Source organism: Peromyscus eremicus, chromosome 4 (genome assembly GCF_949786415.1).
Source record: "Peromyscus eremicus chromosome 4, PerEre_H2_v1, whole genome shotgun sequence".
NCBI lineage: Eukaryota > Metazoa > Chordata > Mammalia > Rodentia > Cricetidae > Peromyscus > Peromyscus eremicus.
Genome location: NC_081419.1, coordinates 66,426,113 through 66,570,291, shown reverse-complemented (window position 1 = coordinate 66,570,291; position 144,179 = coordinate 66,426,113). Strand labels below are relative to the sequence as shown.

Here is a 144,179-nt window from a genome sequence, read left to right as displayed (position 1 = left end):
ATTTAAAATGTTTCTGTGTATAAGTGTTTTGCAGGGATGGATGGATGTACACTATGTGTGTGCCTGGTGCCCTCGGAGATCAGAAGAGGGCATCAGATCCCCTAGAATTGGAGTTACAGATGGTTATGGGCCACCATGTGGGTGCTGGGAACTGGGTCCTCTGCAAGGGCCACAAGTGCTCCTACCCATTGAGCCATCTCTCCAGTCCCTGATCCAGCAATTCTTAAACCACACTTTAATTCTTTTTCTTTTTTTTTTTAAGATTTATTTATTTATTTATTATGTATAGTGTTCTGTTTGCATGTATCCCTGCAGGCCAGAAGAGGGCGCCAGATCTCATTACAGATGGTTGTGAGCCACCATGTGGGTGCTGGGAATTGAACTCAGGACCTCTGGAAGAACAGTCAGTGTTCTTAACCTCTGAGCCATCTCTCCAGCCCCACTACACTTTAATTCTTGACACCAAGGTTCCTGGGAACACTAAAGATAATAACGCTAAACACCATGAGCCAAATAAGACCCTTCCTCCAGGAAGCGGGCTTTGTCCCTCAGTCAGAAACTCAGGGCACATGCTTACCTTATCTGGTGCATTTTTGCTTAACATTAGAGGAAAGACTCGTTCATGAAGCCAGTGCTTGCGACTGTTGCTATTACAGCCGTACAGGAAGATATTGTTCTTACGACTGTGCCCGTGGAAATCACAGTACAAGAGAACCTCTCTTTCTTCCAGAAGCCTAGTGAGGAAGAAACAAAGGATGCAGTGGACTTCCAAACTACCTATGGTCACAGAATCAGTCAATAGCAAAACCAGTTCTCCTGTGTTGGCCAAATGCGTCAGTCAGCCCAGCCCTTCTCCTATCTCTTCACACCGGTGTGACTAGAAACTGTCATTCATATCTTATCTGCTACATGTTTACCTCCAGTGGGATGGAAGCTCTTTTAAGATGGGTGCTATTAACCGATAGCTTCAAGCTGCTTTCACACAGGCTTGAAAAGTGCAGGCTAATTTATTACTTTATCTTCATCACAAGCAACATTTGGTGATATTAGTGGGCTCAGATCCTGGAGTCAGAGGGCCTGTATCCAAATACCTACCCTGTTCCTTATTAGCTCTGAGTCCTTCTTGAAGTTTTTAAACAGTTTTGGAACTCAATTTCCTTATTGCATGCAACAGTGGATATTGACCATCTGTAATCTCAGAGGGTTAATGGGGAGATTAAAATGGCCAATGTGTAAAGTACTGATCATAGTATCTGTTACTTCATACTTAAGCACTCTTAGCTTCATTATGATTACAGCTTTAGAAGAATACTAAAACTCCCCTGACCTTTTCGATCCAATTGTTTGACTTAAAAATCAAACAACTGGCTGGGCATGGTAGAGCACACCTTTTATCCCAGCACTCAGGAGGCAGAGGCAGGTGGAGCTCTGTGAGTTCAAGGCTAGTCTGGTCTACAGAGCAAGTTCCAGGACAGCCAGGGCTACACAGAGAAACCCTGTCTCAAAAGACAAAAAAAAACAAAACAAAACAAAAACACCAAACCAAAACAAAAAACAAACAAACAAACAAAAAAAAACACAAAGAAACAAAAAACCAAAACAAAAAAAAAAGAAAAAGAAAAAGAAAAAGAAAGAGCGAGCTGAGCCCAGCATGATGGTACAAGCCTTTAATCCCAACAGAAGGAGGTAAACCTCTGGTTTGAGGCCAGTCTGGTCTACAGAGTGAACCACGCCAGACCCTCCACCAAAAACAAACACGGAATAACTGGGCTGGGGAACTGGTTCACTTGGTAAAGTGTTTGTTATGCAAGCACAAGGCCCTGAGTTCGGTTCCCATTTAAACGCTGAGCATGGTGGGGAGTGTGTAAAACCTTGACGTGGGCAGGATGGTTGGAGGATACACAGACTGGCGGCTTGATAGCCAACCAGTCCAACCAAAGCAAGAAACTCTGGGTTCAGTGAGGGATTCTGTCTGAAAAAGTAAGATGAAATTGAGAATATAGCTCAGTGATAGAGTGCTCACCTAGCATGTGGTAAGCCTTAAGCTCAATTCCACAGGAGTGAGGGCAAGTGAAACGGTTGATATTGAAAGGATTAGCCCACTGGAGCATGTGGCTCTGACAGGCCTTTCCCTTCTCCCCAATTCCCTCTGCCTTGCTAAAAACCATTAGATTACATTCCTAGAGCTAGCTACCAAGGTGGCTATCCAGGGTCGGAGAGGGAGCCCCTGCTGAGAGGGAGTCTTGTTCAGATATGTTGATACAGGCCTCATTTTCTTTTAAAGATCTGAAAATTAACCCATAGTCCAAGACTCTCCAAGGCCATACCAGACTCCTAAAACAAGAGATGAGACCTTCCTCCTCCTAGAGAGGAGTATCTGGCATTAAGGTTCACAGCATTCACAGAATTATCAACAAAGAGGTCTCACCTTTTGATCATATTCTTGGTGTACCAAATGCAAGGGAAAGAGTCCTTAAGAACGGTTTTATAATGTCTGTTCAAGTCCCTTCCAGCCAGTGAACACCGGTAATTGCCCACAATCACGCCATCTGGATTTAACATGGGAATCACCTTGAAGACAAAGATGTCCCTGAGGAGCTGGGCATCTGGGGAGTTGCTGAGGATGAAGTCCAAAAAGCCTCTCATGATCCAGGAGCCATTGCTTTCTCCGGGGTGGACTCTGGCACTCAGCACCACAGCTTTCTTTGCGGCTGCCTCTTGAGGGGTCCTGGATGGGTTGGTGATGGTGAGCAAGTAGACAGTATTCCCTGCCAGACTCCGGCACAAAGCTCGGAGCTTGCAGAACTGAGACTGGATGGGGTTGTTTGCTATTGACAAGAGATAGCATTGCAAGTCCGTGTAAGTGTACGGGTAAAAGTGTGCAAAGAAGCAAGTGTCCTGGTCATGGGGAAACTGAATGGTCCAGGTGAGACAGTACAGGGGCTGCTGCCCGTCATCCATGTTGTTCTTATAGTACTTAATCTCGTGTCCTTCTCTCCGCCAGCCGATGTTGTAGGTGGTGGCATCCAGCTGTGAGTACATCAGAGGTTTCATCCCCACCGCATACAGGCTCTTGGGCTTCAGCAAGTTGACAATGGTGAAGCGGTAGGTGACCTCTTTCCTGGTATTCTGAACTCTAAAGTAAAACCACTGGGTGTGTTTGTCTGTGTAGAGGTCGGTCCGCAAGGTGAGTTCATACTCATAGACACCTCTACAATGAGAAGAAAAGAGAAAGAACATCTCTACAACCTCATCCCCTCCCCCTCAAAGCCAACATGGGAAAGTATTGTTTTCTCTGTGTATAAATGGGTCGATCACAACTGCCTCTACACCAAATGCATCTTCTCTCGTTTACCCACCTCTCCAGATCACACAATAAACCGGTGAAACCTGCGGAAGGAAACTTTGGGACTGAGAAGGAAGAGTCTCCAATCTCTCTGTGAGCTGAGTGTGGTGGGAGGATCTTAATTTCCAAGCCAGCCTGGACTATACAGTGAATTTGAGGCTAGTCTGAGTTTCTGAAGTTAGGGAAACCTTGTTTCAAAAAGCCAAACAAATTCACTGTTGCATGGGATGTTTGGAGGTTCTGTTAACTTCTTGGTATCTTTCTAGAACGGCTCCTAGCCGTTTCTAATCACTGCTGTATGTTTCTCTGAAACACACTGAATAGCGCCCTATCTCGGCTGCCTGCTAGCTATCCATCTTACAGATGAAATCACATTGTGAAAACGCCTGAACCTCAGTGTTTTTTTTTTTTTTTCTGGTCATCAATTATTTGAAGATGAGAAGACATCTCTGGAGTATATTCACTTTGCTTAAAGGGAGCAAGATACTGGGGCTGGCAAGATGGCTCAGTGGGTAAGGGCACTTGCCACCAAGCCTGATGACCTGAGTTCATCTCAAGAACTCACATGGAAAGAACCCAAAGCTGCAAACTGTCCTCTGAGCTACACAGATACACTCACGCAGCATGCCACATGTGTGTCCTCTCCAAAAGAGAAACATTTTTTAAAAAGGAAGAAACTTTGGGGTTGGGGATTTAGCTCAGTGGTAGAGCGCTTGCCTAGCAAGTGCAAGGCCCTGGGTTCGGTCCTCAGCTCTGAAAAAAAGAAAGAAAGAAAGAAAGAAAGAAACAAACTAGGCATAGTCATGCACACACACAATCCTAGCATTTGGAGCCTGAAGCAGGAGGACTGTAAAGTTAAGGCCGATCTCAGAGGTAAATCCTGTCCCCAAAACCAAAGAAACAGAGATGGAAAACGAATTCACAAAAGGAAATGTACATGGCAAGAAAAAGAAAAAAAATATCCACCCATGTGCACAATTAAGAAAATCCATATTAAAATAAGAAGTAGCTGGGTGGTGGTGGACTATGCCTTTAGTCCCAATACTTGAGGCCAGCCTGGTCAACAGAATGAGTTCCAGGGCAGCTGGGGCTACACAGAGAAACCCCGTCTTGGGGGGAAAAAAAGAAAGAAATAAGAAGTGGTCAGGCTTAGCAGTAGGACACGTGCTTAGAATGTGTTAGGCTCTGGGTTCGATTTACAATTTTCCTTAGATGTATTTATATGTATGAATGTTTTGCCTGAATGTATGTATGTATATGCACCATGTGTGTGCCTGGTGGCTGCGAAGGTCAGAAGAGGAGGGTCAGATCCCCTGGAACTGGAGCTATGGATGTTTGTGAGGCACCAGATGGGTGCCGGGAACTGAACCCAGGTCTTCTGCAAGAGCAAGAAGTGCTCATAACTGCTGAGCCATCGCTCCAGCCCCTGGGTTCAATCGGTTTTTGTTTGTTTTGGGACAGGTCTCTCTCATAGCCCTGAAACTCACTAGGTAGACCAGGCCAGCCTCGATCTCACAGAGAACCACCTGAACTTCTATGCTTAAGCAAAACTCCTCCTCCTTCCGAAACTTGAGTAGGTGTGATTACAAACAAGTACATGGCACTGTGCCCAGCTTTCACAAATAAAAGGAGGTGTATATATTTAGATATTTATACTTATATATGTAATTTGTATGTATTACACATGTGCATTTGGACATATATACCAAACTGCTAATATTTCTTACATACAGGACTTTGTCTGTTGCATATATTTTTTACTAATAAAAATGTTAAAATTTGCCAGGCAGTGGTGGTGCACATCTTTAATCCCAGCACTCAGGAGGTACAGCCAGGTGGATCTCTGTGAGTTCGAGGCCAGCCTGGTCTACAGAGTGAGTTCCATGACAGGCAGCAAAGCTACACAGAGAAACCCTGGCTTGAAAAACAAAACAAAAGTTAAAGTTTTACATATCCTTATTGCTGTGTGTATGAGCATGTGTGTGCCATGGCATCTGTCTGGAGGCCACAGGCCAACTTTGTGGAGCTGGTTCTCTACTTCCACCTTTCCGTGGGATCCAGGGATTGAACTCAGGGTGTCAGGCATGAGAGGCAAGTGACTTTACCCACTGAGCCATCTTGCTGGCCCACTGATACAACTTTTAAGTGAGCTCTTTTTTGTTTTGTAAGCAGAAGAAATAATTTCGTGTTTTATTCTGGGGAAAAATTAGTCCTAATGATTCCATTCTTTTTCATCCCCCTAATAAGTTTTCTGCCGCCTCTCTTTTGCAAACATTCCAAATTCCTGAAGTCATTCCTAAAGACACCCCTCAGCCACTCCCGTCCGCGCCCTTTGGGAAACTCCTTGTTACTCACACTCTGACAGCTTTCTGCAGATTCCCGCTCTCAAACCTTGATTCGAACAATAGAGTATTATCTTCCGGCCCTTGCAACGTAACGGCAAGTTCCTTGATAATTCCTCGTTTGCCCCCTATTCTGGAACTGGTGAAGTAGGCACCTTCTGTGGGCACTGCAGGCGAGAAAGATACCGTTAGGCTACGTCCCACTCAGAATTCACTCATTCAGCAAGTCTTTCCTGAGCCCTACCAACCATAGAAATATTCAATGGATTACTTGTTGTCCTTACCGGGACCCTTCATTTTATTGACGTTAGATGTTTTTGCATATAGTAGTGGTGCTCGAACACAGGGCCTCACCCTGCCAGGTCAGTGTTCTACCAGTTAAACTACATCTCTAGCAGAGGCCCTTAATTTTCAACAGTGCATCACTCTGAAGTTATTTATTTATTTATTATTTTAATTTTTGTTATTGTTTGTTTGTTTGTTTGTTTGAGACAGGGTTTCTCTGTGCAACAGCCCTGGCAGTCCTGGAACTCGCTTTGTAGACCAGGCTGGCCTCGAACTCACAGAGATCTGCCTGCCTATGCCTCCTAAGCGCCGGGATTAAAGGCGTGAGCCACCGCCGCCCTGGCACTCTGAAGTCCTTTAAATGGTTTAGAGCACATCCTTTGGATTCAGGGCTTCCCTTGGCATTGCATACCCTGCTTGTTTCCATCTAAGTCCTGGTTTTAAAGGTTGTTGATAAAAACTGAACTCTGGAGGAGGAGAAGGTTGGAGGACTGCCAGGCCATACAGCAAAACTATATCCAAACGTCAAAACCCAAACCACCAACCCTGACATCCTATGGATGAAATGGAACAAAATTAGAAACAGTGGTGTTCTGGCTGCTTCCTAAAGAGGATTTGAAAACATCCGCATGCAATCTTATTCTACAAAACATCCAGTAGGACCTATCGATTTTTAAAAAGGTAATGGAAAATAAAATATAGCGCACACAAGGTTTTGGAATATTCTTCCAGAATAAAATGAAGAAAGAAGTTTGAGAAAAATTGGCATGGGTAAGTTTGCCTAGAGGAGAATCAAAATGTCAGGAATTAGTAAAAATAAAGGTTATGGTGAGCATTTTATCCCTAAAACAAAGCTAGGGGACAAAGCTCTGGTAGAAGCTGGGAGTTTGGCCCCCAGTGTCCACATGAGGAGCACATAACTGCCTGCAACTCTGGTTCCAGGGGATCCAGTAACCTCTTCTGCTCTCTAAGAACACGCCACTCACCTACACACAGACACACACCTACACACAGACACACACCTACACACAGACACACACCTACACACAGACACACACCTACACACAGACACACACCTACACACAGACATATACCTACACACAGACACATACCTACACACAGACACACACCTACATACAGACACACACCTACACACAGACACACACCTACACACAGACACATACCTACACACAGACACACACCTACACACAGACACACACCTACACACAGACACTCACCTACACACAGACACATACCTACACACAGACAGACATAATGAAAACTAAAAGGCCTTTAAAAGAATGCTTGAGCACTATCCATTTACATTTACTTTTTTAAAGCATAAAACAAAGCTATGGCAAAAAGGGAAACTTCAGAACATTTGGGTCGGCCATCGAGATGCTCAATGGATGGGGATGCTTGCCACCAAGCCTGATGACTGGAGTTTGATCCCAAGGATCCACATGGTGAAAGCAGAGTACCAGTTCTTACAGGCTGTTCTCTGATCTCTAAACATGTGCTGTGGTACATGCCCCCCCCCCAAATAAATAAATGTAACTTTTAAAAACAAAACATGAAGCCGGGTGGTGGTGGCACACACCTTTAATCCCAGCACTCGGGAGGCACAGCCAGGTGGATCTCTGTGAGCTCGAGGCCAGCCTGGTCTACAGAGCAAGATCCAGGACAGGCACCAAAACTACACAGAGAAACCCTGTCCTGAAAAAACAAAAACAAAAACAAAATAACAAAAGACAAAAAAACAAAAAAAAACCTTCTGAATTCTTAGAATAATAATAAATTGCTAAAGAATTTTTCATGGCTTTGCTGAGAAACTCAATGAGAGTATTATATCATTAATTCAGGTGAGAGTATTTCATCATCAATTTTTTTAAAAAAATTCTTTTGAGACAGAGTCTCTCTGTGTAGCTGTGGCTGGCCTGGAAGTTGCTACATAGACCAGGCTGGCCTCAACTCACAGAGATCTGCCTGCTCTGCCCCTGTTGGTATTAAAGGCGTGCGCCACACCAGGCCCAACCTCTCGGTTTCCTTTTGTTGGTTTTTTGAGCCAGGGTCTCGTGTGTTCAGGCTGGCTTGGACCTCCACGCAGCGGAGGAGATGCTTGGGCTTCTGACCCCGGCTTCTGCTGTCTGACCTCTGTGCTGTCTGCTCTGGTGCTGCGATGGAGCCCAGGGTTTGGGGATTGTTGAGCAAGCACTTTCCAACTGAGCTCTATTCCCAGGCCAGCACCCTCAAGTTTTGCAGTTCCTGTTGAAAAGGTACTTAGATCTTCATAGTTTCAAAGATTTCTCTTTGTCCCACAGCATTGTTAGTATTGTGTCCTGAAGAAGCTACTTTTTCAGCTTTCTTTGATACTTTTGTTAACTCGATAAAAATTTATTTTCTCACTTATTTGTCAATGACTTTGTAATTTAAGCAATTTTTAAATATATATAATATACTTCATAAAATTGTGAATTTCGGGAGCTGGAGAGATGGCTCAGAGGTTAAGAGTACTGACTATTCTTCCAGAGGTTCAATTCCCAGCAACCACATGGTGGCTCACAACTACCTGTAATGAGATCTGGTGCCCTCTTCTGGCCTGCAGTCATACATGCTGTATACATAATAAATAAATAAATCTTAAAAAAAAAAATTCTGAATTTCTTTTTTTTTTTTTTTTTGGTTTTTCGAGAAAGGGTTTCTCTGTGTAGTTTTGCGCCTTTCCTGGAACTCACTTGGTAGCCCAGGCTGGCCTTGAACACACAGAGATCCACCTGGCTCTGCCTCCCGAGTGCTGGGATTAAAGGCGTGAGCCACCACCGCCCGGCCTGAATTTCTTATGAAGATCATCACAATGGTAAGCAATTTTTACTATACTTTCATTATATTTATATAAATGTTATAATATTCATTATATATTTCAGATGTTAACACACAAAGCCAAGATACTGCTATCAAATATGTTGACCCTGGAACATTAACCAAACAGCAGTGTTAGTAAGGAATCTGACTTTTTTTTAATTAATTTATTTTTTTATTACACTCATGATATTCATTAATTACACTCATGATATTAATTACATTTGTGGTATTCATTGATTACATTCACAGTATTCATTCAATAATTATATTTATGTTATTCATTAATTACATTAATTATATTGACTTATTACATTCATGATATTATGTCCTGATATTACTGTCCATTTGTGGGGTTTTTCCATCACACAAAACAGAGGTTCTGTACTTAGTAAATCACTGCTCTATATTCCTTTCTTCTCTATCTTGAGATAACAGGAATCTGACTTTTTTTAAAATTTATCTTTTATTCATTTGTATGTGCATGTTTACATATGTGCAAGTATCCATGGAGACCAGAGGAGGGCGTTCGATTCTCTGGAGCTGGAGTTAAAGGAGGTTGCGAGCCACCCACTGTGGATGATGGCAGCCAAACTCAGGTCCTCTGGGAGAGCAGCAAGTGCTCTTACTGCTGAGCCCTCTCTTTGGCCTCAAGGACATATACATATTTGATCATCTAATCATATATATGCATGTATGTATGTGCGTATGTAGCCCTGGCTGGCCTTGAACTCACAGTGATCCGCTTGCCTCTGCTTCCTGAGTGCTGGGATTAAAAGTGCGCACCACCACTCCCAGCCTCAGGGAACTGACTTTCATAACTGGTCCTTCTGACAACTTTTGCTCCCATATGCAATCTTGTCAATGTAGAGTTTGGATAACAGCTGGAGAATAAACTATAACAGAGGAAATACGCATGAAAAGACGTCATCAGGAGAAGAACATAAGCACAGAGGAAGCAGGAGCAGAAATAAAACCAAGGGTGCGTAAGAACAGTCCAATCGAAAGCTGCGAGGCCACAGTTTTTTTGTGGAACTGCAAAGTACAGTTCAGCAAAGAGATGCCATTAATACAGAAATTTCATTATTTTGTTTAATATTTCAAAGTTACATTTAAGGTGGTCTAACTTCTGTAGCACAGTAACATTCGTTAAAACAGAACAACGTGCCAGGTATGGTGGCACACACCTATAATCCCAGCACTCGGGTGGCAGAGGCAGACAGGTGGGTCTCAATGAGTTCAAGACTAGACTGGTCTACAATATTGAGTTTCAGGCCAGCCAGGGCTACGTGGAAGGACCCTGTCTCAAAAATGAATAAACAAATAAGTGAAAGAAGAAAGGAAAATGTATTAACATTTAAAGAAGAATTACTGAAGCTAGGCAGTAGTGGAAGAGGCCTTTAATCCCAGCACTCGGGAGGCAGAGGCAGGCAGATCTCTGTGAGTTCGAGGCCAGCCTGGTCTACAGAGGGAGTTTCAGGATAGCCAGGGCTACACAGAGAAACTCTTTCTGGAAACAAACAAACAAATAGACTATTGAAAATGTACAGCTGATGAGTCATGACTATCAAGGTTTCCATACAGGCAAAGATAGATACTTATCATTAAGGTGTCAATTTTTAAAGTCACTCTTAGGGCCAGTGAGATGGTTCAAAAAGCAAAAGCAAAGGAACTTGCCATCAAGCCTGACAACCTGAGTTCACACCCTTGGGTTCCACAAGACAGGACAAAAGTGACTTTCAGAACTTGACCTCTGACCTCTGTCTGTTTGCACTGTGCTGTTCCTTTTCCCACACAATATACCTTTATTCATACAAAAATAATTGTTCTAAAAAAGAAAAGCTATAAAATCATTTTTAGGGCTGGCAAGACGGCTCAGTGGGCAAGGGAGCTTGCTGCGTTAGCCTGGTGACGCGAGTTTCCCCCTCGGAACCCACATAAAGGTTCAAGAGAACTGACTTAGGCTGTGCTCGGACCTCCACACTGGCACCATGGCACGTGTGCCTATAAACACGCAGACACAGAAATGCATTTTTAAAAATTAAAATCACTTTGATTGTGCACACGAAGTTTATTGTAAGTAACTTACAATACCTGAATCTAACTGGTAAACGACTGTGCCTTGCTCTTCCCCCACAATCTCTGGCACCTTTTCATCCCCTGTGGGCTGGTAGAAATATTCTGGTTCAGGTGGAACCCACTCTGAAAGAAGATATTTTCAAAAGTACAGAACAGGAGACGATATATGGGGCACAATCAAAATTAACATAAAATTATAATTACTTAAATGATGACTGTTGCTCAACCCAACCTAATTCTCATTCCAAATTTCCAGACTGTTTCTAAATTGTCACACTTCTTTCCATAATGGCTGTGGGCAGATGCCAAGCAAGCAGCATGTGCCTAGATGCATAGGGTCCTGAGTGACCACGGTGCTTGATACTGATACAGTAAAATCATAAATTTGATTTAAAGTGTGTGTGTGTGTGTGTGTGTGTGTGAGAGAGAGTGTGTGTGTGTGTGTGTGTGTGTGTGTGTGTGTGTGTGTGTGTGTACGGGAGCTCTGAGGCTAGCTTTCAGGAGTTTGTCTCATTTCCTGCCTGTTTAAGGCAATGTCCCTGGTTTCTTCTCTTGGACTATGTATTCAGGGCTAGCCGGACCTCAAGCTTTCAAACAATTCTGTCTCCATCTCCTAAGAGTGCTGGGATTACAAATGTACAAATATGGAACTTTTTACAAAGATTCTGGGGTTCAAACTCAGTTGATCGGGCTTGTTTGGTTAATCATCTCTCTTTCCCCCAAAATCATAAATTGTAAATAGAAAACTTAAACTATGCCAGAAAGGTCAATATAAATGGTTGCAGTTTGCCCCTGTGTTTCCTGAAAGTAAGGGAAGTGTGGTCAGATGTATACTTTTTAATGTGTGTGTATGTGTGTGTGCGCGAATGTGTGCCAAGTGTGTGCAGGTGCCCATGGAGGGCAGAAGATGGTGTTACTGGTATTGGAGTTATGGTTATGAACCACCATGTGGGTGCTGGAAATTAACCCAGGTCCTCGGGAAGAGCAGCTGGTTGCTGAGTCAGGTCTATTTTCCAGGTTCTTGTGTGCAATATGATATTCTTGGTTCAATTGTATTTGATCAGTCTTGATATAAGTGATGAAGTCCATAGTGTCGGAACACAGTTTTTACTGTTTTTAACTTAATTTTGAGCTTGCTAGAGCTTTTTATGGGGATGGTAGAGTTGGTTTTTGTTTTGTTTTGTTTTCCTGGTGCTAAAGAGGGAACTCAGGCATTTGTTCACTAGCCAGAGCTACATAGTGAGACCCTGTCTCGAAAAAAGAAAAAAAAAAAATTTGAAAGACTGTATACCAAGAGCTCACAGATAGGACCACATATCACATAGGACCATTATATCACAAAGCAAGAGTCCACTGGCCAACGGAGCTCGGTGACAGAACACTAGTGGACAAAGGCCTGGAAAACAGATATAAGTATTATAAATTTTGGCCTCTGAGAAGCTGCCTTTCTGTTCCTAAAAGCAGAAGCATCCTATCTAGTTTCCACTCTAGTGTGTTAACAGATGGCGACTCTGTCTTGCCTTCTATGTCAGAGTGAAAGACTAAATTCTAAGGGCTAGAGAGTTGGCTCCGCTGGTGAAGTGTTAACTGTGCATCATGAGGACCTGAGTGTGATCCCCTGAACACACTCCGAAGCTGGAAATGATGCTCTAAAGCACAGTGCTGGCGACGGGCGGATCTATCTGGCTGCCAGACTCACCGAATTTGTGAGGTGTAGGTCCCAGTGAGAGACACTGTCTTAAAACTCAAGGTAGATGGCTCCTGAGAAACGATATCTGAGGCTGATCTCTGGCTTCCACATGCACATAAAACATGTGCGTGTGCACTTGTGCACACATACATGACTTTAAATTCTATGGCCTTGTAATAAAAGTAAGATAAAATACCAGGACTACACACACACACACACACACGCACGCACGCACGCACGCACGCACGCACGCACGCACGCACGCACGCACGCACGCACGCACGTCGTATTACCAATATGGTGAATGTTTTCCTTGATGACCTCGCACTCTATCGGCCATTTCGGAGCCTGCAGTGGCCCTCGACTAGAGAAGAAGGAGAAGAGCTCCCGGGGTTCTCGAAGACGCGGGTTCACTTCGTCTAGTTCGTCATAAAGAAGCTGTCTGCTCCTAAGGAGTGGCGAACTCAGCATAAGCGGATCTGCCAAAAGGAAAAGGAAACACCTGAACAACCCCCTTTTCACCTCGGCGGCCTCGCTGCTCCTCTGTAGTAACTGGGTGATTTTAAACATCTGTGTGTGGTAGGTAGTGCACAGCTTTAATCCCAGCTCTTAGGAGGCAGAGGCAGGCAGATAGACTTCTGTGAGTTCAAGGCCAGCCTGGTCTACACAGAGAGTTCCAGACTAGTCAGGAATACACAGCAAGATGCTATTGTGCCATACCCCCAACCAATAAAAAGGTTAAGAAATAGACTAAGATAACAGATAAAATTGTAAACTATTAAGTTAAAATTCTGCAAATCTAGATTTTTTTTAAAAATCAAGTTAATGGGTCTAAGATCTCTCAACAGTGGGCTACATAATACTTAATATAATACTTAATATGCTTTATTATTTTGTATTTATTCAGGTGACAAGAGAGGACTTTCAATTCTCCTATCAGCATTATGGGAAAAGCACAAAAAACTTCATTGACTACAGAGAAAGAAGCGCAGACCTAAATTCAGTCTCCAGAACACAGGCAAAAATGTGGGGCATGGTGACCTAGGCATGTTGACAGCATTTCTGAGGATGTCATGTTGTCCTCCAGCCTACACACACACACACACACACACACACACACACACACACACACTTCTTTAAAAAAAGACAGACAGTAAGAAAGAAACAGAGAGAGGAAGAAAGGAAAGAAAAAATGATAAAAGAATTCCCAAGTGCTGGGGATTCCCAATAACTGGGAATTACCAATGACCAGTTGGTAAACTGTTTGCTGTGCAAGGTTGAGGCCATGAATTCAGATGCTCAGAACCCATGTAAGAAACAGGCATAAAGGGCACATCTGTAATCCCAGTTTGGGGCGGGTCAGAGGAAGGTAGATCCCGGGAGTTCACTGGCCAGACAATGTCGCCAAATCAATGAGTTCCAGGTGCAGTAAGAGGGACCTTGTCTCAAAAAATAAGGTTGGAAGGGATAGATAAAGACATACAGCATTGACCCCTGACCTCTAAACATGTACATGCACCCACAAACATATAAGCATACACCATGCAAACACACACATTAAAAAGAAACTATAGTAGAGGCTGGAGAGATGGCTCAGAGGTTGAGAGCACTGACTGCTCTTCCAGAGGTCCTGAGTTCAATTCTCAGCACCCACATGGTGACTCACAACTATCTATAATGAGATCTGGTGCCCTCTTCTGACCTGCAGGCATACATGCAGACAGAACACTGTATACATAATAAATAAATAAATCTTAAAAACAAAACAAAACAAAAAACAAGCCAGGTGGTGGTGGCCTTTAATCCCAGCACTTGGGAAGCAGAGCCAGGCGGATCTCTGTGAGTTCGAGGCCAGCCTGGACTACCGAGTGAGCTCCAGGAAAGGCGCAAAGCTACACAGGGAAACCCTGTCTAGAAAAACCAAAAAAACAAAACAAAACAAAAAACTATAGTAGCCAGACAGTGGTGGCACACATCTTTAATCCTAGCACTTGGGAGGCAGAAGCAGGTGAATCTCTGAGTTTGAAGCCAGTCTGGTCTACAGAGTGAGTTCAAGGACAGCCAGGACTACACAGAGAAACCCTGTCTCAAAAAAAAAAAAAAAAAAGAAAAGAAAAGAAAAAGAAAAAGAAAAAAAAGGAAAGAAAGAAAGAAAAAGACAACTACAGCGACACAGTTGACAAGTTGAATTTGAGGCCCATGCCATACTTATCTGAAGCTCACTACCTTTGCCTACAGCGTCTATCTGAGCGTGCCCAGCTGAAGGTAAACAGGTAGGCCCTAGAAAGGAAGAAGGAATCACCATTGGTTTCTTTTTGTCCACTGTCTCCCATCTCCTTTTACTTTTCATCCTCACACTGGGTCCCGAATCTCTATATAAACCTTTACCCAGTAATTAATGGGTGAGACAACACACACTTGAAAGATGGCAAAGTGGAAACAAAGGAAAGCCAGAGGCTGGAGGGGTGGCTCAGAGGTTAAGAACACTGACTGCTCTTCCAGAGGTCCTGAGTTCAATTCCCAACACCCACATGGTGGCTCGTAAGTATCTATAACTGGCGAGTAGGCATACACGCAGACAGAACACTGTATACATAAATAAATAAATAAATCTTTTTTTTTTTTAAGGATGCTTGCTGCACTTGTAGTGGACTGGGGTTCAGTTTTCAGTATCAATGGGCCGAGGAGCTCACAGCCCCCTGTAACTCCTGCTCTAGGGGATCCAACTCTGGTCTCAAGGGCACTCATGCACATACTCATACAACACACACACACATATACATAACATAATAAAAATAAAATCTTTTGTTTGTTTGCTTTTCAAGACAGGGTTTCTCTGTGTAGCTCTGGCTGTCCTGGAACTCCCTCTGTAGACCAGGCTGGCCTCAAATTCACAGAGATCTGCCTGCCTCTGCCTCCCGAGTACTAGGATTAAAGGCCTCTTCCACTACTGCCTAGCTTCAATAATTCTTCTTTAAATATTAATACATTTTCCTTTCTTCTTTCACTTATTTGTTTATTCATTTTTGAGACAGGGTCCTTCCACGTAGCCCTGGCTGGCCTGAAACTCAATATTGTAGACCAGTCTAGTCTTGAACTCATTGGTGCCTCTACTACCCGAGTGCTGGGATTAAAGGCATGTACCCCCACCACCCGGCAAAAATAAAATCTTTTCAAAATCTTTTCTGTGAGTTTGAGGCCAGTCTGGTCTACCTAGTGAGTTCCAGGCCAACCCGAGCTACATAGTGAGGCACTATCTTTACAAAATGTATGATACATATGTAGTAGCATATATACATAATCCTGTAATGTACTCAGGAGTTAAAGCAGGAGAGTCAGAGATTATAAACAAACCTAGGCTACATAGCAGGACCCCACCTCAAAAAGTTAAAAGTTGGAGATATAGCTGTTGTCTACCATGCGCAAGACCCTGAGCTTGATTTCTAACGTGTGTGTGTGTGTGTGTGTGTGTGTGTGTGTGTGTGTGTGTGTGTGCGTGTTTGTGTAGAATTTGCCTCACAAAAATTTTTCAAGATATATATAAAGATGTTCATTACATTGTGTTCAAATCATGAAAAAGGCAGAAGTAACCAAGATAGCCACCAAAAAGGAAGTTAAATTAATGATGGTATATTAATGAGAAGTAATACTAAGAGTATCTTTTAAAAGAGCTTAGTAGAGGTGGGGCCTCAAACTCACAGAAATTTGCCTCCCTCTGCTTCCCAAATGCTGCAACTTAAGGTATTCCCCACTACGCCTAACATAAATCCTTTTTTAAAAGATTTCCTTTTGCTGGGTGGTGGTGGTGGAGGCAGGCGGATCTCTGTGAGTTCAAGAGGTAAACACTTGTGATTCTAGTTTCTTTCAATTTCATCTTTTATTTTATCAGTGGTATTTATTTCTAAATAGAAGTGTTTTTGTTTTTTGAGATAGGATGGGTCAACCTGACCTCAAACTCACTATGTAGTCAAGACTGGTCTGAATTTTTTTTTTTTTAATTTATTTATTATGTATACAGTGTTCTGTCTGCACATATCCCTGCAGGCCAGAAGAGGGCGCCAGATCTCGTTACAGATGGTTGTGAGCCACCATGTGGTTGCTGGGAATTGAACTCAGGACCTTTGGAAGGGCAGTCAGTGCTCTTAACCTCTGAGCCATCTCTCCAGCCCTGGTCTGAATTCTTAATTCTCTCTTGTCTCTGCCTCCTAAATGCTGGTATTACAGTCATGTGCTGTCACACCCATCCCTAGAAACAAATTTAAACTTTTGTCCAGAAAATTATTAGCATTATATTCTTGGCTTTTGAATTTGTGACAGTCGAAAGTTTTAAGTAAAAAAGGGATATAGTCATATTTGTATATTAAGAAAGGGCATTGCTATGCTCAAAACAGATTGGGAGCAAGTAATTGGAACCAAAGAAACTGGGAGGTCAATTAGAAAGCCAATGATGGCGGCGTGAACTGGGAGTAGGGGCAAGGCAGAGAGAAGGTGCAAAGGCAACGCAATGAATTGAGGCTTGGATACATTTGTGTTGATGCATACACTGAGCTGCATTCCAGCCCTTGGATTTGAGGTGTTACCTGCATCTCTACAAAAAATTACTTTTGACCTCTCATCTTTATAGCAAATGGAAACCATCACAGGAAACACAACTGGACACAGAGCAGAGATGAATGGACTGTGGGGAGCCCATCCCCAAACGATACATCTACATCTCAGCTCCTGCAGCTATAGCCCAGGGAACATTGCTGAAGAGAGGGCAGAAAGATTGTAAGAGCCAGAGTACCAGGATGTCTGCTGGGAAACAGTCTGTCATAGAAATGGTTGCATAAACAAGATCGGAACAATGGCAACATCAATAGACTGCTAGTGCTATTGGAAGCAGGAAATCTCACCCCTAGACAAAGAACTAAGGCAAAGAGAGGGGAAATTAGACTCCATGAGCGCCCTAATCGGTTGCCCAGTACAAAGGGGTTAGCCCTGAAACCATATACACACAAACAATAAAACAGCACCCTGTAGGCTGTATATATACTTAGGCGTACATGGTTGTAGTTATACTTATGTGTACATATACATATTCATCTATAAGTGTAACAGTAATAATCAAAGAACACAAGGCTATTGATGTGAGAGTGGGGAACATGGGAGGGGATGAAGGCAGGGACTTGGGAGGAGCTGGGGGGGAGAAAGGGAAGGGGGAAGTGATAAAACTGTATTTTAATTAAAATGTATAACATGGCTTTCGTCTAAGTTAGCCGGAATTGCTTTTCCCTACTCTTTTTTTTTTTTTTGTGAATGTTACTCTCATTTGTAGTATTACAATGTATTTATTTATAAATACATTAAATCATATAAGGAAGTGCATAGAAATCACAAGCATGAGAAAAAAATCAAAAGAATGTAAATGTATAAAGAATCATTATCATATACAAGGAATTAATTCCGTTGAAAATTAATTTTAGCCCTGAATAAATACATACAAGTAGCATTATACAGACTGAATGGGTTGTGTGTGTGTATTTAGAAATATACATGTGTATACATATATGTATACAACAAAAATTAAGGGAGAAAAGAGGCGATGAACTGGGGAGAACAAGGAGGTACAGTTTGGAAGAAGGAAAAGGAAGGGGAAAATATTGTAGTTATATTAAAATTTCAAAATAATTGGAAACTTCCTTTCAAAGGGATGATATTGTACAATTGGTTAAGCTTTCCCAGGAGTTAATCTACTGAAGACGTTCTAGGAAAGCCACTGAGTCACAGAAAAAAACAGTTCATGCAAGCTGTGACAAAGCTGGGTCCCAGGAGCATCCCCAAGCTCACCCTGATTATCTTTACCTGGCAGCAAGGGCCAAGAGCCATGTCCTGAAGCAGTTGGTAAGTGACTTGTTCCTTGTACCTGGACTGCTTTCCCTCAAACAATTCCACAACACACTAAACATTTAGTCATTGATGCCTCCACCAAAGTTGGTATCGACAACGGAAATACCCCAAATGCCTATTTCAGAAGTGACAGTGAAGCCCAAAACACCAGGAAGTCAAGATGTTAAGCAGAAAGAAGGAAATAAGAAATGACAGAGTAACCCAAGTTTGCTCAGAAGTCCAGAGACTTCCAAATTTTGTCAAAGATCAAAGCTATTTTCCTCAACTCTAGGCAACAAGCATTTTGTTTTTATTGTAACAGCTGGACTGTTTCTTTAATAGCTGGTGCACTAAATTTCTTACCAAGAACCTAGTTACACACCTGATATTGGAGAAAAAATAATGAATAAATAAACAAGTAAAATAAGTCAGTAAGCTTTTCCCACTCTTAAGCAAAGTGCCTTAATCAGTTACACTCAACAACAGCAACTCAACGTGAAAAACATGTGTTCTCTTCATGAGGGTCTTACAGATTTTCAAAAAAATTGAGGAGAAAGATCCAGAATTTTAATTTAAACCTATAATCCAAGTCAATTTAAAGCAAATTTTTGGAGCTGGAGAGATGGCTCAGAAGGTAAAGGCTTGATAACCTGATTTGATTCCCAGAATACACATGATGGAAGGAGAGAATCAACTCCTATGAATTTAACCTCTACATATACGCACACTGTGTTTGTGGTATGTCTACACACACACACACACTCACACACAAATATAAAATACATGGAAAAATAAATAACCAAACAACACCCCCTTTAAAAAACCAAAATAAAACAAATAAACCAAAACTCAAAAGGAACAAAGAAAATGCCAGGAGCCTGGGTTGGTTGCTTGGCTTCTCCCACGTTTCGTCACCTTCTCTTAGGCTCCTGGAGTTCTCAAGGCAGTAAGGTTCTGGTGGAGGTAGGAAGGCTGGAGGGTTACTCACATAGAAATGACTCTTTTTCCAAGGTGTCTGAGATCAAATTCTCTCTTTCTCCATAAGAGCCATTCAACGTGTACCGAGGACTAGTCTTCCAAACACACTGATGAGTAGCAGAACTTGATAGATTGCCTTTCTGGGCTAAGAGTAAGTGGTTTAGTTCAAGTTGCTTGTAGGGTGGCTCAATATCTCTAGTGCTGAGGTTAATATAAATCCCGACTACTCAAAAACCACGACTTTTATTACCACAGTCCATCACAGGCTTTTGTAATAACACATCCCATTTTTAAAAGATCTCTCACATTCCAATTTATGCAAAGTGAGAATAATTATTCCCATTTAACAAGAGAAGAAGGAGAGTAGAGATTAATACCATGGTATAGTGGTTTAATAATGGTGTTTAGAAGGCAGAAAAACTCGGCAGCTCTAAGAGCTGCTCAGAGAGCCAAAGCCAAGCAAAGGCAGGTATCACAGTGGGAGCAAAGTATTGTACTGTAGGCAGAAGTTTCTGTCCCACCAGCAGCCCCAAATAAACACACTGACGCTTATATTAGTTACAAATGCTCTGCCAATAGCTCAGGCTTGTTACTAGCTAACTCTTACATTTGAATTAACCCATATTCCTTATCTATGCTTTGCCATGTGGCTTGGTACCTTTTCTCAGTACGGCATGCCCATCTTGCTTCTCTCTGTTTCTGCTGGTGACTCCTGACTCTGCCCTTCTTCCTCCCAGCATTCTTGAGTTTGGTTCTCCCACCTAACCTTATCCTGTCCAGCTATTGGCCAGTCACCTTCTTTATTAAACCAATCACAGTGACATATATTCACACAGTGTAAAGGAAGGAATATTCCATATTGTACCAGGTCTTACTATGTAGCCCTGGCTGTCCTGGAACTCACTTTGTAGACCAGGCTGGCCTCAAACTCATAGATATCTGTCTGCCTCTGCCTCCCAAGTGCTGAGAAAAAAGGTGTGGGCCACCCCACCCAGCTTCAAAAGCATTTCTGTCCTAAGGATACTTATTGAATCTGACAAACTGAAGTTTTCCTTTCCACAAATGAGTAACAAAGTAGAAATTGTTAATAACAATGTTGAATGAGTTTGTCAGAATTACAGTCAATATAAAGCTGGCCATGGTGGGTAAACAGAGGTAGTAAGTAGGATTGCAAGTTTGAAGTCAACTGGACTACATGGCAAGACTTTGTCTCAAAAGGCCAAGAGCTGTAAATCTAGTTCAGTGGGAGAACTAGTAAGTGCAAGGTGCCAGGTTTGCACCCCAGAACGGCAAAAATGAACAAGCAAAATAAAGCTAGGTATTGAGGTGGAGACCAGCTTGGGTTACAAATGACCCTGTCTCAAAAGACCAAAAAAAAAAAAAAACAAAAAAACCCCAACAAAACAAAAATAAAAACTTACCGGGCATGGTGGTACATGCCCTTAGTCCCAGCACTTGGGAGGCAGAGGCAATCAGATCTCTGAGTTCAAGGCCAGCCTGGTCTACAAAGTGAGTTCCAGGACAGCCAGGCCTCTTGTACAGAGAAAGCCTGTCTTGAAAAACCAAAGCCAAAAGCAAAACAAAATGTCACACTAGAAAATGAGTTTCTGGCTCGCAAGATGGCTGGGGGGGGGAGGGGTGCCGGCTGCAAGGCCTGAGGACCTGAGTCGGATCCCTGGGGGCGAAGTTGGAAGGAGAGAACCAACTCCTGAAAAGTGTCCTCTGACCTCCATGTGTGGATAATGTATGTGTGCCCACACATTTACACACATAGAAGGAATGTCATAAAGGTGAGTTTCCTTGTCTTTTTGTAGCTGAGGATGACTATGAACTTCCGGTTCTCCTGGCTCAGCCTCCAGGACTGGGACTGCACACACATGCTTCCACCCCTAGCTTCAAAAGACCCTAAAATTTAAAAGACAACATGTGGAACTAGAGAGATGGCTCAGCAGTTATGAGCACTTACTACTCTTCCAGAGGTTCCACATCCAGTTCCCAGCACCCACATGGTGGCTTACAACCATCTGTCACTCAAATTCTAGGGGATAGGATACCCTTCTCTGGCCTTTAGAGGCACCAGACAAGTGTATAGTATACATACACACATGCAGGGAAACACACTGTGCTGGACAGTTTTATGTCAGCTTGACACAAGCTAAAGGCACCAGAAAGGAGGGAACTTCAATTAAGAAAATGCCTCTATAAATCAGAATGTAAGAAAGCCTGTAGGGCATTTTCTCAATTAATTCTTGATGGGGGAAGGCCCAGCCCATTGTGGGTGGTGCCATTACTGGGCTGGTGGTCCTGGGTTCTTTTTTTGTGTAGACTAGGCTAGCCTTGGACTCAGAGATCTGCCCGCCTTTGCCTCACAAATCCTGGGATTAAAGGTGTGTATCACTAGGCCCTGCTGGTCCTGCGTTCTGTAAGAAAGCAGGCTTAGCAAGCCATGGGGAACAGCCAATAAGCAGCATCCCTCCATGGCCTCTGCATCAGCTCCTGTCTCTAGGTTCCTGTCCTGTTTGAATTCCTGTCCTGACTTCCTTCAATGATGGACTACAATGTGGAAGTGTAAGCTCAATAAACCCTCTCCTTCCCAATTTGCTCTTTGGTCATGGTGTTTCAATGCAGCAATAGAAACCCTAAGACACACACACACACACACACACACACACACACACACACACACACTAAAAATAAATCTTTTTTTAAAGGCATTTAACTTGTATGGTGGTTTGAATGAGAATGGCTCCCATAGGTTTGTGTGTTTGAATACTTCATGGAACTGCTTGGGAAGGATTAGGAGGTGTGGCCTTGTTGGAATAGGCATGTCACTGGGGATGAGTTTGAGGTTTTAAAAGACATGTGCCACTCTGATGTGCTCTTTGTCTCCAGGAGATGTGAGTTCTCAGCTGTTCCTGCTGCCATGCCTTTTCTCCATCATCATGGACTCTAACTCTCTGGAACCATAAGCCCAATTAAATGCTTGCTTTTATAATTTGCCCTTATAAATGTCCATAGTGCATTAATCACAGCAATAGAAAAGTAACTAACACAACTTAGGAGGCAAAGGTAGAAAGATGGCAAGTTTGAGGCTTGCCTAGATGAACTGCCACAGTTCTAGGATGTAACCTTGTCTTTAAAAAAAAAGATAACATTTATAATAATACAAAAATGGAAATGCTATACAAAATCTGTAAATATACCCTGGGTATGGAGGCACATGTTTGTAATCCCAATGCTTTGGAGGTAGAGGCTAGAGGATTTCAGCTTTGTCTACCTAGTAAATTACAGGCCAGCCAGGGTACATGGCAGGATTTTGTCTTAAAACAATAATAAAACAGGCTGGAGAGATGGCCCAGAAGTTATAAGAGTGCTTACTGCTCTTTCATAGAACCCAAGTTGGTTTCCATCACCTACATGGTGGTTCATAATCATCTATATTCTAGTTCCTGGGACCCCAACCTCCTCAGGTACCAAACACACACACACACACACACACACACACACACACACACACACGGTGCACATACATCCATGTAGGCAAAAACACCCATACACCTGGCAGTGGTGGTGCATGCCTTTAATCCTAGCATTTGGGAGGCAGAGGCAGGTTCAAGCCAGCCTGGTCTTACAAAGCGAGTTCCAGGACAGCCAGAGCTACACAGAGAAAAACAAACAAACAAATAAACAAAAAACCACCACCACTACCACCACCACCACCAACAACAAAAAACAAACAAAAAATATTTTTCCTAATAAACTCCAACTCTACTTTAAACAAAAGTCAGTATGGGTATATACCTGGTATATACAGACTGTCTTAAAAAGAAATCAACAGGTAAATAAGTAATTAATTAAGTAAAAATAAAAGATTTCAAGGTGTCGGTGATTGAAATGTAGCCCCTGGGCAATGTTCAACAAGTGTTCTATCAGCTTCACCCTCAGTCCCTAATGATTTTCTAACATCACAAACTAATTTTAAAATTTACATAAAGAGTACTTGAGATGTGTCTTAGCAGGGTACTTGCATAGCATACTGTATTGAACACAGGTCATCTTGAGAACCAAAAGAAAAAAAGAATCGAGAAAAGCAAAGTCTCAAGAAAAGGCAAGGTGCTTCTGAAGAACATGGAGAAAGGAGTGAATGACTCTCCAGATAGCAAGACTATAAAGCTGGGTATAGCGGTGCCAGAGTCTAAGATGGGGCGTGAGCTCCTTGCCTTCCTGGACTACATGGTGAGAGTCATCCAAATAAGAAACCATTTTAATGTCCTACAGCAATTCAGAGAAGACAGTTATTGCTGCACCAGTAGAAAAGTCGGCCAATCAACTAAAGAGCCCAGAAGGGACATTTGTACTCTTGTATATAGTAAGTCTGTCCCTAGACAGAGGTGACACAGCAGTTCAATAGGGGTAGGAAGTACTTTTCAACTAATCACCCAGAAAAAGTATTCGAGTCTTATCCAAACACAGTTCTTTCAGCTGATGCAACAATTCAACTCGGTGATGCTGGAAAAGAATGAAGCATTACCTTTAAAGTATCCATAATACTGGAGGTGATGGTGCATAAAATCCTCATAGGGATCAGAAAGAGTCTGTGAAAGAAAAGGCATTCTCAAGCAGAACGTTTCATTCAGATGGCACCGAATTGTTAGCAAAAAGTGCCAAACATGCCTCATAGGATACAGTAACAAAACAAGCGAAATCCACGCAATTATCGAATTATTTCATCTTGGGAATCATGCTCTCTAACGGATCTGGGGTACCAGCAGGTGTGGAGCACACTAGCAATCCCAGCACCAGGAAAGCAGAGGTAGGAGGAGCAAGTTCAAGGCTAGTATGGGTAACAGTGAGTTGGGGCCAACCTGGGCTACAGAGCAAGGTCGTATAACCCACCTTCCTTCCAAAAAAACCAACTACAAAACAAACCTCCAGCTGGACCAGCATGCCACCACAATGAACCTTGTAAAAAGGGTCTAGGGTTGGGTTTCTGTGAAGTTATTGGAAAGGGGAGTGTACCGACCTCCGGCTTGAGCTCTGTCTCCAAGGCTGGGAACATGTTCCTGCCGAATAGGATAACGTAGGCAAGTCAGTAGCACCGCACCCAGTTGCAGCCTCTGCCTAATTTCCAAAAGAGTAGCTGATTACACAGAAGCCTCAAATCACAGCCGGAAAAGTGAAAAGAAACCCATCCAACCACACAGCACCACCAAAGAACACCAGATCTGCCGGCCCTGCCCTTTCACACCACAGCCACAGGACTTCAGGGAAACCCTAGTCAACCCAGCGTCCTAGGAAGGAGCGGACGGTGGTACCCAGCACGCACCTGAGGAGTCGGGGTGCACTGCGTGTCCCCGCGCCTCGTCCTCCAGACTTACCGGGACCCTCGAAGGCCCCATGCCGGACACCAGGACGCCACAGAAAAAGAAAAGGAACCGGGTTGGAGGCACGTGCAGAGTTGCCTCAGAGCAGTTGAAAAGGAAAGGTCAGGGGTCGAAAGCCAGGGCCCTGGAAACGTTCAAGTCTGAGCCTCCCGCCCGGAGGTGTGGACCGCGGTCGGGGAAGCCCAAGGAGCGCGGAGCAGAAGTCCCCACCAGAGCCGGCAGCTGCCACTCGCTCCCGGGCTCCCCGACCCCCAGCGAGCCTCAGCCAGCGGGGAGGGGGCTCCCAACACCCCGCCACTGCCACCCTTGTCGCAGAGGTCCGGCCGGAGTGTGGGTCTGACCCCACGCTCCTCGGCACCCTGTCCTCCACCCCCTGCACTTCCCACCCCCTACTTTCCTTACCCCTCCCCGCCCTCCTCATCCCCGCCTTCCCCACCGCCTGCCCTCCTCACCCCATACTTTCCTCACCCCCCCATCCTCTTCACTCCCTGTCCTCCTCCACCCCCCCCCCCCCCGTCCTCCTCACGCCTTCCCCCCACCCTCCTCACCCCCTGCCCTCCTCACCCGCTTCCTGCCTGGGATCCCCTGTCTGGGCCCTTTCGCAGGCCCATCCCTCTGTTCACCTGCTAGAGCTTTCCGCGCGACCCTGGCAGCTTAGCAACAGGAGCCAGAAGCGGAAGGAGGGCAGGACCCCGCCCTTATCCTACGGATGCTGCGAGCCCTGGGATGTCAGGTTGTGTTTCCCACACCGATTTATTCATTCATCTCAAACTTTACAGACCCAGTCTAGGAACTGAGGAGTTCAGTGCCAGGAGCCTTCACCCTATTTTCTCGCTTTAGTTTAGTTTTCTGGTTTTAGTAATTTACTTTGTTCAGGGGGCTGAAGCTTCCTTTCCTTTGGGGGGTAAGGGTGGGGAGGGATAGAGCTGTAACAACCAAGCAAGCTTTATTTAAAAAGGGAAAGCAGAGGTCAGTCCTAGGAATCAAGACTCATTCCAGTTTACATCATTTCTCCTACCTTTGATAAATTTAAAATATCTTCCTTTCTATTTTTTTCTTGATTTGAATTGATTTAAAATAGAATTATTCCTTTAAAAAATTTCTCTCTCCCTGTGTGTTTGCATGCATATGCCCGTGGATGCCAGGCTTCGGATCCCCAGGGAGCTAGTTCCCCGCAGTTATGAGCTGAATGAAGTAGGCACTGGGTGCTGGGAACTGAACTGCTAGCCCTCTGAAAGAGAAGTACTCTGAACTCCCGAGCCATCTCTCCAGCCACCTCCCCTTTTTCATATTATTGTGTTTCCATGTGGACATATGTAAGGCAAAGAACTTTGTGGAGTCAATTCCTTCCACCTTTGTGTGGGTTCCAGGGCAAACACAAACCTGTTAGGCTAACCAGCCCTTATTCTTTTAAAAAAGTTTTTAATTTTGTGTAAGTGCATGTGACTGCAGGTGCCCACTGAGGTCAGAGATCTTCCTAGAGCTGGAGTTCCAGGCAGCTTTGAGCCCGATGTGGGTCCTCTGCAGGTGCTACAAGTGCTCTTAAGAACTGAGCCATCTCTCCAGCCCGTTAGTTTTTGAGACTTGTTCAAGGACTTGTGTTAAAGAGTGAACCTGCTGGTGCCTGGAGAGAGGGCGCAGAGGCTAAGAGCACTGGTTTCTCTTCTGAGTTCAATTCCCTGCACTCACAAGGTGGCTCACAACTATCTGTAACTGTGCTCCTATAGGAACCATGCCCTCTTGTGGTGTGCAGATGCACATGCAGACAAAACACCCTATACATAGATCTCTAACAAAAAGTGAACTGCCTCATAGAAGCTGGGGCTAGAATCTGCAGACTAGAATGTCGTCCCAACTAGTGATGGCACAGGCCAGCTACTGAACACTTTACACAGCTAGAATGGATAAAAGATCTTCTACACCAAAAAACAAAGGTGGCAAATCGCTCAAACCACCCAGACCTGGTCAGGTTCCTTACGTGCTCAACTGCAGGGCCAGGGCGGTAAGGAGGCCGGTGCTCTCCAGCCTCCTACACTCCTGGGAAACTGTTAATTAGTTAAGACAAAAGCTTTAATAGCTAGTTGATAATCTTTATTTGTAGAAATTTAACTCTATGCAAATTACAAAACAATCTTATGTACAAAATGGGCATCTCAACATTAGCACATGATAAATAAAATCTAATACACTGTAATACAAAGTAAAAAAATTTAACTGCATAGGAATATACTAGAATAAAATCCAAACTATTGTCTTTGGTTAACTATTGTGATTATAATCATAAGTATCTATCATTTTCCATAATCAGCTTTGTATTATTACTTACAAAAAAGCTAGAAAGCACCTTTGCCCCCCCAAAAAGTTTGCCATATGACATTGTTCCCAGGACTTAGGTAGTCAAGTATCAGTTATTAACTGGATGTAAGTACCAGAAGAGAAGTCACACGTGGCACCGTCCTGTCTAGAGAGGCCTGTTTGTTTATAAACCGTCTCCCTATAGCTCCAAGACACTCCTTTTTCCTGATGTTCAAATGTCAGTGTATGCTTTGTACCATGTTTGATTAGAACAACTAAGAATGGACATACACTAAGTCCTGGTTATGTAACTTAGAGGAGCAGGATAACCAATCACAAGTATAAAAAGAGCTTTATTAGTGCATATATACAAATTTACAATGTCAGAAACTGGAGAAATACAAACAGCTTTAGGACACAATTTGCTTTTTCCTCAGTTTAAAGTGACCTTTCCTGATTGTGATACAACAGAAAGTATACAACAGTGAACTGCTTCTTAAATACTGGAATCTTATGGAGAGTATATTCACACATAGAAGGAAGGTGAATTTTTGAAGTGGGGAAGACAATGAAGACAATACACAAAGTGGCTTATTTTACTACCATATACTTAGGGGGAATTTCTCAAAATCAAGGATCTGAACACCTGCTGCTGCTACTCCTGCCTGTATATAAATATGCCACCTGGTGTAAAATGAGTGTTGTACGACTTCTGAGAAAGTGTGGCCATCAGCACAGATCTCAACACAGATCTCAGGGGCAGCAGACTCGAGGAGGAGGTCAGAAAGATCCTAATGGTCAAGCAAGATAGGGTACAGAGCTGCCTTCTTAATTGCACTTGTTCTGGAGTGGAAGGTAAGGAGAGTGTCACACTGGGAACTAAACAAGCCTCTACTGGGCAGAAAAGCCCTTTTTTGCCAGCGAGTCCTACACAGAAGTTTCATGCCCATGACGCACAGCTTCCTCAAGACTGACTCATACCTAACATGCTAAGTTTGCCAGTGTAAAAAGAGACAGCCAGGGCAAAGCAATTCTAATCACCTCATCTTCAGCAAACAGAAAAACTACATTTCATAAACGGACAACTTTGTATGCACGTGGTCTTGCCCAGGAAATGTTCCTCCTTCTAACATTTACAGTTCCTTTGACAATGTTGAAAACTGGGTAAGACTCTGAACATAAACAAACAAACAAAAATTCCTTTTAGTTTAAAACTATGTGTTGGGAGCCATTTTCCTTCTCTTCAGTCTTGCTCGCCAATCCTCAGGAAGGGCTTCAAAATTAGCATTTCTTTCTGCCATGCCACTGTGAAAACAATATACATATTATTACTTCACTGGAAAGAGAACGCAACTTTTTTCTTAGGAATAAAAACTCTAACTGAAACTGAAAATTGGATCTCACGTCCATTCAGGAAAATGTTTCAAGGTTCTCAGTCAAGGAGCCGTACACTCTTCACGAAGGACTGTATGTGAAGACTCTGACTCCCCGAGCCAAGCACAGCGCAGCCCCTCCTGTCGGCGTGGCCGTACCTGACAAGCTGCTGCTGCTTCCACTCCTCGATTCGCTTCTGTGCTGTGGATTCCCGGTCCTCTTCACTGGAACTCGAATTATCCTCCTCGTCTAACTCCCGCTGGATACTCTGCCATTTCTTAACCAAAGATGGCATTTTGGTTTTACTTTTCTTTGCCTAAAACGAAGTTACAGATCAGAGGAATGTAATACATAAATAAGGAAAGAGGCCCTTTAAACTGGAGATCAAGATCTTTCCCTGAAACCCAGGAAGAAATGCGATGTTGGCTGCATCCAGAAACTCCCAAGGCTGCCACGTATCATGGAAGTGGCAGAAAGAATGGTAAGTGGTGTGTGTGCAGAGAGCATGGAGCGTTGACTTTGGGCATGACATGGCTGGTACTCTACTGACCTCACAAGATGAGGCCTATCAACAAGAGCCTCTCAGGAAGAAGGCAGGGGGCTTATGGGGCCCCACCCTTCCCTAAGGATTTATACACAGTTAATGGTTGATGGAGGAGAGAGACAGTTTTTTTGGTGGTGGAGGCACCAGTAAAGTGCTCATGCACCTGTAAACCATAAAATTCACTGGGTCATTATAAATAATAATGATAAAGCCAGGCATGATGGTAAATGCCTTTAGTCCCAGCACTCAAGAGGCAGAAGCAGGAGGATCTCTGAGTTTGAGGCTAATCCAGTACAAAGTGAAATCCAGGGCTACTCAGAGAAACCCTGTATTAAAAACAAAAAAAGACATGCAAGTAGAATGCAGGTGTGTGTGTGGGGGATAAACACACAAAAAGAATGTAGACGAGTTGGGAGGGGGAATACAAAAAAAGTAATAGGTATGTGTGAATATGCTCAAAATACATTATGTATTAATACATGTATAAAAATTTCTTAATGGGGGCTAAAGAGATGGCTCAGTAGTTAAGGGCACTTGCTGTTCTTTGGGAAGGAACTAGGTTCCGTTGCTAGCACTCATACCAGGGGCTCATAACCACCCGTTACTCCAGTTCCAGGGACTCTGATGCTCTCTCTAGCCTCTGTAGGTACCTGTGTATACACAGGTACATATACAGACACATAAACAGAAGGAAACAGATGAATCATTTTTAAAGACATGATTAAAAATGATTACTTGGGGAAGAAAAATAGAGGGACACCTCTGTAGTTAACAGCACTGGCTGCTCTTCCAAAGGACCTGGGTTTGATTCCTAGCACCCAAAAATGGTGAGCTGCAACCACCCGTAATGCCAGTTCTGGGGATCAGACACCCTCCTTCTGGCCTCTGTGAGCACCAAACACACAGGTGATACACAGATATACATGTAGGCAAAATACACACACACAAATAAATTTTTGGCAGGGGGTTGAGACAGAGTTTCACTATGTAGCTCGCTCTGTTCTGGAACTCACTGTGTAGGCCAGACTAGCCTGGAACTCGAAGAGATCTGTCTACCTTTGCCTTCCAAGTGCTGGGATTAAAGCTGTGTGTCACCACTGCCCGGCAATAAATCTTTATTAATTTATTTTTCCTTTAAAAATAAAATGGTTAATTTTGCTATGTGACTATCATCAGCCTTAAAAAAAGACGACGACGACGACGACGACGACTCACCTTATCTTTTTTTCCTTTCCTCGTCTTCTCAGGTGGTGGCACTTTGGGGGCTGGTGGTGGCGGTGGTGGTGTAGGGGCAGGTGCAGGTGGGGGGGGTGGAGGCGGCGGGGGTTCCACGACGGCGGGTACTGCCAGCGTCCCTCGAGCCTGAGCTGGCTGCAGTGATGGAGCGGGCACTCCAATGGGGACAGGACACTCCGTGTAACTCACAATTGCAGGCGCTGCTGCCAGGCCGAGGTAACTGGACTGCAGGCTCATTCCTCTGGCCTGATGGCCCAGGCCCGCCGCCGCCACATGGCTGACTGCTGCTGCTGGCTGTGCCATCCCGCCGACAGCCTGGTGTGCGACCCCCATGGCCTGGTGACCTGACGCAGGAAACATAAAGCAACACTATAAAAGGACACTGTGACAAGACAGGAGAGGAACCTAGGGGTTCAATCACCACATGTTCTCAATATACTTTTTCTGTTAAAACTGTGCCCTAGTTGCTACTAGCAAATGTTAAATTTTGTAGTTGGGGAGGGTAGGCCACGCCTTTAATCCCAGTACTTGGGAGGCAAAAGCACGCAGATCTCCGAGTTTGAGGCCAGCCTAGTTTACAGAGTGAGTTCTAGGACAGCCAGGGATAGAGAGAAATTCTGTCTCAAAAAACCAAAAATAAATAAATTAATTAATTAATTAAAATTTCTACATCTGCAGATTAAGGAACTTCAATGTAAAAATAATTGGTATATGTAAATGTACAGAAAACCCCAAATAGTGGAGCACACCTCTAATGCCAGTACCTAGGAGGATCTACAAAATTAGTGACTTCCAGGCCATCTAGACCTACTGAGACTCTGTCTTAAAAAAGCAAAATCAGGGCTGGAGAGATGGCTCAGAGGTTAAGAGCACCGACTGCTCTTCAAGAGGTCCTGAGTTCAATTCCCAGCACCCACATGGTGGCTCACAACCATCTGTAATGAGATCTGGCAACCTCTTCTGTGTACATAATAAATAAATAAATCTTTAAAAAAAAAAAGAAAAGAAAAGCAAAATCATAGTTGGGCAATGGTGGCGCACGCCTGTAATCCCAGGATTCTGGAGGCAGAGGCAGGTGGAACTCTGAGTTTGAGTCCAGCCTGGTCTATACAGAGTGAGTTCCAGGACAGCCAGGGCTACACAGAGAAACCCTGTCTTGAAAAACCAAACCAAACCAAAAAAACCAGTAACCCAAAACAGAAAAGAATCCTGTAAGGATAAGGATAAATGTTTAAGGCTAGTCTTTATTAACTAGGAGAAGTAAATCTAAATAGTATTTTCAATCAAAAGCTTTCTACTACTTACAGCACCTAATGCTGAAAACAAATGCCTAATGAGAAAAACCCACTTTAATTATGATGCTTACCTGCAGCTACAGCTGACTGGCTGTAGAGAACTGGAGAACTCCCAATCGTAGCTGACCTCTGGACCACTGCAGTACTCATTTCTGCCGCCTTTCTCTTTACTGCTTTAGTGGATGGAGGACTAGAGGTGGTAGAATCAACTGAACTCTGAAACACAAACACTCCAGTTAGCAATTACAGACCTAAAAAATAGTCTTCTAAGTAAAGCATGTCAAACATGTCCAGTGCCCACTGCCATCCAGAATGCCACAGACAGCATTACCTGGCTCGTTACAGCCGCGGTCTGTGTTGAAGGTTTCAAAGGAGTATCCTCCTCTGTTCCTGGGGCAGGAGGCTCCTCACTTCCTTCATCCTCCATTTCTACCTCCTGAATCTCACCATCTTCTAAAGGAGGAGGTGGAGGAGGAGGTGGAGGAGGAGGAGGAGGAGATTCTGGGGGTGGAGGTGGGGGTGGTGGCATTTCCAGAGGTAATGGTGGTTGAAGCACCGGTACATTTGACTGAAGGAGGGTCCAGAATGGAGTGAGTGGCATGAGTGATGGAGAAACTTGACCAGAAAATGATTCTTTACAAAGAGAACCTGGAAAACAGACAGTAGTCAGGGAAAAATCAAGACAAATCCTTCACAGCTAATACTCATGTTAATGTTCACTTGATTGGCAGAATAGACGTCAGTATCAACCTAGGACAAATGTGCACAGTAGTTTCAAACAGCAGGAACTAGTTGGCTCTCTATAATTAAAATTTGACTCATGGCTAGCCACTAATGTCACTGAAACACCAAGCAGTTCAACTTAGAAATTGCTTCTATGGAAAGGTTAATTTATGATGCTGAGAGAACTTTCCCTAGCTATATTATACTAGCCTTATTCTTTATATTCAGATTTGTAGATAAATAAAAATATCACAAAACAATGAGCAATTCTGTCATTCAAATCTGTAATGTGGAAATTGACCTATTTTTTAAGTGTGTGTGCTTAGGTATGTGTCTGTGTGTACAGGGCCCTTGAAGACCAGAAGAAGGCACTGAATCATTGGATCCTCTTGGGGCTTGAGTTACAGGCAGGTGTGAGCTACCCAACATGGGTGCTGAGAACCAAACTCAGGTCTTCTCTCAAAGCAGTATGTGCTCTTAACAGCTTCAGGCCCCTAGAATTTTTTTTTTTCATTTATTTCAACATATGAGAAGGCAGCAATTCTCTGGGGTCTTTGTTTCAAAAGTGAAATAACTCAATCATGTATTTCTGTAATGCTGATTCCATTTTATTATTACTGTTATTTTTCTCAGTGAGCTAGTTAAGTGGGGGATGCCACAGTGAAAATCCATTCAAAACAAAAACAACAATCTATTTTGATTAATCTGGATTACTACATTTTAAAAATGGATTTACCAGATGCCTCTCATTCCTTTACATGTGTAAATTACATTTGCTTAATCATAGCAACAAAGAGGGAAGGTAATAGTTCTTTGTGTGATAAGTGAAGAGAAATTTAGGACAAGATGCAGAGGTTTTGAAACTGCTGTTGCTTTAGCTTGAGTTAAATTGTAACTGAAAAGCTATGTTAAATTTTTCCAAATTTCACAAACACTATGATTGAGCACTGCCGTCTCCCCACTGGGTAAAGCTTTTTAAAGATTAGAGAAAACAGGAGGATATACTTACTTGTAGCCTTCCCCATCCCTCTTTATCGTCAATAGGGATGGTTCACAATATATGAGACTATGGATTTTCTCCCTAAAAAATCATAGAATCTAGGAGTAGAAGAAACATGAGAAATCATCTAGTTCAACTTCCTCATTTTGGAGGTAATGAAACCCAGGTAGGAATGGATTATCTCAGGATGATACAATTGTCAGGGGCCAGGCCAGAGCTAGGAGACCAGGTCTGATGCCTAGCCTAGAGCTTTCTATTTAACTAAGAATCCTTGGTGGAATAAGAGTTTAAGACCTTTAGGAATCTAAAGTCTCATTTCTGATGGAGTAAATATCCAGGTGCAGGCACCTATCAAAATCGGGTCAAATAAGGGCTCCATTATGGAAGACTCTAGGTTAGGGAGAAGGCTATTTATACTGGACACCTGACGAGGTAAATCCCAAACAAGCAACAGGCTTTTAGAATGCCTTTGCTGAGGGAACATATAGGTAATATATTGTATAAAGAATATTAAGATGATTCACACTATTTTGATATAGACATTCCTCATTGTTAAAGAAAAAGACACTAGCCGGGCGGTGGTGGCGCACGCCTTTAATCCCAGCACTTGGGAGGCAGAGGCAGGTGGATCTTTGTGAGTTTGAGGCCAGCCTGGTCTACAGAGTGAGATCCAGGAAAGGCGCAAAGCTACACAGAGAAACCCTGTCTCGAAAAACCAAAAAAAAAAAAAAAAAAAAAAAAAGAAAAAGAAAAAAAAAAGAAAAAGAAAAAGACACTAGAAAAAGATTTATCAGAAAACATGAATGCAGTTTTTCAGCTAAAGAACTCAAATGACTCATTAACTTTTTTTTGTATTGGCATCAAGTAATATGAATTTAGTTATATACCAACCTTCAGACAAAAAATTTGACCAAGAGTATGTATATAGCTACAAAGTCTGTTTTTTTTTTTTTTTGGTTTTTTGAGACTGGGTTTCTCTGTGTAGCTTTGCGCCTTTCCTGGGACTCGCTTTGGAGACCAGGCTGGCCTCAAACTCACAGAGATCTGCCTGGCTCTGCCTCCTGAGTGTTGTGATTAAAGGCGTGCGCCGCCACCGCCCAGCCTCAAAGTCTGTTTTATAAAACAGTACATCAAGATTTCACCAGAACACCAAAATAAAATAAAGCAATAAACAGCAAAGATTATTAATTTAAGAATTAAACATTCTTGTACTAAATTAACTATAATACAAAGTGAATGGACTATGTCAGCTTTTATGACATTAACATGCTACTAATCAGACAGATGCAAGGGACCACCCCAGGCCAGGGTTAATAATGTAGTCTGTGACCCAGCAAAAGCAATCAATTATCTAAACTTTGTGTAAGTGTTATTCAACTAAACTCCATTCGATGGAGAGCTAGGGGTGTTGCTCAGTTGGTAGTATGCTTCCTAGAATGCACGAAGGCCCAAGTTCCATCCCACTGAATAAAACCCGGCATGGTAACATACGCCTAGGATTCCAGTCCAGTATTTAAGAGGTGGGACAGGAAGACTGTGACTTCAAAGTCATCCTTAGCTACACAGCAAGTTCCAGGCCAGCCTGGGATACATTAGATCTTGTTTCAAACAAAAACAAACAAATAAAAAAGAACAAAGACAAGACAAACCAAACAGGAGCACACACGCTAAGCTTGATAAATTTAGCATCAAGTAAGAAATAGCATGCTTGAATCCCAAGCCCCTAACTTCACTCAAACATAGAAACTGTATCTCAAATACCGATTGTTCCTTCTTTAGCTTAAGCACAGAAAAGTTAAAGCTGCTTTAGCTGGCATGGTGGCACAAGCCAGTGATTCTAGATCCTGGGAAGCTTGTGTCAGAGCTGGCCTAAAACACACAGAGAGCCCATCTCAAAAAACAAACAAAAGGTCTGGAGAGATGGCTCCAGATGTTCTATCCTGAGGACCAGGGGTCAGATGCCAATACCCGTATCAGGTGGCTCTCAAATTTTAACTGCAGTGCCAAGGGATCCAAGGCCTCCTTCTGGCCTCCACAGGCATAAACACATATAAATAATAAAAATACATCTTTTTTAAAAAATGTTAAAATCAAAACTTCTAAACAGAAAACCTAGTTTAAGCATCACATGTCTATTACAATCATGCTTCTACTTGTTTATAAATTGAATCCAGTTAGTATTTTTTTAAAGACTTATTTATTATATATACAGTGTTCTGCCTGCATGTATGCCCACAGGCCAGAAGAGGGCACCAGATCTCATTACAGAGGTTATGAGCCATCATGTGGTTGCTGGGAATTGAACTCAGGACCTCTAAAGAGCTGCTGGTGTACTTAACATCTGAGCCATCTCTCTAGCCCCAGCTGGTATTTTTTATGTTTACATGAACATTTAATTCTGAAAACCAATGGGATGGTTAAAGTAGTTATCAACAGCTTTTGTTATGTACTAAAATTAGAACTATATTAAGCTTAAAGATAGATATTCTTTTTTGTTTTTGTATTTTGGGTTTTTTGTTTTGTTTTTTGAGACAGGGTTTCTCTGTGTAGCTTTGGAGCCTGTTCTGGAAATCACTCTGTAGACCAGGCTGGCCTCGAACTCACAATGATTCACATGCCTCTGCTTCCTGAGTGCTGGAATTAAAGGTATGTGCCACCACTGCCCAGCTAAGGATACCAATTCTTAATTCAAAACCTTTGCCCCTAGATATCTTACACTACTCACTATGAAGAAATTCACTCCACCTTCAGTGACATGATGCTTACTATACACTGAAACAATGAGCAAGGACTAAAAATGAAGTAAACCTTAAAACTTATTTGCCTCCTTATGGCATAATTCCTTTTCTGTTTTTATTTTTTGGGTGGTACAAGGAATTAAACCTGGGGGCCTCACAAATGTTAAGCATATGCTATCACTATGTGAATACCTCCAGATTCTTTTTCTTTTTTAAGAATTACTCTTTATTTAGTGTGTCTGTGTGTTATTTATCCAGGACAGAGGACAACCTCAAGGATTCAGCTCTCTCCTCCACCATGTGGATCCCGGGGGCTGGACTCAAGTTGTCAGGTTTAGCAGCCATCAATTACCTTTACCCACAGAACAATTTGGATGACACCCTCAGTTTTCTTTTAATAAAAAATGGTTTTAAAGATGGGTGTAGAGAGCTGGATAGTGGTTCATACCTTTAATCCCAGCACTCAGGAGACAGAGGCAGATGGATATCTGAGTTTGAAGGCAGCCTGCCTGGTCTACAGAGTGATTTCCAGAACAGGCTCCAAAGCTACACAGAGAAACCCTCTCTTGAAAAAAAGAAAACAAGCAAACAACAGCGAACAATGCCCCCCTACACACACAAAAAAATATGGCTCAAGGTTTACCTTTTACCAGACAGCGCCAACTGTGTTTGTCATCAACAATAAGATAAAATAGCTTAATGCTTGACATTAAAGTGTTTAAAACAAACAAAACAACCCACAACACTTAAGAATTGCTAACTGCATAGTATTCAATTTGAAGATGTATAAAAATGAGAAGTTATGATCAAGAATCCCAGTGTGGTGGTGCACACCTGTAATATCAGCACCTAAAGGTGGAGGCAAGAGGATGTTGAGTTCAAGGTCACACTTTTCTTGTCTGTACAGAGAGTTTGACAACAGTATGGGGTCTGATTCAAGAAACCCAAAGAAAGCAGAGTGGTCCAGAATGGAATCATCCACTCACCAAAATCAAGCCTCAGTTCATTATCTACTAAACAAAGAAAAAGCCATAACCTGTTATTAGAAATATTTGTCACTCACTGCTACTGAAAATAAACTTCTGAAATTTGATAGCGTGAAACCCCTTACTCTTGCTATGCTCTAAAATTACCATTGTAATCCGTGGACTTGTATTTTAGTCATCCAATGTTATCCAGGCCAGTTAACGATGTTAGCAGTCATTTGGGATATGAATGGAACAAAGCACTTTTTTTTGCACTGGAAATGGGTGTGTATGTTAGAGGGGTGGGTTCCACCAGGCTGTCCTCAAATTCCCAATCTTCCTGCCTCAGCCTCTTGATTGAGACAGTCACTGACAACCATGCTGATTAAGCCAATTAAAACTTTTGAGTCCTTTATTAAGAGCCAGACCAGGAGTGGGCTTGCACCTCCAGAAAGTCTCTTGGTGCCCAAGCTCAGGGGTACAGCATTCTCAAAGACAAAGCCATAATTACATTAGGGCTCCAGGAGGGCTACATTAGTGAGGGATTTAGAATGGCCTTCTAACATCTGCTTTCTTTGCAAGGTTCAGTGGCATCTTCCGATACTGCATAACGTTTAAACCATGGCCAAGGTCATGAACAGTCCTAGAATCATCAGCAAGGTATAGGTGGCTGTTGGGTGTGGGAAGCTGAGAAGTGGCCAAACAGGCACAAAATAATGTTGGGACAGGATAGCATTACCTTAGTCATTTCACTGAAATAAGCCATTATATACTTTTGATAGGAAGAAGAAAAAAAAAGTTGGCTCTTATGCTATCAAAAAGTTTCCTACTTTTTTTATTTTCAAAGGGTTATTTAAGAATCACTCCATAGTCTTCTTGCCTTCAAATGTCACTTTAACAAACAGCTAAGAGCCTTTGGTTTTTTTGTTTTGTTTTTTTGAGACAAGGTCTTTGCCACCAATCTCCTGATAGCACCAGTCTACAATCTCAGGAGGCCAAGACAGGAGGATCACATTTTTAAGACCAAAACCTGGGTTACAGAGTGGTATCTTGTCAAAAACAAGCTGGAATATGGCTCAGTAGAGGTAGAAGTCACATGTAAATCCTAGGTTCAATTCCCAGTATCACTAAAAATAGGAAAGAAGCTAGGCAGAGGCAGCACACGCCTTTAATCCAGCACTAGGGGATGCAGAGGCAGGTGGATCTCTTGAGTTCGAGGCCAGCCTGGTCTACAAAGTGAGTTCCAGGACAGCAAGTACTAAACAGAGAAACTGCCTTGAAAAACAAAACCACCAAAAAACAAAAACAAAAAACAAAAACAAAAAACAAAACAAAACAAAAAACCAAACAAACAAAAAAGGAAACAAAAAGGCAAGAAGAAAGAGAGGGAGGGAGGTGGGGAGCAAAGAAGGAAGGAGAGAAAAAACTAAGACTTAGTTAAAAAAAAAAGGTATCTTCTTTTATAAAGTGGGGAACTATGTGACTCTTCTGAACAGCTAACTAGGTCTCAGGATAGACAAAGGAGCTATAAAACCCAATTATTTATTTAAAGGGGGGGGTGCTAGAGAGAGAGCTAAGAGCCCTGGACGTTCTTCCAGATCAGTCCTAGCACCAACACGGGGCAGCTCACAACCCTCTGCCGATTTCAGGGACTCTGACACACTCTTTGGCCTGTGAGGTACCAGGCACACACAAAGTGCCAAGACGAAATTTTGGGTTAAACACCTGTACATATGAGATGATTTAAGAAAAAAACAAAAAAACAAAAAAACCAAAAACAAGAACAGGAAATAGCTCAGTCAGTAAAGTGCTTGTGGTGCAAGCATGACAAATTGGTTCAACCTAGCAACCATGTTTTAAAAACAAACAAAAAAACCTGGGCGTGGCCGAACACATTTAACCCCAGCACCTGGGAGGCAGAAGCAGATGGATCTCTCTGAGTCTGAGGACCAGCCAGGACTACATAGTGAGACCCTGTTTTAAACAGAGAGGAGAGGCAGGTGTGGTGGTGCCTGCTTGGATTCCCAGCAGAGAAGGTGGATCTCTGGGACTTAAACTTAACCTTATCCAGGAGTTCCAGGTTTCAGTGAAGACATCTTGTCAAAAATAATGTGTATGGCTTCAGAGGAATGAGATGTAAGGTTGGTTTCTGCTTATGAATGCACAGACAGAAAAAACAAAAACAAAACAAACCACAGGACACTACAATTCCTCTAGAAGCATCTTTTTTTTGTTGTTATTGTTTTTGGAAACAGGGTTTCTTTGTGTAGCCCTGCTGTCCTGGAACTCCTTCTGTAAACCAAGCTGGCCTCAAACTCAAAGATTTACACGCCTCTGTCTCCTGAGTGCTGGGACTAAAGGTATGTGCCACCACTGCCAGCTCTCTAGGAGCATCTTAAATGGGGATTTCACCTATTTCTGATCCTCTTATCTAAAAATATAGCTGACAATTTTCACTGATTGCTAGAATAGACCTGTATTTACATCTCTTCTTTCTATCATTTTGATTTGTATTGACAATATATATATATATATATATATATATATGACTAGTAAAATTTAGAAATGAGGCCAAAACATCAATAGACGAAATTGTATAAAATGAAGAATGAAGAACAATCCTTATTTCTACTACACAGATCTAGGCAATCCAACTACCTAGTTCTCTGCATGGCCATTCCTGTTTTTGTAGATCTAAAGTTTTCTCTGTGAAAAGATAGAAGTACAGGTCTCTTTTACTTTTAAATTTAACGTGAATTCTTTTTAATTGATACACAAAATCTTTACTTATTAATAGAGAACACAAAACATGTACTAGTATTCGTTACATGAAATCTTTTAAGATCAAAAGACAGTAGTTTATGTTTTATTTTGATGGCAGACTCTGATACACATTATTTGGCTTTCTGACCAGTCATCAACTTAATTCCTTTCATATAACTTATGCATTCTCTTAGTTTAAGTTGGACTTTGCAACTGTCATATCTTATTACTATGCTATCAACTGTCCTATAATAAAAATACCAATGTCCTTTTCTCTGAAACTGTTTTTCAACTAGAACAGAACAGACTGTCTTACCTGTGGGATTCTCAGAGGACTCTGTAGAGTTTGGATCAGTGCAGGTTTTGTCCTTCACGGTCGTCTTAGGAAGACTCTCATCTCTAACTTCCTGTGCTTGGCTTTCTTCCTCCTCCTCACCATCTGGGAATTCCCACTGAGACTCGCCCGACTGTTCGTTTACATAGAAATAGCGTCTATGATCCCTAAATCACAAGAAAGAAAACACATGTTTTAAAATCTGTTCTCCTACAGAGACACTTCCATTTGGTCCTGTCCCAGGACAGCAGGCAGTCTGCTCTCACAGGGACAAACCTCTTCTTATGGACTGCTATTCACAAAGGCAACAAAGAGCTTTGACAATTGAGGATGGAGAACCCAGGAAAATTCAAAGCTATTTGCACTGCCAGCAGCTCTGTGAATACAGCCCTTAGCCCTCTCCAACGGATGAATTAGAAATCACTTCTTTTCTTTTGTTTTTTGGTTGTTGTTGTTTTTTGTTTTTTGTTTTTTTTGCCAATGCATAACCGGGTTCCAAGTTTCATTAATGAAGGGACTCAATTGCCTAGAACACTAATTTCCCTTCCAAAGAAGAGAACATCGAAGTGAAAGGTGACTCTTCCCCTCTTGGACCGTGGAATTCATTTCAAATTCTTGATATCAAACACAGTGAAAGCTAAAGAGAGGGAGAGGATCTGGGAGCTGAAAAATAAAAGAGCAAAGATTTCAAATAACGAAAAAAAAAAATCAAGAAAAGCCAAATATAAAAAGAAATGTTTTCATCTGACCTGCTGGCAGAGGATAGTAATCTTGTTCTTCATTCACATCTTCAGTCACGAAGTTTTTCCTTAACTTCACCGAGGTTAATCAGGAGTAGTTGCTTCCAGAGGTCCTGTAAAGCGCACAGAGCTCTCGCATGCGCTTAACCCCCAAGCCCGCCCTACTCGGTGCAACACTCTGGAGAGTAAAAACCGGCTTTGTCCAATCTTGGGAAAAAATCCGTTACATGGAACATTTTTAAACATTGCTTTGTTTTTCCGCATGTGTGGCTGGCCAAACTGCTCGCAGTGCTTTGCCTGCCCAGCACCACTAACGGCAGCTGCTCTCAGTCTCCAGACAGGCTGTCATGGCGTCAGGCGGTGGTGATCACAAATCATGTCTGAGATGTCAAAGGTGAAAGGTGAAAAGGGGAGAAGAGTGCGTACCTGTCCCAGTGGCAGGACCAGCCTTTAGGAGTGGCGTTTATTTCATACTGTTTTAGTTGCTCTGCGGCATCCTGAAGCTTTCGTTTTAGGTAATTTCCATTAAGAGCCCCTTCCCGCCAGTCTGCAATTCGAGTCTAGAATCAACAGAGAATTAAGACTGATATTAGAAAACTGAGGTAAAAGGGACTCCAAGACTGTATCACTATGCTCTAACAGATGAGCAGACCAAGGAAGCAAAGAAATACCATCTTAATTAAAATGTATGTCTATTAAGGTGGTATTTGCTTTAATTAATAAAAGTGTTTCTACCTGCAGCTGATAGTTCTGAGGAGCTCTAATTTTGAGGCTAGCCTCATCTATATAGCGAGCTCCAGGACAGCCAGGACTGCACAGACACCCTGTTTCAATCCTTCCTCCACAAGATTATGACTATTGTTTAGGTGTATGTGTATGATGTGCTCTGAGTGGAGGTTGAGGACAACTTCGTAGAGTTGGTTCTCCCATCTTATGGATTCTATAACAAAAGTCATCTAGCTTTTGTACTAGTGTTTATACCCACTGTGACATCTCCTCAGCCCACAAAACAGTATATTTTTTTTGGGGTGAGGTGGGGGGGTGGTTCAAGATAGGGTTTCTCTGCCCTGGCTGTCCTGGAACTCACTCTGTGGATCAGGCTGGCCTCAAACTCAAGAGATCCACCTGGGATCTGCCTACTGGGTGTTGGGATTTAAGGCGTGCACCACTACTGCCTAGCTACAAAACATTTTTTTTTTTTGGATAATTTATTTTTATTTTATATACATTGGTGTTTTGCCTGCATGTATGTCTGTGTGAGGGTGCTGGATCATGGAGTTACAGACAGACGGTTCCGAGTTCCCATGTGGGTCCAGGTCCTCTGGAAGACTAGTCAGTGCTCCCAACCACTAAGCCATTGCTCCAGCCCCTACAAAACACATTCTTAAGATAGAATGCCATTCAAACACCACCATTTATGGGCTATGGAGATAGCTCAGTGACTAAAGAGCTTGCTTGCCACAAGCATCAGGACCAGAGTTAAGATCCCCACACCCCACATAAAAGCCAGGCAAGCACCATGGGCCCCCGGAAATAACACTCACGAAGTGGAGACAGAGTACACCCTGAGCAAGTTGGCTAAACAGACCACCTGTACTGGTAAGCTCTAGGTTCAACCGAGAGATAGTCTCTCAATGAATAAGGTGAAATGCAATGGAGAAAGACTCCTAATGTTCAGGCAGGCCTCCCCTTGCACACATGCTCAAATACACAGACATATGCACGAGCACCACACAGTCATTAAAAACAAAGCAGGCCTGGAGAGCAGAGTTTGGTTCCTGGCACACATGCCAGGGAGCTCACAGGTGCTTGTGACTCCAGCTTCAGGGGATATGGCATCTTCTTTTGGCCTCCTTAGGCACCTGAACATGTATGGCATACGTAGACACATGAGTTAAAATAAAACTTTCAGCAGGGCAGTGGTGGCGCACACCTTTAATCCCAGCACTCAGGAGGCAGAGGCAGGCAGATCTTGCTGAGTTTGAGGCCAGCCTGGTCTACAGAGTTCCGGGATAGCCAGGGCTACACAAAGGAACCCTGTCTTGAAAAATAACAAACTTTCATAAAATGTAAATAAGCTGAGTGTTGTGCAATAGCCTTTAGTCCCAGCACTCTGTAGACAGAGTCAGGAGGATCTCTGAATTTGAGGTAATTCCGATCTGTACATTAAAATCTCCAGGCCAGCCCTGGCTAAATAGTGAGGTTCTGTCTCAAAAAAACAAACAAAAAGTAAATAAAAAATAAAATAACAAAGTGACATTTACACCCAAACCAGCTGAATTACCTCAGTCTGTAAAAGCAGCATGTGAAAGTTGGAGATGGACTGTCTATTAATTCCTAGGAATTCAAATTTACTTGTCAGGGTATTTGCCAGTTCTCCAATCTGGAACTGTAATAGAGAATTAAAAAAAAAAAAAAAAAAAAAAAGAAATTAAAACCAGAACTCCAGCATTCCTTCCTTTATTATGTAAAGTCTTCCAGTTATTATTGCAGATAGAGGAAATTTATTATCTGCACACAAGTAACTTTAACTAGTTATGTTAAATATTCCACTTTATGTTTTTCAGTTGTGAGCCTAGCCTTTAACAGCTGAGCCATCTCTCCAGCCCCTAGTATTCTACTTTATAATAAAATTCACATAAATAATGAATAAAATGCTCTATCTACTCACACTATTATAACACAATCAAACATGGATTTCAACAGCTGAACATATATCCTAACCTTAAACAAGTCAAATCACATAAAGACAATATCAAAATGGTGGTTGTTGTCAAGGGTAGAGTAGAAACCATTCACCCATAAAATTGGGGCTCTAATGTACAGCATGGTGACTACAGTCAACACCACCATACTGTAGAGCTGAAATGCATTCAGAGATCAAAATGTTCTAACACCCTATACCAAAGAAAAGTAAGTGAGGTGACAATTTGCAGGGTTTGTATTAATCACTATTATACACATACATATATATATAAGCATCTTATTATATATGGTAAATGTGTCAATTGTATCTTAAAATAGCTGAAGGGAAAATATCGTGCATATTCCAATATTGCCAAAATTTTCATTTACTTATGTTAGCCACAAGCTGAAGCCTTAAAATTATATTCTCCCAGTCCCTTCCTACATAGTTGCACAATACAGAAAAATACCATGCTGTAGTTCCTCCCGCCCTAACAAATCATATTTAAAGAGCCACACTGAACCAACCACAGACTAAAAATTTTAGGAAAAAAAAATCTGTCTATACTCAAGCATACTCCATACGCCACGTGGTGGTGGTGCATGCCCTTAATTCCAGCACTTGGGAGGCAGAGCCAGATGGATCCTGAGTTTCAGGCCAGCCTGAGCTATAAAGTAAGACCTTCTCCATTCCCCACCTCCCCAGTTAAGTTTACAAATACTCGTACTTTCAAATCCTGTTCTTCTTCTACTTTAGGTGCTATTTGGGTTTTCATCTTCTCTGAAGATTCTTCTACTTCTGCCTCCTTGTCTGAATTTTCATCTATTTTTTCGGAATTCTCCGCACCAATAGCTGCAAAAAACAAAACCCCCATGAAATTCAGCTGAACAGACAACTGAAAAATCCAAAACCGTATTTCATTCTCTTTGCAACAGGCACCTAAATAGTAGTATTAGTTCTCGCTCTTGCCTGCTCTATCAGAGTTCTAATAACTCGCCCACCGACACCTGCAAAGGTATCCTTTCTGAAAAGGCGACCATACACGAATCACATCGTTCTACTACTGTATTCACCTCACAGCTTCTGCTTTCCTTATCTTCTCTTCCAGAATAGCAACGGTTCCATTTCTTACAAAAAGCTAGAGATCAAACCTGGAATACACGGGATTCTTTACCAAATTGGGTGGAATAGGAAGAAAACTTTCAAAACCAGAGCAGCATCAACTTCAGGTGCCAGGCACAAAGGGTTATGCCTGTCATTCTAGTATTCCAGAAAACAAGGTAACAAGGATCCTGAGCTTCAGGCCAGTCTGGACTACATAGCAATTTCCTGTCTCCAAAAACATCACCACCAATGCCAATCATAGTGGTATATGCCTTTAACTCCAGCACTTAGGCAGAGGCAGGAGAATCTCTCTGAGTTCAAGGCCAACCTGGTCTATATAGGTCAGTACCAGACAGCCACAGAGAAAACCCCTCTCAAAAAAAAAAAAAAAAAAAAATCACCACCACCAAACCCCATCCAGTTACCTTCCTGACGTGGCTAAGAACTACAGACAATCAAGATTCACAAAGTTGTCATCTACTCTGGATGGAAGCAGAGGGGATACTGGGCCAGTGGAGGCAACCTGGCCAAGACCCCTTCTCTCCCTCTCTCTTCACAGGGCTTCACAACTGACATGGTAGCACACACCCCATGACCGTAACACTTGAGAGGTGAAGGCAGGAAAACTTAGTTCAACACCACCAAACACTACACAAGGAGCTCCAGTCAGACAGGGATACAAAGCAAGACAGTTTACAAACTCTAAGATAAAACGAAAGTTACACTATGATCTCACTTTGTAGCCCAGGCTGATCCTAAAACCTGTGTATGCTAAGTGTCAGAATTATAGACACGGACACTGATACCCTTAGGATGTTACTGTATCTATGTGTGTTGTGTGCACAAGTGGAGGTCAGAGAACAACTTTGTGAAGATGGTTCTCTCCTTCTACCTTTACACGGGTCCCAGGGATTGAACTCAGCTCATGACTGCATCGCTGAGCAGCAACTACCTTTACCCTGAGCCATCTTGTCAGCCCTTATTTTTTTCTATATTTTCAAATGATCTGAAACAAAATCGACTAGTCTTTTTTTTTTTTTTTTTTTTTGGTTTTTCGAGACAAGGTTTCTCTGTGTAGCTTTGGAGCCTGTCCTGGATCTCACTCTGTAGACCAGGCTGGCCTTGAACTCACAGAGATCCAGCTGGTTCTGCCTCCCGAGTGCTGAGATTAAAGGCGTGCGCCACCACCACCACCTGGCTAATAAATAAATCTTAAACAAAAAGAGAGAGCAGTGTCTTCTGGTAAGTATATTGAAGAAAGGTTTGGTGCTCAAATCTTACTCCTAATTTTCCAACACAAAATTAGGGACAAATGTAAATTAAAACATTAGCTTTATTTGGAGTTTTCTGATGAACTGGGAATTTAAATAGGGCCTTTTCTACCAAACCCAGAATGAAGACAACTTGGGTCTTACGACAGAATTAAGTTGTCTACCTACCCATAATAAAGAGGGTAACTTTTACAGAGAATAGAACCAAGAGGAAGACTGGGCTTGCCAGAAGTAGACCTTTGCTGTTTACCGAGAAGCAGTAAGCAAAGGAGCATTCCTAGGTCTTATACACAAGTCAGGACAATTTTGCCGCAAGTCATGAAGTGGGGGCCAGTGTGGTTCAGTGGGTAAAGGAGCTTACTGTGCAAGCCAGATGACCCTCATTCCATCCTTAAGAGCCCATGTAAAGGTAGGAGAAAAGCGACTCCTCAAAGTTGTCTTCTCATCTACACATACACACCATGGTACATGTGCACTCCCCCCGACGCATATCACACATACATAATAAAAGAAAAAAAGAAACAAAACCAAAGAAAAGTCTGGACAATCTTATTTGCTGCTACTGAAAACAGTAGTAATCCCTATTCTGTAACAAATATAGGACCCAACCAATGTCAACCTCTCAAATTCTTACATCTCTACAAGTAAAACAAAAAAACCCAAGACATGTGGAAGTAAGCTACATTTCCAGAATTTTGCCAAATAATAAAAGTGCCATCTCCCTGCTATTATGTAAAAACAAAAACACAGAAGGCTTATTACCCTACACAGTTCAACTTTAAGTTTACATTCTCTAAGGTCAGTGGTAATGAGACTTCCTTGCCTGCTTCAATTCCTAGCACAAGAGAGAGGGGTGGGGAAGGAATTAGTTTATGGGAAGCATAAATTACCAGTTTCTCCATTTTCTGGAGTCTCTCGTCCAGTTTTACTAGAACTTCGGCTGGTGGATTCTGGACTGGTAGCTCGAACAAACATCTTCCATTTTCCTCTTTTAGACATAAGTCTACGCATTCCATCCTGAGATGCTGGCTGGCTGATATCAGAACGTGGACTAGACCCTGACACACTACCATCTCCTTCTTCCAAGGCTCGTAACTCTGCCTACAAAGAATGTGTTAATAAAATTAGCATGACATTAATTACTTATCAACAGTAAGTACTGTAGTACCAAGAAAGATGCCATGAGTGTTCCTGGAATTTATAACTTTTGAGAAGCAGCAGCATTTTTAACCACTTTCCTTCATAGCTCAATATTATGCTCAGTATTCTTCTGCTATTAATAAATGTTCATTCACAGGGTTGGGGATTTAGCTCAGTGGTAGACTGTTTGCCTAGCAAGCACAAGGTCCTGGGTTTGGTCCTGGGGGGGGGGGACGACACACGACACACGATGACAAAATAACAAAAAAGCTGGGCAGTGGTGTCGCACACCTTTAATCCCAGCACTCGGGAGGCAGAGGCAGGTGGATCTCTGTGAGTTCCAGGCCACCCAGAGCTACACAGAGAAACCCTGTCTCAAAAAAACTGGAAAATGAATAAACAAATAAATGTCCATTCACAATTTGCACTAACAAATTTTGAATAGACCGCCGGGCGGTGGTGGCGCTTGCCTTTAAACCCAGTACTGGGGAGGCAGACAGATGGATCTCTGTGAGTTCGAGGCTAGCCTGGTCTACAGAGGGAGATCCAGGACAGGCACCAAAAGCTACACAGAGAAACCCTGTCTCAGGAAAAAACAAACAGAAAATGAATAGGGGAGGGTAGGTTCTAGACAGTCACAAACATACAAACCTTCTGACATGCACACACATAATGGAAATAGTTTTATTAGCTGGTCCCCTATGGATTCAAATCTTCAAACAGGGAAAGCTTCAGGTTACTGTTACTGACTCATGTTAAGATCCTGCTTTGGGCTGGGCAGTGGTAGTGCATGCCTTTAATCCCAGCACTCGGGAGGCAGAGCCAGACAGATCTCTGTGACTTCGAGGCTAGCCTGGTCTACAGAGTGAGTTCCAGGACAGGCTCCAAAGCTACACAGAGAAAACCTGTCTGGGGGGGGGGATTCTGCTTTGGGGCTGGAGAGATGCTGCTCTTCTAGAGGTCTTGAGTTCAATTCCCAGCAACCCCATGCTAGCTCATAACCATCTATAGTGGGATCTGATGCACACTCTTCTTGCATAAAGTTATACATGCAGATAGAACACTGATATAAATTTTAAAAAATTAAAAAAGATCCTGCTTCCTACTGGACTTTTTAAGATAGCAGCAGATGACTACCTCCAAAGAGGGGAAAAAATGACAAAATCTTTTAAAAAGGAATATAGAACCGGGTGTGGTGGAACATGCCTGTAATCCCAGTACTCAGGAGACTAAGGCAGGAAAATCACAAGTCTGAAGCCACACCACTTCTACCCCTAATAAAGAAAGACAAAGGAGATTCTAAGGTCAACTTAATTCTTCCATTATCTCACAAGATCTATTTATTGGTTGACAACTACCAAAAGCACCACCAGAAACAAAAACAATTCTGTAATTCATTAGCATAGAAAAAGCTTAGGGAACTGGAGAGAGAGTTCAGTAGTTCTGAGTACCTGCTGCTCTTGCAGAGGACCTGGATTTACCCAGCACCTTCATGGCAGCTCACTACCATCTGTAACTGTACTTCCTGGGACCTGACCCTCCTGACCTCTGCAGGCACTAGGCCTGCATAAATGTGCACAAAATCCTTATATATTTAAAAAAATAAATCTTTAAAAACAACATAGGTGAAGAGATGAGCAAAAGTGAAGTCGATAATGGCTACAAGTTCAGCCTAACAACTCAAGTGTAACAGTAAGAGGGGAGGTAATGTCCCTGACATCTGTGATGGTTAATCCCCACTGTCCACTTGACAGGCTCTGGAATAACCTAGGAGGCTCACCTCTGGGTAAGTCAGTAAGGGGGTTTTTCAAGAGAATTTTTACTAAGGGAAGACCCATTTCTAATGTTGGCAGCATCCTGCCATGAGCTGGGGTCCGAGAATGACTACAAACGGGGACGTAGCCAGCCGAGTGCCAGCACTCCTCCTCACTTCCTGACTGTGGACATCCAAAATGCAAGAACAGCCATGGTCACTGCCACACCTTCTCCACTGGGACGGTCTGTCCCCTCAACTGTGATCCAAAACACATCCTTCTTTCCTCAAGACACTAACGTCCGACATTGTCACGGCAAAGAGAAAGGCAACTAGTTAAACAAGTCATCAAAACCTTACTTTTTTCCTTTCCAAAGCCAGCTCCAGCTCGAGGGTATCCTGCTCTTCTTCCTCCTCACTTTCTCCAGACTGAACAACACTGCAAAGATCCTCCTGACAGGGGTCTTCTAAGCTGTCCAGTGTGACTTCCGGTGCCTTGATGGCCGTCTCCGTTTCTTCTGCTGCCATGCTTGTTTCCTTAACCTCTGTCCCTGGATCTGCTTCTTTACAAATGACTTTTCTTCTCCATCTTTCTTCCTCCTCTTTCACTCCCTCAGGCAGTAAGGGAGCCAGCAGTGCTGCCGCCACTCCTTTCCTTTCCTCCTCACTGTTGGAGAGAGCCTGAATTCCTTCATTCACTTCCTGGAAAGAAGAAGAGCACTGAGTCACAACTTTCACCACAATCCCTTGGGATAGTCAATTCTTTCTAGTAAGATTCTTAATCACTGGATAGTCACAAAACATCAGCACGTTATACCACTATACATACAAATGAAAACACTACAGTAGGAAGGCAGTGGTTGAACTATAATCTACTACCTCTGGATATCAAAAGGAAGCTAGTAGGAAGCAGAGGCAGACATAAGATTTTGTCAACACACGACTAGGTAAATTTTTACCTTCCTCTTCTGTAAGATTGAAAAAAAAGCTGATGTTTAAAAGGGAACTTAGAGGAAAATAAAGTATTTCTAAAATGAAATGTGTGCATAAGCTGGACATGAAGGTGCATGCTTGGATGCCGTTCAACCTCGGAAACAGGAGTATAAGTAATATAGAACTTACCCTTAATGACAGCCTGGGCTAATATACAATCTCAAAACAACATTGCTTGATTAATATATTTAAAGTGGCCAGGTGGTGGTGGCGCACACCTTTAAATCCAGCACTCAGGAGGCAGAGGCAGGCATATTTCAAGTTCAAGGCCAGTCTGGTCTACAGAGTGAACTCCAGAATAGCCAGGGCTGCATTGAAACCCTGTCTCAAAACAAAAACAAAACAAACTTATTCCATCTATTGGAATACTTAACCTTTTTAGAAATGTACAGATTACAAAAACAAAACAAAAAAAATTGAGGGTGGGTGGGTCTCACGTTAACCCAGGCTGGACTCAAATTTGGTATATAGCAAAGGCTGTCTTTGAAGTTTCTAACTTTGGGGGTTAGGGATACAGCTTAACATGTGATGTCTAATAGGATCCTAAGTATTGGGTGGGGTAGGAATGAGAGGTGGTGTGTGTCACTGTGAAAATCAAAATAAATTGTAATTCAATACACAATTCGTAATTGTTTCTAAACTCCATCTCGAAAATATAACTAAACAAATATTGTAGGTAAGGCTGGGTATAGTGGTACACTCCTTTAATCTCAGCATTTGTGAGACAGAGGCAGGAGGAATCTTTATGAGTTTGACACTAGCCTGGTCTACATAGTGAGATCCTTTCTCAAATAAATAAATAATGAAAGTTTAAATGCAAGTCTATTATATGAAGGCCTGCAAGAGGTTTCAAAGGATAAAGGCACTTTCCAAGAAGTCTGACAAGCTGGATATGGTAGTGCACACCTTTAATCACAGCAGAGAGGCAGGAGTTTACAACCATCTAACACAGTGGTTCTCAACCTCCCTGATGCTGTGACCCTTTAATACAGTTCATGTTGTGGTGACCCCCAACCAGACAATTATTTTTGTTGCTACTTCATTAACTGTAATTTTGCTACTGTTATGAATTGAAATGTTAATATCTGATGTAATGGATATGATATGTGACCCACAGGCTGAGAACCACTGATCTAGCAGAAACTAATGGGGAAACTTCAGCTGGAGTTCCCAACTGAGCCTTCTCTCCATGGCTGAATTTCCAACCTCTTGTTCCCAACCAGGCATTTTTTTTTTTTTTTTTTTTTAAAATGAAGGTGTAAACCTCTACTTGAAATGGGCTACTGTCAGGCGGTGGAGGTGCATGCCATTAATCCCAGCACTCAGAGGCAGAGACAGGCAGATCTCTGAGTTTGAGGCCAGCCTGGTCTACAGAACGAGTTCCAGAACAACCAGGGCTGCACAGAGAAACTCTTGTCTCAAAAAGACAAAAACAAAATCAAATGGGTTACCTTCTAGTTGTTCTTAAAGACGTGTTTTTAATACCCTTAGCTGCTTGCTGTTTGCCCTTTTCACTATTATAATTAGGGGACCAGCCTGCCACAGAACATGTAGATTTTAAAGGACATGATACATACACACTGATCTGAAATGGGGCAGGAACCCAATTCCAGAGCCAGCTTCTCAAAAAGCACAAACAGCACAAGACAATTTATCAGTATAATGTACATGACAACTGCTCCCATGTCCCCCTCTATATGGCTTAAGTAGTTTTCATGGCACTAAAACTCTGAATTATTACTAAAGCGGTAATTGGTAACTTCTAAATCTTGTCTGTCACACAGATTAGGTAAACTAAGAACACTTGTGCTGTGACATACTAACTTATCAAGTTCTTAGATTAGAAAATTAGCAAATGCAGTAAGTTATAATACTAACCTTTTTAACTTCTCGTTTAGCTATGACCGGTCCACTTTTATTACTACTGGAAACAGAAATTGCTTTCTCCTTCGTATATATATCTGTATTTACCACAAAACCAGCTTCAGTACCTGTTACAGAACTGAGAAGGGAATGTAAACACAAACAAAAGGTAAATACCCACAGCAGCTGTTTTCTCTTACATAATTTCTTCTTCAGGTCTAGCCTTACCTGGGCTGGTAATGCTGTAATCCCTGCACCTGTGTGGCAAGATACTGGGGTAACTCCCAAGTCACTTCATTTGTTTGTGTGTTCCAATAATAATAGCAACCTGTGTTCTCATCCCAGACTTCCTGCCAATCTCCCATTTCAATTCCAACTACAAGAAAACAAAACATATTTCAAGTATATATTATATTATGTAATATTATATATATATATATATTCCTGACTTCTATCCTAAGCCAGCTATTAAACCCTAACAACTTAACACAGGGTTCTCAAATCTGTGTTACAGAGTTTTAACAACATTTCTAGCATATACCACTAAGGAAAAATCCCTTTACATTGCCATACCCCTAACTTAATCCAAGAACACATAAAAAAGATGATCCACCATGATCAAGAAGGCTTCATCCTAGAGATGCAGGGATGATTCAACATAAATTGATAAATGTAATCCACCATATAAACAAACTGAAAGACAAAAACTACATGATCATCTCATTAGATGCAGTAAAGCCTTTGACAAAATCCAACACCCTTCATGATAAAAAGAACTGGAGAGGGCTGGAGAGATGGCTCAGAGGTTAAGAGCACTGGCTGCTCTTCCAGAGGTCCTGAGTTCAATTCCCAGCAACCACATGGTGGCTCACAACCATCTCCAGAGGTAAAGCATCTGGCTTCAAATTTATGCAGGCCAATGTCTTACATACCAATGAGGATTACTTTGAAGTCTTCTTGAAACAGGGTCCACACTTACCTCCTGACAGTGAACACTGGGTATCATAATGCCACCCTGGTGTCTGGGCTGAGTCTGTTCCATTTGATGAGGTGGAAGAAAGGGCAGGTGTTGCTGTTTCCTTTGGTTCTGGTCGAGGTGGAGTTGGAGGTGGGGCAGAAACTACCACAGAAGCTGCAGGTTGAGGTGCAGTTATGGCATCTATCTCCTATAGAATAAAAACAGCAATAAATGACTGGGCATGGTGCTTATACCTGAAATCCTAGTAGGTAGAAGTAGGAAGATAGGTGCAAGTTCAAGACCAGCCGGTCTACATAGTTCCAGGTCAACAAAAATACTATTTCAAAACAAGCAAACACGCAAACAAAAGCATCACTGACCGCGAGGAAGTTGGCCAGTGTACTATCAATGTCAGCTGACTGGTTTCCATTTGCCTCTTTGGATTGTGCTGTTTTTTCAGAAACATCACTCTCCTCATCATCACTGTCAGCATAAGCACCAAGTAAGCACAGACCTCCTAGAAATAAAAAGGAAAACATTAGTAACACCAACACCAATACATTCTATGAAGTAGCTAAGAAAATACACAAGGGCTGGAGAGATGTATTAGCAGTTAATAGCACTTTAAAAAAAGACTACATAGTTCTCCTCTTTATTGATTAGGTGTGGGATGCATACATGTATATTTGGATACACATCCACATGAAGCGGGGTCTCTTCTTAAACCTGGAGCGGGCTGTTCTAGCTAGTCTGGCTTTCCAGCTTGTTCTAAGGATTCCAACTCCTCACTGGCATTACAGGCAGGCCTACACCCACCCAATTTTCACCAAGGTTTTGAGAATGCCAACTCTGGTCCTCAGGCCTTTGCTAAGTGACATCCCCAGCCAAATCATGTGTTTGTTTTTTTTTTTTAATTTCTTTTTATTATTTTATTGTGTGCACGGTTATTTTGTCTACATGTACATATTTGGCATTTGGCATGCCTGGTGCTCTCCCAGAAGCCAGAAGGCATTGTATGCCCTAGAACTGGAGTTTCAGACAATTGTAAGACACTATGTATGTGCTGGGAATCAAACTCAAATCCAAAAGAGCAGCCAATGTTTTTAATCTCCCAGCCATCTCTCCAGCCCCAATCACACGGTTCTTTAATAAAAGAGTTAATATTTTTTTTATTTATAAATTGGAACCTATTTCAAAATCAGAATAATCACTAAATTAGGACTATGATTACTACAGCTTAGTTGAAAAATATGTACTCAGCATGTACAAGACCCTGGATTCCATTCTAATAACTAACACACACACACACACACACCCCCATGCTGGGCATGGTGGCACAAGCATGTATTCTCAGCACAAAGGAAACTGAGACAAGATGATGATAAAAGCCAGGCACGAAGACACGTCTTCAATCCCAGCACTCAGGAGGCAAGGGCCAGCTGATCTCTACAAGTTCTAGGACAGCCTGGTCTACATAAGGAGTTCTTGGACAACTAAGGCTGTATAGTGAGATCTTAGTCTCAAAAATAACACACAAAAAAGGGGAAGAGTGAGGTGTGCAAATAATGTAAACACAATGTATTCATGTGTGAAATTTTCAAAAGTAAAAGATTACTAAAAAATACTCAAACCACAAAGAACAACGTTAAGCCACCACAGATATAAATTATATCATATTCCTCAAAGGGTCAGGCCTGGTGGCACACGTCTTTAATCATAGCACTTGGTTCAAAGCCTGGAACTTGCTGTGTAGTCCACAACAACAAAATGACCACAGCCAGAACTACCAATATGACTGTTTCTACCCCCACCAAATCCTTCAAGATAATAAAGTCAATCTACACATACTTGACATCCTCCCCTAAAATATACCATGGATCACTGAACCTCACTCTCTCAAGAGTAACAAAACTTGGTGATTAAATATCTAGTCAAGTTAGGTGTTATATACGTCTGTTATTCCAGCACCTGTGAGCTAAAGGAGGACTGAACTTTGGGGTCAAGGATGGACTACTAGTGACTTCTAGGCCAGTCTGAGCTACAAATGGTAGCTCTGTCTCAAAAAGCTAAAGCATCTCGCCGGGCGGTGGTGGTGCACGCCTTTAATCCCAGCACTCGGGAGGCAGAGGCAGGTGGATCTCTGTTTGAGGCCAGCCTGGTCTACAGAGTGAGTTCCAGGAAAGGCACAAAGCTACGCCGAACCCTATGTCTGAATTCTCTCTCTCTCTCTCTCTCTCTCACACACACACACACACACACACAAATTTTAATAAGATATATATGTAAAATTTAATACTCCAAGCAACTTAGGACTATAGTAGATCATTTTATAGCTGTGAAAGTTTCAGCCCAATAACTGTCCTGAAGTCTTAAGAGTGAAAGGTCGACTGATGATTTGAACTCAGGTGTGCCAAGATCACCATTGCTGCAAATATTTCAGCAGAGTGGGACTGGCAAATTGTATGGGGTGGGAGATACTTCAAGAGGAATTTTCAGCTTCTCAAATATTTGATCGGTACCAACCAAGGCAGTGTCTTAAATGAGCGTGGGGTGGAGCACACCTGTAATCATAGTACTCTGGGAGGTAAAGGCAGAAGTTATCAATAGTTAAAGGCCAGTCTCAGCTATACAGAGTTTCTAGGCCAGCCTGGACCATGAATCACTATCTGGAAAACAACAACAAAATGACCAAATCAATCACTCAATCAAGGGTCGAAAATGAAAAATAAGGCATAGTTGGTGCCCCTGAAGAACACCACAGGGCCAAAAAAAAAAAAAAAAAAAATAGTGGGGAGATGGTGCAGCTTGTAAAATGCTTAAGGACTTGCATTCAGGTCAGTTTTGGCCGATTATGAGGTGCTCATCTGTAACCAAAGTGCTGGGGGTGAAATGGAGTGGTACAGACAGGTAAACTGGGGGAGGAGGAGGTCTTTGTCCAGCCAGTCTAGCTCAAGAGTTAAGATTCAAGTTCACTTGAGACACTATGACTTAAAAAATAAATGTTAGGTGGTGCAGCTTTGAAGTATGCAATCTCGTGTGCGCACACAGACAGAAAGACACACACGCACACAGACAAATGGATTTGTGGTATAGCAGTAAATAAATAAACTGAAAATAAATAAGCCTTCGCATTACTTAGAGTGTGCACACAGAAAGCCTTTTTAAAGTGATTTTTGTTAATCTATTTTTGTAAGATGAGCCCAGAGTCCAGAGCCTTCCATCTGCCAGGGAAATAAATACTCTACCACTGATACATAGTTTTTTTGTTTTGTTTTGTTTTGAATTTATTTATTTTGTATACAGTTGCAGACCAGAAGAGGGTGCCAGATCTCATTACAGATGGTTGTGATCCATCATGTGATTGCTGGGAATTGAACTTAGGACCTCTGGAAAAACAGCCAGTGCTCTTAACCACTGAGCTATCTCTTCAGCCCTGATACATAGTTTTTATAAGCAATAGCAAATTAGCAACACTTACCCATCCAACAGACAATCCAGGCACACACTCAATTTTAACTTAATAAAAGATATTTTAGGATAGAGGTAAAAGAACAACACAAACCTATACCTGTTGCCTTGACGGCAGTGGGTCTGGTGGTCATGACTGGTTTGGGAGGATTCTGAACAACTTTGGGAACCTCCACCACCACTTCCTGTTCATCTGTATTTGAAATGAACAAAAGGAAACGGCAATAAGTCGGTGGACCAGAGAAAACACGAGAGGCAATCAAAATTTGACCTTCCAGGCCTGGATTTCATCAACTTATAAAACCCGTGTGTATCACTGGTCCAAATCAGGAGGATGAAAAACAAGCTGATGTAGAATTTTCCATTCATTTAATGACATCGACAGTAATAATGTGAACATTATATGAAAATGGTACCTGTAATACTTAACAATTAAAATGCATAAATAAATCGGCAGGTTTCTACACATTATGTTCTTCCTATTAACGTGATTTCTTAACAATTCATGATGGTCCAGCTTCTCCGGCATCTACCCCATGTAGTAATTGTTACTCTTAACCCAAATACAGTTACAGGGAAACTCACAGGTTTTGTTACTTTCCTACAGGTCTGGGTACCGACGCTTTGTGTGGCATAAAGAAAAAAAAGGGTTTGTTCACGTCTAAAAAGTGGCCGGCTCAATTTCAACAAAACCGAAACCAAGTGTGACATGCAGAGAAGGCTCAACCGCTTCAAGGCTCGCACGTGGAAATTGCCCTCCACTCTCTGCATTATCAAGATGGTAGGGGGTCACCTGGGGTGCCAGGCCTCGGTGGATTGCACAGGCCCGGGGGGGGGGGCGGGGGAGTCCCTGCACCCGCAATGGCGCCTCCGATGAGTCCCCGCAGGGCCTTCCGCCGCCCAGAGTCCAGGGCCGCTGTCCCGCGGACTCCAGGTCTCAGGGCGCACCTCGCCCGCCAGGGTTACTCTTCCTCACAGGGTCCGAAGAGGCACCTGGGAGGCCTAGGCCGCAAGCCCCGTGCTCGAGTTTCGGACGTCCCAAATAAAGGCAGGGGCACCTCGCGCGCCCTTACCTTCCGAAGGCGAGTCCTCTGGGGCAGCGGCGGCAGGCACCGCGGGCGACGTCGCGGCCGCCGCCGCCGCCGCCGCCGTCGCCGCCGTCGCAGCCGCCGGGGCTGACTGGTTGGTCGCCGCTGTCGAGTCAGCCTCGGGATCCGGGTCGGGGTCGGGATCCCGGCCCGGCGTGCTGCTCCGAGGACCTGGTGGAGAAAGCTGCAGGATAGGCCTGCGGCCGGGTACCGCCCGGGACTTCTTCCCCATCGCGAGCCCGAGCGCGAGCTGCGAGCGTCGGCCGTCCAGAGGGGCGGGCGCACGGGGCCCCGGTGCGTAATCAATATTCATGGGCCCCGGCACCGCCTCCCGAGGAGAGCCGCTGCTAACCGGCACGGTGCGCTGCGCTTGCGCATGCGCGCTGAGCCCGGGCGCCTTGACGGACGCTCCGCCCCATGCATGGAGGGGGCGGGCCTTGTGCAGGGAAAAGGCGATTGGCTGTTTTGACTTTGAGAAGGACCCGGTAGCCAATGGCAGAGGGAAGTGACGGGACGTCGAGCCAATGCGGAAGGGCCCGCGTTTTGCGCGACTTCCTCAAGGAGATTGGGTTTCGCCCATGCGCTGTTAGCCGGGTGTTTTCTTCAGCGCTTTGTCCGCCATCTTGTGGCTGTCTTCCGCTGTTTGTCATTGAGGAAGATAAAGATGCGTTTCACCCTTCTGCGAGGTTCCTTTGATTACTGTGGCTTCTTTGGGGTAGAGTATTAAACAATAGTTACGATGCTGGGTGTTTTATACCTCTGTAGACTCTTAAAACGCACATACGATGTGGTTAGTAGGGAAAATGACTGGACCTTGAAAATGGCCAAACTATTCGTGTGGGATACAGAAATCTCACCTCATCCTGCTTTATGTATCTTCCGTAAACACTCCTTTCTGCCCTACTTCCAAATCCTCTCTGCTTGTGGCTAGAGGAAAAACCTTGAGGAGACTGGGGACGTAGAGCTCTTTAAATTCGGGGTCTTGTTTGCCTGCAGAAATGACCTCCCCATCCCTAGAGGCAGGTGACATCCTGAGCCATGAATGTCCTCAGAGACAGTTGCCAAGCAAGATAATGCTGGTTTTCTCCAGGACTCACGCCTACCATCCCTGGTTGCTTCTAGACCTATAACAGCAGGCCTATAAGGTGAGGTATAAATGTAGTCTATAACGTGGTGCACTGTGCTACAGGAGAGCTACTGAAGTGTTCTAATACTAGCAGAACCAGTTATGGTTCATGTCTATTATCTCAGTGGAGACTGAGGCAGGAGGATCACTAAAAGTGAGTCCAGCCGGGTATGCATCATACCAGATCATCCTCCACTTACAGAGTGAGATATTGTCTTTTTTTTTTTTTTTGGTTTTCGAGACAGGGTTTCTCTGTGTAGCTTTGGTGCCTGTCCTGGCTCTTGCTCTGTGGACCAGGCTGGCCTCGAACTCACAGAGATTCACCTGGCTCTGCCTCTCTAGTGTTGGGATCAAAGGCGTGCACCACCACCGTCCAGCAGAGATACTGTCTTAAAGATAACAATAATAATAAACTAGTAAAATAATAGTACAAGCAGAAATCTGGGAATGGGTATTAAAGATACAGAATAATAGGCTGGATGTCAAAGCACTTGGGAGGCAGAGGCAGGCAGACCTCTGAGTTCTAGTACAGCCATGGCTACATAGTAAGACCCTGTTTCAAAACAGAAACAACAAAACCCAGGGCTAGAGAGATTGGCTCAGTGGTTAAGATCATTGGCTGACCTTCCAGAGGACCTTCCAGGTTCAATTCCCAGTACCCACATGGTGGCTCACAATTGTCTGTAACTCCAAGTTCCTGGAGGACCTGTTGCCCGCCTCTGGTCTCTGGCACCAAGTACGCATGTGGTGCACATATATACAGGCAGGTGAAACACACACATAAAATAAAACTTTTTAAAACCCTCCTTACACTAGCAAAGTTGAAAAGCCATACCTTCCATCAGTATGTTGAGAAATACATAGATTTTCAAAGGCCCCAGCCTCACTGAAGAGCTTCTCGGTTGTAGGCCAGACATTACAGTGGCGATACAGTGACTCATTTGAAAAGCTAAAGAATTAAAATGGATCCTAGGGTGGCAGGGGCCAAATGGAGACACTCAACAGAGGCATGATAGATGTGGATATGGTAACAACACAGACTACAATCAGAAAACTGAGTCTGTGGAGGTTTATGACATTCGCCATAGACCTACATGAATCATGGTTTTCCCACAAGTGAAATAGGAAGCCTACTAAATTTTTGATCTGTTAAGTAGAAGTCTTTCAGGTCAATGAAAGTCTTAACTTGAATCATAAGAACAGAGAATTGTTGTCCCTCTATCAATACTCAGACCCTTATCCTTTCTGAAGATGGTCTTTGAGTCTACTTCCCATCCATCTCTCTTACCTTAAATCTACCCTTTAGTGTGGTTGCAATCATTACTATATCACATGACAAAATTCACTTCCCTAAGGCTCAGTGCAGACAAGACCTTTCTGAACATTGAATATCTCTGTACCTCACTGTCAAGGCCCCCTTTGGCAATTGACAGTAGTGTGGATACCCATCTCTCTCTTTAAGAAATAACTGGTGGAATACATTTTTATAACCACAGAGGCTAACTAGGTTCCTACCCAAGCACACTAAAAATAACTAACATTTATTATTTGCTGTGACGATGTGTTACTAGCTAGTTACTTTGAATGTAGAATTGTATTTGATTCTCATAACCTTATAGGGTAAATATCTGAATTTTGGGTGCACCTGCTAATTAGTTGTCAAATGCAAAATCCATAAGAACAATGACTTGATTTTTTAAAATTCATTTGTTTCCTGTGTTTATCAAGCATACTTTCTGGAACATGAGAGGCATTCAGCAAATTTTATAAAATACACAAACTTGAATAGACGAATGAATAAATATATACAAACTTGAAATAAATTAACAAGATTATTTTCCTTTTACCTATGGATGAAGAATATGGATAATTAAAGTGTCCTGAGATTTGTACTCCTATAATTTGTGGAAAAAATTAACATAAGAAAATTGACAAAGAAAAAGCTATTTTGAAGTTGTTAATTTTTTGATTTATTTCTTGGGAAGAATGGCAATAAAATATAACTGAGACAGAGACAGGTGGATCACTAGAGTTCAAGGCCAGCCTTGTCTAAGCAAGTTTAAGGCCATCTGGGAATACAGAGAGACTCTCCCTGTCTAAAAGAAAAAAACAAATGTGCGCGCGCATATGCGCGCGCACAAGTGCCCTTGGAGTCCAGAGGCATCAGATTCTGGAATTACAGGTAGTTGTTAGTCACCTGTTGTGGGTTCTAGGAGCCAAATTAAGGTCCTTGCAAGAGCAGTACATGCTTGTTTGAGACAGGGTTTCTTTGTGTAGTCCTGGCTGTCCTGTACCTCACTTTGTACATAGACCAGGCTGGCCTCAAATGCAGAGGTCTACCTGCATGTGTCCCCAGAGTGTTGTCTGTCTAAACATGTGTCAACATGCCCAGCTGCAGTACATGCTCTTAACTATTCTCATCCCTGTATTGTCTTTAAACAAACATGTTTTCTTTTTTTTCTTTTTTTTTTTGGTTTTTCGAGACAGGGTTTCTCTGTGTAGCTTTGCGCCTTTCCTGGGACTCACTTGGTAGTCCAGGCTGGCCTCGAACTCACAGAGATCCGCCTGGCTCTGCCTCCCGAGTGCTGGGATTAAAGGCGTGCGCCACCACCGCCCGGCAACAAACATGTTTTCAAATATGTTTAGTCATACTCTCTTGGTTAGGTGGTCTTTACTATTTGGTAGTTTTGAGAGGTAAGCTTCCTGAACCTATTTAAGAGCTTTGCCTCTTGGAATTCACCAGCAAAGATGGGCAGTCCACAGAAGAGCCAATTCAGTTGGGAAGGGTGAAATTTCATGGCTGTAATTATTTATTGTTTTGCATCAAAGTGGCTATTCTTTGGTACTACTCAATTCTAGCCACCTGGAATTAGCACCAGACTCCATAGGTTTAGGGGTCAGATTTCAGGAACACCTGCACTTGACTGGCTACCACTAGAACCGGTTGTGGAGCTCTGAAAAGTTCTGGACTTGTTACTGCTACGGTGTTATTCTAAGGATAGTAAGTAGGATGGGTTGGACAGACCGGGGAGGGGGGGCGGAGGGGGAGGAGATGATGGCTTCCATTCAGCCTCCCTCAGTAGCCAGTGTGTCTGTCAGTCTCCCAGTTTACCACGTGGGAAGCTCCATTTGTTAATGTATTTTTTAAGGGTCTTGATTTCAAAGGCATGATTGGTCAAATAGCTGGCCACAAGAATGGTCCCAGAACTCATTCCTATTGGGAAGTTGGGCTGGTTCACATTTCCAACCCTCTAATCTTGTGGTTGTCTTCTGGTGAGCAGCTCCATTTTGGAAGCTAGTTAGGAACTTACCAAGACTCACCTTATTAAGCAAATTCCCATAGCTCAGGAAATTCCAAAGGTTTTTCAAGTTCTATGCCAGGAACCAAGGACAAAGAGCAGATTATTTATAATACCACATTATTTGACTTTACATGTTTTATGGAAGTACATTTAAACCATGAAGCCTGGTTTATTGAAAGAAATACTTATATTCAGTCCATAGGTCATTTGAACAATAAATTAGCTTTTTATATATGAAGTTCTGAGTAGACACAATGAAAGGTTAATGATGAGTTATTTATACTCAAGTCTCTAATTTTCAGGTATGTGTGAAGAACTCAGTAATACAGGAGCGTCTATGGTTTTAGGTACTATGATTGGGAAAGATAGGGTAGATAAAAGAAAACTTTAGAAGTTTCTGTGATGGGGCTGGAGAGATGGCTCAGTGGTAAAAAGCTCTTGCAGAGGACCCAGGTCTGATTCCTAGCACACACACAGTGGCTCACCACCAATCCATAACTCCAGTCCCAGGGGTTCCATGCCCTGTTCTGGCCCCATGGCCACCAGGGACACACATAGTGAACAAACATACATTCAGGCAAAACACTCATAAATACACATTTAAAACCAGAAATTTCTAGAATGTAAACTGTGTGCTAATGGAAAATGTATCAGATTGAAGTAAGTTACCTTGATTCTCTTATCCACACTGTGTTCATGGACAAACTTTTGTTTTTGCTATTTAAATCTAAATCCCGTCCATATTCATTTGAGAGGAGTGTTAGTGTTTGCAACAGGCTGAGAACTAGTTGGGGGGGGGGGAAATTCTGCTTATCTGCCCAATGCCACTCTGCCTCCCCCAGCCCAGTTTTGCTGTGCTGGAGATTACTGTACTCAGGTTTTAACTTTTGTTCTGCTCAACAGGATTTACAGGAGTCAGTTGGTTTGGGTTTAGCTCCTGTACTAGGCCTGACATACCAAACCAAAATGGAGTCACTCAGGTTTAACATTCCATATCACCAGTCTGAAACGAAGTTACCTGACTTGAAAGGAAACTGGGAGAATGAGATACAAGCACCTGGCATAAGAAAGTATCCTGGGGCTGGGCGGTGGTGGCGCACGCCTTTAATCCCAGCACCCGGGAGGCAGAGCCAGGTGGATCTCTGTGAGTTCGAGGCCAGCCTGGTCTCCAAAGCGAGTTCCAGGAAAGGCGCAAAGCTACACAGAGAAACCCTGTCTCGAAAAACCAAAAAAAAAAAAAAAAAAAAAAAAAAGAAAGTATCCTGGAAGCCGGGTAACGGCGCACGCCTTTAATCCCAGCACTCGGGTGGCAGAGTCAGGTGGATCTCTGTGAGTTCAAGGCCAGCTCTGTCTACAGAGCAAGTTCCAGAACAGCCACACCGAGAAATCCTGTCTGGAAAAACAAAAACAAAAAACAACAACAAAAAAGTATCCTGGGCTTTCACGTGCACAAGGCAAACAACTTTGAAACAAGCAAATTGCTTTTCATTGTTTAAAAATTCTTTTAAATTTACTTTTGTGTGTTGTGTATGTGCCCAGTGTGTGGAGGTCAGGACAACTTGCAGGAGTTGGTTCTCTTCTTCCGCCATGTAGATCTGGGGACCAAACTCAGCTCACCATGCTTGGCAGAAAGCACCTTTTCCCACTGAGCCATCGTGCTGGGTCTCCCTGTCACTAAAAATTAGTATTGGCTCAGCTCAAACAATACATACTTTTGTCTATGTATGTGTGTGTTCCTCTGTGTGTGGGTGTGTGTATGTGGAGGCCAGAGGTCCACCTCAGGTGTCATCTGCAGGAGCTGTCTTTTGTTGTTGTTAGAATCTCTCCTGGCCTGGATCTTACCAAGTAGGCTAGCCTGGCTGGCCAGCACCCCAGGGATCCTGGTCTCTGTTCTCCAGCATGGGGATTGTAAGCATACATGACCATGCCCAGCTGTTACAAACCTGGGTTCTGAGGGACTGGACTCGCGTCCTCAAGCTTGTACTTTACTGACATAACTCTCCAGCCACAGAACATGTTTTATATAATGAAGTGTTACTCGACTTTATAATCTCAAAGAGCCAATTAATGTCTTCAAGCTGGGGTTGGAGCTTGGGATACAGCTCATTTGGTAGAGTGCTTGACAGGTACACACAGAGACCTGGGTTAGATCCCAACACTGCATAAGTGATTTATAACTAACTAATCCTAGCACTTCAGAGGCAGAGAGGAAAGAGATCAGAAATTCAAGATCATCTTTGGCTGCAGTGAGTTCAAGGCCGGCCTGGGATATGTGAAACCCTATGTTGGGGAAAATGGAAAAAAGGATCTTTAAGGTAACATTCGTTAGTTCTTTCTTGAGACAGTCTCACTATGTAGCATTGGCTGTCTTGGAACAGAGACCTGCCTGTCTCTGCCTCTGTCCTCTGTGCACGGGTGCTTCAGGAAACCAGATGGCTTTAGATCCCTTAGAGCTGGAGTTAAGAGCTGGTTGTTGAGGTTGATGGTGCTGGGAATTAAACTCTAGTCCCTTGGAAGAGCAGGAAACACCCTTAACAGCTGAGCCATCTCTCCAAACCTATGATTTTGTTTTTTTGACATTTGCTTACCCCTACATGTTTAGTAAAGTTTTAAGAAACAGTGTAGCCAGGACTTTGAGAAGTACTGAGTAGCTAACTACAGGGAGTCAGAATAAGAGACAAGGGCAGGTACTGAACAGGTGACAACTGACCTCAAGGGCCCCCCCCCCCTTTTTTTTTTTTTTTGAGACAGGATCTCTTTATATAGCCATGGGCTATCCTAGAACTATGTAGACCAGGCTGTCCTCAGACTCAGAGAGATCTGCCTGTCTCTCCTTCCTGAGTGTGAGTGCTAGGATTAAAGGTGTGTGCTACTTTGACCAGCAGACCCCAAGTTTTTTTTTTTTTTTTAACAGATTTATTTATTTAATGTTCATTGGGGTTTTGTCTGCATAGATGTCTGTGTGAGGGTATCAGATCCCCTGGAACTGGAGTTCCAGACAGTTGTGAACTGCCATGTGGGTGCTGGGAATTGAACCCGGGTCCTTTGGAAGAGCAGCCAGTGCTGTTAAACCACTGAGCCGTCTCTCCAGCTCCCCCGACCCCAGGAGTTCTTAAACATCTAGGACTCAGTGAGAAGGGCTGGCAAAGGGGGAAAATACTAAAATAGCTTTGTAAAGCAAATTTTGTAAAGTTACAATAATGACATTAATATACTTGGTAACAATTATCATATGAAAATTCAGTGATCTGTCTTTTTCCTTCTCCCTTTGTGGAGTTGGGGAGCAAACACAGGGCTTGGCACCTAGGTCTACCAAATCCAGTATTAACAAAAGACATTTGTTACAGCCATTCCAGTAAAGTGCTGGAGAGTGAGGGCCTTGGGCCTGCTAAGCAAATGCTCTATCACTGAGCTACACTAATTTTTATTATTTTTAATTATACGTTTACACGTGGGAATGTACACAAGTGCAGGTGTCAGTGGAGTTCAGATGAGGGTGTCAGATCCCCTGGAGCTGGTGTTACAGGTGGTTGTGAGCTGCCCAACACAGGAGTCAAATTTGGGTCCTTGGGGAGAGTGGCCAGCCTGCTTAACCACTGAGCCATCTCTCTAGACCCTCAGGGAACCCTTTAAATAATACTTTGTGACAGAAAAATCCTAGAGTAGGAAAAAATAAGAAATGGCCATATTACTGTGGACTGTTCAAATACCACAGGGTGCAGTAAATACAAACACAGGCCCGAATGGCATGCAGACTGAAGTGAGTGAGGCAGACAGAAGTCCAGAGAAGGAAGAGCTGGACTAGCTCGGACAAGGACGAATAGCCTAGGACAAGCTGGTCAGTGCTGTGTGAACTGCTCTGTGGAAGCCACAGCTTGGATCAGCAACCCAACCCAAAGAATCCTGAAGCAGCATCAGCATCCTCCCACTTGGTGCTCTTCAGACATGGCCGCAACTGGGTTTGCTATTTTTCAGACTATGATTAGATGATCATGGTTGAGTACGTGCACACAGATGGGTCAACGCCTTTGTGGTGGAAAGCCACAAGCTTAGAAAGCTGGGAGGGGACGGGCCAATCCCGACACCTCATAGTAAGCATTGTAGAGCTAAAAACTATGTCACACAAATGGGTTGCTGACAGCACAAATTCTAAAGGCTTATGAACAACCCTAAAGTCAAAGGGTATCCATTCACACCAACAGGACAGAGACTGTTTCCTTCAAAGATAAATCTTAATATACAGAATAAAATCAAAGGACATTTTTATTATTATTATTTTTTACCTTTCCCAAAGTTTGTAGTTTGTATGCATGAATGTTTCCGATTCTGACCAGTAATATTCTATTTTGGTCCAATATATTATCAGACTAACTGTATGATCAAGTCCAGCTTGATTATTATAAATCACATAAATTAATACATTTTGAAAATGACAATCTGTTTCTTTTATAGATGGACATTAATTTTTTTTCTGACATTTACTCAACTTTAGCCTTAGAGCCAGACTCAAAATATATTTTCCTTAAAAAGCTGGTCATAATTTATACTTAATCTAGGCAAATTACTTAATACTTTATTGATGGTCATATGAAAAACTCTACAATAAATAATGAAAAGAGTATGAAAAACCACTAGCCTTTGTTTGCAATACAGAAAATACATGTTAATTCTGGACCAAAACAATCCCACTGAAATACAAAAAAAGAAGAAAAATTAAAAGATATGCAGTGACTATTTGGTGACCAGTTATAACAAGCCAACAACCATTAGGTGTTATGGAAAGGGAAGGTGAGTATTCATTTGCAGATAAAGGATGTCTTCGGTAGTTTAAAAAAATATAAACTCTGAAAAAGCTTGAGAATCATATACAAAAGCAGCCGTTGGAGAGGAAGTTTGAAAACCAGAAACCGCGGTAGCACCAGCAGCAGGCACGGTCGGTCCTGACTCCCCAGCTCTTCTATCTTGTGCAGAATGCAGACCGAGTGCCATACACGTCATTAACAGTTATAAAGACTGGCCGTGAGCACAGGGTTTCTGTGGAGTAGTCTTAGGCCCTAAGAGGCACCAATCGGTTACAAAGGCTGAGTAGCTGTCCAGATCACAAGTCCCGACGGTATAATAAATCCCGTGTTGCCTTGTCAACTTTCTGCTGGTACTCTTCTAGTTTGTCAAGAATTTTCTGGGACAGCTGTAAGGGAAAAGAAAGACTAGCTTGAGAGTGGAGACTGAATCACTCTGACTTTTCCAATCAGAGTCTAACTATTAGAAGTTAGCCGCTTTGCTTCATTTACTTTGTATTCAGTGCAGAAGTCTGTGATTCTACAGTCAGAACTGGTCCTTCCTTGTTATATGTAATCATTCCTGGTTCTGTAATGAATTTATTCAGTTACACCACATGGATGCTTGTATGCGGTTTCCATGTCTATGTATATGCAATTTACGAGACAAGGTCTCCTTGTGTATCCTGCTTTCTCCTCTCAAGTGCTAGTGCACCAGTTAGTTCTGTTGTTGTTTTGAGACAAGGTCTCAGTACATAGCCCTGGTTGGCCTGGATCTCACCATGAAGACCAGGCCCAGAGACATCCCCCTGGGATGAAAGTTGTGCACCACAATGTCTTGCTTATGAAAATGTGACTTCAAATTCATGATCCTCCTGCCTCTTCCTCACCATATCCTACACCACTGTGTTCTACCACAACAGACCACACCAGTATTTAATTTTATTTTTTTTCCCCTTTTTGAGACAGGGTCTCATTAAGTAGATCTACCAGGCTGGCCTCAAACTCACAGAGATACACCTGTCTCTGCCTCCCGAGTGCTGGGATTATTTTTATGAAAGAATTACTACCTCTTTTCCCAGAATGAGACATTACATCTGATTTAACTAATTCATTATTAGCTCCTTAGTAAAATGCAGGACAAATATTGTCTTTATTTTAAATTGATAGATCTGACAGTAACTAATTTTCAGGGCTATCTCATTTTTCTGCTTAATCAATACTTTAAACACTTTAAAAACAGTTTAAGTCAGTTAGTGGTGGCACACACTTTTAATCCAAGCACTTGGGAGGCAGAGGCAGGTGGATCTCTGCGAGTTTGAGGCCAGCCTGGTCAGAGCAAGTTCCAGGGCAGAGAGCTACACAGAGAAACCCTGTCACAAGAAAAACCAAACCAAACCAACACCCCCTTCCCCAACAAACAAAAGCCAGTTTAGGTCTAGGTATGGTGGCACAGGCCTATAACCCAGCACTTGGAAAGCCGAGGCTAGAAAATCATGAGTTTGAGAGCACCTACCACATCCAAACCAAAAGGAGAGGGCAACAAAAAGAAAACAAGGATGAGCTCCTCAGAATCAGTCTTTTACTCATTTTTGCAAAGATGCCGTTTTCCTACACACCAGGCTGACCCTAAACTCCTACGATCAAGGAACTGATTTCTTGCCTCAGCTCCAGTAGCTAGGACTATAGGTGTGTGCTACTGTAATAAGTAGTTTACAACCGTATTTTGTGAGTTCTAGTTGAAAGGATTGGGAAGACACTTTAGTAAACAAAAAAGTCATCTTTATAACATTGAGGAAGCAAATACTACTATTTTATTTTATGTATTTACTTTTTAGGGTAAGTTGTAGCTAGTATGAGTTCCAGAACACATTACTGTTTACAGAGGTCACTCAGGATACTGATAATTGAATTGAATACAGTAATAATACTGTATTCAAGTACTGTTCCTCCTGTAGAGCTGCCCTGCTAACCACCATTTAAGAAAGAACTGTAGGTCATTGTCTCTGTATAACTGCAGCCTACATAATTCCTTAAGACTTTTGAAATGGTTGCTTAGACTTGTTATTTATAAAAGGATGGGCTACAGCACATTATGGGCAAAAATGGCTTTTGTCCTCCCTCTCCCAGAGAAACGATAATCATGTCCCAGGGTAGGCCTGCCAGCAGAGCTTTGTTGAAGACAACTCAAGGGTTTACTTACTACAATGTTGTGACTGTTGGCACTGTTTTCTCCAAGAGCCTGGAGAAGCTGATCAATAGAGGAGTATGGGAGCCATACCATTGGGGCTGTTGCAGACAGTGGGAACTGAAAGAAAATGTCTATTGTTAACATGACACCATATCTTCTAGGTAGTGGCTTTTGCAGGACTCTATACATGAAACACTTTAACCTCCCCCAACCCCCAGTAAGAAATTGTGTGGGGCTGGTGAGATGGCAATGGCACTTGCCACCAAGCCTAAGTTACTGACTTCAATTCCTGGATCACATGGTGGAAAGAAAGAAATGAATCCCCCAAGTTGTTCCCTGACCTCCATGTGCACTGTGGCATATGTGTGTATGCACACACAATAAGTAAATGTAATTCTTAAAAAAGGAATTACATATATATAAACACACACATACCGGAATTTCTCCCTTTTCTTTCAATTGAGTTAATATATTAATCCTTTATGCCATCACTCATCTGGTCTACAATAGTTCTAGGACAATCAGAGCTACATAATAGGGAAACCTTATCTCAAAAAAGCCAAAAAAGAAAGAGTATACATTATTCTTCTAGAGGACCCAAATTCTATTCCCAGCATTCGTATCAGGCAGCTCACAATTGCTTGTGACTCTAGTTCCAGAGACCCCAATACCTCTCTGGCCTCCCCAGGCACTCACAGGCATGTGGCACACACACAATTAAAAATAAATCAATAAGTATATTGATTTATTTTTTTATTTTTTGAGACAGAGTTTCTCTGTGTAACAGTCCTGGATGTCCCGGAACTCTGTAGATCAGGCTGGCCTCGAACTCACAGAGATCCCCCTGCCTCTGCCTCCCGAGTTCTAGGATTAAAGGTGTGTACTACCATGCCTGGCTAAAAACAAATCTTTAAAAAAAAAAGAAAGAAAGAAACTAGAGCTCCCTGGAGTATCAATATTTCACTATATCACTAAATATATACTTTTTTTTTTTTTTTTTTTTTTGGTTTTTCGAGACAGGGTTTCTCTGTGTAGCTTTGCGCCTTTCCTGGAACTCACTTGGTAGTCCAGGCTGGCCTCGAACTCACAGAGATCCGCCTGGCTCTGCCTCCCGAGTGCTGGGATTAAAGGCGTGCGCCACCACCGCCCAGCCAATATATACTTTATATGCGATTTATTTTAAAGATTTCCTTACTTATTACTTAGTGTGGTAATACACAATCAAAAGAAAACATTCATATGCATCTACCTCAATTCCAAAGTACTGATGTCCTTTCCCTAATACAGCATCCACGTATTCGGAGACCAAATCGACAGCTTCTTCTAAAAGATCATAGTTAAGGTACAGACGCAGCAACTCAGCAGCATCAACTTTCTGTAAAATGCAACAATTATAAGCATGTCTACTCCAAGTTGAAATAGAACTTATCAGTGCTGCCTTCTAGAATGTTTAGAAATTATGCAAGAAACCAAATGCTCATACACCTAAATGTACTACCAAAACATATATTGATTGTTTCTGTGCATCAGCAAATATCAGATTTTCCTATTTATTTTTTCAATACAGTTGTATTTCAACTTATAAGAAACACCTAGGCTGGCAGAGCTACATAGTCCTGCCTCAAAAACAACAAACAAACAAACAATTTAAAAAAGGTGGTTAATGTGAGTGAATGCCTGGGTTTATTTATCTGTTCCTTAGGATGAGATCTGTAAATTCCCAAAAGCCCAGTTACCTCTAGGCATATTGTAAAGCTCTGTCTGTTAAATGGCTTTTCTCTGTTTTGTTACCCAAGACATGTTTTAACTTGTTCCTATTTCAATTTTACATTATTCATGTCAGCATGTCTTCCCAGAAATGCTGAGCACTGAAGTAACAGGATATACATATCAATTCTCAGAAACAATGAAATGCAAAAGTACCACCAGTTTTAAATTTGTATGTTATGTAATTCAAGTGATAGAAAGATGAACAGCCTCATTTTTGAATAGTAAGTATGCTTTACTGCATTACATGAGGATGCTGTACCCCACCTGCACTCTACCCCCTGGGGCAGGGTTTCTCTAAGTAGCCCTAGCTGTCCTGGAACTCCTTCTATAGATCAGGCTGGCCTTGAACTCAGAGACCTGCCTGCCCCTGCCTCCTGAGTGCTGGGATTAAAGGCAGGCACCTGCTGTGAAATAATCCTATATACTGTGAATATGTATTATATGTATTACTCTAATTGGTTAATAAAAAGCTGACAGGCTAGTAGCTGAGCAGGAAGTTAGGCTGGAAGGCCAAACTGAGAATGATAGGAAGAAGGAGGGCAGAGTTGGGAAGACACCAACCAGCTGCAGGAGGAGCAGGACATGCTGGAGGACAGGTAAAGACACAAGTCATGTGGTAGAATGTAGATTAGTAATAAGCCTCAGCCATCAGCTGAGCATTTATAAATAGTATTAAGCCTCTAGAGTGATTATTTGGAAACAGGCATTGGGACAGGAAAAAAATCAGTCTACAGGGACCACCAGCCCAGTCAACTGTATTCCTATTACAGTGAGGATACTGTACTCTATTACAGGGATTATGCTGTACTCAATGGATACTCTATTACAGTAGGGATGCTAAACTCTATTACAGTGATCATGCTTTACCCAATGGATACTTTATTACAGTGAGGATACTGTACTCTATTACAGAGATTATGCTGTACTCAATGGATACTCTATTACAGTGGGGATGCTGAACTCTATTACAGTGATCATGCTTTACTCAATGGATACTTTATTACAGTGAGGATTCTGTACTCTATTACAATGATAAAGTGAGGATGCTGTACTCAATGGATACTCTTATTACAGTGGGAATGCTGAACTCTATTACAGTGATACAGTGAGGATTCTGTACTTGATGGATACTCTATTACAGTGATCATGCTGTACTCAATGGATACTTTATTACAGTGAGGATGCTTTCTCCATTCTGATATGATCTCAATTTTACTTTTCCCATTTTAGCTATTTTTCTCTACTTTCCCGTTTTTTGAGGCAGGGTTTCATGTAGCTCACTCAGGCTGATATTGAACTTCTGACCCTATATGTGCACTACCACACCCAGTTTATGCAGTGCTATGGATTGAGCTCAGTGCTTCTTGTATGCTAGGTAAGCACTCTACCAACTGAACCACTGGTTTTTTTTTTTTTTTTTTTTTTTGGAGACAGGGTCTTGCTATGTAAGCCAGGCTGGCCTTCAACTTATAGCAATCCTTCTGCTCACTCTTCCAAGTCTGTAATTACAAATGTCTAACACCACACTGGGCTGTTCTTTTGACAAAACAAACAAACAAACAAAAACCCCATTTTACTGGTAGTAACTTTCAGATTATCTTTCCTTCTCCTACTAAAAGTGCTTCAGATATTTCCTTCAAACTCAAGTGTACATCCTAAGCAGGTCAGAAATGCTTCCCTCAGCAGGATAAATACTAAAATTAGAATGATAAAGAAAAGATTCGCATAGCTCCTATACAAGAACAACACATAAACTCATGAAGCATTGTATATATTAAAACAGCAATAACAACTTGGCTTGGTGTTGCACACTTTTTTAATTCCCATACTTGGAGGGAGAGGCTGAGTTTGAGCCTAGCCTAGCTTATATAGTAAATTCAAGTCCAGCCTAGTTTACAGGGAATTCTAGGTCAGCCAGGGCTAGCTACAGTGGGATCCTGTCTCAAAAAATAAATAAACGAATGAAAAATAAATAAACTTGTCAAAATAAGGAGTTCTGGTTTCTTGCCTCCAAGTAATCTGACTTTGTAGTCTGACATGAGACCCAGGAACCTACATTTTAAAGAAGTTACCATTCAAACCATTTTGCTCTTTTTTTTTTTTTTTGGTTTTTTTTTTTTTTTTTTTTGGTTTTTCGAGACAGGGTTTCTCTGTGTAGCTTTGCACCTTTCCTGAAACTCACTTGGTAGTCCAGGCTGGCCTTGAATTCACAGAGATCCGCCTGGCTCTGCCTCCCGAGTGCTGGGATTAAAGGCGTGAGCCACCACCGCCTGGCCTTATTTTTTTGGTTTTTCGAGACAGGATTTCTCTGTGTAGTTTTGGTGCCTGTCCTGGAACTCACTCTGTAGCCCAGGCTGGTCTCGAACTCACAGAGATCCGCCTGGCTCTGCCTCCCGAGTGCTGGGATTAAAGGCGTGCGCCACCACCTCCCAGCCCATTTTGCTCTAGATGACATGCCCCAGTGTGACAGACTGGGAGAAGGAGGAACCTTTGAGAAATGGGACCAAGTGGAGGATGTTTAGATGGAGGAGGGCACTGTCATCTCTGAAGAGATTAAGCTAGTTCTCAAGAGACTGAGCTGTTGGAGGCTGAACTGCTCTCTGGCTTCCTGTCTGATGATATGATCATGTTACGCTCCTGTGCATTCCCACCACAGTATAATCTGCTATGATAGAACTCAGTACAGAGGATACTCACTGAAGGCCAAAACAATGAGCCATGTGTTCTTGATGTTTAGCTTATAAAACTGTGTGCAAGGGCTGGAGAGATGGTTCAGAGGTTAAGAGCATTGGCTGCTTTTCCAGAGGTCCTGAGTTCAATTCCCAGCAACCACATGGTGGCTCACAACCATCTGTAAGGAGATCTGGTGCCCTCTTCTGGCCTGCAGGCATACATGCAGGCAGAACATTGTATACATACTAAATAAGTAAATCTTTAAAAAAAACTGTGAGCAAAATAGTGATTGAAATATAAATATCAATCAATGACTTCTCTTTATCCCCCTTTCCATCTATTTTTTAAAATAAATCTTTTCTTAAAAGAGGGCACGAGATCTTATTATAGATGTGGTTGCTAGGAATTGAACTCAGGATGTCTGGAATAGCAGCCAGTGCTCTTAACCTCTGAGCCATCTCCATCCCCCCTTCTTCTATCTTTTGACACAGTGTGTCATTTACCCTAGGCTGGCCCTGAACTTACTATGTAGCAATGGATGGCTTTGAAATCTCCTTGATCTTCTTGTCTCCACTTCCCAAGTACTGCCACCACAATTGGCTTGTAAGTCAACATTTTCTCAAATTGTCATTCCACCTCAATATCACATACCTTGTAACTGTTTATAAGCCAGTTAGGCAGAGGGACTCCATGAGACAACAACTTGTTAATCACACAGTGATGATACAAGTTATTCTGGACTTTGTATCTTTCCAAGTAAGTTGACAATAGCCTCCATGCTTCATCTGTAGCACTTGAAAAAAGTAAAAAGGACAAAGAAGTTCAGATTCCTTTTCTATGAATTAATTATTAGAGACGGGGTCTTACTCTATAGACAAGGCTGATCTTAAGACCCTACTGTCTGCCTCCTGAGTGCTGTGATTATAGGCATGAGCAGACATACTGAAGCAGTTTCTATAAGTTTACATTTGTTTTGTGGGGGGAGGGGGGGAAGGAGAGGGTGTGTGTGAGTGTGTGTAGGCTCCTATGTCATAGCATCCATGTGGAAGTTACAGAACAACTTTGGGAGTTGACTCTCTTTTCTACAATGTGGGTCCCAGGGAATCAAATTAGGGTCCTCTGCAAGAGCAGTATGTGCTCTTAACTGCTAAGTCATCTCTCCAGCTAACAACTGAATTGGTAATACAGCTAAATGATAACTGGAAATTAGATGGACTAATAAAAACTGGAGTTATAGTTGTGAGCTGCCATGTGGGTGCTGGAAATTGAACACAGGTCCTCTGGTAGGGCAGTCAGTGCTCTTAACTGTCGAGTCATCTCTCCAGCACTAAAACATTACAAAACAAACAAACAAACAAACAAAAAACCCAACAAAAAACCCAAATGAGTTAAGATTTATTGTTCTCCTAGTAACTACATACAATTTACTTAATTCCTTTGTTTTAGGAGTTTAAAGAGCTCACATCACTAGTTCTGGTCCCCAAAACTGACTAAGCAATAGAGTTATGTAGAAAACAAAACAGTTTTTTTTTTTCTGTATATGAGTATTTTGTCTGCATGTATGTATATACACCATATGTGTTTCTGGTGCCCATGAAGGCCAGAAGATGTTGGATCCCCCTGGAATTATAGTTAGGAGCCACCAAATAGATGTTGTAAATCAAATCTGGTCTTCTACAAAAGCAGCATGGACTTGTTAAGTGCTGAGACACCTGTCCAGCCTCTCATGTAAAAATTTTGATGCTCTAAACTTCAGGATTTAAAAATAGTAATAGAGAGCCGGTCGGTCAGTGGTGCACGCCTTTAATCCCAGCACTGGGGAGGCAGAGCCAGGCAGATCCATTTGGGAGGCAGAGGCAGGTGGATCTCTGTGAGTTAAAGGCCAGCCTGGTCTACAAAGCAAGTTCCAGGACAGCCAAAGCTGTTACACTGAGAAACCCTGTCTCAAAAATAAACAAAACAAATAAAAAACAAAAACAACCACTGGACCAGCAGATCTCTTAGTAGGTACAAGCAAGTGCTTGCTGGTAAGCCTAACAACCTGAGTTTGATCCCTGGGACCTACCTGGTGGAAGAGAGAACTAATTCCTGAAAGTTGTCCTCTGCCCCATACATACTCCCTGAGGAAAACATGTCACTCCCCAAACTGCAATTAAGAAAGAAAGAAAGAAAGAAAGAAAGAAAGAAAGAAAGAAAGAAAGAAAGAAAGAAAGAAAGAAAGAAGAAAGAAGGAAGGAAGGAAGGAAAAAGAAAGAAAGAAAGAAAGAAAGAAAGAAAGAAAGAAAGAAAGAAAGAAAGAAAGAGAAAGAAAGAAAAAAGCAAATCCCAAACTGTTAAGAGCCAGTGTGAGATGGCTTAGTGGGTAAAGGCACTTGCTGAGTAAGTCTAGAGACTGGAGTCAGGTCATGGGGCCCAAGTAGAGGTAGGAGAAAACTGACTCCATAAACTTCTCTGAACTCCATATACGACATTTGTTTCCCACTAATACTAAAAAAATAAAGAGTAAAAAAGCTATAATTTGAAATGGTCCCGCCAAGCTCATGTGTTAGGAACACTTTAAAAACAAGATTTATCTATTTACATACATAAATATAATTTTTGGAGACAGGATTTGTCTGTGTAGCTCTGGTTGTCCTGGAACTCAGAGACCCACCTTCTTCCGCCTTTCAAGTGCCGGGATTAAAGGTGTGTACCACTACTGCCCAGCACAAGATTTATTTTTATGTATATGCATGTATGTTAAGTGTATGTATGTGTATGTCTATATATCTATATATATGCATGCATGCCTGTGTTTAGGTGTCTGCAGAGGCCAAAACAGGGGTGGGGTGGGGGGTGAGGGGGTGGGGTGTCAGATTCCTGAAGTTTACAGATGGTGCTGAGCCTTCCAGCATGGGTGCTGGGAACTACTTAAGCCATCTCCCCAGCTGCCCTTGTGATAGAAACATAACCTCCATTGTAATAGTTTTGAGAAGTGTAGTCTAGTAAGAGCTCCTGTCTCATGAACGTATCACTGTTCCCATTGAAAAAGTGGACTAATCATGATGGATAGAGTAGGTGTAAAGGAGAGACTGTTCCTTTCTTGATATAGCAAGAAGGTCCTTGTAGCTGTTGGAATCCTAATGTTGGAACATGAAGCAAATAAAGTTCTACTGTTTATAAATCATGCAAACTCAGATACACTGTAATATCAGTAGAGAACACATTTAAACAAGAACTTTCAGATTCTAAAACACTATTATTTAAAATGCTAAACTGCATAATACAGTGTAAATGCATTTCATAAAAGGTAGTTTACTAGAATTAGGATTGTCTGAGAGAATTACAAAGAAATTGAGTTTATTCACACTATCTTGGGGGTCTTGGGCAAAGTAAATACATAAAGGATGTCCGAACAAAGTAGACAGTGGAGGTTAGTGCAAGGCAGACTGCTAAAGAGTAACTTGTAACTATAGGAGGACACTATGATGACCGCCATATAGTCTAAGCTTAATAATGGGGGGAAAAAATCACAGTTGAGCCAAGTAAATAAAGACTTTTCCCTTTAAGGGTATTTAAAAAAAATTTTTAAGATTCATTTTTTAAAATTTCGTGTTTTGCCTTTATGTGTTATCTGTGCACCACGTGCATGCAGTACCCAGCAGGGGTGTTGGATCCCCTGGAACCAGAGTTACAGACAGTTAGTTGTGAGCCACCATGTGGGTGCTTGAAATTGAATCTGGGTTCTTTGGAAGAGTGAGTTCTCTTGGAAAAACTGAGTCATCTCTTCAGCCCCAAGGTTGTTTTTTTCCTTTGAGAAATGATTTGCTATGCTGCCCAGGCTGGCCTCAATTTTGTGGTTGTAAGTGATATTCTTGCCCTAGCTTTGAAAGTAGTTGTGACTATAGGTTATCTATCACACACTAAGCTAAGAGTACCCTCTGTGTGAGGAAGGGGATATATAGGAGATATCTCATAGACAATACATCATGGTCTGAACTGCCAGCCTAATTATAACTTCCAGCTTCTATTTTTATGTGTTTGAGATAAGTCTTTCTATTACGTAGCTCTGGCTGTCATGGAACTTGCTGTGTAGGCCAGGTTGGCTTCAAATTCAGTGTCACCTACCTCTGCCTCCTAAGTGCTGGGATTAAAAGCATGCTCTACTACCCCCAGCATTTATTTATTTATTTTATTTATGAGTGCTCTATCTGCATATACACCTTTATGCCAGAAAAGGGCATCAGATCTTACTACAGTTGGTTGTGAGCCACAATGTGGTTGCTGGGAATTGAACTCAGGCAGGACCTTTGGAAGAGCAGCCAGTGCTCTTAACCTCTGAGCCATCTCTCCAGCCCCTACTTTATTAAATTATGTGTCTACATGTGTCTGTGCACACGTGAACACAGATGCCCACAGGGTCCAGGAGAGGGCTTGGATGCCCTGGAGCTCCAGTTATGGCTGTTTGAGTTGCCTGATGTGGGTGCTGGGAATCAAACTTGAGTCTTGCAAGAGCAATAAGCATTCTGTTTTTGTTTTTTTTTTTTTAAAATTTATTTATTTATTATGTATACAGCATGTATGACTGCAGGCCAGAAGAGGGCACCAGATCTCATTACAGATGGTTGTGAGCCACCATGTGGGTGCTGGGGATTGATCTCAGGACCTCTGGGAGAGCAGTCAGTGCTCTTAACCTTTGAGCCATCTCTCCAGCCCCGCAATAAGCATTCTTTAATTTATTTTTACTTATTTATTTATTTTTGAGAAAGGGTTTCTAACTAGCTCTGGCTGTCCTGGAACTCAGAAATTGGTCTGCCTCTCTCCCTCCCTAGACATTAAAGGTGTGTGTCACAACATGCACTCTTAACCACTTGGCCATCTCTCCAAACCAACTTCCAGCTTCTACAAAAACTTAGCAGAGAGCTGGAGGGATAGCTCAGTGGTTAATACTTGCTGCTTCTCCAGAAGACCCACATTTGGTTCCCAGCATCAATTATCAGGTGGTTACAACTTCCTGTAACTTAAACGAATACACACACACACACACACACACACACACACACACACACACACAGAGAGGAAGGTATGACATTGCATGCCTGTAAGGCAAGAGAACTGAGAATTTGAGAAAAGTGTAGGCTACATAGTGAGATCATATTTCAAAAGAACAACAAGAGTGTCTGGAGAGATGGCTCAGAGGTTAAGAGTACTGACTGCTCTCCCAGAGGCCCTGATTTCAATTCCCAGCAACCACATGGTAGCTCACAACCATCTATAATAAGGTCTGATGCCCTCTCCTGTTGTTCAGGCAAACATACAGACAGAACACTGTTTACCTAACAAATTAAAAAAAAAAAAAGTTAAATAAATTTGAAAAAAAAAAAGAAAAGAACAAGAAGCTTTAAATTAGCCTGCATGGTGCCTGCGTGCTCAGTGACCTTTCCCTGTCTAGTGGATTCTGTTGTGGCCTGTGGCCTTGGTCTTGCTGAGATGCTTCAAAGCCTTATTAAGAATGTCTGGGTCCCCATGAAACCCTACTATACCCAGGTTTACCAGGAAATTTGGATGGGAATGGGGTTAATGACCTTCATCGTTTATAAAATCAGGAGTGCTGATAAAAGAAGTAAAGCTTTGAAAGGCTCTATCCTGCACCTGCCCACGGCCATCATTAACTGCTCCCTGAGTCCACTCACGATGAATACTGTCGGCTAAACTGAAGCAAGCTGTGTTAGATGGGAACACGGAACATCGCTGTACACTTACCTAAGTACCATTTACAATGTGGCATTAATAAATGCATGTGAGCAGCATGGGAAAAAAAAAAAGTCCATGCCTTTAATCCCAGCACTCAGGAGGCAGAGGCAGGGAGATCTCTCTGATCTACAGAGTGATTTCCAGGTTCAGTCAAAGCCACACAGAGAAACCTTGTCTCAAACTCAATATAACAAAAAACAAAAACAAATAAATAACCCCCCTCTCCTCAAAGAGCAAGAAATAAGAGTGAAATGGTTAGGTAAAGCTCTATTCAAGGGGCTGGAGAGATGGTCCAGCAATTAAGAGTACTTGTTGCTCCACAGAGGACCTGAGTTTAGTTCCCAGCACCCCCATGGTGGCTCATGGCCACCTATAACCCCAGTTTTGACTTCCCTGGTTACCAAGTATATACATGGTTCACATACACAAATTCAGGCAAAGCATCCACACAAATCTTTTTTAAAAAGTTATCTATTCAAGGAAAGAGTGCTATAGTTTTGCAAGAGGTAAATCTACCCAGGCCTAGAGGAAGTCTAGGGCTACCTGGACTCCTTAGTGGTGATGACAGAAGACAGCTGATTGGCTGCTAGCCAGGCCCAGGCTTCTGCTTGTGCTGCTTCTCCTCCAAACTGCAACTTAATGCACCTGCAATGAGAACGGCCCCACAGCAGTAAGCAAATGTTCCAGTGCCACTTAAGTGTGCTACCACATCCGGCAGAGAAGACAATTTAGCTCTGGCCTCACTGAATTCATTACTAGTGTACTGGCTTCCCTTCCCCTAAAAGCCATACAGCTGGATGACCCATACTCCTATCCGTTGTCAACAGACAATCTGTACACCTTTAATTCCAGTACTTGGGAGAGAGAGGCAGGTGGAACTCAGATTTGAGGCCAGCTTTGGCTACACAGACCCCGTCTCCAAATTAAAAATTAGAAGGTTTCATCAAAAAAAATTATTTTATATATATGTGTTTTTTGCCTCATGTATGTCTGTATGCCATCTGCATCCTGGTACCCGTGAAGGCCAAGCAGCTAGTGCTCTTAGCCACTGAGCTCTCTCTCCAGCTCCCCAAATTAGAATGTTTTACAAAGCGAGTTACCAATAGCTATAACTTCAATAAAAAGTTGTCTGTAAAACCAGCACTTAAAAGGCTGGAGTATCATGACTTTTAGGCCAGCCTGGGCTATCTGGAGAGAAACCCTGTTTCAAAAACCAAGTGCTAGGAGCAGAACTTAGGAAGGCCTCTGCTCAGGCCAGGCCAGTCTATCCCTGCGCTGAACTTCCAGCTCACATTAGCTTTTAGGGACAGTTGAGTGGCCGAGTGGCTGACGTGCTTGCTATGCAAGTGCAGGACACAAGTTTGATTCCCGGCAGCCAAATAAAAGGCTGGCATGGTAGCATGCCAGTAGCCCCAGTGTCGGGGAGGTAGAAACAAGAGCACTCCTAGCCTAATGGGCAAACTCCAGGCCCTGGTAAGAGATCCTGTCTCAAAACCAAGGTGGACAGCTTCTGAAGAACAACATCCCAGGTTGTCTTCTGGCACACGTACATGCGCGAGAAAGAGGAGAATCAAGTAAGAAACAATTTTCAAAAATGACTACAAGGGTCAAAGGGGGCCCCAAGGGACCAAAAAGAACACATGCCTCATCTAGAATGAACACCATTATGATCTAATTCAGAGTGTCTTCTCAAGAAAGCTCAAAATCAAGATTTTTGGTTTGTTTTTGAGAGATGGTCTTATATAGCCGAGGCTGGCCTTGAACCTGATTCTCTTGCCTTTACCTCTCCACCACTCCTGATAAAGATCATTTTTAAAATAAAATTTTTAAGCTATCAACTTAAAAAATTCTTGCATAAATCAAACAGAGCACCTCTTTATAATGGTTTAGCAGCTTCTGATTACTGTATCACACTAAATAAGCCAGAATCTCTGATTAGAAAATTAGGCTTTTTGTTACTGTTTTTCTTTTTCTTTTAGTTTTGAGACAGAGTTTCTCTGTGTAGTTTTGGAGCCTTTCCTGGAACTCACTCTGTAGACCAGGCTGGCCTTGAACTCACAAAGATCTGCCTGTCTCTGCCTCTTGAGTGCAGGGATTAAAGGCGTGTGCCACCACCACCCGGGTGAAAATTAAGGCTATTAAAAGGTAATTTTTACTTACTTAAAAGCAAGCCCCTCAAAGACTGGTGTTAAGGGAAGCTTAAAAGTCTGACAGAGTGATATGGCAGTGTCAAAGAGGCCAGCCTGAACCAAGAGAGTGACCATCTCCTTGGCTGATGAACTCCCTGTGGAAATGGAATATGGATAGTTAGTGAGTGCACTGAAGGGCATAGACAAATGAGACCAAAAGCTTTGATTGTTGACAAAGATCCCAGCAACACTCCTGCCTTAGGCCTCCCTACCACATGACCCCACCGCCTGGTCCTGGGTCATTGTGCCAGTTGGTTGGAAGTTAACTTCCTACCTGCAATGGCAATTGCTGATGGATCATGCCGAGCCAACGTGAGGCGAATTCGAGCTAAAGAACATTCTTTTTCCAGATCTTCCAGTTCCAGAATTTCAATTTGCCGATTGTCTAGAAACCAAATAAATTTCATTACCCAAAGTATAAGGAAGTGTTTATTACATGAACTTGTTAATTTTGAGTGGACATTAAATCATTTCACTTTTGGGGGGACGAGACTGGGACAAGGTTTCTCAGTTTAATTTTCCAAGGCATAGAGGAAGAAATGAAGAAAACAGAGGATTCAGTAAAAATTAAGCAATGTCCCTTTCTTTATATACACAGCTGAGTCAAACCAAATGATTATAAATAAAACTTGCAGTAGGGGAGTGCTTAGTGTTTCAAAAAGGTAATTTTACTTAGCTATTACAACCACCTAAGCGAGAGAGGCAGGATTGAATTTGGAGTCCAAGCTCTTTGTGAAAAGCCATGATCCATTTATAAAGGACCCTGACAAAGATGTTTGGTACTGAGTTAACTTAAACACAATAATCAATATAAACACTTTTACTTTCTACCTTTTTTTGAGACAGATCTGATCACGTAGCCTTGCCAGGCCTAGAACTTGTTATGTAGACCAGGTCGCCTTCAAACCCAATGGTACACCTGCCTCTGAGTGCTGGGATTAAAGGCTCGTGTCACCATACCTGACTCTACCTTATTTTATGAGACTATGTCTTTCACTGAACCTGGAGATCCCCAAATAGGCAGACTAGCAGGCCAGTGAGTGTCTCTTCTTCAGAGCTAGGTTACAGGCGCACACCATATGCCTGGCTTTTTATGTGGATACAGGGGATCTGAACTCAGGCCATCATGCCTGCACAACAGACACTTTATCCACTGAGCTATTTCCTAAATCCAAAGAACCCCCCCCTTTTGTGTGTGTGTGTGTGTGTGTGTGTTTTTCAAAACAGGGTTTCTCTGGCCTTGGCTGTCCTGGAACTCACTCTATAGACCAGGCTGTCCTCAAACTCATAGAGCTCTGCCTGCCTCTGTCTCCCTAGTTCTGGGATTAAAGGTGTGTGCCACCACTAGGTTAGGCCACAGAGATTCCCAAAGAAACACTTAAGTCATTTTCATTTCTTATGTGACACTATGGTATTTTCAAAGGCCTCTAAAGACAACTTTTGGCAGATTGGAAAGTTGAAACTAAACCAAAATAAGATAATTTTACCATATGTACCGACTATATGTCATATTTACAGTATCATATCTAAGTAATGTTACCATCTGTCTATATTACATATAGTTACTATGACACAGACCCCACAATCCATGTTTCCTCAACTATAACAATAGCTACTGTCCAAAGAGGAGAAGCTCATGACTCACTTGGGGCAACTGTGCACTCGCCATCGTGATTCCTCTTAGGAGATGCTCCAGGGCGATCGGACTGAAAGACAAAAACCAGTGACTTAACTGTGAAAGATACTTTTTTTTTAAAGACACGGTCTCTCTGTGTAGCCTTGGCTGTCCTGGAATTCGCTTAGTAGACCAGACTGGCCTCTAATTCACAAAGATCCACCTGCCTCTATCTCCTGGGATTAAAATGTTGTACCACTGCCTGGCTAAAAGACAGTATTTTATTTTTATCGTATTAACTGTTAGAGCATTCATGCTTAAATTTTCAATAGAATTTTATTTTTTTTTTAATTTTTTGAGGGTCTCACTATGTAGCTTAGGCTGTCCTGGAAGCCTCAAAGTCACAGAGTCTACCATCACACCTGGTAACTATTTTTATTTCAGTGGCATAATTCTTCTTACAGGGGTACTGTACCCATCACATAACAACATGGAGCTGTTTATCAAGAGGACTCATTTATCTACATGTTATTTAGACCAAGGTCATAGATTTGATCTGTAGATAAATCATATGCTTTTCACCGGATCCATAGTTCTACCACTTACTGGTAACCTTGGGCAATAGCCTAGTAACACTAAAAGCTATCAGCAGTGTGGTGGTGGTGGTGGTGGTGGTGGTGGTGGTGGTGGTGGTGGCACACGCCTTTGATCCTAGCACTTGGGAGGTAAAGGCAGGTGGATCTCTGTAAGTTCAAAGCCAGCCAGGTCTACAGAGCAAGTTCCAGGACAGCCAAGGCTACACAGAGAAACTCTGTCTAGAAACTCTACCCCCCCAACACTGCAAAAAAAAAAAACAAACAAAAAAAAAAACAAAACAAAAAACTATGAGCAGGATATTAATAAACACGACTGAATTTATTAAGCACTTTTTTTTGAGACAGGGTCTCATGTAGACCAGGCTGGCCTTAAATTCACTACGTGGCTGAGCCTCACTGTCTTCACTTCCTGCATGCTGGGATTATAGGTCTGTCCTCAGCAGACATTTTAAATGAGATAAGAGCTGAAAGGGAGAAACAACAACAACAACAACAACTAATGATCCAAAAGTCCTCCGAAGAAAAGTTTTCATACCACTGCCCCAGAGGCTGGCTGTACGATCCACGCATACTCAGGACGAATAAGGCGTAAACAGTTAATAGCAGCCAGGTAACAGTTGCCTTGCTTCTCAAGTCCCCGGAGAGTTCGAACCTCTCTGCCAAGACGCATACCATATTCAAACATCACTGTACCAGCTATGAGACAAGAGTAAATTAGACAAAAATGTTTCTTTACAGATACAAAAAGAATCTGTTACGTAAGAGACACTAAAACTTAAGGCAACATTGAGTCTAACTTAAAGCCACACACAAAAACTGTTGGGGAAACCATGGAGAACAACCCTTGTGGCACCTTTTCAGGGAATGTAAAAAGTACAGTAGCTATGAGTCCTGGTTGGCCTTGAGTTCACTTTGTAGCTAAAGATGATTTTGGTTCTTTTTTTTTTTTTTTTTTTTTTTTTCCGGTTTTTCGAGACAGGATTTCTCTGTGTAGCTTTGCGCCTTTCCTGGAACTCACTTGGTAGACCAGGCTGGCCTCGAACTCACAGAGATCCGCCTGGCTCTGCCTCCCAAGTGCTGGGATTAAAGGCGTGCGCCACTACCGCCTGGCTTTGATTTTGGTTCTTAATCTTGCATTTAAGTCCCCATTGATAGATTACAGGCAAGTACCACCATGTCTGGCTGGTTATTTGTGTGTGTATGCTTGTGTGTATGTGACGGCCAGAGGACAAGCTTGGGTGGTGTTCCTCAGGGGCCATCTACTTTGTTTTGAGACAGGACCTCTCTCACTGGTCTGGAGCTCTCCAGTGGGCTAGGCTAGCTGAGCATGGAGCCCATGGAATTCCATCTGTCTCTACTCTAGACGTGTGCTAGGATGGCAAGAGAACACAAGACCATGCCCAGCTTTTTAGGTCCTCTGCCCGCTCACCAAGTGCTCTACTGGCTGTGCTCTCTCCCTCTCCCCCATTTCTGGATTTTGGAAAGCAAGACCTTGAAGAGATTATACCGAAGCATTATTCACAATGGCCAGAAGTGATTCATGTACCCACTGATGGACAGAAAAACAAAACATGATATACTGATACATCCATAACATCTTTTGGGGGTCGTGTAGTGGTGCTGGTTGTAGTGGGTAGCTGTTCCAGCTTTGACCGTGAAGCACCACCCCGTGTGAGGCAGCAGGTAACAACATCTGCCTATGACCTGGAAGTACCTGCCCCTAGGCATAGCCGCTGGGGACCCTTAAGACCTGGAATGCACATAAGCTGCTCACTCTTGGCTCCCTCGTGGCTTGGATGCTGAGATCTTGGACCAGGCACATCAGCACAGGACACAGCTCAGCTTTCCTGGACCTTATGATAAATCTCCCAAGGTTGTGAGATTCCTTTATTCATTAAATAGACTTTGTGGATTTCTCCCATTAGCTGGCAATCAAACCCAGAGCCTCCATACATGCTAAGTTTTCTACCACTGAATCATGTAATTCAATCTTAAAAGGGGAAAAAAGAGAATGTCCATAGTCATCTGTAATATTTATATATTAAGAGTTATGACATCTGTAACTTACTCTTTTTTAAAAAAAATTTATTTAACTTTATTTTATGTGTGTTGGTATGAAGGTGTCAGATCCCCTGGAACTGGAGTTAGAGACAGTAATGAGCTGCCATGTGGGTGCTGGGAATTGAACCCGGGTCCTCTGGGAGAGCAGCCAGTGCTCTAACTGCTGAGCCTTTTCTCTAGCCCCTGTAACTTACTCTTCACACGATCAGCAAATAGAAGTGGTCTCTGGGAATCAAAATCAGGTCACCAGGCAGCAAGCACCTTTACCTGCCGAGTCATCTTGCTGGCCGCAAATCAGATTACTAAGATATCATTTGGTAACTTCTTTAGTCATTTTTTCACTTCAGTTTTGAGGACTGAGCCTAGGGCCTTAAACATGCTAGGCAAATGATCTGCCTCTGAACTATATCCTCAGATCTGCTCTAAAATTATTATGTGAGACAGGATCTCACTATGTAGACCAGGCTGGCCCCTACTGGGATTAAACGTATGCGCCACCACACCCAGCCATATCAAATTATTTTTAAGTCATTCATTTTTCTTGTCTTATTGAATTTTAGCTCTATTCTAGCCCCTCCCCCTACACTCTACAACCCTATTTTTAGACCCGGTCTTATGTAGCAGTGGTCCAAGAATGACCTAGAACTTTTGATCTTCCTGCCTCTAACTTCCAGGTGCTAGGATTAGAGGTGTGGTGTGTACCACCATTCCCCCTTTGTGTGGTGCTGATCAATAAACCAGAGCTTGCTGCATGCTAGGCAAACAATCAACTGAGCTATATCCTAGTCCTACATCTCTGATAGGTTTTTATTAAGCGGACTTTAAAACACAGGCTATCCATGAACTCACTGTCCCCCTGCCTCAGCCTTCCAAGTGCTGGGATTAAAGGTATATACTACAATGCCTGCTCATTTGATAACTTCTTTTTTTTTTAAATTTAATTTAATTAATTTTTTTTTTTGAGACAGGGTTTCACTATGTATCCTTGGCTGGCCTGAAGCTCTTTATGTAGGCCATGAATGTCTCCAACTCATAGAGATCCACCTGCTTCTGCATCCTGAGTTTTGGAATGAAAGTGGCTCATTTAATTATTTTTTAATTTATTTTTTTTTCGACAGGGTTTCTCTGTATAGCCTTGGCTGTCCTGGAACTCAATCTGTAGTCCAAGTTGGCCTCGAACTCACAGTGATCCTCCTGTCTCTGCCTCCTATTGCTGGGACTAAAGGTGTACACCACCACCGGCCAGCTTTCATTTAATTACTTCTGAATGTCAAATTGTCACCTCTTTTTAAAGAATTGCATAATACTGAAGGGAAATGACAATTCAACCACTGATAATAGAGAAGGCTATCTATTATATTCAGATGACTTAAGTACATTTAAGCAGTTAGGATTTTACTCTAAGAAACAAAATTAAAGAGGGAGGCAGCCAAGTCTGAAAGAGCACAGAGTTCAACACTGAGGAGCACAAAGTGCTTCTAGTTTGAGAAAGCCAATGTTCCCCTCACAATCAGGAAGAAAAATGCCGAGTAACAGCTCACTGGAAATCACTTGAAAAAGTCTCAGAATGGGAGCCTACACCCACACACATACACCCACCCACACACCTACATACACACATATACAGTTAATTTTTTTGACATGATTTTTTTTAAGTTTATTTTTATTATGTGCATTGGTGTTTTGACTACATGTATGTTTGTGTGAGTGTGTCAGATCTTAGAGTTACAAACAGTTGTGAGCTGCCATGTGGGTGCTGGGAATTGAACCCAGGTCCTCTGGTGGAGCAGTCGGCACTCTGAACCTGTGCTGTCTCTCCAGCCCTATTTTTTCAATGTCATTAGACAAATATATATGTGACTAGACAATCATCAAAAGGTTGAAACTAATCTTCTACTTAAATATAATTAAAACACATGTCCAATACACAATGTTTTTGGAACTATGACTAAACTCATAAAGTTGCTTTCAACACCAAGCTTCTAGTTCAGTTGCTCACCTTTTCGGTAATTGTGGCGGTAGATGTGAAAAGCATAGAGAAGTTCGTAGTAATTGTGAGTCATAAGGTCTACAGCTCTAGCACGTGATTCAATTATTCCTACAACCTAACAAAAGATGAGAAATCAGATGTTGGAGTTAGTAGCAATCACGGCAGCCAGACTGGTTACTTGACAGAAGTGGACAACTTAGTTACCTCATTATGCAGATTCACATAGGGAAACTCTACAAGATCCTGCAGCTGGGAGCGTTCACAAAGAACTACCACCAGCTGTCGCAAACAGTCTAACTGCCTACAGGGAGAGAAGGAGATGAGGGTAACTGTCTTATGAGTTAAACAGGGCCGGCAACTGTCTTCTCTAAAATGACGAGGAGATTACCTGCTCGAATCAGGAATTTGGGTTAAGGCCTCATATGCTTGGCTATTGTGACCCAAGTCCAAATGATGTTTGAAAATGCACGTTCTTAAAGTAGCCTGAATCGAATATCAAAAGAGAGCATTAGGAATTAAGATACCATATCCATAACAAGTATTGAGGAAAACAGTCGAATTGAGTTAGTTTTACCTGACTTCTCCAGTCATCACCAGCTTCAGTAATTGCTGAGGTGGCCAGCTGAATAACCAGTTCAGGCAATCCAACAACATCCAGGAGACGTAGAACCTACCAAGTAGACATTTCTGTTAAAATTCCAGTGACTGGGGGCTGGAGAGATGGCTCTGCAGGTGCAAGGATGTTCAGCTCTTGCAGTGTACTGGTGTGCAATTCCCAGCACCCACACCAGGCAGCACTCGTCTGCCTGTAACCTTAGCTCTGGGGAGATCCGAAGTCTCCCTGGGCACTGGCATTCACATGCACACACATACAGATTAAAGAAAAATTCATCTGACAGTAGAACGCCAATGGTTCTACGGTACTCAGAAAAGATAGTTAGGCAAGATCATGGTGAAATCAAAGTCTCTGAAGGGAAATGAAGTGTTGCTCAGTTCTTTGCATAGACAGCATGTTTGAGGAGCTGGTCAGTTAACTAGCACCACAGACAGGTGAGGTGTCACGATGGACAGAATAATTCGGATAACGTTTAAGATTTTCCAGCTGAGCTGGGCATTAGAGTGCATGTCTATCATCCCAGGTTTGGGATGTGAAGGTAAGAAGAGCTACACAGTGAGTTCAGCCAGCCTGGGCTACAGGAGATGCTGCATCAAAAACCAGCCAGCCAGCCAGCCAACCTGCCCAACCACAGCTCAGTGTCAAATCCTTCCGTTTTACTAGAAAATGCTACTACAACAATGAGTGGCCCCAGTTACAGACGAATTCTGTTTGCTAGTGTCAGGTTGAAACAGACAGGTGAAGTTTAAAAGATACTTTAAACATTCTCTACAGAACATTGTTAAGAATCACTATTAATGAGGGCTTTGGTTGTCTTATTTATTTATTTATTTATTTATTTATTTATTTATTTATTTATTTATTTATTTAATTTATAGACAGGGCCTTATTATATTGCCAGATTGAATGGAACTCCTGAATTCAAGTAATCCTCATATCTTAGCCTCCCAAGTACTGAGACCACAGGCACGACAAACATTTGTTCTTTCCCTATTGACAGATATGATGAATAATGAAAAGTTGCCAAAGACATGGAAACGTCTATGTCCTTACATTTGCACCCAGTAAGCTCAGAGTACAAAAATTACTCTGATTACCGAAGGCCTCTATGGTGTTCTCATAGCAAATGGATAAAGACTTTACAGATTGCCAGTAAATAACCTGTCCAAGTTTACTCAGTCTTGGAACCCAAATCTCCACACTGAGACTATAGGCTTTACCACTACAGTTTCCAAGGTATTTTGATAACAAGGTAACATTTCTTCATCTATCCCCTTGATCTGCTTCACTTCTATCAAATATTTAGTAACATCACTCAGTATATACACATAACATTATTATATAAATATACGATATATATGCACTATATAGCAACATATATGTATGTCTAGTCTCTTTCCCACTCGAGAATCAAGGAAGTGACTTTGGAAGAATAAGTACAATCTTACTACAGATTGATCATCCCTAAACTAAAAATCTGAAATCCAAAATATCCAAATTCAAAACTTTCATCCCCCCCCCACTCTTAAACTTTTTATTGCTTCTTTGGGATTTCACATCCTGCATGCTAATCCCATTCATTTCCCTATCCCTTAGGCTATCCACTCTATGCCCTTGCCACCTGCCCTCCAAAATAAAATAAAATTTAAAAGAAAAAAATCTTCTCATGGCAGCTGCAGTGTGACACAGCGAGTCACGCAGTCCACCCTTTAGTTCATACATCTTTGCTTCAAGTGCTCACTGCAGTGAGTCGTTGGTCTGATTCAAGGCCTCTAGCTTCTGCTACACTGTTGATATTGGCCCCTCGCTGGGACTTCTCTTGGACATCCTGTTGTTGCCCTGTGTCATGGCGATACTGCAGCTTTGGATCTTCAGGACTGGCCCCTTCATGTGCTCTATCAGTTCATAGATGGGGTGGATGTGGAGTGGGCCAACTCATAGCCTTGGTTCTGGGCCTGGGTGGTAGCTGAGTTGGTCAGCCCGCCAGCTCTCCCTCATCCTCAGCACCAGGGTGAGCTCTCCAGCATGCCCTGGCTAGTTCACCCAAAGCAGCAGGCAGCAAGGGGCAGGGCCAGTTCTGCTCTCATGCCCTCAGGCTGGCTCACCTGTACCCACACCAGGGCCCGCTCTACTGTGTTGCACAGGCTTGGAACATGGCCCACTCTCCCAAGTGCTGCAGCTGGTGAGGGGCAGGACCAGCTCTCCCATTTGTCACAGCAGCATGCCCATCTCCCTTGCCCATGCCACCACATGGCAGATGAGGGTCAAAACTTTCTGAATGAGGATATGTCACTCTAAGTGGAAAACCCTACACATGATCTCATGGGAGAGTCTCATCCAGAACATAGCAGGCTGGGGAGATGGCCACTCACTGATAAAGCACTTGCTGTTCAAATATGAGGACCTGAAACTGGATCCCCAACACCTGTGTAAAAGGCAGGGAGGGCGTGGCAGTGTGTAACAGTAAGTCCAGGAGTGGGAGGCAGAGATAGGTGGATACTGGTGGGGGAAGGGGATTAATGGCCAGCCAATCAAGCCAAAATGCCTGGTTCTAGGTTCAGTGAGAGATCCTGCCTCAAAAATAAGATGGAGAGACTGGAGAGATAGTTCAGGGGTTAAGAGTGCTTCCTGCTCTTCTAGAATGCCAGTTTGGTTCCTAGCACTGTATAGCAGCTCAAAACCACTTGTAACTTCAGCTCCAGGGGAATAGACTCCTTTTTCTAGCCTTTAATAAGGGCACCCACACATGTGATAACTCTCACACGGACACAGACATACAAATAAAAACAAATCTCTATATTAAGAAAAGATGGCGGGCTGGAGAGATGGCTCAGCGGTTAAGAACATCTGGCTGCTCTTCCAGAGGTCCTGAGTTCAATTCCCAGCAACCACATGGTGGCTCACAACCATCTGTAATGGGATCTGGCACCCTCTTCTGGTCTTCAGGCACACATACAGACAGAACACTGTATACATAATAAAATTAAATCTTTAAAAAAAAAAAAAAGGAAAAAAAAAAGAAAGAAAAGATGGAGGTGGGACTGGAGAGATGGCTCTCCTGCAGAGGACCCGAGTTCGATTTTCAGCACCCACATGGTGGCTCACAACCATCCATAATTCCAGTTCCAGAGGATCCAATACCCTCTTTCTGAGCTCTGCAGGCACAAGGCACTCAGGACATGGTGTACCTAACATCCAGGCAAAACATCCACACACATGAAATAGATTTAAAAAAATTAAATAAAGTAAAATAAAGATGGAAAGACAGAGTGTGATACTGAAAAGATATATGAAATTGACCTTTGCCCTCCAGGGGTAAGCACACCTATACATATACCACACCTGTTACTTCTCTGAGTATTTTACTGCTTGGAAAATAATTTAAAATCTTTCATTAAATAAGTACATTTTTCAGTATATATTTATTATTGGAATGTATGTAGATAATGAATTTTCCACTTCTGTTTTTGCTTGAAAGTTCTAGGAACAATTAAATGCCAAGACCATGTATGTATTTCAGTTGCACTTCAGTACAGAGCGGTTTGAGAAGGGCCAGGACCACAACACTGTACCTTATCATAATATTGCAGTTTCGGAGTGGACACAATCTCCCCATCCTCTGAGCGGATCAAGCGATCTAAGAATTCTTCTTTGCCCACTTCAGATGCTGCCTGACAGAAACACTCCAGAGCCTGAAGAGATAAAGAATAAAATACAAAGTGACTTACAAGAGATCGTTCAAAGGTTGAGCACAGTGGGACACATTTCTAACCTCAATAGCCTTGAGGCAGAGACAAGAAGATCTTTGAGTGTGAAGCCAGTTTGGGCTACATAGTGAGACCCTGTTTCAACAAACAAAAAGTTTATTCCAATTCTAGTTGCTATAAATCAGGGTGCATGTACTAGAAAAAGATAAAATAGAAACAAAACTGCTTAAGAAAGTCTATACTACATTCACATTTTCTGTCAAATCTAAATGTTCTTTGTTTATCTGTTTTGGTTTTTTGAGACAGGGTCTCTAAATGAAGCCCTACCTGTATTGGAACTCATTATGTAGACCAGGCTGGTCTCAAACTCAGAGATTGGCCTACCTGGGCCTCGCAGGTACTGGGATTAAAGGTATGTATTACCATGCCTGGTTGCCAATACTAAAATTTGAGGAATCCTTTACTATTTTTCTTAAAATTTTCTCATTTAGAAAAAAGAATTTGGGGGCTGGAGAGATGTCTCAGTGGTTTAGAGCACTGACTGCTTTCCCAGAGGACCTGGGTTCAATTCCCAGCACCTACATGACATCTCACAACTATCTGTAATTCCAGTTATAGGGGACCTGACACCATCACAAAGATAAAACACCAATGCACGTAAAATAAATATAAATAAATCATCAAAGAAAAAGAAGAAAAGAAAAAAGTTGGGGGGGGGGTCATCAGAAGTAAGCCAGCTCTATCCATACCTTGATCTTACACTTTGAGGGAATAAATATTATTTAATTGACAAAGGTGGAGTTGGTCCATAGATATAGCTCAGTGGAAGTGGACTTGTCTAGCATGTCAGGCTCTGGATTTAATCGCTAGTATCTCAGACATACATGTAAACTTTAATAAGATGTCTATTTGGGTTTTTAAAAACTTTTTAAAAACTTTTTGTTTTTAATCTGATAAATTAGTAATAAGGCAACTACAACAGCATGTTACCAACTACGGAATGTGACTGGTAGGTACGATTGTTCACTAGGTCAATCTTTTTTTTTCTTAAACTTTATTATGTATGGATATTTTGCCTGCATGTATGTCAGGTCGTCTGTACTGGAGTTACACTTGGCTGTGGGCTGTGACATAGACTGGGAATTAAACCTAAATCCTGTGGAAGAACAGTCTGAGCTCTTCCCTGCTGAACCATCTACCAGCTCCAACTATGTGAACCTTTAAGTAAATGCATCACTAATTCCTAAAAACATCTGCCCTGGGACAGAGGGATTTTAATGTTTTCTTCTTACTTCCCTGTACTAATTAACCAATCCTGACATACATATGCTGTCCTTTACTGGTCAGTCTTCTTTAAACTTTTCTAGAAAATTCTGTGCCTACCATTTCCTATATCCTAGTTAGATGGAAGCCAGGTGTCTGCTTTGCATTGGTTTGCTCACCACTCAAATGGAGTTTACCTTCTGTACTTCTCCTGTAACCAGGTAACACCGTCCCAGCATAAAGCGACAAGATCCAACATTGACTTGACACCAGGGATGCAAGAGTTGAATATAATCCTAAAAGGCATAAAAGAACTTTCTGCTTAGAAAATAAGCACTACTTAAGAGCAGTCATTTCTAACTTCTTCAGAGGGAGAAGAGAATGTTCAGTATAAGGCTTTATTTCTGAAATACCCAGAGATTAAAAATGAGATTAAAAATGAATCCAGGCCGGGCAGTGGTGGTCACGCCTTTAATCCCAGCATTCGGGAGGCAGAGTCAGGTGGATCTCTGTGATGGCAGAACTTTTTCCTTTCTTTCTGTTTGCTTTTTGAGACAAGGTCTCTCACTTTGTAGCTCTGGATGGTCTGGAATTCACTATATAGTCCAGGCTGGCCTCAAACTCACAGAGATCTACCTGCCTCTGCCTCCCGAATGCTGGGATTAAAGGGGTATGTCACTAGGCTCTGCAGTAGAGATCTTTCTTAACATATTCAAGGTCCTGGGTTCAATGCCTGGGACTGCAGAGAAAGTGATGTGTGTGTGTGTGTGTGTGTGTGTGTGTGTGTGTGTGTGTGTGTGTGTGTAGAGAGGGAGAATGAGAATATGAATTTAGGCATCTTGGCATAATCAAGTTTAATTTTTGTAGCTCTTGCTGTCAGTGCCAATTAAAATATAGTTAACATTCACACAGATAAACAATCTAAGATGACTTTCTTTATAAAAATGGTAAGAAATATTCGGCAAAACTCACCTGCAATTGTACATACTGGCAATTTCCCATCAAACATTCTAGAAAGAGACAACCAGGATTGCTAGGCCATCTAGTTACCATATTAAGGAATTTCCCCTCCTTTGAGTGAAACTTAAAATATACATATTAATGGGTATCAAACTCAGAAGAGTCAATGAAATAGTTTAATTAAAAACAAAAGCAAGAAAAGCTCTAGGGCTGGAGGTATAGGAGCTATGTCTTCAAACACTGTCTAATACATGCTGCCTGGATTTGATCCCCAGCACTGAGAGAGAAAGAAAACTTCATTACACGGGCAGAATAAACACTTTAGAGACAATTTAGACAGACTGTCATCTGCCTTTCAAGCAAAAGGATACAAAAGCTGCAACAAGTAACTGGTAACCGCAGTAATCATTTCAGGCCAGTTCAATCCAGTTTGGCTCAAGGGGGCTTTTGGTTGACAGAAGAGATGAGATATAATATGTTTTCTTGCAACTTCTTGGAAGAATAACTCCATAATTGTCTGAGGACTAGACACTTAAAAAGAAAAGAAAACTTGTAATTGTAATATAAACCTTTAATCAAGATCATGTTAATTCATTTCATGCTAGCCACAATGATCATTTTAAAACACACATGCATCATGGGAACCATAAGTAGCAATATCAATAAGAGCAGTTTGCAAACTGTCTCATACTGTACAAAAGCAATGGAAAAGCCACTTAAATAATTTCATGGTCTCACTATACTTAAGCAATTTGTCTAGAAACCTTTCACAATATAGTCCCAAGATTCCACATTTAGCTCACACAAATCCTTCTCAACAGTACTAAAGCTGTTAAAATATTCTTAAATATTTTAACTTAAAATATTCTTGACTAAGTTTACAAAATCCACTTAGTAAATTTAGAACTTAGTAAAATTTTAAAATGATTTTGTTGAATAAATCACTGGAGTATCAAAACACAATGGACAATGTAAGAATATAAGCAATATAAGAAACACTAAAGGTGCCGGGCGGTGGTGGCGCACGCCTTTAATCCCAGCACTTGGGAGGCAGAGGCAGGTAGATCTCTGTGGGTTCGAGGCCAGCCTGGTCTACAGATTGAGATCCAGGAAAGGTGCAAAAGCTATACAGAGAACCACTGTTTCAAGAAACCAAAAAATAAATAAATAAATGGCATCCGGCATTAAAAAAAAAAAAAAAAAAAAAAAAAAAAGAGCAGACCCATCCCCGAGATCATAGCTGCTCCCTGAGACATAGACTCTGCCAGCTCTGATTGGACCAAGAGAGCCTTCATCCAGTAACTGATGGAAGCAGATGCAGAGTCCAGTCGAAGAGAGAGAAGAGGGATTCTATGAGCAAGGGGCATCAAGATCATGACGAGGAAACATACAGAAACAACCAAACCAAACTAGTGGGAACTCATGAACTATGGACCAGTAGCTGTGGAGCCTGCATGGGACTGGACTATGTAGCTTGGTCTGCTTAAGGGGCCCCCTGGCAGTGGGATCAGGATCTGTCTCTGGTGCATGTGCAGACTTTTTGGAGCCCGTTACCTATGGTGAGACACCTTACACAGCCTTAGTACAGGGGGAGGGGCTTGAACCTTCCTCAACTGAATGTATCAAGCTCTGCTGACTCCCCATGGAAGGCCTTTCCATGGAGGAGGAGGGAATGTGGAGTAGGTGGGGGAGAAGGCTGGTGGGTGGGGAGAGGGAAGAGAGGGGGATCTGTGGTTGGTATAGAAAATGTAGTCCAAAGGGGGGGGGGAACGATGACACTAAAGGCATCGGGTGGTGGTAATGCATGCCTTTAATCTTAGGGATGCAGAGGCAGGTGGATCTCTGCGAGTTCAGGCCAGAGCGAGTTCCAGGGCAGTCAGGGCTGTTACACAGAGAAACCCTGTGCCAAAAAACCAAAAACCATAAAAAAACCGAAACAAAAAAACCCAGAAACACTAAAGGCAAGAGTCTGATTCTCAGGAAGGTTTCTCTTGGTGGCCATCTATTATCTTCCTAATAGTGTTTATTTGTGCCATGTACAGCTACAACAGTCCTCATTTATGCCTGATCTGGGAGCACATCTTCACAGATGCCTTGCCATAACCACAGGTCTCAGGCCATAGGTTGCCATGGCACGAAAGCAAACCATTTCTACAACAAAGGTGACAAAAAAGCATTTTAATACACAATAAACCTCCAAATTAAAAGCAAATATATACATAGCTTATTCCTTACCCAATTTATTTGCCATTAAGGCACCAGAATCAGTTAATTCCAATACTGACAAATGTTGCAGATTAGATTCCCTATAAGAAAAGAGAAAACAGTCTAATAAATACTCTGTTAAGCATTATGTCTCTAACTTTATTTTACATTGTTGATTAAATTAATAAAGTGTATTGAAAAACTCCACAGAAAGCTTAAAAAAAAAAAGCAGGGAACAGGAATCAAGATTTAGATTGCTGTCTATCACATCATCCAAGGACTGTTCCAAGAGTCACTTGTGCACCAGAGCTCACTGACTAATGGCGGTATTAACTGTCACCTCGACAGACTCTAGAGTCATCTGGGAGGCAAGCACTCAGGCATACCAGTGAAGGATCATCTAGTACTGTGATCCTTAGAGAATGTCCGAGGGATTTTCTGGAGTGTGTCACTGATGTGGGAAGACCCATCTTCACTGTGTTGAGACCATCCCTAGGCAGGGAGTCCCAGACTCTGTATCGTGGAGAAAGGGGGCTGAGCACTAAGCATGCGTGTTCGCTGTGCTCTCTGCTTCCTGAGTTCAGCTGTAACCAGCTGCTTCAAGCTCCTGCAGCCATAGGGGCCTTCCTTTACCCTTGAACTGTGAGCTGCAGATGCCTTTGCCAGGGTATTTTATCACAGCAACAGGGAAAGGAGCAGAACACTGTCATCACTGGATTGTTCTTTCTTCTTTGCAAATACAGTTCAGTCTAATTTTAACAACCGTTTTGTGTATGGTTTAACTCTTCCTGCCTCATCTTATTTTGCCATCGATATGACTTGTCTCCACATTATACACAAACTTTAGTATATAAATGTATATACATTTAAGCTTATATATATATTAACATTACTTTCTGATAAGTTACCCTCAACCATTAAAAAATGGAGGACATAAAAGAGTTAATTATTTTTTAAATAAACATAATTCCTTTTAAGTTTTGTCTTTTGTATGAGGCTGTCTTGTCTCTGTATGTCGTGTTTGTACAGTGCCAATGGAGGTAAGACAGGGCACTGGACACCCTAGAATTGGAGTTATAGGCAGTTGTGAGCTGCCATGTGGGTGCTGGGCACTGAGCCCTCTGAAGAGTAGCTGATGCTCTTAACCACTGAGCCATCTCTTCAGCCCCAACTTCTGATTCTTAAAGGCCAATTGTTTCTGCACAACATGCTTAAAAAAGACCCCCAGTTCAATGCCCAGCACCCCAGCCAACAAGTCCCCCAACCTATTTTAAAAATACCTCTATTCTAAGACAATGAAACTCACAGTGTGTCAACTGGAACATCAGTTGCCAAGCACTGACTTGCCCACTTAATGAGATAGTAAGACAAGAGCAGGGGAGCTGTGCGATGCAGCAGGTCTTGCTGAGCCTGAAAGAGCTGACCAGCTCCCAAGATCACCTAGGGCAGAAAAGATGGTAAGCTGTTAGGATAGGTAATTACTCCTGAGGTTCAGAAGAGGTAAAATAAAGCAACACAGTTAAGGGAACAGTATTGTAAAGACAGTATACACACTAGTTGTTTTGTTTTGTTTTGTTTTTTTTCCCTGAGACAGGGTTTCTCTGTGTAACGGTCCTGGCTGTCCTAGAACTTACTTTACAGACCAGGTTGGCCTTGAACTCACTGAGATTTACCTGCCTCTGCCTCCTAAGTACTGGGATTAATGGTGTGTGCCACCACTAACTGGCTCACACACTACATTTTTGGGTAGCAAATGGCAAAGTATTTTGCTGAATAGTAACAGTCAAAACAAACAAATTAACCAAACAACAACAAACCAAAACAATTTATTTCTTTTTCTTTTGTTTTTTTGAGACAGGTCTTCTCTTCATAGCCTTGGCCATCTAGAAGTCATTATGTAGACCAGGCTGTCCTTGAACTCACAGAGATCTGCCTGCCTCTGCCTTCGAAGGGCTGGGATTAAAGATGTGCACCATCACACCTGGCTCAACCCAGTTCTGACTCAGGGAAGCTCACGGTGAAAAGAAACAAAGGAACAGAGAGATCTACGTCTCTCCTGCTGCCGCTGTAGTTCATGTTAAACAGGTCTGACCAATAGATGCAAATCTGTCAACGATACCCAGAGTCTTCAAAATGTGTACATCCTGTGACATCAACTCTATTCTCAGAACTCACTCTAGAGATAGCCAAAGATCTGGCAGGTGGCTGTAGTGGTCCATGCTGTTTCCCAGCAGCTGGGACATTGGGACAGGAGGAACAGTAGCTGAAGGTCAGCCTCAGCTACACGGTGAGTTTGAGGCTACATTAAGACTCCCTCCCAAAAGAAAAAAAACTGGCAACATTCTAGATAGCCAAGAATGGTTGAGTCAGTAAAAACTGTACTAGATAGCTACTAAAATACTAAGTAAAATATTCTGCTTTTATAAACAAAAATCAAAAAATTATTTACATAGCAAAGGAGCACACAGGACAACAAAATGCCTACTCTGTTTATTCCTGGGTATGTGGTTATAGATGACTATTTAGTAGCTCACATGGCTTTTATAAAGTTTCTATATGAACATCTATTGCTTTTCTGTTTATTGATAAAAGGCAAAGGAGCTGGGCGTGGTGGCACATGCTTCTAACTCCAGTAGTTCTATCTAAAAAAGTCAGTGAGTGAGGGCTCATCTAAGAAGAGTTTCCTACTTTGTGTTGGGGTTTTAAAATTAACTTCCTGAAGCAGGAGCGATGGCTCAGAGGGTTAGAGCCCTTGTTGCTCTTGCAGAGGACCCACAGTTCCCAGCACCCACATCGTAGGTCATGAACAACCATAACTCCAGTTTGAGGGGATCTGTTTTACACTTTCATTTGGTCTTTGAGGGCACCAAGAATGTATGCAGTGCACATACATACATACATGCAGGCCAAATACTCATACAAATAAATAAAGAAGTATTTTTGCTTGTTTTTTCAAAGCAAGGTCTCTCTACATATCTTGGAACTCTCTACACATACCAGGCTGGCCTCAAACTCACAGAGCTCCACCTGCCCCTGCAAACCCTCCACCCCACCCCACCCCCTGGCTGACTAAAATAAAAATGAGTCTTTAAAAAGGAAAAAAAAGAAAGAAAATATATGGTATAAACACTTTTGGGAGCCTTGTAAGTCTTTTGGATCTTTGTACAGTAACGCGAATTGGTCTGATCTACTTGTTTTCTTGCCAGGTTTGAACGCATTTATCAACTTAGAAACACATGGGTCTGAGGCCTTGGGTTTGATCCTCAGGCCTGGAGTGTCCAAGGAACAAAAAGATTCCATTGTGAGCAAAAAAGTAACCTTTTACAATACATTAGTAGTGTGCAGCACGATCAGGGTGGTATGAGAAGGAAAACTGGAAGAGGAAACAAAGGAAGGAGCAGAAAGGACCACAGAAACAAACGCTGCGACTCAAACTGTGCTTAATGGAACCCCGCCCTCTACACTGGGGCTCTGCTACCACGCCCAGACTGGTATGAAGAAGATTATATCCTGCAAGAGCTGACCTGAGGAATCTGCACACTAAACAGGCAGGTTAGTAACAGTGACCTGCTTCACAGTCCGAGTGTATTCGATTATGTTTATTTCTATTTATGTGACGACTAATCGTATCAACTTGAAATTTAGAATCACCATGGAAATACACCTCTGGATGTGTCTGAGGACGTTTATAAGAATGTTCAACAGGGGCTGGAGAGATGGCTCAGAGGTTAAGAGCACTGGCTGTTCTTCCAGAGGTCATGAGTTCAATTCCCAGCAACCACATGGTGGTTCACAACCATCTGTAATGAGATCTGACGCCCTCTTCTGACCTGCAGGTGTATATGCAGACAGATCACTGTATACATAATAAATAAATAAATCTTTAAAAAAAAAAATGTTTAACTGCTGGGCGGTGGTGGCACATGCCTTTAATCCCAGCACTTGGGAGGCAGAGCCAGGCGGATCTATGTGAGTTCGAAGATAGCCTGGTCTACAGAGGGAGTTCCAGGACAGGCACCAAAACTACATAGAGAAACCCTGTCTTGAAACCCCCCCCCCAAAAAAAAAGAAAAGTGAATGTTCAACTAAAGAAAAGGAAAGAAAGATTTAACTGAGGGGGAATGGTCCATCCTGAATGTAGCTGGGACTATCTCATGGGCTGGGTTGATATCACAAAATGATAACTAGTAATGTTTTCTTAGAAAAGTCCACGCCCACACTCCCGAGTGTCTTTCTTTCTAAGCACCCCTCTTTCTCTAATTCCCATGCTTACAATCTATACCTGAAATGTCTTTGATTAAACTCCAACTCTGCACACAGTGAGCTGAGTGCCAGTATTTCTCTCTGCTTATTGACTGGGAGGCAATACAACCAGCCACCTCACACTCCTGGAGTCACAAGAGACTGTACCTTCAAACTCAAGTCGAGACTTTAAGCTGTCATTGTCAGGAATCTTGTCACGGCAGAAAGAAAAGTAACCAACAATACCTCTTTCATCTGGTATTTGCAGAGCCTCCAGTTAGGCTATGCCCAGTACAAACCAATGAATAGAGACAAGTCTCCAGCTCTCTGGGCTCTACTGGGTCTGAGAGGTTACAGGTTTCCCCGCAAGTAGTACTTACTGCATCTCCTAGCCTTGTTAATAGCTGCTGTAAGATCAAGAGGTCTCGGCAGATCAGGAAACGAGTGCTGGCAATTTTATACACACCTCTGCACACAATACACCCTGCTGTGCTGCTACCATAGAGCTGGGAAAGATTCATTCGAACATTCAAAGGCTGAGCTGTAACATAAAAAATGGAGTTAAGGGCTGGCAAGATGGCTCATCAGGTAAAGGAATCTGCTGCCAATCCTGATAAGCTGAGCTCATTCCCAGGGACCCATGAAGTAGGAAAAAGCTGACCTCCCCCACTCAACAAGTTGTCTTCTGACCTCTGTATGTGCACCACAGCTTATGTGTACATGCACATACACAAAATAAATAAATGTAATAATCTGAAAAAGAAAAATGGAATTAAATATAGCATTTAAAGTATTGTAATTGGGGCTGGAGAGATGGCTCAGAGGTTAAGAGCACTGCTTGTTCTTCCAAAGGTCCTGAGTTCAATTCCCAGCAACCACATGGTGGCTCACAACCATCTGTAATGAAATCTGGTGCCCTCTTCTGGCCTGCAGGGATACGTGCAGACAGAACACTGTATACATAATAAATAAATCTTTAAAAAAAATATATTGTAATTACTATTAACTATGTATATGTGCATCTATCTCTATGTGGGCATGTGCACATGAGTGCAGGTGCCCACAGACCAGAGACTCATACCCCTAGAACTGGCTTCAAGCTACTCGATGTGGGTGTTGGAAAGTGAACTTGATTCCTCTGGAAAAACAGTGCATGCTCCTAACCACTGAGCCATCCCTCCAGCTCCATGTCATTGTTTTCGGTAAAGCACACTTGTTGTTTACCTGGATCAAATCCCTTTTCCATTTCCACTTCTGTTTCATAATCCATTTCCCGTATGAGAAGTCCAATGGCATGGACAGGGTTTCTGATCTCTTGCAGTTTACTACAAATGTCTTCCATCACATTTTCTCTATATGACAATTAGAAAATTCCTGTTATTATTGACATTTAAGACAGGCTGTATGTGCGTTGCCCATAGTAAAGAGCGGAGACAATCATTCTGGCACAAGATCCTCAAGAGACCACAGAAATCACCTTCAGCTCTTTAGGAATGACCCACAAAATGAACACAAGGAAAACATTGGTATTTTTTAGCATATCCAGCTCAATTAAGGGGTTACAGAAGTATATTTTATGAGTTTGTTTTCAGATCTGAATAAATATGCTTACTCTGCCCCCATAACATCTAAAACGGGGGCTGTGGATGTAGTTTACTGGTAGAGCACTTGCCTAGAACGTACAAGGCCCAGGCTCCTCCCTAGCATCATACATACACAAAAAGAGACCTATGTAGACTCAGGAAAATTCATTTTAACATTAAAGTACAACTTTTTATACTTGACCACACATTAAAAAAATCTGTGATAACAAACACTGCTGAATTCCATTAGGAAATGCACTTTACCCTAAATTCTCCTTACACATCAATAGTGATCAAATCTTCCAAAATGTGCTCTGCAGCCTTTTCTGGAGACTGTAAGTTGTAACAACTGGTTTCCATCAAAACTGCCATATCCATGGTAACTGACTCTCCAATCATCCGGAGGCATTTTATAAGACATATAACATCCCGAGCCACATCTGCATCTATGAGTGAGAGAATGTTAACACTGATGTGTGAAGCCATGAAGTCTATTGATTAATACATTGAAAGAGGCATCAATAATTAAATGAAAGGGAGCCCTTTTCCATAGTATAGGTGTTTAAGCCTTTTCAGCTTAAAAAAAAAAAAAAACTTCAGTGAGGTAAACTCATCAAGACAGATCAGTGGTAATTAATGATTTTTGTGGCCACTTGAATAAAACATAAGGTTCATATAGGAAGGAGGTCCACTACAGACAGAACAATTACTATTACCGTCTGATATGGTTGTCTCATCCTCTGTCAGAAGGTGCTCATCAGGCAGGAGATATAAATGATCTACTAAGGAAGATGGCACCAGGAAAGACAGGTATCCCTGCAAGTACAAAGCTTTCAGTTATTATTATTATTTTAATAATTCAAAAAGAAAACCTCTAAGTAACTCATAATCCATAATGTATCATACAGACAACAAACCATATTGTACGTAGTATTTATAAATAATTCTATGCCATTTTTTTAAAAATTGGAAGTGGCTAGGGGATGTAACTCAATGGTAGAGGGCTTACCTAATTAATACATACATGCAGGCCTCAGGTCTGATTCTCAGCAGACAGAAAGATAGAACGTGTGTGGCTGTGTGTGTGTATACGTTCAGTTGAGTCTGGGGGTTGTGCATGCGTGTGTACAGGGTAATCTTGGCTGTCGCTCTCAGGAATGCAGTCCACCCCCTTTGAGACAGGTTTCTCACTGGCCTGGACATCATAAATTAGGCTAGACTGACTGACTAGCAAGCCCCCAAGATCTATCTGTCCCCGCCTCCCCATCCCTGGGACCATAAACATGCACAACCACAACTGGCATTTCTACATGGGTGCTAGGGTCTTTCTGCTTGCAAGGCAAACACTACAGACTGAATTATCCCCCAAGACACTGAATCGTGAGGAAAACACCAAATTACACTGAAAGATAATGTAAAACAGATGTAGTCTTCAGCCAGCAAGATGACGGCTCAATAGGTAAAGATGCCTGCTGCCAAGGCTAGCTACCCAAGTTTAATCCCTGGCATATGCGTGCCCACAGAGATACACGCAGTAAACAAATTACAGATGTAATTACAACGTCAGTGTCCTAACAGGCAAAGATTGGTAACACTGAGAGTATGCTAAGGAAACAACTAGGGCCAGCAAGGTGAGACGGTTCAGCAGGTGAAGTGCTTGCTTCCCACTGGCAACCTGGGTTTGATCCCTGGAACCCAGGACAGAAGGAGTGATGTGACTCCAAAAATTGTCCTCTGGCCTCCACATGCATGCTGTGGCATGTGCACACCTGCTCACCACAAACTGACACCAAACACAGTAATAAAAACTTAAAAACAAAATGCCCCAAGTAAATATACTTAACATCTAAACATAATGGAGATTAGAGAGATGGCTCCGAGGTTAAGGACCTTTACTGGTTTTGCAGAGAATATGGGTTTGGTTCCCAGCACACATACCAGGTGGCTCACAACTGCCTATGATTCCAGCTCCAGGGAATCCAATACACTCACAGGCACCTGTACTCATGTAGTGCACATAAACTCAAGCAGCCTCACACACATATAAAAATGATAGATGGTGGTGGTGCACGTCTTTAATCCCAGCACTCAGGAGGGAGAGGTAGATTTCTTTGAGTTCAAGGCCAGCCTGGTCTAGAGCTAGTTCCAGGACAGTCAGAGCTACACAGAGAAACCCTGTCTTGGAAAACCAAGAAGATAAATCTTAAAAAAGAGCTTTCTCTCTCTCTCTCCCTCCCACCCCCCCACCCCCCCCCACACACACGGATAATAAATAATGAATCCTGAGCTGGGCAGTGGTGGCACAAGCCTTTAATCTCAGCACTCAGGAGGCAAAGGCAGGCAAATCTCTAAGTTTGAGGCCAGACTGGTCTACAAAGCAAGTTCTAAGAGAAACTCTGTCTCAGAAAAAAACCAAAAGCACCAAACACACACACACACACACACACTCACACACACACACACACACACACACACACACACACACACACACGAACAAAAAACAAAAGCCCAAAACCTGTATAATGCCATTATCAATATTAAATTGATTGATTGCCTGGGCTTTAAATTGTGCTGTGGTTATTTAAGATACTATCTGTGTTTTGTAAAAAGTATTTATTTTCTTTCATTGTGTATATATTTGTGTGTTGGTGTGTGGGTATGTGCAGGTGACTAGAGTCCCCAAGAGGGGGTTTGACCCCTACAGCTGGAGTTGACATGGCTGCTGGGAATGGAATCAGGCCCCTGTAAGCGTGGTAAGCACTCTTAACTATTAAGCCATCTCTCCAGTCCCAATATCTGTGCCAGTGATCTGTGCTGAAATATTTACAGATAAAAAGGCATCAGTAGTTCAGGAAAAAAGAAAAATGAGGAGGAGAAAGAAAAGAGGAGGAGGAAGAGTTGGAGGAGAAGGAATGCAGAGGCAAACTGGGGTGACGATAGAGTTCAGTGACATTATGGATGCTTGTTAGCATGAACGGGCTCGGATTCAATCCCTAGCAATAAAATCAACCCATCTACCAACGGAACCAACCAATCCACCCACCAAAATGGAAGCTAACAAGTGATGAGTATGGGTGAAGAGAATACAGAAATTTCTGTGTTATCATTATTATTGGTGTTTTGTTTGGTTGTTGAAGCAGGGTCTCACTCTAGCCCACGTCACCAGGTTGACCTGGAACTTATGGTGGTGCTCCCATTTAATCTCCTAAATGATAGGATTTACAAGAACGAGCCATCTCGTTATATTTGTAACATATAAAAGTAAACAAATAAGATAGAAACCTAAAAGTACCAATAATAATGCAGAATACTAAAGTTCAAATGAATTATAGCTTTAGGTAAATGATTAAAACACATAAAATCCTAAAGATGGCACCATGTACCACAGCAGCATTTGGAAGACTCATTGAGGTATGCAGAGGAACTCCGAGTGCTCCAGTTGGCTTACTTTCTTCAGAAGGCACACCATGTTTGTGAGAGGGTTCAAATGTAGAGCAAGAGGATGCGAGAGGGCTTCTTGATACTGGAGACAGCAGGCATAGAACTTGCACCAGAATTCCTGTTGCAAAGTGCGAAATTCATCCTGGGAGAACTCATACTCTGTTACACTTCCTTGGAGCTGACAAAGAAAGAAAAGTTAACTTTTGGGGGTTGTTCTATCAGACAGACATTGTTACTGTCACTCTTACCCACACCTCACCTCATTTTCAACAGCTAAAGTAATTTCTTTTTTTAGTTCACTCCACGAAAGATCCAAGTTCCTCTCAGTTCCCCGGCAGAAAATCTAAAATTAAAAGAAATTATTTCAGAATACTATCAAATACCCAAACTGAAGGAAGTCTCACCTAAAAGGCACTAAGGCAAAATTCAATTACACAGCAACATCAGGACTGCTGGGAGTCTCCTCCCCTCTAACACTGCACAAACAATTCCTAACAGCAATAGCAATTCTGAAGTTTAATCCAGAATAACCTTCAGAAATCTATGAGTCTGAAAGAATCATAACAAAATACATAAGGCTGGAATGGTGGCGTACGCCTTTAATCCTAGCACTCGGGAGGCAGAGCCAGGTGGATCTCTGTGAGTTTGAGGCCAGCCTGGTCTACAGAGCGAGTTCCAGGACAAGATCCAAACCTACATAGGGAAACCCTGTCTCAAAAACCAAAACCAAACAAACAAACAAACATTAGATATTTTCTTGCTCACCTGTAAAGCTTTTGATAAAGCTGCATTTATGAATCGTCCTGGTGTAAAAAGGCTCCGCAAATACATTTCCTATAGAACATTAAAACAAAAGCTCTATCATTCTGAAGATGAAATTGGGAAAATACAAAGGCGGCTGGCCACACTGACTCCAATGTGTGAATTTCTACCGGATGATTTGGATACTCTGCCCTTGTACACTTGAGCAACGAGTTGCACTACAGTTACATTTCCACAGTGTAAGCAAATAATACAAGACTTCCGGGACCACGATGATACACTATTCTGAATGGTGTGCATTTATACTGCACTCTACTGGGGACACTGAAAAACAAGGGGTCAGCTGTCACTCTTACACACAGAGTGGACCCAGCCTGTTGATGATATGCCCTGGTAAAAGAGCAGTTTTAACAAGCTGATTTCCAGACCATCTCCACAAGGACTCGCATATAGAAAGTCTGACTGACCTTCATTATGGATTCCTTTCTTCTGCTGAGCTGCTGCTGCTTCTTTTTCAAAAAAGATTTAATTATTTTTATGTGTATTGATGTTTTGTCTGCATGTATGTCTGTGTGAGGTTGCCAGATCCCCTGTAACTGGAATTACAGACATTTTCGAGCTGCCATGAGTGCCAGGAACTGAACTCAGGTGCTCTGGAAGAGTAGACAGTGTTCTTAGCCACTGAGCCATCTCTCCAGCCCATCTGCTGAGCTCTTTGATGAGTAATAAGATGAACACAATGGAACAAAAGGCTACTAATGATTATCATGTGACCTTGGCTTTAAACAAAACCCAAAAGCCAGTATTTGTTAACTGAATAATAAATAACCATTATCAATGAACTCTAAGGATTAACATTTCGGCAACATTCAATTTCATACTTAAAGTGGGGTTTCCGTAGGTGCAAATTTTTGTCATTTCAGCCTTAAAGTCCATAATCATTAAGATCATTTAACATTAAGGCATCAACTAAAAACTTCTTTCATTTATCCTGAAGATATATCCTTGAAAAACTAGGAGACTGGCCTATGATGCTTTATTGTCTTACCTTTTCAAATTTTCTTCATTGCATGTATCTTTATAGAATTTAAACCCCCTGATGTGGTGCTGGGAATGGAACCCAGGTCTGGTGCATGTACTCTACCATTAAGCTATACTCTTCAGAATTTATCCGAATTCCACAGAATGTTTAAACAGGCAGAAATACTAATCACTGTAATTTGATCATTACATATCACTTATTGTATCATTATGCTATACTTCACAGATGTGTATAATAACTATGTCAGTTAAAAGGTTCAGGGGCAGTCAGGCAGTGGTGGCACACACCTTTAATCCTAGCACTCGTGAGGTAGACACAGGTAGATCTCTGAGTTAGAGTCTAGCCTGGTCTACACAGCAAGTTCCTGGACAACCAAGGCTACAGAGAAACCCTGTCTCAAAACAAAATAAAACAAAACAAAACCAACAAATGGCTTGCAGGCTGGAGAGATGGCTCAGTGGTTAAGAGCACCTGTTGCTCTCTTGCAGAGGACCCAGCTTTGGTTCCTAGAACCCACATGGCAGCTGACCACTGTTGTGGAATATTATTTTAAGATGTGCTACATTTGTTTATGCTGTGGAATATTTGTTTAATGATGCAAAGATGTGTTGCATTTGTTTAACCCTGTGAAGCTGTATTACTTTGCCTGCCTAAAACATCTGATTGGTCTAATAAAGACTTGAATGGCCAATAACCAGGCAGGAGAGGGATAGGCGGGGCTGCCAGGTAGAGAGAATACATAGAAGAGAGAAGAGGGAGGAGAGAAAGGAGAGGATGCCCGGGGCCAGCTACCCAGCCACACAACCAGCCATGGGGTAAGAAGGAAAGAGAGCTATATAGAATAGAGAAAGGTAAAAGCCCAGAGGTACAAGAAGATGGGATAGTTTAAGAAAAGTTGGATATAAAAATGCCAAGCTAAGGCTGGGCACTCATAAATAAGTCTCTGTGTACTTATTTGGGGGCTGAGTGGTGGGCCCCCAAAGACCGAAGAGTAAAAAAAAAAAACAATGAACTTATAGACCATCATCTATGACTCCAGTTCCAGGGATCCGATACCCTACTCTGAACTCTGTGGCTACCACCTGGCAACCACAGGGTGCACATACATACTGACTGAAATGAGACGGCCAATGCACTGGCTTGTGCAGTTGAGATGTTCAGTGTCTGCTTTCAGACAGGGCTGGCATGGAGCTCTCAGGGCTTCATCTCTTTATTCTGCTTCTTTCCTTGCTGTTTTCCTTCTTAGATAGTACCTCTTTCCCTGATAGGGTCTATATTCTGTGTGTTTAGCTGCCCTCGAGGAAATAGTAGTACCTCAGTCCTCTGTCCTTGTGATGAACTGGCCTGGCCTGAGTGATGTGTTAATTCCTGATGTGTTCATTGATCAGAACAGAATGTTCTGGGCTAACATGACATAACAGTTAACATACTTACTCTGGGGTCTTGGTCATCTCTGATGACAATTTCCTCTTCTGGCAGAGGCTGCATAAAAACTGGATTCCACTGACCTGCAACATTACTATAAGAAAAAAGTCCAAAAGTTTACCAAAACATAGCACCACACTTTGGCAGTATCTGAGTAGGGAAGGCCTTATCAGTGAACCCCTGCAGCCAACACTACTTAATTCTGTTACTGAGTACAGTTTGCACAGATGTGTTCTTACTATCTTTGGGGTGGTGGTGCATAGATGTGCATGTCTATGTGGAGGCCAGAGCTCAATGCCAAATATCTTTCTCAATTGTTCTCTACTTTATGTTTTAAATTATTTACTAGCTTATTTTTTATTATTGTGATTTGAGTGTCAGAGTAGATATGTAGAGGTCAAAGGGAAAATTTTTAGGGTCTGTTCTCTCCTTCCATCATGAGTTCTGGGGGTTGAACTTAGGTGGTCAGGCTCCATAGCAAGCACTTTTATTATGCAAGACACCTCACCAGGCCCTGACCTTATTTTTTGAGACAGGGTCTCTCACTGAATCCAGAGTTCACCAATTTAGCTAGACTAAGCTGGCCAGCAAGCTCCGGGATCCTTATGTCTTTGCCTCTGGGCTTGTGAGTGTGCACTGCCATGACAGGCTTGCTGTTGACACGGGAGCTGGGGATCCAAAGTCAGGGCTTCATAAATAAACAGCAGAAACTGCCAACTGAGTCATCTTCCTGCCCGATGTCCTGTCTTTGACAGGCACCACCCTCAATTTAAAACCTGAAATATAAATCTACAAACAGTTCATCTTTATTAGATTTTTACTAGATAGTATGCAAGGTGCTGTTCTAAATAATACTCGTGTATGCCCTACACACTCCTTGGGGATGTATTACATCTAATTTGTAGCCAAGGAAGTGAGTCTTAAGGTCTATCACAGCTAATAAACAGCACAACCAGGCTTGCAACCCCAAATCCAGAGCCTATAACCCTTTTTGTTTGACTTAAGACATGGTTTTAGTCTGTAGCTCTAGTGGGCTTCAATTCAATCTCTCAATATTCTTGCTTTGCCTACCAAGTACTGGGATTACAGGCATGTGCTACCATGCCCAGCTCCAAGCCTCTGGTTTTTCATTACTTTGTTTGAATGCTACCTTTAAGGACTAAACTAATATTTTTCAAGGTCTCGCTTAGGGTCAGACTAGACCTTCTTACAATTCTACTCTAAAGTTTAGTGCTGAGGGTTCAATTTGTTTCAATGGTTCTCAAGCAGCACACAAAGGAATCTCGCAAGAACGGTGTTTCACACTTGATCTTAGCCAAAAGGCCAAAAGGCGCTGGAAGAATGTCTCAGTGTTTATGTGTCTGATTAAAAAATATTTAAATTTGTTTATAAATATATTTGTAACTATTAAAAATTTTTTAGATTAAGCTGGGCATGGTGGCACACATCTTTAATCCCAGCACTTGGGAGGCAGAGGCAAGTGAATCTCTGAGTCCAAGGCCAGCCTGGTCTACAGAGTCAGTTCCAGAAGAGCCAGGGCTGCACAGAGAAACCCTGTCTTGAAAAACAAAACAAAAAAAGTATTTTTTTTAAAGATTATTTTTAATCCTGTATGGTGTGCATGTGCATGCCTATGTGAGTTCAAGTGTCCCAGGAAGCAAGAAGACTAGGAGGCTCTGGAGCTGGAGCAATGGGCAGTTATAAGCCACCCGACAGGGGCGCTGGGGGCTATCCTTGAACCCTTAGTTGCTGAGGCATCTTTCCAGAACCACAGCTGTTAAAAAGTTTAAAACTAGAGCAATGCACATTAGATAAGTGTATCTAATAGTAGAGATTATCAAAACATTAAATTGTATAATATAATTTTGTATCATAAAATATTAATTTTGCTCTATATATCAAAGTTCATTTTTCTCTTCTTATCTCTCTCTCTCTCTTTTTTTTTTTTTTTTAAAAACAAGGTATCATGTACTCCAGACTGGCCCTAAACTATGAGACTGAGGATGATCTTGAATTTCTAATCCTCCTGCCTCTCCTTCCAGAGTGCTGGAATTATAAGCATGCAAGGCCATGCTTAGTTTTAGAGGTGCTAGGAATTGAATCTAAGGCTTTAAGTTCGAGAAAGGTACTCTATCTACTAAGCTACATTCTGAGCCCTGAAGTTCATTTTCTCATGAGGAAAAAAAAATTTCCTGTTTTAAAAAGTTTCAAAGAACCTTATTAGTTCAATCTACCTCTGATCTTATTTTAAGGAAATTGAGAATAAAAAGGAATTTCAATGTCTTTGCTAAGTTGTGGGTATAAGGAACATTAGGTATTAGAGTATTAGCAGCAAGCTTCCGGATTAGAAGTATCTGGGGTACATACTACCTTTCCTAAGAAATACGGTATTTTATCTTAACACAACCCTAAGTATATGTGCTCTAAGACCAAAAGGTAAGAACCACAAAAGGGCACTTTAGAAAATTAATCAAGAAAAACACATCAGAATCCTTCACATTTTGTGGTTCCACACGAAAAGGTCTCATCTCAGTGTGGCTCTGCCCAGGGTTAAGAAGGAACAAAAGTTAAACAGTCCATACTGTTCAAAGTTGATGTATTTCACAATCGTTTGGTTCTCAGCATCATGCCACAGGGCCCAGATATCCGTTGAAGTTAAGGCAAAATCGATCAGTGTCTCCTAGGAAGAAATGGGGGGAAAATAAGAAAGAAAATTTGTATTGACGAGAGAAAAATACATAAAGTACAACATGCCATATGAACTTGATAAATTCCAACTTAAACTGTTTCTTTACATGAAGAGGGGCTGGAGAGATAGCTCTGGTTCAGAGAGCTGGTTGATCTCCCAGAAGATCCTGGCTCAATTCCTAACACCCACATGGTGGGCTCTCCACTGTCTATACATGAAATATTTTAAGAATATAATCTTTTTTTTTTTGTTTTGTTTTGTTTTGGTTTTTTTTTTTTTTTTTGGTTTTTCGAGACAGGGTTTCTCTGTGTAGCTTTGCGCCTTTCCTGGAACTCACTTGGTAGCCCAGGCTGGCCTCAAACTCACAGAGATCCGCCTGGCTCTGCCTCCCGAGTGCTGGGATTAAAGCTGTGCGCCACCACTGCCCGGCCAAGAATATAACCTTAAACACAGTAGGTTTAAGGCCTTTAGAGACAGTCTCACTACACTGCTAAGGTGGTCTGGAATTCCTGTGTTCAAATGTCCCTCTAGCTTCACATTCACAAGTAGCTATGATTTCAAAGGCAAGCATCCTCACCAGGCCATACATAGCCAACACTTCCTTCTTGTGCCTGTGTGAAATGCAGAGGACGGTTCAACTTACCTGAGAAGTGAACAGTGAAGAAATGTGATCTAAACTATAGCGATTATTCTCGGTGCTCACCAACTGGAAAACGCAGAACTGTTGAAACACAAGTTAATAGTTCATCACTTCATACAATCAACACATTACTCTTCTAAGGAAAGAATTCAGAAGTCTCCTACCTGAGTGCTAGGAATACAGGTGTATGCCACCAGATTTAACTTAAATTAACATAAAGTTTCCATCTTAATCATTTTCAAGTATGCAGTTCAAATACATTGACATTGCTGTGCTACCAATATCCAGAACTCTTTTCATCTTGCAAAACTGAAACTTTATTCCTATCAAACAACTTCCCCAATACTCTGAATCCCTATCCCTTCTGCCTGAAACTACCACTTTGAGTCTATGACTACAGCTACTTTAGAAATCATAATGTGAAACCCTAGGTTTGATCCTCAGAGCACATATGTGTAGTGGGTAGCCATTCTAGCTCTGATCTGGAAGTTCCAACCCCCATTGAGGCTTCGGTAACTGTCACGCCTACAAGGCGGGGCCAAGAGAGGACCCTGAAGACCTGATATCCGGATGGGCCGGCTCTTCCTGGTTCCTGGACCCTGGACGCTGGAGGTAGACCGAGCGGAGTTCTCCAGAGAACACCACCCGTCTGCGCTGCGTCTTTCCCAGACTCTCTAAACTATCCATTCACTTGTGAGTTACCCCACAAAATAAACCTCCCTTTTAACTACATGGAATGGCCTTAATAATTTCACCAATATATATGAGTGTCCAATTGCATGTATACATGCACCTGCACACTTCCTATAAAATTATAAGATAATTCATGTTTAAGTGTTTAAATCTACCACCAAGAATTAGGAATAGAACTCAGGAGTAGAGCATTTGCCTGGTATGTACAAAGTACTGGGTTTGAGCCCCGGCACTACCAGAAAACAAAATCAAGACAAATCTCACACTGCAGACAAAAAACAGTAACAACAAACACTATTCCTAAAACTAAAACTTTCACACAGAAAAAAATGACATCTGATGGGCCTGGAGAGATGGCTCAGCATTTCAGAGGATTTACTATTCTTTTTTTTTCTTTCTTTCTGGAGCTGAGGACCGAACCCAGGGCCTTGCACTTGCTAGGCATGCGCTCTACCACTGAGCTAAATCCCCAACCCCTTGGATTTACTGTTGGGGGACCTTGGATTTGGTTCCCAGGACTCACATAGTGGCTTACAATTGCCTGTAACTCCAGGTCCAGGGTGATTCAATACCCTCTTTTAGCCTCCACAGGTTCCTGCATGTATGTAGTGCACATGCTCACATATATACACATAAACTTAAAATATATAATATATAAAACATAAGTATTATGTATAAATTACATATAACTATGTAAGAATGTTTTTCTTAAATGACAGTTGAAGGCTAGGTTTAATGCAGTGGTAGAATCATTGCCTTAAGTGTGTAAGGCCCTGGGTTGAATCCCTTACACTGGAGGAAAAGACAAAACACAAACAACAATTAAGAAAATTCACTGTGTACTGACAATATGATGACCTGTGCCTTATACCATAGGTAGGCAACTGTTCACAGGAAGATAAAGATGTTTTACATTTATTTATTGTTTGTTTGTATGTACATGTCTGTGAGTCTGTGTGGAGAACAACTTGCTGGAGTTGAACTCAGGTGTCAGGTTCAGCTGCAAACACTTGTACCCACTGAACCAGCTTGTCATCATCTTCATCTAACCACTTTTTAAACAGCTCTTTTGATTTAGATCTGGTTGCCTTGGAACTAACTATGTAGGCCAGGCTAGCCTCAAACTCACAGATTTGCCTGCTTCTGACTTCCAAGTGCTGGGATGAAAGGAGTGTGCCATCATGCCTGGCTTTAAAAAACATTGTTTTTAGAAAGAGAAAATGCTAATTTTTTTCTTTTCCCCAGCAGTGGGGACTAGAACCTAGGACTTTACTCATAGTAGGTAGTTTCACCACTAATCTGCAGTCCAGCCTCACAAGCAAGCTACAAGGGAAAAAATAAACACTGAAATTGTCTTCTGAGAGCTCAGCAGTTAAGAGCACTTAAGGAAACTGGGGCCCATCACTTCCATCAGACAGCTCACTAACACCTGCAACTCTGGCCTCAAGGGATCTGACATCTTCTAGACTCTGTGGCATCTGTACACATGTGTGTGCGTACTCACACAAACACATCTACACACAAAAATAAATCTTAAAAAAAATCTACATAGGGGCTGAAGGTATAGTTCAGTGATAGTACAAATGTTTAGCATGTATGAAGTCTAAAGATAAAAAAATTAAAAAACAAAACAAAACAAAACAAAACAGAGCTCAGAGCTGAGTGTGGTGGTGGTGCACACCTTTACTCCCAGCACTTAGAAGGCACAGGCAGGTGATCTCTGAGTTTCAGTCCAGCCATTGATACACGGTAAGATCCTTTCTCAAAAACAACAACAAACAAAAAAGAATTTAAAAACCACAATAAAATAACCCCAAAACAGAGAATTAGAATTCACCAATTTGAGGTTGGGAATTTAGCTCAGTGGTAGAGCACTTGCCTAGCAAGCGCAAGGCCCTGGGTTTGGTCCTCAGCTCTGGGGAAAAAAGAATTCACCAGTTCATCACTACGGCATCTGTTACAGTAAACAAACACTTCATGAATTTTTCCTGCTGTGTGTCTGTCATTGCACATGGGCGGACTAAGTAGCAAAGCAAACATACATTGTCGACTTCAGCCCAAACACAACAGCAAAAGTCCAGGAAACGCTGCCTGAGTGCAGAGTTTTCAAATGACTTGTGAAAAAGAATGAGTTTATTCCATTTTTTTTCTTTTGAGGCAGTCTTACGATGTCCCTTAGTGTCGCCTCAAAACCTCGATAATCCCCTTGCCTCAGCCTTCTGAATGCTGGGATTTAGTATGTACCACAACACCAGGCTCATTTAATTTTTCATTACATTTTATTTATTTAGTATTCATGTGTGTGGTAATGTGCCATGTCACTCATGTGGAGGCCAGAGGACAACTTTAGGAGTTTCTTTTCTACCATGTGTCCTGGGATCTAACTCAGGTTGTCAGGCTTGAAGGCACGCACCTTTACGTAATAAGCCATCTCATCAGCCCTGTGGTGAGAATTCCCTTGGGGGAACAGGTGTCTCAGGACCCAAACAGGAGAGGACAGCAGAGCCCACCAAAGAATTTGAAGACTCAAGGGGAATCGAGCTCCAGTGGGCAAGGGAGACACATCCTCTCTGTCCCAGTGCTGCTGCTATTAGTACATGAACACAGAGGCACAGCACCAGGCCAAACATACAATATCCAAAATGGTTACTTCTTATTTGATTACACCACTGTATACGTTCTGTATGCCTCACCTCAACACGACAGCAGTGTCTGGTTGGTGAACAGCACTATTTCTAAACATTAATTTCCCCACAACTACGTACTAACATACTAACACCTACACTCCTTCTCAGCAATTTCATCTTTTTCACCTATATTTTCAAATTTGCTTTCTTGTTTAGTTTTGGTTAACTTTCCCTTAGACTTCCCTTTAATCCTACCTTTCACGATTTTCTTTCTTCCTTTTAAAAAATTTTTTGAATTTTATCCTGGTGTGATTGGACACTGGACAGTCAGGGAATTGAACCCAGTTCCTCTGGAACATCAGTCAGTGCTCTTAACCACTGAGCTATCTTTCTCTTCCACAATTCTAATTCACATATCAGCACCAAACCCAATCACCCTTGAACAACTTAGCGCTTGAAACACAGCTTAAGTGGACTCAATGAGCCTGACATTTCCCCAATCAATCCACAGAGAATAACTTGATACACCGCATACCTGTCCTCGTTTTGGAGCATGCATATATATTCCTAGGTAGAGCCCCATGGAAGGTGAATATGCAAGTCGTAATTTATGTCCTGTTCCTGCAGTGAGCCGAAGGTCTTTGTTCACAGGGACATATTCCAGCATGTCAGCCACCATCAGGCACATTTGGTCCTGCCCAAGAGAAGAGTTAATAGGTGACATTCAAAGAATATTGAGACTAGAAATACATCCCTTACCATTTAAGAAAATGATTTTGTGGGGCCTAGCAGAGAGGCACATACATATCTTTAATCCCAGCACTTGGGAAGCAGAGGCAGGCAGATCTTTGTGAGTTCAAGGCCAGCCTGGTCTACCATAGCAAGTTCCAGGCCAGCCATGGCTAGCTACACTGTGAGACCTTGCCTCAAAACAAAACAAACAAAATTACCAGCCTTTTTTTTTATCTTGAAAATTGTCTTATCAACATGCATTAAAAAAATTTGTTCTTAAAATCTTTATTGCTAGCTGGGCAGTGGTGGTGCATGCCTTTAATCCCAGCACTCAGGAGGCAGAGCCAGGGAGACCTCTGTGAGTTTGAGGCCAGCCAGGGCTACAGAGTGAGTTCCAGGAAAGGCCCAAAGCTAAACAGAGAAACCCAGTCTCGAAAAACAAAACAAACAAACAAAAAAATTTATTGCTGGGCAGTGGTGGCGCATGCCTTTAATCCCAGCACTTGGGAGGTAGAGGCAAGTGAACTCTGTGAGTTTGAGGCCAGCCTGGTCTACAGAGCGAATTCCAGGACAGGACAGGCTCCAAAGCTACACAGAGAAACCCTATCTCGAAAAACAAAACAAAAAAATGTATGTGTATGTGTGTACCTGGTGTCTTTGGAGATCAGGTGTCGGATCCCCTGGAAATGGAGTTACAGACAGTTGTGAGCCACCATATAGGTGTTGGGAACTGAATCCCAACCCTCTGGAAGAGCACTGTTAGCCAGGGCCATCTCTTCAGCCCCAACATGAATTTTGGTAACACAGTTGTGGGGACTAAAACCACCTGTAACTCCGTTCCAGGGTTCTGACACCCCTTCTGATGTCCTTAGGCACCAAGCATACATTAATCACACATGTTGAATGTAGGCAAAACAGTCATATACACAAATCTAAGAAAGATTTTTTGAAATGATTGTTGCTCTTAAGTGACGACTGTATCTTTTTTTTAGATTTATTTTTATTTTATATTCATTAGTGTTTTGCCTGTGTGTTTGTGAGGGTGTCAGATCCCTGGAACTAAAGTTACAGACAGCTGTGAGCTGCCATGTGGGTGCTGGGAACTGAACCCTGCCTCTGAAGAGCAGCCAGCACTCTTAAATGCTGAGCCCCCTCTCTCCAGCCCTCAAGACTCCATCTTCCATTAACCTTTAAACTCAAAATAAAAAATAAAAAAATAAACCAAAGTAGGGAAATGTACAGAAAATGATGTGATTCAAACTATCAAGATTTGAAAGTGTATCATAATTTCCAAACCAAATGATCCGATCATCTTTAAATGAGCAGCAGGACAGACTTCAATTCTTCCACATCTCACACTCAAATTTTAACGTATGCCAATCATAAATGTAGTATTTACCTTGTAAGACCACATCCGTAGTTTATGATCCTGACACAGGGCAAAAATGAACGCATCATGTTCAACACAATGGACAGCAAGGCTGAGGGCACGATCCGAAGGCCCCTGATCACCCCTAAAATAAAGGACAGCTTTTAGATTTTTCACCACTGCAAATAAGCAGATCATTAGAGTTTGTGATTCAAGAGGTAAAATAAAATTATAAATGGATACTCTCAGCAGAAAGAACAAGAATTTATATGCTAGCATAAGACAAATACATTTCTATGTACTTTATACTAATTATTACCATAAAATTGAATAGGTTCTATATTATAAAAAGCAATTCATTTCATATTAGTTTAGCCCAACAGTCAAAAACTTCCTATGCTAATTTTTTTTGAGACAGGGTCTCATTAATAGCTCTGGCTAGCCTCAAACTGTGTCACAGAGATGCAGCTGGCTTTGCCTCCTAAATGTTAGGATTAAAGGCGTGCGTGACCACACCAGGCTTATTAGGTCTTTTTTAAAATTACACTTTTAATTGTGTGTGTGTGTGTGTGTGTGTGTGTGAGAGAGAGAGAGAGAGAGAGAGAGAGAGAGAGAGGGAGAGAGAGGGAGAGGGGGGGGGAGAGGGAGAGGGGGAGAGGGAGAGGGAGAGAGGGGGAGAGGGGGAGAGGGGGAGAGAGAGGGAGAGAGGGGGAGAGGGGGAGAGAGGGAGAGAGAGGGAGAGAGAGGGAGAGAGAGGGAGAGAGAGGGAGAGAGAGGGAGAGAGAGAGAGAGAGAGAGAGAGAGAGAGAGAATGAATGAACACACCAGGGTTCATGGGTGAGTGTCAGAGGACAATACAGCAGCTGGCTTTCTTCCCCTACCACGTGGACTCAGGATGTCAGGCTCTGCAGCAAGTGCCTTTACCTGCAGGGCCACCTGTGTGCTCTACTTCAGCAGTCTTTACTCAAATCAGGGAACAGCATGGAACTGGACATTGTGAAAACATAAGTATGCTGTCAAAGGGTGGGGCTGCAAATAAGACAGACTCTGGAGTGTGGCTTTCCTCAGGCAGGACATCATGCTATGCACTCTTCAACTGAGGACAGAGTATGCCATGCAATACAACTGAAGTAATAATAACACAAGGATCACAACCTACGCCCTTTGATTTCTTGCAGGACACACTTACCTTATAGCTGTGGGCATCCAGCCTGTGAGCAATCGCTGCATCACTGAACTCTGCTTCAGTTCCACAACTGATGTTACCCCTGCAATGATACCCAAGGAACCTCCTGATAATAACTTAGACAGACTTCTACATTCCTATACTAACAAGGTTCTTTTTATGTACTTAAATGTACTTCTCTACATTTATCACAACTAAAATAATTTGAATCAGTAACAGATCAATAAAAACAGCAACTTTTTTATATTTTTAGGAAAAATGTCTTGCCATTTACAGATAGCAGCCCATTCTTCCACTCAATAGAATCATTTTATATTTTCTTAACACTGGGTACCTCTCATGTGTCAGTGGTTCTAGGTGTTGGAGATTCAGTGGTAAACAAACAACTGCCCCCATGAAAGTTAACATTTTACTGTTGGGGGATGAGAGAAGTAAGGAGTTAAATTAATAGTGAAAAGGTCTGAAATGAGTATTGCTGGTGTTGTGGAGGGAAGGCTGGATTTTCAAAAGGATGGTCAAGGAAGGCTTCATTGAGGAGACAGAATCAAGAACTAAAAACACCAAGTTAGGAAAATGCCTCATGTCGTTAAGAAACTGCAAAAGGGCATGTAGCTGGTATAGAGGGCAAAGGAAAAAAAAAAAAGAATGAAAAGATGAGGTTAGAAATGACAGTGGGCACTCACTGTGAGCCAATGTATGGAGACTGGCTTTACTCAGATCACGATGAACACTGAAGTAACATGATTTTGTTTTTAAACTTATTTATGTATACAGGTATTTTGCTTGCACATGTACACACACACACCACTTGCGTGCCTGATACCCCTGAAGTCCAGAGAGGGCATCAGATTCTGTGGCTCTGTAGTTACAGACAGTTATGAGCTGGTATGTGAGCTTGGAATAGAACCCAGGTCCTTTGGAAGAGCAGCCAGTGCTTTTAACTGCTGAGCCAGCTCTCTAGTCCCTAACCAATGTTTAATATATCAATATGCCTGAGAAGTTCCTGAAATGGGAGGGCAGATCTGGAGACATTTAGGACATTAATCCAATAATGCAGGCAAGAGACAATGTGACTCGGAACAGGGATCAGTTGTCAAACTTGGTCCCCAAAACACATTCTTTGTAAATACAGTACTTTAGTATGACGGTGGAACAACTAGTAATTTACGTCTACTATTGAACTTAGAACAGGCTATCACATACATATATTTTATATATATATATATATATATATATATATATATATATATATATATATATAAAATCTATTTTCCCATACCCAGTATCCCTTCTATTCCTCATCCACTGAGTAAAGGTATAGCAGCAGGGACCAAGCAAATACTAATGAAAGCAGGAACACTACAGCCTCAGCCCCTGCACTGCCAATGGATGGGACTGAATGCCTGTTCTAATGTCAACACTGACGACTGAAGACAAATTCATGCTCCGTTCCCATCCTTACCAGGTATGTCATAAGGAGGTAGTTTAAGGACAAAGATGCCGCCAGCAGCAGATGGTAGAGCGAACAGAGCCTCCCCATCACTGCTAAGCCAGGCTGCAGAGGTGGTAGAACTTGGGGACAGCCCAGGTACTGTTGGAATTAACTGATAGTTGCAAGGATCTCTGAAATCAACTTTTCCAATGTCAGTAAATATTGACTGCATTTGACTTTCAGTTACCAGCTCCTGTAATGAAAAAGAGTGTTTTGAAATAAACTGAATTTTGCTTAGTTCCTCTCAAGTACTAAGTATGTTTACTTAAAAAGATGTTGATGGGTTGGAAGGATGGCTCAAACTCACAGAGATCCACCTGGCTCTGCCTTCCGAGTGCTAGGATTAAAGGTGTGCGCCACCACTGCCCACCAAAAGAAAACTATTTTATCAACTTAAAATGTCTGATCTTTTTGTTGTTGTTGTTGAGACAGGATCTCATGAAGCCCAAGCTGGCCTTGAACTCCAGACCTTTCTGTTTCCATCTCGTAAGTAGTGGGATTACAGGCAGAAGCTTGATTTATGAGGCTGGAACTCAGGGCTTTGTTCATGAGAGGCCAGTACTCAATACTGAATAACATCCCAAGCCTAATCATTTCAAACAATAACTATAAAGCATGCTTGGTTAACAAGGAATCCAACTCTTTCCCATTTCAAAGAATATCATTCCAGTCCTAAGTCTGTGATAGCTAGCATACTATGGAAAACAAGCCAGTGCACACAACAATCAACTTACACTTCTGTACATACGGGAAGGGTGTGGTAAAATTAACCTGTGCACTGTCTGATTGGTTAATATCAAGATTATCACATGATTCTGAGTTTCAGAGACATGAACCCCACTGGGTAAGAGGCTGCAATTCTGGAATTTTAGGCGAACTGCATTATTCAACAAATTTATGTCCAGTGATTCCTCCACCAGCTCCAATGTATCCCCAGAAGTCTTCCTGTTAAAAAGAGAGAGAGATTATTTAATTAAAGCTTTTCTTTCTCAATGACTGCTGCAATAAAATGTATGATAACAGTGTCTAAATGAACTCTCCAAATTTGAAAAGATTAGACAATCCAATTTGAATCACTTTTCGTCTCTCTCTCTCTCTTTTTTTTTTGAGACAGAGTCTCTCTACATAACCCTGCCTGCCATGAAACTCATTACAGACCAGGTTAGCCTCAGACTCACAGAGACCTGTCTGCCTGTCTCCTGAGAGCTGAGGTTAAAGGAGTGTGCCACCATGTCTTGCTCAGATGACTTTTCCATTTAAGAATATATTATATAGGCTTATAAAACACAACAAAATCTAAGTCTCATTATGGTAATGTTAAATACACATCCCATTTCCTTAGTCCCTACTTTACTTAAGATAAATTTTTGGGTGGTGGTGGCACCCGCCTTTAATCCCAGCGCTCAGAGGTAGAGGCAGAGGCAAGCGGATCTCTATGAATTCAAGGACCGCCTGGTCTACAGAGCAAGATCCAGGACAGGCACCAAAACTACATAGAGAAACCCTGTCTCCATAAACAAGCAAACAAACGAAAGATAAATCCTCTATATAAAAATTAACCCTACCACTTGTAGAGGAATGAGGTATCTAGGCATACTATGTCACCAAACAATAAATAAGCACATTTCCCTTTTCTATTACTTTTTAACATATTAAAAAAATAGCAATTTTATGAGTTTTGCTTTTGTTGTGTAAGGGTCAGTACTTCATAATATTTTTAAAACTATAAACCTAACTGCATGTTGAGCCTATCAAGGTTAGTTTCCACACTATTCTGCTAGCCCAGCTTCCTGTTACTCTTCAAAGAGACCTTTTGAATAAATGGCAATAAGCACTTGGAGTGTAGAGGTAACTGCCATGTGCACTTGGAAATCTGCAGACCTACAAAAGTACAGACTCAGAGCTGACATTCAGGAAACGCTGTCTGGTAGGACACAAGTGCACTGGCAGCAGCATGTGTGGGAGTGGGAAGAGGGGCTTTATTCAAATCCAAGTCACAACACAGGAGCCAAGCTGTTTTGCCAACAGTCAATATGTCTGAATTTAAATTCATGTTGTCATTCTAACCACCCCCACTGCCTGTGCTGTCCTTTGTACCCATCACAGATGCTGCCACTTGATCTGGTTCTGTAGGGTATTTTTTACCTTTGCCTTCTAAGTTCTTGTCATTTTAAAACATCTTTAGCACATACTCACTGGTCTATGTCAACATGTATGATGCCAGTTTGGATCCCGGATGTCTCTCAGTCTTATGTGTTAAAGATTCAGTCTTCAGGGCACTACTGAGATGTGCTAGGGCATTTTAAGGGTAAGGCCACAGGACCAAAGGCGAGAACAGATCAATTCTAGATCAGAACCTCTATAACTACGAACCAAAACAAACCTTTCTCCTCAGACTCCAGCTGCTTCTACAAATCCATAGGCTCTATGCCTGCAAAGTCAACTAACCACAAACTGAAAACAAAAACAAAACTTGTGTTTGTACCTCTATTCTCTTTCTTCTCAACATCCTTCTATACAGCACAAGTTAGTTACATAATATTTTTTTTTTTTAAAGATCTATTTATTTTTATTTTATGTACATTGGTGTTCTGCCTGCATGTATGTCTGTGAAGGTGCCAGATCCCCTGGAACTGAGTTACAGACAGTTGTGAGCTGCCATGTGGGTGCTGAGTATTGAACCCAGGTCCTCTGGAAGAGCAGTCAGCTCTCTTACCCTCCGAGCCATCTCTCCAGCCCCCTAGTTACATAATATTAACATCACACAAAGCATCAAAAGTGGGCTAGAGGTGAATTAAAGTATGTGTGGCCATGCAGATTACATGCAAATATTATGCTATGCAGCACAAAGAACCTTTGCAGACTGTGGTATCTGAAGAGAGAGGTGCTGGAATCAGTCCCCTAAACACAAAGGGACAATGGCTCTTTGGCTTTATCCTTGGGGCCCTTTCATACCAGCACCAGGTGACACTTAAGTGACTGCCAAAGGTTTCTCCTTTACATCTATCTTGCTGTGGTCACATTGACTTCAGAATGATAAAATGAATTCTTACAGCAACAATCAAAACTAATATTTAAATCATATATTTATTATATACACAAAATATGTATACACATACACATATACAAACACACACACACACAAATCAACCAACTCATTCTCCTTTAATTTTAGCCTTTAGTTTTATCCCTCTGCTCCTTTCAAAGAAATATATTCTTTTATTAAAATTGTTCTGGCTAGCTGCTTATGATGGCACATAACTTTAATACTGGCACTGGAGGTAGAGGCAGACAGATCTTTGTGAATTAGAGGCCTGCTTGGCTACATCATGAGGTCCACACCAGCTGGGGAATACATAGTGCAACCTTGTCTCCACTCACCAACTCCTCACACACACACACAAAGTTAACAATTTTGGGGCTGGAAAGATGGCTCAATGATTAAGAATACCTGTTGTTTTTTCAGAAGATCCAGGTTTGCTCCCCAGCACCCACACAGCAGCTCACAACCACCCATAACTGCAGCTCCAGGGACCCAGATGACCTCTTCTGGTCTCTAAGGGCACCAGGTATGCATGTGGTGCACATAAATACATGCAGACAAAACACTCATACACATAAATTTCCCTTTTAAATTAAAAGAAGTATTTGTTTTCAATGTTCTATTCATAAAGTATTTTTGAGCTTTATCACTTCAAATCCTCTTCATTTTCCCGCTCCAATTTATTTGGCTTCTTTCAAGTGGCTCTCTGTAGTTTTCTTTATTATAACTGTTCCCTTGACTAATGACAGGAGAAATGCCACCTGTACGTTTCTCACCTTGACTCCTTTTACTGAAATTCAGCCTTACTCTTGGGACTGTCATCTTTGGTACATGTAAACTGTGGTGGTGGTTTTGATTCAGCTGTCTGATTTTACCCACTAGGCTTTTCTACTCTTAAGAGTAAAAATTCTAAAAATCTATTGATCTTTGTGGAGGGATAGGTAACCCAGCAGGAAATAGTTTAAAGCAGTACAAAAGAAAACACCAAGAGGGGGGCTGGGCAGATGGCTCAGTAGTTAAGAGCACTGGCTGCTCTTCCAGAGGACCCAGGTTCAATTCCTAGCACCCACATGGCAGCTCACAACTGTCTATAACTCCAGTTCCAGGAATCTGACACCCTCATACAGACATGAGAGCCAAACACCAATGCACATAAAATAAGAATAAATAAATCATTAAAAAGGTAAAAACAAAACAAAACAAAAACCCCACCAAGATCATTTTGTGTTGATAGTCTTAAAAAACAAAATGGACAAAATAAAAATGGATAAAAATTATTCATAGCAGGTCATACAACTAAAGAAATGATAACATACTGTTGTAGTGTAAGAATGGTCCCCACAGACTTATATATTTGAATGCTTAGGGAGTGGTATTAGGAGGTATGGCCTTGTTGGAGGAAGTGTGTCACTGAGGGTGAGTTTTGAGTTTTCAAAAGCTCAAGCCAGGCCCAGTGGCTCACTCTTTTTTCCTGCTGCCTGTTGATTCAGATGTAGAACTCTCAGCTAATTCTCCAGCACCATGTCGGCCTGTTTGCCATCATGCTTCCCACCATGCTGACAATGGACTAAACCTCAGAACCTGTAAGCAAGCCCCAGTTAAATGTTTTCCTTTATAAAAGTTGCCATGGTCATGGTGTCTCTTCACAGCAATAGAAACCCTAATAAGATACATATCGTGCTTAAGCAAGGCCAGACCCACGCTAGGATGTGAGAAGATTCCTCCAATGTGCAGAAGTCTAACTTCCCAACACTTTACCAACCAACCAATCTGCATACTTGCCTCCAAAACCAAGTCTCCTTCAGCTAAACACCTTCTTCCTGCATCCACCATCCTTCTTTCAGTCTTTCTTTGATATTCAGATCCTTTGTTCCCTGGCCTTCCCTCTAATCCAGCTCTCAAGTTCTGCCTTTTCCCCTCCATGGTATCTACTGGATCTCTCTTTGATCACGCTTAGCTTACTTTTTTGATAGTTTAGATCTAACTTTCTACACCCTCCTCTCCCTGGCCAATAACATCTGACTGTCCCATTATCTTCTCATAGTCCATACATTTTTCTCTGGGGCAACCAAGAAAATCTGTCTTTATATACCTATGTTCTATCATTAGTTTAGTGTCTTCTGTGTGTGTGTGTGAAAGTGACAAAATAGCCAGGCGGTCATGGCACACGCCTTTAATCCCAGCACTTGGGATGCAGAGGCAGGCGGATCTCTGTGAGTTTGAGGTCAGCGAGTTCGAGGTCAGCCTAGGTTACAGAGTGAGTTCCAGGAAAGGCACAAAGCTACACAGAGAAACCCTGTCTCAAAAAACCAGAAAAAAAAAAGTGACAAAACAAAAGTGGCATTTACTATATTTCTATCCTTATATAGCTACCATATCTTGTACCATTTCCCAGTACTCAGCATGATGTATGACATGTATAAGCTCAATCTCATCAGCAGAATGAAGCTTCAAAGACTATATTGACATTATAAATTTGTGTCTAAAATGGGTCTTCAATGTTGTATCTCCTTAACTACATTTCTTTGTTTTTATACTGCTAGGAGAATACCTCTCCTAGAACGGATTCTGGCATGAACTGAAGACAGTGGGTCTCTATTCCTAAGTGTAGATTACTGCCAGACGTAATAATTTGGAAAAGGCACGAATATTCATACACCAAACACCTCTACCTTCCAGGGGGATGGGGCAACGCAGCACTCACCAATGAATGAACCTGTTTCTGGTGACGGAGAACAACTTGCCACTTTCCACATAATAGAAGCCTCCCGCGCTCTCACTGTATTTCACCGCTCCAAACACAGCATTTGCAGTCCCTGCAAAATGAATGTGGTCGGCTTGCACACGTGGTTCTCTGGGGATGACAGGCACTGAAGAGTGCTGAGGAAGCAGAGTGCAAGGGCCTGACAGTGCATACAATAGGATGTGGGAAAAGGAGAAAGAAGTCAGGCTGTGATTCACAGGCTTTGGGCATGTGGACTTGGATAAACCAGGGAGGAGGCCAAAGGCGTACCGGAGCATCCCGAAGGCAAACAGTGGCTCCCATTCCCCCAAGCCCTTTCCGTACCAACGCCGCAGGCTGTGAATTCCCGAAAGTGCCTGGGCCTTTCGCGTTCAGCTCCGCTCAGCTCCACGAAGCTCCGTTCCAGGGATCCCGCCGCCGCCATCTTCCCGCCGTCGCCGCGAGGCCCGACGGGACAAGGGCGGGTCGCGTCGTTGTCGTCACTTCCGGGGGTGTGGCGCCGGGCTAGTGACACGGCCGGGTCTGTGTAGCTGTCGCTGGCTGAGCAGCGCGGGTCTGACGGTCAGCCGCGGGTTTTCACCACGAGGATAAGTCCGAGGAGGGAGGAAGACGCCTGGACCTGCGGTCACCTCAGAGGCGGCGGCGGCGGCGGTGGCGCCCTTTCCCGGCGGCCTCGAGCAGGGGCGGGGCTGAGTGTTCCCATTTTGAAAAGCTGGCGCGGGGAGTGGCGGGGAAGAGCCCTGAGGGGCCGATGTCCTTAGCCTGGGCCACTTGCGGTCACCTTCCCCTTGGTCCGATGTCGCCGTGTAAGTTGTCACCCAGCCTCTTCATCGTTCAGTGAAACGGAAGAAAAGTGAATGGGAGAGGGACCTTTTGTGTTGGCATTTTTGCGAGACTTTTTTTTTTTTTTTTTTACACAACCTCATAGACGTGCATGTTTTGGGATAGCAGCTCCCTGTCTCAGCCTTCCGAGTGCTAGGATTAACAGGCATGTGCCACCATGACGGACTCCGGTCGGTGTGTTGAATTAAGCATTAATGCTGCAACCTCCTGAGATTACCAGAATGCCACTCAATTTGCAAGCGTGCAAAGAATTGTTTTTTTTTTTTTTTTTTCTTCCCTGGAACCTCTCAGCACTCTGGAGGTTGAGGCAGGTGGATTGCTCATTCAAAGCTATCTGGGGCTACATAGTGAGACTTTGTGAATGAACGAGAAATAAAACTATCTACAACTTCAGTCTAAATTTACAGCTGAATATATTCCTTGGCAATTCCATCAGAACCATAACAGTGGGCAGTTCCCTAATTCTGCCCCAGCAATCACATTTCCCTTGACCATTTACCGCCCTAATGAGTACTTTAAGATCATAACTGCCCACACCTTTCTCACCCTCACTCTCAGTTTACTTTGAAAATCAAAGCAGTCGGGCTGGGTGGGCATAGTGGTACACTACAGTAACTTTTGGAAGCAGGTTAGATCAGGGGTTCTCTACATCATCTTCCAGTTTATGTCAAGATGAAGGCTGGCCTGAGGCTGTCTGAAACCCTCGCTCCAGTGAAACAAAAAGCAGCCAAGTGTGGTGGCCCACCTCTTTAATGCCAGCACTTGGGAAACTGAAGCACTTGGGAAACTGAAGCAGTGAATCTGTAGAGATCTCGTCTCATAAAACAAAAAAACAGGCCGGGCGGTGGTGGCGCACGCCTTTAATCCCAGCACTCGGGAGGCAGAGCCAGGCGGATCTCTGTGAGTTCGAGGCCAGCCTGGGCTACCAAGTGAGTTCCAGGAAAAGGCGCAAAGCTACACAGAGAAACCCTGTCTCGAAAAACCAAAAAAAAAAAAAACCAAAAAAAAAAAAAAAAAAAAAAAAAAAACAGCGACTGGGGAGACAGTAGAGCAGGTCAAAAGGCTTGTTATTTAAACGTGAGAATCCAAGCTTGGATCCCCAATGCCCACATACACACCAGACCAGCTGAATCAGTGGGCTCTGATTTCAGGTGAGCACTGGTGCCTCTGTATAAGGTGGAGAGGGATCCAGAAAGACACTTGTCATCAGCTTTTGGCACCCATGTGCATGCACTACCACACTTATGTAAACAGACGTATACACTTATAGGCTACACATACATATGCAACAAAAAGGACAACTTGCCCTGTAACTGTTTTTCCCACTACCAGCATTTGTAGGCTTATGCTTCTGTTTCTGCACATTGAATTGTCTCTGAGCTTATAGAGAGATACCCTTCCTACGTCTACCGTAGGTCACCTGATTGTCATTTTAGCAATTCTTGTCTGCATCTTTAACTTTTCCAGTTTTTACCAAGTTACTCTAAACATACAAACATACTGTCATTTCTGGCCACCATAAACAAGCCCTTATTAGACTCACTCTCCTCAGAGTCTTCCCCACTTTCTTTCTCACACATACAACATGGTTTCATGTAGCCCCAGCTAGTCTCCAACTTGGTAGCAGCTGATCTTGAACTCCTGGCCTTCCTGCTTCCACTTTTGAGTGCTGAATTACAGGCCTGTGCTCTACACCCAGTTACGTGGTGCTGGAGATTGAACCCAGGGTTTAATGCATGCTTTACAAGCACTCTACCATGGAGCTAGCTACATCCTCATACATCCCCAGCCCTTTTATTATATTCTAGCTCTCTCTCCCTTCCTTTCCCTTGCTCTTTTTTCCTCTTTGTCTCCCATCCTTTCTTTTGTTTTTGAAACAGGTTCTTGTGTAGCTAGTCCAGGTTGGCCTCAAATGGCTATGTAGTTGAGAGTGACCTGATAGATATTTTAAATATGTGGAGATCATCATATCCCACAAGACCATGGTCCGAATTGCTCCTGGAAAGGAATATTCTGTAGGTCAGTGCAGCACACATAAGTCCTTCTTGAAGCTTTACAGAGCTCATCATCATTTTAATGTCTCAGAAAAGTCCTTTAGGAACATTATGTTTGACTTTATTTTATCACATCCTATACCTATTTAAGTTACCAAATTATTCTTTTAAGAGGTAGCTATTTTTAATTTATTTTTTTGGGGACAGGGTCTTACTATGTAACCTTGGCTGACCTGGAACTATGTAGACCAGGCTAGCCTTGAATTCACAGAGATCTACCTGCATCTATCTGCCTCCTGAGTGCTGGGGTTAAAGATGTATTCCACCATTCCCAGCAACAAGTATTTTTTTTTTCAAAAGAAATTTTAAAAATTGTGTGTGTGTGTGTGTGGTTGTGATGCCAGATGTGGGTGCTGAGAACTGAACTCTGGTCCTCTGAAAGAGGAACAAGTGCTCTTAATCACTGAGCCATCTCTCCAGCACCAAAGAAATTATTCTAATATGAGATGAACAGCATGGAGAATATTGTTTTGTTATTCTTTGACAGTTTCACACATATACATATTTTGATCTTGTAATTCCCACTGCCCTCTTTTATCCCTCTTCTGACAAGCACTCCCTTCTTCCCGACAATCCCTCTCACATTTCATGTCTTTCTCTGTGTGTGACCCACTGAGTTTAATTAGGGTTGCTTGAGATGGAGAATGGAGAGGAGTGCTGTAAGAACAGCGTCTCCTGAACACAACTTGGTGGATGCGCTCATGAAATCATAGCAATGGTGGTTACCTACACAAAAGACAGGGCATGCCACCTTCCATCACGGGGGTGGGATGGGGTGCGGGTAGGCTCATGAGACTCTACCCTTCCCTGAAGAATCATAGGTAAAGTTAATGGCTGATGACCTGAGTTTATACTTCAGAATCCATGTAAAGGTAGAAGGAGAGAACTGACTCTTTTTTTTTTGAGAACTGACTCTTAAAAATTGTCATCTGACCTCCATGTGCGAGCTGTGGTAAGCCCCCTACAATAATCCTTTTAAATGATTCATTTATTTTTATTGTGTCTATGTATGAATACTTGCATGTGTACACATGCATGCCTGGTGCCTTAGGAGGCCAGAAGAGGGCATTGGATCTCTTAGAATTGGAGTTGTGAGATGTCATGTGGGTGCTGAGAATGGAACCCAAGTACTCTGCAAGAGCAGTGAGTGCTCTTAACTGCTGAGCCATCTCTCCAGCCCCATAATGATTTTCAAAACTAACTTTTGTTATTGATTTTATGTGTCTGAGTATTTTGCCTGCATGCATATCTGGGTACTTTGTGTGTGCCTGCTGCTCAGAGAGGCCAGAAGAGGGCATCAGATCCCACGGAACTGGAGTTGTAGAGTCTTGTGAGCTCCCGTGTGAGTGCTGGGAATCAAACCTGGGTCATCTGGAAGAGCAGCCAATGCTCTTTAACTGCTGAGTCCAAAATAAAAAAAGAAATTAAAGTATTAAGAACTAAGGTGGTGGCTGAGTGGTGGAGTGCCTGCTTAGCATGCACAAGCCCTGGGTTCATAATCCTCAGTATCGCTTCCCCTCAATATTAAGAGTTTTTAAAAATTATTATTGTTGTTGTTGTTATTATTTTGTGGGCTTTTTGCTTATTTGGTTGTTTTTTGTTTTGTTTTGTTTTTGTTGTTTTGAGACAAGGTTTCACTAAGTAGCCTAGGTTGTCTCAGAACTCACTGTGTAGATCAGGCTGGCCTAAAACTCACTGATATTTGCTTGCCTCTGACTCTTGGATCCTCAGGTCAAAAGCCTGCAGCACCATGACTAGTTAAGGGTTTTCTTTTAGCTGGGTGTGATGGTCCACATCACTTGGGAGGAGAAGGCAAGAAGATCAGGAGTTCAAAGTCAGCCTACGGAGTGAGTTTGAGACCAACTGGGGCTACCTGAGACCCTATCTAATTTTTTTTTTTAAATCAAACTTTGTAAACAGTTAAAAAAATCAAGTATATCGGAGGGGCTGAGGAGATAGCTCAGGGCTTAGTGTTACGGCAGAGGACCAGCTTTGGTTCCTAGGACTCACATGGTGGCTCATAACTGCCTATAACTCTAGTCCCAAGGGATCCAGTGGCCTCTTCTGGCCTCCTAGATATTCTGAACACCTGTGGTGCACATATACTCACTAAGGCAAATACACATTAAAAATAAATAAATATTTATTAAAGTAGATCTGACCTCAGTATAGAAGGTTTGAACAAGGGTGAGCTAGGAGAACATTGCCTTTTTTTTTTTTTTTTTTTGGACAGGGTTTCTCTGTGTAGCCTTGGCTGTCTTGAAACTCACTCTGCAGACCAGGCTGGCCTCAAACTCAGAGATCCTGCTGCTCCTGCCTCCCGAGTGCTGGAACTACAGGTGTGTGCCATCACTGCTCTGCAGGACATTGCTTAAATGTCCTACAAAGTTAAGTCATGGATCAGTCAGGCTGACATCGTAAGTGTACACTAATTGCTCTGACACAGAGCCTAGAATGTTTCAGTTCTCCCTAGGAAAACCCTAGCACATAACATTGCAAGGGGAACTTCTTTTAAAAAGAGAAATTCTGAGAGAAGTGAAGTATATCAGTGTTCTCACTTCTGTTTTTGTGATTTTTGTCTTGACTTTTTTCCACTTTTCATATATTATTTTCCATAAATTTCAACATGTTGCACTTTGTTCCATGATTAATTAATGTTATTTTATTTTACTTTTTTAGAGTAACCAAAGTGGACATGAATTTTTTAAGGTAGAATAGTGGGAAAAGAACTTCTGAGAGTTGCAGGGGACCAAGGGATGAGTATTGGGATATTCCTTTTTGTATATTTAAAAAAGCAGTTCACACACACAAAAAAGCTGTTCACATAGGCTGGACAAGGTGGCACAGACCTTTGGTTCCAGTACTTGGGAGGCAGAAACAGGTGGGCCTCTGTGAGTTTGAGGTTAGCCTGGTCTACATAAAGAGTTCCAGGACATCTAGGTCTACATAATAAGACCCTGGTTTTGTTTGTTCGTTTTGTTTTAAGTGTGGTACATAATGTAATCCACAAAATTAGGAAAAAATTGAGTTTCCTGAGATGGCTTTACCTATCAAAGCCAGCTCTGGTGTATCTGGAAATGATCTGACACTTACATAGTGATAACGTATAAAAGCTTAAACAGTGCAGCCTTGAGCCAGGGGGAAGGGCTTGGACTTGCCTCTACTGGATGTGCCTCCCCATGGGAGGCCTTGCCTACTTGTGAGGGAGAGTGGGGGTGGGTGGGTTGGGGGGGGATGCTGGGGGGGGTGGGAGGAGGGAAGAGGGGGATCTTTGATTGGTGTGTAAAATGAATGAAAAGATTTTCTTAATAAAAAAAAAGCTTAATCAATTGTCCTTCCTAGAGGGATAGGTGCCACACACTGGTCTTTGCCAGTGAAGCCTGTGGCCCTTTCCACCTTCGCTTAGCTTACTAGTGAGTTTTGGGAATGCTTTCCCACAGAATGTCAGTATTAGGGAATCAGATAGGACCTATCAATTGAGTGTAGTGCATTTCCCATCTGTCCTTGAAAGTAGCCCTGAAGGGAGGAGCTGAAAGCACCGACAAGAAGCAAGATGTGGTGGCGGCGGCGGTGGTGGTGGTGGTGGTGGTGGTGGTGGTGGCGCACGCCTTTAATCCCGGCACCTGGGAGGCAGAAGCAGGCGGATCTCTGAGTTTGAGGTGAGCCTAGTCTACAGAGTGAGTTCCAGAACAGTCAGGGCAACACAGAGAAACCCTGTCTGGACTAAACAAAAATAATAAATAAGAAGAAAGATGTGTAGGTAGCCTTAATGGTGTTAATTAAGCTGTTATCATTGAACTAAGACTAATAGTCTTAAAGAACAAAATAAAAGTGACCAGGGAGATGGCTCAGTGGGTAGAGATGCTCACAGTGCAGGGTAGATGACCTGAGTTTAATCTTGGGAACCCATGGTGGAAGGAGACAGCCAACTCCTGAAAGCTGTCCTCTGACATCCACACATTCATTCTGATACATGTGCATGTGTACACACACACACACACACACACACACACACACACACACACACACACACACAGAGAGAGAGAGAGAGAGAGAGAGAGAGAGAGAGAGAGAGAGAGAGAGAGAGAACAACAACAATTCAGCTGGGGGAAAGGTGGTCCACCCTTTAATCCCAGTATTTGGGGACAGAGGCAGATAGATTGAGTTTGAGACAAGTATGGTTCACATAGCAAGACTCAGGCTGTCTAGGACTACAAGATAAAACCCTGTGTCAAACCAACCAACCAACCAACCAACCAACCAACCAACCAACCAAGACAAAAACTCATTCAGGCTTGGAGAAAATCCAGCAATCAGTTATAGCACCCACGCAGTGGCTCACAACATCTGGTAACTCCAGTTCTAGGGCATTTGACACCCTCTTCTAGCTTCTAAGGCCACCAGGCACACACACAGTGCACAAACACATATGCAGGCAAAACACATACATGAAAAACAAAATAAATCTTAAAGAAAAGAGAAGCCTAGGGATAAGAAAATTAAAACTCATTCAATAATTGAGTTTTATTTAGAACCATAGAGCTCAATATCTCTTTCTCTCTCATCTTGCTATTAGCCCAGGATAATTCCAACAATACTTTAATTTTTTTCAAGTAGTGTATGGTAGTATACAACTGTAATATGAGCACTCAGAAGACAGAGGCAGGGGGATGATGAGTTTGAGGCTAATATGGGCTACATAGTGAGACCCTGTCTCAAGAATAAACTATTTTTTAAAATGGTCTCTTTTCACTCTCTTCTTTTCCTCCTCCTCCTCCTCCTCCTCCTCCTCCTCCTCCTCCTCCTCCTCCTCCTGCTCTTCCTCCTGTCCTTCTTCAACGGGGTCTCACTGTGTAGCTCTGAGTAACTTGGATCTTACTATGTAGACCAGATGTCTCGAACCCTCAGAGCTCTGCCTGCCTCTGCCTCCTAAGTACTGGGACTAAAGGAGAGCTCCCAGCCTGTCCTAGGATGTCATTTCTTTGCCACTGTGCCAACATGTCATACCTTTGTGTCTTGCTCAGCAAAAAAAATAATGATGGCAATTAATGTCAGTGGAGGTATTTCCCAATCTGTTTAGTGGTTTTTCTCCTCTCATCTGCTCTGGAAAGTTCTTTAAAAATCCTTCTGCTTATTCCTTCAAAAGGGTAAAAAGGTTCAACTCATAAAAATAGAATCTTTAGAAACATTACTCCTTCCTCATTTTACCACCAAGTTTCATTTCTATGCAGGTGCCAAAGAATAAAATAAAAATAAAGTAAGTCGCTTTCTCATACAGCAGAGGCTGGTGTTCAGTGACCTGAGCAGGACTTGGGACTTTGATAAGAGGTTCAGGCTGGAGGTCAGAGGCCAGTGCTTCCCGAAATCCCAGGCTTCCAGTTTTGTTTTAGCCAGCCTTTGTCACTCCTGCAAGAATGTCTGGAAATTCAGTAAGCCGAAATAGATGCCTGCAGTTTCAGGCCTGGCAAAGCTTCCGCAGGCAAGCACAGTCCACACCCAGTGATTGTTATGTTTCTCTCGAACCCTCCAGGACCCTGCTTACGCACCAGTTTCTCCTGAGTAACAGTGTGTGGAGCCAAGTCAGTAACACTAATGTTCCTTGTCTGTCTTCTTGGGCTTGCCCTGACGCTAGCTGACAATGCCAGGCTCGGGAAGTATTTGTTTCTGAAACCTAGCCAAGAAGTCTAACAATTCTCTCCCTTCCTTTCTGTTGCCCTCTTCTTCCTTACTGATGCCAAGTCTGGGATTTTCCTTGTCTAAAGACCATATAAGCAAGGAAATGAGCTTTCTGGGGATAAGACAGACTGCTTAGCAGAAAATTCTCCCTTTGTTCTCATTCAAATGCCTTTCTCTCCGACGACACGCTTTCTACACTTACTACTTCATTTCTCCATGCAGCCCAGGCTGGTCTCAAAGTTGTTACAGCCTTAAGATAACCTTGAACTCCTGATCCTCCTGCTTCCACCTCCAGAATGCTGGCATACAGGCATGCACCATTGTGCCTAGCTATAAATTCTAAGTTTTCCTGATTGGCAAGGAATAACTCAGAAAGGCTAAGTGAGCTTGTCCATGTATTTAGTCAAACAATTCTTAGTTGGGTCTGAACCCATTCTTTAAACCTATTTAAAAAACTGGAGCTAGAGAGATGGCTCAGATGTCAAATCACTTACTGCTCTTGCAGAGGACCGGGGTTTAGTTCCCAGCATCCACATGGAAGCTCAGAACTGCCTGTAACTCCAGTTCCAGGAGGAGCCAATGCTCTCTTCTGGCCTCTTGGGCTCCTGCATACATGTGGTGCACATGAACTAATGTACACACACACACACACACACACACACACACACACACACACACACACACACTAATTCCTTACAACCATGTCCAAAACATAGGAGGCAAAAAAGGAAAATAAGAAGACTCAGAGCTGGTTGTTGATCACTACTTTTAACCACCAGAAGCCAGAAAAGGTGACTTCACTGGACCAGCCTCAAGGTCGGTTCAGTAGGTGTGCTGTCCTTGGGAGTGCAGGTTCTCCTGCCCACTGCTCACAAGCTGTGTGACCTCGGGCAGATTGCTTCATTGCTCTGAGCTGCTGCTTTACCTGTGAAATGAGGCAGCCAAGCGTCATGATCTGTTAGATCTTCTTCCATTCTTAGGAGTTAACCAGGAGGAAAGGCTGAGATAAAGGCATAGGTGCTAGTTATTGGTAGAGTCAGGTACACATTTGTAACTGTTTGCTTCTTTACTTCCTTTTTTAGTGTACATTAATTGTTTATTTGTTTTTTTTTGTTTTTTGAGACAGGGTTTCTCTGTGTAGCTTTGCGCCTTTCCTGGAACGCGCTTTGGAGACCAGGCTGGCCTTGAACTCACAGAGATCCGCCTGCCTCTGCCTCCCGAGTGCTGGGATTAAAGGCGTGCGCCACCACCGCCTGGCCCATTAATTGTTTATAATATCAGGTTTCCCTGTGACATTTTCAGAGATGTATAGAATGGACATTGCTCGTATTCACTTCACGTTACTCATTCTCATCACATCACAATATTACTTTAAAAATGAGAATCTCAGCTGGGCGGTGGTGGCACACGCCTTTAATCCCAGCACTCGGGAGGCAGAGCCAGGCGGATCTCTATGAGTTCGAGGCCAGCCTGGGCTACCAAGTGAGTCCCAGGAAAGGCACAAAGCTACACAGAGAAACCCTGTCTCGAAAAACCAAAAAAAAATAAAAAAATAAAAAAAGAGGATCTCTGATGGAGAAAAATGTTTCCATAGTTTGACTAAGCCATTTCACTCTCGGGATTTTATTCCAAGGAAACAATCAGAGGGATGTAGTGTTTGTTTTGTAAGCAAACCTTTAGTTTCCTGTGGTTAACAGATCGTATTAATATTTGTCACAACTGATCAGCCACTGTTAACATACTGTTAACTAAAATGCATACTTTAGTCTGTGTGGTAGCTCACATCTTTAATCCCAGAATTTGGGAGGCAGAGGCAGGCAGATCTCTGTGAGTTTGAGGCTAGCTTGGTCTAAATTGTGAGTTCTAGGCCAAACAGAGCTACATAAATAGACAGCAAGACCTTGTCTCTAAAACCAAGCAATTTCCCTGTCCTAGTTAGCGTTGCTATTGCTGTGTAGAAACACCATGACCACCAGGCATGATGGCATGTGCCTTTTAATCCCAGCACTCAGGAGGCAGAGGCAGGGGGATCTCTGTGAGTGAGTTCTACGCCGGCGTGGTCTATAAAAATAGTTTCAGGACAGCCAGGATTGTTACACAGAAAAGCCTGTCCCCAAAAAACAAAAACAACAACAACAACAGAAACACTGTGACCAAAAGCAACCAGGGGAGGAAAAGGATTTATTTGGTTTATGCTTTATCACTATTCAACATCAAAGGAAGTCAGGACAGACAACCAAACAGGGCAGGATCCTGGAGGCAGGAGCTGATGCAGAGGCCATGGAGAGGAGTGCTGCTTACTGGCTTGCTCCTCATGGCTTGCTCAACCTGCTTTCTTTCTTTCTTTTTTTTTTTTTTTTTTTTTTGAGACAGGGTTTCTCTGTGTAGCTTTGCGCCTTTCCTGGAACTCCCTTTCCTGGAACTACCAGGCTGGCCTTGAACTTACAGAGATCCTCCTGGCTCTGCCTCCTGAGTGCTGGGATTAAAGGCGTGTGCAACCTGCTTTCTTATAGAACTCAGGACCACCAGCCCAAGGGTGGTACTACCCACAATAGGCTGGGCCCTCATCACCCATTAATTAATTAAATGCCCTATAGGTTTATGTATAGCTGGATCTTTTTTGTTTGTTTGTGTGCTTTTTTTTTTTGAGACAAGTTCTCACTATATACCTCTGACAGTCCTGGGAATCACTATGTAGACCAGGCTGGCCTTGAACTCACAGAGATCCACTTGCCTTTGCCTCGAACACCTTTAATCCTAGCACTTGGGAGATAGAGTCAGGCAAATCTCTGAGTTCAAGGCCAGCCTGGTTTACAAAGCAAGTTCCAGGAAAGCCAGGGCTACATAGAGAAACTTTGTCTTGAAAAAAACAAAAATGCACGTGCTACTGTGCCCAGCTGCCTACAGCCAGATCTTATGGAGGCAGTTTCTTAATTTGAGGTTCCCTCCTCTCAGATGACTTTAGCTTGTGTCAGGTTGACATAGAACTATCCAGTATACTCCCTCAAAGCATACTTTGTCTTTCTTTTCTCCCCACCCCAAGCTACAGTCTCACTATGTATAGTCTAGGCTAGCCTTGAGCCACCCCTGGCATACTAGGATTACAAGCATTCACCATTATATCTGACCTTCATATTGTGTGTGTGGGGGGAGGGTACACATGTATATATGTGGAGATCAGAGGACAACTTCCAGAAGTTCTCCTTCTACTTTGGTTTCTAGGGATTTAACTCATGTTGTCAGGCTTGTGAAACAAGTGTTTTTTCCCACTGAGCCATCTCACTGGACCTGCTTGCTTTTTAACGTAATGGTCTTTTTTTGTTCCAGGATTCTCTCTAGGAAACCCAGTTACATGCAGCACCCAGATTCATATCTTTAGGTTCCTCAAGTCAGTGGGAGTTTCTTGAATTTTCCATGTTCTGGATAGCCTCGATAGTTTTCTACACTAAGTTACATCCCAATGATGTTCAATATTTAATTTTTAACAATAAAAAGGAATATTTTAAAATGTTATTGGTTTTTTTGTTTTTTTATTTTTGAGACACTGGTCTCACTATGTAGCCCTGGCTGTTGTGGAACTTGCTATGTAAACCAGGCTGGCCTTGAACTCACAGAGACCCTCCTGACTCTGCCTCCTTAGTGCTGGGACTAAAGGTATGTGCCACCATGCCCAGCTTAGGAATTATTTTTGAAATTAGAAAGAGATACACTAAAATGGAGGATTTTGAAAAAAAATTAATTCATTTCTGTGCATGTGGGCATGTATGCATATGTATACCTCCCGCATATATGTACAAGTCAGAGGTCAGCTTATGGGGCTTGGCTTTTTCCTTCCAGCGAGCGGTTCCCAAGGATGGAACTCAGGTCATCAAGCTTGGTGCCCTGGAAAAAAAGGTTGTAACCTTTAAAAAACTCTTTAGCTAGGAGGACAGATGTTCCAGTGCGGTGCCCAGCAGCCACATTATGTGGCACTTGTCACTATCTGTGAAGGAACTGAAATCAGTGGTGTGGGGCAGAGTGATGTCCTCAAAATTCTGCAGTTTCTAGGAAACTAGGCACCATCTGTTTCTGATTAGAGCATTAAAGTTGCAAGATCATGAGCTGGGTCTTTGTTACTCTCAACAAATTGTTTAAAGTTAAAAAAAAAAAAAAGGAGGCTGAAGAGTGATACCAAATGCTAAGGCTGCCTGTGTGAGAGGCAGAGTCACATCCTGGCTGTCTCTTCCCTGGGGCTTTGCATTGAAAAAACACGTGTTGTGGTTTTCTATGATTATCTTTCCACTTCCTGCGTTGCAGTTCCCTCGCTGTAAAATATCCCTTTGTACATTCTTGCTTTTCTTTCCTTGATCACTCACCAACTTTCTCCAGTCTTCCACTGTGTATTTTCTGATAGTAATTTACAAGTTGGGCAGTATTTTCGTTCTCTAATAAGGTTTTTAGTACCTTCAGTTTCAACTCTCAGCTCTATTATTAGCTGTGTGATCTGAGGACAACTGCACAACTTGAGTTTCCTCCTCTGAAAACAAGGACAACATTATGTAGCCAGCAGGACTAGTGCAGGGATTAAATGAGGCTTACTATAAATCTGCAGGATCTGAGCTACTGCGTGGCACAGATGAGCGCTTCTTCTCTCTCTTCTGTTTCCTTTTCTCCTTCTGCGCATCCTCTAATACCGTGGCTTGTGTCAGCTCTCTCAAACACGACCACATGCTAAAGGGTCAAACCTAAACTGAGTTGGCTTTCAGGGTCCCCTCATATGAACCCACACCCTATCTTTGTGACCTCACCACCTCCTGCCACATTCCATAGACACATCACTCTGTAGCCACACCAAATTACTAGCTCTTGTCTAAACACATGATACTATATTTGTAAGCATAGTTTTCTGGGCCTGGAATTCTTACTCACTCCTGCCTGGTAAACTTCTTTGCAGAGCTTGCCCTGACAGCTGAAGAGCCCAGTGCTCTGCTATGATGGAAGCCTTCTGTCCAGAGCTTTATGAATGCAGCTCCTTATTTAACTGTATCATTTACTCCATTGATGCAGCAGATTGTTATCCAATCACCATATATGCCATGCGCGGAAGACAACCTCTGTGACACTTTGAGAGTCTCTAAGGGCAGGGCCTGTCTGATTTTTATCTTCAGTGTTTGTTGAGGGGGTAGAGGGAGCGCTGGATATGTGCTTGTTGAAAATTGGATAAAATGAGAGCAGATCTTTCTCAGTGGCCTAAGATGATATTACCAAATGCTGGCTTCCTCATTGCTGGGCGAAGGCAAAGACAAAGGGCACCCCTTTTATACATAGAACATATTGTTGTACTTACTGACAATTCCAAGAGCTCAGAACCATCATTCTGCTTCAACTGTTCCCCATCTGGAAGAGTTTAGCTAATTAAATGAAGGACTGCAGATGAGTTAGCTCCACTGTACCTTCAATGGGTGAAATCTTTTCTGCTCTGGAGGATTCATTAGACAAATAGCAAAGGTCAGGTCTATTTTTAGTAACACAGTTTTCAAAGTCTGTTTGTTTTTTGAAATTTCTAAAATTGGTACCATACTTTTGAAAATCTTTTAATTTTATTAAAAATCAATTTAAGGCCAGTGTGACGGCTCATAGACAAAGGCGCTGCGTCTGACAACCCGAGTTTGATCCCTGGAACCCACGTGCTGGAAGGGGAGAGCCGACTCTCATGAGTCTTTTTTGACCTTCACATGCACACCAGAGCCCACACCACTCTCAATACTTAAAACATAATTTAAAAACGTAAACATTTTACTGAACTTTAGTTTCTAGAGAAGCATTTATCTTAATTTTTTTTAACCCTACTAGAAACCAAGTCAGTAATTAACGTTAGAAGGAAGTTAGAGAAAATGATTTCTCCTGTGCCTTTTAGATCCCTGTTGATAACGATATTCTGTGCAGACTCAGTGCTGATCCAGAGGAAGCTACTGGCTGTCAGTGGGAGGGATGTTCAGTTTCTCATTGCAAACGTTTCTCAGCGGGCACTCTGATCCTAACGTTTCCCTGGCTGCATTTCTCCCCAGGTATGGAAACACTCAGGTAGTGCTTCCTTTGCATCCCAGGCACACTGCAGGAGAGTTCTGAAAATTCACATGCCTGTTATACCTCTGATGTGTTTGCACTTCAGAGTGAGAATTGTGTCTAACTTCAAATGAATACGTACGTGTGTGTGTGTGTGTGTGTGTGTGTGTGTGTGTGTGTAAAAAGCTTTTTGAAGTCAGTTCCTTTCATTTTTAAATGACTCTAGGGATTGAACTCAGGTAGTCAGTCATGTGTGACCAGTTCTTTTACCTGCTCAGCCATCTTGCCAAACCCCAAATCAATTAAATAATGGCTATAAGAGCTAAGTTTTACTAACAGAAATTTATTTACTCTGTTAAACTCAAATTTTTTAACTCTAGATGGAAACAGTGTGTTCATTTCCTGGATTGTACCATGGGATTTAAACTGAGAGGTTGTGATGGAAAAGAGCTCAATTAGGTTTCAGTGAAAAAGATAGGATGTGAAATTCGATAGTGAATAGAATAAATCTAATGTCCAACGCTGCTTCCCTTGCTAAGGCATGTCAGAATGCTCAACACAGTCAAATTAAATTTCATTGTAGGCTAAAAAATGCAGGGGTTAGGTTGGAGGGAGGATGGACAAGGCAGAGCACAAAGGACTTTTAGGGCAATGGACAACATAACTTTTTTTTTTTTTTTGATACTGGGCTTTGAACTGCAGGAGTCACATATGATAGGCAAACTGACTACTACTGAGACACATTGAAAATGACTTCTTGATTTTTAAAAATAATTATTACTATTGGATGTGTATTGTGTGTGTAAGGGTGTACACATGCTTCAGGATGTGTGTGTGTGTGTGTGTGTGTGTGTGTGTGTGTGTGTGTGTGTGTTGAGACAACTGGGACTTTTTAAAGGGGGAATTGTAAAAAAAGAAGAGTTCCCCCTCACCCCCCACCCCCGAGTTAAAAAATGGGAGACACTATTACAATGGAGGGAGTTATGTCTCTGTATGATTCCACAATCATAAAATGGAACAATTAAATGAGGGGATAATTAACTTAGCTGTGATTTACATAATGTTAATTATAATCATTATCAGTCTGGTAATTCTTGTTTTATCCCTAAAAAAGTTGGTTGATATTAATGCCAAATATGAGAAATTGACTGATAATATGCAAGCCCTACAACTAATTACTAAAGAAAATAATGCAATTTTGACTGCTAAGTTAGAAGCCTTAAAAAAACTTATTAAAACAGATAATAGAGATATTCAGACAAAGACAAAGGAATTTAAGGGAGAACCAACCTCAACATTACATTGTTAATTAGAAAGGAACAGCCCAAGGTTATCAAAAAACCAACCTTAATTTATCCAGTCACCATACAGGAACAACTGCCAAATGACAGGTATCCCCAAGGCTATGTAAGAGCTGACTGGATTCCTGTGGAAATGTTAGATTTGAGGAAACTTAATGAAGCAATAGTCTTATATGGTATGCATTCACCTTTTGTGAGGTAGATATTAAATTCATGGTCAACTAGTAGTAGAATTCTCCCACAACACTGGAAAGACTTGGTTACAGCAGTATTGGAACCTGGCCCTCAATTACAGTGGAGAACTTGGTGGAAAGATGAGACTAGGATCATTGAACAACAAAGTAGGGCTAGAAGTATTGAAATTTCCCAAGACCAACTTCTTGAAGAGGGCAATTATGCTGATGTACAAAGACAGTCTATATATGATGACCATACCTTGGCTTTATGCCATGTAGTAGCTTTGAATACTTGGCACAGAGTTGAAGATGTCAAAAAGAGAACAGTCTGTAGCTGGAGTTAACTCCAGTCCCGCCTGGGCTGGCAGCCACTCAAACTCAAATAAACACACAAACACTTATATTACTTAAACTGTTTGGCCTAATGGCTCAAGCTTTTCACTATCTAGTTCTTATATCTTAAATTAACCCATTTCTATAACTCTATACCTTGCTGGCTCATAGCTTACTGGTATCTTTACATTTCACTTCTCATGGCGGCACTGGCAGCATCTCCTGACTCAGCCTTCCACTTTCCAGAATTCTCCTCTCTCTTTGTCCCACCTATCCTATACTTCCTCCTGGCTACTGGCCAATTAGCATTTTATTTATCAATCAATCAGAGCAACACATTCACAGCATAGAGAACATCCCACAGCAACAGTCATTTACTAAAGTTATACAAGGCCCAAAAGAAACCTTCATTGATTTTTTTTACAAAGATTGACTTCATCTGCAAATAGAATGATACCAAATTCAGAAGCTAGACATAATAATTGAATCTTTGGCTTTTGAAAATGCTAATTCACAATGCAAAAAGGGTAATTAGGCCTTTAAAGGCAAGATCACCACCCATAGAGGAACAGATCTGAGATACCATCAATATTGAATCTCATAACCATGATGGTGCTTGGATAGGAGAGGTGATTTCCAGAGGCTTGAAGAAAAATCAAGATGTCAGATGTTTTAATTATGGTAAAAAAGGTCACCTAAAAAGGGATTGTAGGCAAAGTGTTCCTAGAGACAATGTTTTTTCTAGGAATAATCCAAACAGAAGACCCCTGCTTTCTGGAGTATGCAGAAGGTGTGGCAAAGGCAGACATTGGATGAATGAATGCAGATTAACAGGGGACAGACATTTCCCTTAGTCACTGGAAAATTCCTTGGGGGGCCTCTCATAGCTCCCATGTCATATTTGGTTCAATCATTGCTTGTCACCATAGGGGAAACTCCTCCATAGAGCAATTAAAGGACCTAATGCCTGTTGTAAAAAAAACACACACACACACACAACACACTGCTCTGGATGATAGAACAGCTTTAGAACATAAAACAAAAATTTCAGGAGAAACCATAAAGCAAATATTTTGTCAAACTTCTATGAGTGATTAAGGCCAAAGTTAAAAATACAAATAAATGATATTGCAATATGTCTTGTAGACACAGGGGCAGATGTAACAATAACTGCACCAGAATCTACACATCCAAATTGGCCTCTTCAAGAGGTAAATGTTCAGCGTTTAGGGATTGGAACATTATCTCAGGTAAAACAATGCGTTGAGTGTATAGGGCCAGAAGGATAGAGAGGAAAATTAAAGCCATATGTGACTAACATAGCAATGAATTTATGGATACATGATTTGTTACAGCAATGGAATAACCAGATTAACATTCCTCCAATCTCAGAAGCAAACTACAAACTAATGTACATTTCTGGGGAAAATATTAAAAGGCATTTTAAATAGTAGTCACTGACTGTTCAGGTTGTACATAAACAGGCCACAAAAGATGCTGATCTTTTAAAGGTACCGACAGCTACCCTACTTTAAAAAAAATATTCTATTTATTTATTTATTTATTTAAGTGTCAATTTATTTATTGAACAAATACAAGTGCCAACCTTGTACAAAGCACTGTTCTATATATTTGAGAATCCTATCACTGAACAAAATAAACTTTAAAAAATGCTTCCTTATTATAGGAGATAGACAGAAAACACACAAAACCAGTATATCATACAGACTTTTTTAAAAACATAAAAACAGGTTATAATTCTACAGAGAAAATATTTTCTCTGTAGAAAATAGTAAAAATGATAACATTTCCCAATAAGCTCTTTTAAGCCAAATAATAGCTGAATTATACACATAAATATTCATTAGATTCTGGCATACAGAAGAAACCTATCTTCATCTGTTCAGAGAGCTATGTTTTACTTAAGTTGTGTAAATGAGATTCCTATTCATCTTCCCCTTCACTGTTCAATTTACGGCAGACATTTTTCTATAGGCTAATCCATAATCTAAAAAGATTTTAGCCTCCCCTCCTGGAAGTACAGCCAGCATAATCTTTCATCAGCTTGATATGGTAAAAATTCTTATCTTAATAGTGAAATGTTT

At 42.3% G+C, this 144,179-nt stretch overlaps 3 protein-coding genes, 1 long non-coding RNA gene, 1 other non-coding gene and 1 pseudogene across 15 annotated transcripts in view; 3 read left to right on the top strand and 3 right to left on the bottom strand.

The window, feature by feature from the left end:
• Nucleotides 1-25,504, bottom strand: part of Agbl2 (AGBL carboxypeptidase 2) — a 61,681-nt gene extending 36,177 nt beyond the window's left edge. For 7 of the 10 annotated variants that reach the window (XM_059260856.1, XM_059260854.1, XM_059260858.1 and 4 more), the window contains exons 1-10: nucleotides 25,396-25,471; nucleotides 24,774-24,955; nucleotides 24,471-24,568; nucleotides 23,979-24,042; nucleotides 14,828-14,881; nucleotides 12,895-13,080; nucleotides 10,927-11,034; nucleotides 5,702-5,855; nucleotides 2,429-3,211; nucleotides 578-734 (exon numbers count right to left, since the gene is read on the bottom strand). In XM_059260856.1, coding sequence (XP_059116839.1) covers nucleotides 578-734; nucleotides 2,429-3,211; nucleotides 5,702-5,855; nucleotides 10,927-11,034; nucleotides 12,895-13,080; nucleotides 14,828-14,881; nucleotides 23,979-24,042; nucleotides 24,471-24,506 — 1,542 coding nt within the window. In that variant the 5' untranslated portion in view covers nucleotides 24,507-24,568; nucleotides 24,774-24,955; nucleotides 25,396-25,471. Of the gene's footprint in view, nucleotides 1-577; nucleotides 735-2,428; nucleotides 3,212-5,701; nucleotides 5,856-10,926; nucleotides 11,035-12,894; nucleotides 13,081-14,827; nucleotides 14,882-19,457; nucleotides 19,593-23,978; nucleotides 24,043-24,470; nucleotides 24,569-24,773; nucleotides 24,956-25,395 lie in introns of all 10 variants that reach the window. The other 3 variants (XM_059260863.1, XM_059260855.1, XM_059260857.1) reach the window with 3 other exon arrangements.
• Nucleotides 25,505-27,459: 1,955 nt separating this feature from the next.
• Nucleotides 27,460-57,516, bottom strand: Fnbp4 (formin binding protein 4). 2 transcript variants are annotated; one of them, XM_059260851.1, is made up of 17 exons: nucleotides 57,148-57,516; nucleotides 56,169-56,267; nucleotides 52,987-53,123; nucleotides 52,628-52,814; nucleotides 51,877-52,024; nucleotides 51,664-51,787; nucleotides 49,153-49,494; nucleotides 46,790-47,000; nucleotides 44,252-44,376; nucleotides 43,123-43,227; nucleotides 41,265-41,398; nucleotides 40,081-40,265; nucleotides 31,907-32,223; nucleotides 31,647-31,791; nucleotides 30,260-30,624; nucleotides 28,659-28,816; nucleotides 27,460-28,431 (listed from the first exon to the last, which is right to left on the bottom strand). In XM_059260851.1, exons 1-17 carry the CDS (start codon nucleotides 57,473-57,475, stop codon nucleotides 28,341-28,343), a joined length of 3,201 nt encoding a protein of 1,066 aa, XP_059116834.1. In that variant the 5' UTR covers nucleotides 57,476-57,516; the 3' UTR covers nucleotides 27,460-28,340. The 2 variants fall into 2 exon arrangements, with proteins under 2 accessions (XP_059116834.1, XP_059116835.1); XM_059260852.1 differs by having other exon boundaries at nucleotides 56,175-56,267.
• On the top strand, nucleotides 28,627-51,913 carry LOC131909341 (uncharacterized). Its single transcript, XR_009378829.1, has 3 exons — nucleotides 28,627-28,981; nucleotides 46,895-47,051; nucleotides 51,684-51,913. It is a non-coding gene; the product is annotated as an uncharacterized LOC131909341 (long non-coding RNA).
• An 8,625-nt stretch (nucleotides 57,517-66,141) lies between the features above and the next one.
• On the bottom strand, nucleotides 66,142-138,986 carry Nup160 (nucleoporin 160). The gene is made up of 37 exons (XM_059260850.1): nucleotides 138,798-138,986; nucleotides 125,971-126,471; nucleotides 125,608-125,719; nucleotides 120,595-120,805; nucleotides 119,831-120,053; nucleotides 118,372-118,450; nucleotides 117,213-117,327; nucleotides 115,617-115,775; nucleotides 111,765-111,842; nucleotides 111,015-111,112; nucleotides 108,442-108,526; nucleotides 105,969-106,037; nucleotides 105,463-105,546; nucleotides 105,211-105,381; nucleotides 102,479-102,578; nucleotides 102,043-102,208; nucleotides 101,404-101,531; nucleotides 100,560-100,720; nucleotides 97,244-97,377; nucleotides 95,968-96,038; nucleotides 94,104-94,263; nucleotides 93,745-93,814; nucleotides 92,970-93,068; nucleotides 91,375-91,494; nucleotides 87,761-87,856; nucleotides 87,575-87,669; nucleotides 87,391-87,487; nucleotides 87,196-87,301; nucleotides 83,671-83,831; nucleotides 82,570-82,630; nucleotides 81,199-81,309; nucleotides 80,896-81,019; nucleotides 79,279-79,380; nucleotides 73,654-73,795; nucleotides 69,809-69,934; nucleotides 68,572-68,676; nucleotides 66,142-66,778 (listed from the first exon to the last, which is right to left on the bottom strand). Exons 2-37 carry the CDS (start codon nucleotides 126,068-126,070, stop codon nucleotides 66,689-66,691), a joined length of 4,209 nt encoding a protein of 1,402 aa, XP_059116833.1. The 5' UTR covers nucleotides 126,071-126,471; nucleotides 138,798-138,986; the 3' UTR covers nucleotides 66,142-66,688.
• Nucleotides 72,004-72,106, top strand: LOC131910129 (U6 spliceosomal RNA). Its single transcript, XR_009378995.1, has one exon. It is a non-coding gene; the product is annotated as a U6 spliceosomal RNA (small nuclear RNA).
• Nucleotides 78,398-78,776, top strand: LOC131909337 (ATP synthase subunit ATP5MJ, mitochondrial-like; annotated as a pseudogene).
• Nucleotides 138,987-144,179: the final 5,193 nt, after the last annotated feature.

What these genes read in the sequence shown, in the direction of transcription:
- Fnbp4 (XM_059260851.1), bottom strand. Translation starts at nt 57,475, where the DNA reads ATGAATATTGATTACGCACCGGGGCCCCGTGCGCCCGCCCCTCTGGAC. An exon ending in TGGCTTTGGAAAGGAAAAAA is followed by an intron (nt 47,001 to 49,152) that starts GTAAGGTTTTGA and finishes CATTCTTTGTAG; the next exon opens with GCAGAGTTACGAGCCTTGGA. An exon ending in TGGTCCTGCCACTGGGACAG is followed by an intron (nt 40,266 to 41,264) that starts GTACGCACTCTT and finishes CTTGTGATTTAG; the next exon opens with GGATCATAGACGCTATTTCT.
- Nup160 (XM_059260850.1), bottom strand. Translation starts at nt 126,070, where the DNA reads ATGGCGGCGGCGGGATCCCTGGAACGGAGCTTCGTGGAGCTGAGCGGA. An exon ending in ACCTCCTTATGACATACCTG is followed by an intron (nt 118,451 to 119,830) that starts GTAAGGATGGGA and finishes GTATCATTGCAG; the next exon opens with GGGTAACATCAGTTGTGGAA. An exon ending in TGAGACAACCATATCAGACG is followed by an intron (nt 102,209 to 102,478) that starts GTAATAGTAATT and finishes TCTCACTCATAG; the next exon opens with ATGCAGATGTGGCTCGGGAT.